At 35.6% G+C, this 141,466-nt stretch overlaps 11 protein-coding genes and 3 pseudogenes across 12 annotated transcripts; 5 read left to right on the top strand and 9 right to left on the bottom strand.

Annotated features, from left to right (window-relative positions):
* The first annotated feature begins 13,691 nt into the window (after positions 1–13,691).
* On the top strand, positions 13,692–14,499 carry LOC116121987 (protein RALF-like 34). The gene has a single exon (XM_031407892.1). It carries the CDS (start codon positions 13,865–13,867, stop codon positions 14,264–14,266), a length of 402 nt encoding a protein of 133 aa, XP_031263752.1. The 5' UTR covers positions 13,692–13,864; the 3' UTR covers positions 14,267–14,499.
* An 11,759-nt stretch (positions 14,500–26,258) lies between these two features.
* LOC116121969 (mitogen-activated protein kinase kinase kinase 17-like) lies at positions 26,259–27,654 on the top strand. The gene has a single exon (XM_031407868.1). The coding sequence runs from the start codon at positions 26,382–26,384 to the stop codon at positions 27,453–27,455; it is 1,074 nt and encodes a 357-aa protein (XP_031263728.1). The 5' UTR covers positions 26,259–26,381; the 3' UTR covers positions 27,456–27,654.
* Positions 27,655–32,549: 4,895 nt separating this feature from the next.
* On the top strand, positions 32,550–38,799 carry LOC116121975 (annotated as a pseudogene).
* Positions 38,800–40,178: 1,379 nt separating this feature from the next.
* On the bottom strand, positions 40,179–41,375 carry LOC116121970. The gene is made up of 3 exons (XM_031407869.1): positions 40,877–41,375; positions 40,586–40,771; positions 40,179–40,509 (listed from the first exon to the last, which is right to left on the bottom strand). Exons 1-3 carry the CDS (start codon positions 41,360–41,362, stop codon positions 40,219–40,221), a joined length of 963 nt encoding a protein of 320 aa, XP_031263729.1. The 5' UTR covers positions 41,363–41,375; the 3' UTR covers positions 40,179–40,218.
* A 3,531-nt stretch (positions 41,376–44,906) lies between these two features.
* On the bottom strand, positions 44,907–47,186 carry LOC116121967 (subtilisin-like protease SBT3). Its single transcript, XM_031407866.1, is given in 1 exon segment — positions 44,907–47,186. A coding segment is annotated over 1 exon segment (2,280 nt).
* Positions 47,187–47,994: 808 nt separating this feature from the next.
* LOC116121966 (subtilisin-like protease SBT1.9) lies at positions 47,995–50,368 on the bottom strand. Its single transcript, XM_031407864.1, has one exon. It carries the CDS (start codon positions 50,316–50,318, stop codon positions 48,027–48,029), a length of 2,292 nt encoding a protein of 763 aa, XP_031263724.1. The 5' UTR covers positions 50,319–50,368; the 3' UTR covers positions 47,995–48,026.
* Positions 50,369–55,526: 5,158 nt separating this feature from the next.
* On the bottom strand, positions 55,527–57,734 carry LOC116121973 (annotated as a pseudogene).
* Positions 57,735–58,549: 815 nt separating this feature from the next.
* On the bottom strand, positions 58,550–60,697 carry LOC116121972 (annotated as a pseudogene).
* Positions 60,698–62,602: 1,905 nt separating this feature from the next.
* Positions 62,603–65,831, top strand: LOC116121968 (PI-PLC X domain-containing protein At5g67130). Its single transcript, XM_031407867.1, has 9 exons — positions 62,603–62,804; positions 62,905–62,964; positions 63,076–63,198; positions 63,299–63,436; positions 64,008–64,106; positions 64,219–64,519; positions 64,888–65,111; positions 65,244–65,330; positions 65,629–65,831. The coding sequence occupies exons 1-9, from the start codon at positions 62,799–62,801 to the stop codon at positions 65,812–65,814; spliced, it is 1,224 nt and encodes a 407-aa protein (XP_031263727.1). The 5' UTR covers positions 62,603–62,798; the 3' UTR covers positions 65,815–65,831.
* Positions 65,832–67,534: 1,703 nt separating this feature from the next.
* LOC116121981 (probable serine/threonine-protein kinase At1g01540) lies at positions 67,535–70,403 on the bottom strand. Its single transcript, XM_031407884.1, has 7 exons — positions 69,660–70,403; positions 69,376–69,480; positions 69,063–69,185; positions 68,778–68,948; positions 68,574–68,703; positions 68,249–68,458; positions 67,535–67,948 (listed from the first exon to the last, which is right to left on the bottom strand). Exons 1-7 carry the CDS (start codon positions 70,256–70,258, stop codon positions 67,781–67,783), a joined length of 1,506 nt encoding a protein of 501 aa, XP_031263744.1. The 5' UTR covers positions 70,259–70,403; the 3' UTR covers positions 67,535–67,780.
* A 6,487-nt stretch (positions 70,404–76,890) lies between these two features.
* On the top strand, positions 76,891–90,450 carry LOC116121979 (DNA polymerase alpha catalytic subunit). Its single transcript, XM_031407882.1, has 30 exons — positions 76,891–77,997; positions 78,765–78,935; positions 79,064–79,147; positions 79,276–79,350; positions 79,566–79,630; positions 79,884–79,974; positions 80,072–80,260; positions 80,858–81,021; positions 81,129–81,243; positions 81,685–81,864; positions 81,951–82,064; positions 82,832–82,951; positions 83,039–83,362; positions 83,490–83,582; positions 84,071–84,189; positions 84,304–84,376; positions 84,498–84,554; positions 84,660–84,752; positions 85,162–85,284; positions 85,700–85,797; positions 85,905–85,950; positions 87,609–87,722; positions 87,838–87,921; positions 88,040–88,243; positions 88,342–88,418; positions 88,775–88,985; positions 89,411–89,464; positions 89,585–89,704; positions 89,810–89,884; positions 89,984–90,450. Exons 1-30 carry the CDS (start codon positions 76,891–76,893, stop codon positions 90,134–90,136), a joined length of 4,593 nt encoding a protein of 1,530 aa, XP_031263742.1. The 3' UTR covers positions 90,137–90,450.
* A 763-nt stretch (positions 90,451–91,213) lies between these two features.
* On the bottom strand, positions 91,214–99,406 carry LOC116121980 (nicotinate phosphoribosyltransferase 1-like). The gene is made up of 15 exons (XM_031407883.1): positions 99,031–99,406; positions 98,166–98,313; positions 97,438–97,557; positions 97,222–97,356; positions 97,073–97,134; positions 96,590–96,665; positions 95,731–95,832; positions 94,808–94,924; positions 93,972–94,030; positions 93,145–93,319; positions 92,413–92,547; positions 92,235–92,333; positions 91,945–92,053; positions 91,673–91,785; positions 91,214–91,578 (listed from the first exon to the last, which is right to left on the bottom strand). The coding sequence occupies exons 1-15, from the start codon at positions 99,183–99,185 to the stop codon at positions 91,501–91,503; spliced, it is 1,683 nt and encodes a 560-aa protein (XP_031263743.1). The 5' UTR covers positions 99,186–99,406; the 3' UTR covers positions 91,214–91,500.
* Positions 99,407–104,184: 4,778 nt separating this feature from the next.
* On the bottom strand, positions 104,185–107,652 carry LOC116121982. Of its 2 annotated transcripts, none has more exons than XM_031407885.1 (8): positions 107,147–107,652; positions 106,828–106,929; positions 106,642–106,707; positions 106,477–106,542; positions 104,908–105,225; positions 104,751–104,835; positions 104,436–104,604; positions 104,185–104,352 (listed from the first exon to the last, which is right to left on the bottom strand). In XM_031407885.1, the coding sequence occupies exons 1-8, from the start codon at positions 107,528–107,530 to the stop codon at positions 104,292–104,294; spliced, it is 1,251 nt and encodes a 416-aa protein (XP_031263745.1). In that variant the 5' UTR covers positions 107,531–107,652; the 3' UTR covers positions 104,185–104,291. The 2 variants fall into 2 exon arrangements, with proteins under 2 accessions (XP_031263745.1, XP_031263746.1); XM_031407886.1 differs by having other exon boundaries at positions 104,751–104,820.
* An 18,599-nt stretch (positions 107,653–126,251) lies between these two features.
* LOC116121971 (probable E3 ubiquitin-protein ligase HIP1) lies at positions 126,252–129,242 on the bottom strand. The gene is made up of 5 exons (XM_031407870.1): positions 127,704–129,242; positions 127,321–127,371; positions 127,005–127,073; positions 126,539–126,682; positions 126,252–126,398 (listed from the first exon to the last, which is right to left on the bottom strand). Exons 1-5 carry the CDS (start codon positions 129,240–129,242, stop codon positions 126,252–126,254), a joined length of 1,950 nt encoding a protein of 649 aa, XP_031263730.1.
* Positions 129,243–141,466: the final 12,224 nt, after the last annotated feature.

Raw genomic sequence — 141,466 nt, 5'->3', positions numbered from 1 at the left:
TCTCTCTTATTTAACGTTCAATTTTGTTGATGCGAGATTCTAACACCAACTAATCAACACATGCGTAACATTGATTGGTCAAGAGACACACGTGATTATGGGTTGAAAATACGAAATAAATGCAATGAGAGCTTTTTAAAGTGGTTCGGATGCTAAGGTAGCAAGTCCTACGTCCACTGATTTGTATTAGTATTGTGGGTCAGGTCGCAACAGCGGACTGACTTACAAATGATTGGAAAAGTAAATACAAGTTTTTTCAGAGAGAGAGAGAGTTCAAGTGCAAAATGGCCGAATCCTTTTAATGAAGGGGTCTTCCTCGTTTTATAACGGGATGAATGCATGTAATCATCATTAAATCCATGGGTTGGTGTGAATGTCAGGACATAATCCAGCTTTACGTCCCATTGTCCACTTCCCAAGCTGATTTCACGCGATTTGGAGTAAGGAAATAGACACGTGGGAGCTTCATGGCGCTTGGCAGGCCTGACGTGCGCTTACCGTTCTGACGAGAGCAGGTCACACTTCATCACGTGACTTTCCACGTCAGCCCTTGTTTTCCCAGGCATAACAGAAGTCCCCTAGTTTTTAAGGTTTGAGGATCGAACCTTGGAAACTAAGTCGTGCCGCAATTGGAGGTTCTGGTAATTTCGACGCAGCTAGGCCATCAGAAGGATTCCTCGACAACCGGGTGTGGTCGAGGAACACCTCTGCGCGGAAGTCGAACTGCCTTTTTATCCTATCGAACTCTTCTCGGGTGAGAACCGAGAAGACGTCAAGGGATGTGTCCGCGGGAACGTTTCGCAAAGACGAACTGGTTCCTTCCTCGGGTCTGGACGTTGACGATTCCATTCCAGAGTCTACAACACTGACAGATAGGGTCATTTTAGCCATCACATGTTGTCCCGCACGACGGCATGGGACAAATTCCTTAAACCCTAACAGTAACTCGAGCCGCCATCCACGGCTTGAATCCGGCAACAATGTCGCGTCTCTGATGAAACACCGGGAGACCCAACGCCATTGCCCACCAACCAAACACGAAAAAAAAAGGAGAGGAGGGAGAAAAATGACCTTACCTTCTGAGGCGCGTGACCAAGGCCGGATCTTGTTTCAGATGTCTGAGAGGCGCCAATCGGAAAAGAAGAACGTCCGGTTTGTAAAGGCTTGTCACTCGAGGCAAAAGGGATTTTGGTGGTATCATTTGAAAAATTTGGGCTTTTATATGGACTGCGAACCGACGGTTACCACCTCTCGGAATCGAAACGACAGCCTTCTCTCTCTCTCCGCATTAAATGCGCCCCACGTCGCATTCAATGCTGTGATGAGGGTCGTCGTTTCAAATGTGTCGTGCAATTAATGCTATCAAAACAACGCCGGGTCAGCACACAACGCTTTAATACGCTTGTCAGATGCCTTAACACGTGCAGAGTGCCTGACAGCGCGGAAACAGGTTCATTGAATCTCCAACCCTAAGGCACGGTGAGGAATGTCCGATGAATCCAGGTCGCTAGGATGATGATTGTCAGGTCGTTTAGGCAAAAAATTGTGCGAGGTCGTGTTCGCAAAAGGCCCTGTCCCAAGCTTCTTCCATTCAGGTCGAAATTACCAGAACCTCCAATCGCGGCACGACTTAGTTTCCAAGGTTCGATCCTCAAACCTTAAAAACTAGGGGACTTCTGTTATGCCTGGGAAAACAAGGGCTGACGTGGAAAGTCACGTGATGAAGTATGACCTGCTCCTGTCAGAACGGTAAGCGCACGTCAGGCCTGCCAAGCGCCATGGAGCTCCCACGTGTCTATTTCCCTGCTCCAAATCGCGTGAAATCAGCTTGGGAAATGGGCAATGGGACGTAAAGCTGGATTATGTCCTGACATTCACACCAACCCATGGATTTAATGATGATTACATGCATTCATCCCGTTATAAAAAGAGGAAGACCCCTTTATTAAATGGATTCGACCATTTTACACTTGAACTCTCTCTCTCTCTGAAAAAACTTGTATTTACTTTTCCAATCATTTGTAAGTCAGTCCGCTGTTGCGACCTGACCCACAATACTAATACAAATCAGTGGACGTAGGACTTGCTACCTTAGCATTCGAACCACTTTAAAAAGCTCTCATTGCATTTATTTCGTATTTTCAACCCATAATCACGCGTGTCTCTTGACCAATCAACGTTACGCACGTGTTGATTAGCTGGTGTTAGAATCTCGCATCAACAAATTTAAAAATCTAAATAGCATACGAGAAGGCAATGACATGCTTCCTCTTTTAAAAGAAAAAATGGCTAGAATGAGGGATACTTATAGAAGTAATGGGTTTCATAAAGAAAAAAAAAAATTTTAAACTTTTAAAAGTGGTATTTTAAGAAAAGGGGCTTATTCATATAAAAAAAATGGAGACCAAGAAACTACATTTAAGTGACTAAGTGGTTCGATAAGGATTCTTCAATCATATTACTCAAAGGTTCATGAGTTTGAGTCCTTACTCGGTTGCTACTAGGGGAGCCATTGGAGCTCTTATCCTGCTGATAGTTCTAAGGTCCCGAAAGATTAGTTGAGGTGTGCATAAAGTGGCCCAGATAACCTTAGTCATAAAAAAAAAAAAAAATGGAGACCAAGAGAATCACTCATTTATAAAATGAGTTGAATTCGAATTATTGTTACTTTAGAAGAAAAAAAAAATCAATGGACTTAAATAACACCAATCTTTGCATGCGGCTTACTGTTGTCCATTTATGACAAATTGTCAACTTAAAAGAAGTTTTAATGTCGTTGTAACAAGAGTAAACCCAAGGTTTGCCTTAATGACTTTTCCACTCAAAAATTTTAAAAATATCACTTTCTCACCCAAAGGTAATACTCTATTACTACCCAAAGCTGATTCTAGCCGATTCAGACAGCGAAAATTCTCTCCATCACCACTCTTTGAACCTCTAGTCTCCTCTCTACAAAACCCTTCTCATTCTGACACCTGATTTCTTGTCAATTGTCAGCCACTACAAAGTTAGGGTTTCATGTTCTTAGCTTATTTCTAACTGATTCTGGCAGCGAATATTCATTGGTCACCACCATTTGATCCATCAGTCTCCACTCTACAAAACCCCTCTCACCCTAGTTCTGATAACTCGGTGAACGCTGGTTAAGAAAGTGAACTGGATTTTGGATATTAATGAAATATAAGCTTTAGGTGGGAAAGTGGTATTTAGGAAATAGAGCTTTCACGTTTCTGTAAGTGTAGTGATCTTTCTTTCTCTAGTCACTTGTCTTTCTTCAACTGGAGATTTTTTTAACTTACTAGTTGGGGGATGACTGACAGATTAAAAACATTTTCTAAGGTGAATGTTAAATCAAATAGAAATATAACCGATTAAAAAGGGTAGTTTTGGATATGATTTGCAAGACTTAATTTTATTCATAGATCTTACCTAAATTGGGGTTCAAAAAGAGATTTTGTGGGGCTCAAGCCTTAAATAACACCACTCTTTTTTCTTTCTTTTTTTCCTTAATGGATCACACTATTTTGCATTGGGAAACGTTTTGGCCCCCATTAAGTTTAGAGTAATACTATTCATTTTAAATTTTTGTCCCAAATTTCACAAATAAGACGATGTATCATTATATAGTTTATATAATTGTCAACCACGTAGCCAAAAATAAAATATAGGGCATCAAAGTTGAAAGAACAATCAAGATTTTAAATTAAAATAAGTACAAGTTTTATATTTATAAAATTCTTATTAACTAATACATTTATAATTTTCCTTGATGGGATATTTTGAAAGCATGGTATAATTACTTCATTATAAATTCCAAGAACTCATATTCTCAAAAAAAAAAAAAAAAAAAAAAAAAAAAAACAAATTTTACCGCCCCCCCCCCCCCCTTTCCGGCATTTGTTAACAAAAATAAAATCACAAATTATAAATTCAAAATTACAAACTCCATTACTTTGTATAGGTAGATTCTCAAAAGTCAAACCAACCCGTCGGTTCCGGTTTCAATCGGTTATTTTGAACACCCCTAATGTGAATAATACAAAAACTCATCAAAGAAAAAAAATTGAGTTAACAATATAAAACATCCAAATTTTTAATTTTTTATTATATTATATTTTAACATTTCTAAAAATATGTGAATAAGATAACAATGGTATTATAAACTTTTTATTCAAGAGTCTCACTTAACCTATTAAACTATTTATATCTCATAGTATTGGAGATAAGTGTAATATATTTCAAACCTTGAGGATGACGGAATACAAATAACCCTTTTAAAATCATGTATATATCATTAATTAGATAGTATTCTTTAAAAGAAAATAAACATTAAATTAAATATGATGCTGTCAGAAAATCATGGAGTTTATGCATGTGGGAAATTATGATAGCCGACCTAAGCGGAACCAATCAACACAACGATCGGTCGAAATGATGGTCAAGACCCTCCTTTTATCCCACACACACGTACACCCACACAGCTTCTAACATCATCTAAAAGAGCTAGTGAATATTAAACAACAACATAAATGGAAAACATGAATATAAATGAAGAACATGCATAGAAATGAAGAACAAGAACATAATAAATGAAAACATAAATATTATACATGTTAAAGAACATAAATTAAAAGCATATATGAGATCTTTTGCTATCTATAACATGATCAGAGTATTACAAAACCCTTGAGGTTGAGGGAAAGTTAGAAATATGAAAGAAACATGGAAGAATTATAGTAAAGATGTGTAGAGAAAGTATGGAAGTGTACAGAAAATATAGGAGAGAAAAGTGAGAGAAATAAACCAAAGTTTTACAAAGTGCCTCCTCCTCCCCGAGAAGGTAAAAGGCTTTATGTATAGATACAAGGGATCCAACCACTCATAAATGAGTCATTAAATACAAGACTAACCTTTTGGACTTTGGTTTTTTTTTTTTTTTTTTTTTTAGCCTACAACTCTTGACTTTTTACAAAGGATACGGGAGATATTACATTGAGATGGCAAATTACCATTTAGTCCACCCCTATTTTACATAAAGGACATAACTATTTATTTCAGCACATGCGGGTCGTTAATCGTCTGACAAATTGGTAACGTGCCACGAGTCTTCATCTTGGAAGTCGAGACAACCCATTGATTGTATCCAGTCAGCAGGGATTTGTCGAGGAGATGTATCTGGATGAGTCTCTGAAGAAATGTCTGGAATCTGAGATGTTGGCTTTGCAGATGTACTTGGTGCATGCATGTATTGTTGTCGCCTAGATTTACGGAGATAGTAATTACGAGACTGCTGAAGCTCTTCTTCCTGCACAGTATCTGGCTATGAGTCCGAGTACCGCCATTCTGGATAGGCTGAATCGACATCGAATTGAGCATTGAGGGAACGTATGCATGTCTGTTTGGCTTGGAGTAATTTCTCAGTGTAATCTAGAGGAAAGAGTTCCCACGGAGCATCATCGTGAAAGGATGGCCATAGTGCATCTGGAATGATCTGAGGTTTTTCAAAAAGGATTTTTTGAATTGATCTAGTCTCAACAGGATGATCAAAAATATTATGGACGAGGTCATATGAATAAGACCGATGAAATGTGACTTGATGCTGTGAAAAATATAGGCCATCAGATCTGATGGAGTGATGTCTGTGAAAAAACATGATAGACCATGCCATTTTGGTAGACATAGGACCTTTGTCCCAGGCCTGTTGGTGAGCAAACACAGATTTCCATTTGTTTAAGATTTTGAACCATTGGAGAAAAGTCATCAAAGAGCGTAATTCAGGGGTTGAGGTTGACTGATATTGGGAAATTATTTTCAACATATGATGAATCGGGAATTGAATGGCAATGTGGTATTGGTGCAACATATACCAAAAGAACCATAATAATTCTTCTGGATATATGGTTTCGACCTAGAGGTAAACAAAAGATTTTTGAAAATGGGTGATCTAGATGGACCCCTAACATATCATTGTAATGGCCGCTTTCTACTCAAATACTCATAAAACATGTACATAATGAAATACATATAAAATAGCATAAAAAGGTTGGGCCCAAATTTTTCTTTTATTAAACATATACATTCTTTATACAAAAAGTTGTATCATGTACAAAAGCATCAAAAACAAGGTGGACAGTGTAGCCATTTCCTTTCGCTTGCCGATGCCATCCAACTGTGCCTCACCTAGATCCTGCAAAAATATGGAAAACAACGGGGTGAGCACAACTAATACTCAGTAAGTAAATCCTCTACTCATCTATCCCTGTAACTCTCCTCTCTAATTCTTTCCTTGCATTCTCGTTTACTCCCCTCTTATACTTCTCTCTATTTTCTCTTTCTCATGAATCTTTTCTACTAACTCTCTTTAGTAGTCACGACTCATCTTACCGGAGGCACGGCCGGGACTCGCTCCCGCTTTACGTGACTTCTCCTCATTCTGCCGATCGGACTTGGTTATGCATGGATTCGGAACCTGGCCATGTGTGTAAATAATCTCTCTCTGGGTACTCTGGGTATAGCCCTCATCCGCATGCACTCTCACGAGCTACACCACTCTTCTCTCTCATACTCATGCCGCTCTCTCAATGCGGCGTACATGCGGGAATACTCTACCCTACTCACGGGTTCCCCATCCAAACCTACTCTATTCTTTTCTCTCTTTCTCTTAATAAAGCTTACACTCAAAGTTCTCTACTCTTTTTCCTACTCTTTCTCTAATGCATAATTAGTGCATGTGGATGATTCATGCCATTAATGCACTCGAAATGAACAAATGCAATGTTGCTCCAAATTGTCATTCTGCATAGGTCATACTAAAAGAGGCATAACTTGCGTTATATACATCGGATTGCTATGTTTTTGGTCTCGTTTTAAAAACTTAGAGACAGAGCTATAACTTTATGTTTTGGTCTAAACCCAGTTCAATCCGTAAGATACCCAAAAATTACTCAGAAAGTCACGACTGTGACAGGGCAGTTTTCACTTAGGCATTTCATCAAATAACTCAGTGCATACCAAAGCTTACTTATCTATACTCTACTCTTCTCTTTAATCATCCAAAATGGGAGAAAAACTCCCTCATATAGTCAAATTTCTGTCAAGGAAAACACTCTAAAAATATTCATGCAAACTCTCCAACTTCAACCAATTTCAATCTCTCTTCAACATCAAACACTTCATAATTAAAGTGTATTCAACAACCACAAAGCAAATATGCATCTCAACTAAATTCTCAATAACATAACATACTTATACAATATAAATCTCTACTCAAAGGATTTCTCAAATCTCAACTTAGGTTGGATTTACTTACCTTGTGAAAAAGTGATCTCTAGCATTTTTCCTTTCCTTTGTTGTCTTGTCTTCTCTCTAACTTAACAACAACAACAAGACAATAATAATAATATAAGACTTCAATATAACCATAAGCAAAACTCACATCTAAAGCAAGAATCCTTACCTTAGGATGCTTGAGATGAAATTTCTACTAAAATACCTAAAAGCTCTCTTAAACTCTTAGAAATTTGGGAAAATTGAAAGGAAAAAATGAAAGGAAGTAGAGAATAAGAATGGCGGTGGAAATGGATGAAAATGAAGGGTTTTATTCACTTGACGCTTCTTAGCTATATTATAACCTTTCTTCCCATTTTGCCTGTTCTTTCTTGGAAATTCCATCTATATTCTTGATTCATTTCACTCACACCCCCACACTAACCTATTCTCGATGAAATTTCCTTACATTTACTCCCCACTTTCCTACTAATTAGGGGTAGAAAGGTCATTTTTACCCCTAGAAGAATTCTCTAGAAACTCATTAAATTTTCAACTGGCTCGTCGCTGCGGTGAAGAAACTTCCGTCCCCCCGACGAAAAGTTACAGAGTTGACACCGCTTACTCAAAGTCAACGTCACCGCGGCGAAGACTGCAATTCTAAGAATCCTCAAACATCAACCAATTTTCAACATACAAACTCAATTAAAACAAATCAATGAACATTTGAGCAATACAACAAATCTTAACTACGTACCTCAAGCGGGGCATTACAATCATACATGGATTGACCACATTTTTCAATGCATTGAGGTTGGTAAGAAAACATGAGGGTAGTAGCATTTTCATCAATGTACACGTCGAACAAGGTCATCGAATTCAGGAGGGACGTCTGGAGTATGGTTTGGTGAAGAAAGATGATGAACAGGAAAACTAGACGGTTAATAGTTGGAACATGAACATAGAAGAGGTTTGGATCTAGGGTTCATGAACCAAGTTGTTTCGGTTTGGGTCTGGATAAATAACTGCAATGTGTTGGTGTGACCTTGATATGCTGGACGGTGAAGGAATATTTACTGAACCATTCTGCCCAGCGAAGTAACTGTGATGCGAAACCTTTTCTTGTGGAAAAGAAGCATTTGTCAAAAGACTTCATACCGTTTCAACAAAGAACTGATGTCAACAAGGTGGAATTCAAACCTTTCAATGGCATTTTTTGCTGCTAATACTTCCTTGAAAGTGAATGATAATGTTGTGCTTGTGGTTGAATTGTCCACTCTGGTATCCGCACAGATGTCGTACCTTGTCCTCATTTGTTCAAAAAGCACTGCACCCCAATGAGTGTCACTAGCATCCATCTAAGAATGTGTTTCCTTGAAGAAGGAATCTTCAAAGGCTGTGTATGGAAGGATGCGCGCTTGAGACTCTTGATTGCATTGTCTACTTTTCAGACTACTGGAGGATTCTTCTTAAGCATCGAGAAAGTGGAATAGTGAAACGAGAAATGTTGGGAATGAAATGCGCACTGTAATTGGCCATTCCCAAGAATTGTTGATTTTCTTTCTTGGTTGTGAGAACATCGGGAATTTTTGCAATCATTAGCAATATAAGGTTGAAGATCATACTTGCCATCAACAACCATACCAAGAAAATCAATCTTTGTTTGTCTTAACGCATTTTCTTCTCAGAGAGCATGATACCATAAGTGTGGATGATATCAGCAAAGTCACGAAGAAGACGTATATGAGATTCCTCATCTTTTGAAAAGAGAAGGATATCATCGATATAAATGAGACATGTATGCAGAAGGGGAGCAAAAATCTTCGTCATAGCTTTCTGAAACAGGGAAGGAGCGACTTTAAGGCCAAAAGGCATGACTGTCCAATGGAAGTGTTGGTTAGGAATGCAGAAAGCAATCTTGTGACGATCATCAGGATGAATTCCAAGTTGCCAAAATCCAGCTTTGAGATCAAATTTGGAAAACATCTTTGCATTATGGAGATTTGCAAAGAGAACTTGTCTGGAAGGCAGGAGAATTTATCATCACGAAGAAAGAAATTTAATGGTGATAATTAATAACAAGTCTGAGTTTTCTCTGGCTGTTTGTACGTTTATTGACATAAAAAGCTTCACATGCCATTGAGAGTCTGTGAGTTTAATCAACTTTGAGATAAAAGCTTAGTACATTCTTGTTGAGCTAGAGAGATGTTCTGGTGACATGCCGGAATGACTAGCTTTAGTGGGATTGATATCTTCGCTCTGACGAATGGAAGACGGATAAAGAAATCTGAATTCTTCCATAATGGATAAGCACTTTAGTGAGAAAATCAGCATGAGAATCTGCGCAAGAGCGGGAAATAAGCTGGGTCTTGATCTGCTCAATAGGATTGCTTCAATCTGGAATAAATTAGGCTGAGTGGTCAGGATTGGAAAAACATCTTGTACCGAACACCATCAAGGAGGATTCAACCTAGAACATATCTTTACCAGGTAGATCGGAACCAAGAACTTTAGAAAAGTGAAACATCCTGGAAAATTTGGATTTTAATGGGTTTGCTAATCAGATGAGTAGTGAAAGTCTCACTATTAGCAGTGTAGAATATTTCCTGATGAGGTTTCCACTGAGAGGCTGGAAGGATTATGGTTGATAATAGTACGAGTAGCACCAGTATCAAAAAATGCTATGACTGAAACGAGATTTGAGTATTTTGTGGGGAAGCTGAACTTTGCTGTAGTATGTGACATGAGAAGGCTAATGATGGAAAGGATTGTGGTGCTTATTGAATATGGTAGAAATAGTGACAATCATCTGAATCAGAGAACTTAGTATCAGTGGCTGCAAACTGGAAAATAGTGTTGAAGTGAGTTCTTCATCCATGGAAAACCAACTTTCAACATCATCATCAGAAAAATCTATATTTGTGAGCTGAGAAAGTTGTTGCATCATTTTGACTGATTGCTCTCGCTTGTTTGGACAAGTTTTGGCAAAATGACCCAGCGATTGCACAAATAACACGATTAGACCGTTTGCCTTTGCGTTTCCTTTTCTGAAGAAACTTGCGGTGCTTGAAACGTCAAAATTATGTCTAGTCGCAGCATTAGGGTGAGGAAACCTGATACGTCTAGAATGAAACTTCTTCTTGGTAGGACAAGAACATGAGCGATCTGATTTGCATTTGATCTGCAAGTCTGGTCATTGACAAACCTTTGTCAGCTGTTTAGAACGCTTCAGATAATGGTCAAAAAATTGTTTTTGAGAACAGAGCTTTTCCAGAGCAAGAATAACAAACCTATAAATTTCACCAAGAGAAGTGGATCCAAGTTGTTTGTTCTGGGACTGCATAAGCTTGGTTGCTTCATGACTTAGGGATTCAGGAATTGATGCCAAAAAGGCTTGCTTCATGTTAGGATCATCCATACCCCTAAGTATGATATCGTTTTACCATCTCTTTGTAATGCCTATCAAGATCTTTCTTTTTTAGAAAATAGCATCGCATCTTAAAATATTCTTCTCTGACCTGGTTCTCATAAAGGTGAGGTAATCTACAGAATTCATCATACAGAAGATACAGAGCTTAGTTAATATTTGGCATTTGGATGAACAAATTTTGTCTATACTCCTGAAGACTTGTCCACCAATCACGGAGAATGCCATCAAATCTAGCCGTAAACTACGTAAGTACAGTGGAGACTTGGGCATTAGGTTTCAGCATCTTAGCTTGTAACCAGGCCTGAAATTCATACATCCGAGTTCTCCATTTGTGTGAAAGAAGATCATCAACGGTAAAAGTGTGGAGCTTTGCTGAAGCTGTATAAGAGTCACGTTCAACCGTAGTATGACGAGATTGTCGATACATAGGCGGAGAGTTTGGAATGGAATCATCACCTTCAGGCATCTCATCATCAACCTCAGAAACAACATGTGGTCTTGACGATTTGGTTTGATGGGTCATCAGTTGGGGATAAACATTAGGATGTTGATCAGAAGTATTACTGTCAGAGTCAAAGCCACTTTTAAATGATTCATCAGTCGAAGGTATATCGGCTTCTGATTCTGATTGGAAGGTAGATAGAGAATCTTGAGAAATACCCGAAGTGGCAAGACGTTGCCTTTCTGCCATGTCTCTCAAAAAAGAGCTCATAAAATTGGAAGAGACAGGATTTTCTGAAGAGTCAAGATTAGCAGAAGGTTGGCGGTCTTCCATCATCATTATGTGCATTGGAGCCTTATCCTTAGATAAAGGACGATGAGGCTTAGGAGATGGAGGGCCTGAGTGACTAAAAGAGAAAGAGTCAGGAATATCAGCGGATAAGGTCTGCGGTCTAGCAGAATACTTTTCTCGCTTCTTTTGTTCTTGTTCCAGCTTGAGCTTTTCATCACGTTCTTTACGGAGTTGGGCATATAACTGTTCAGTGTTGCCAAAAACTTGAACAGCACCAGAAGGTATAAGAGGTGAGACCAAAGGTTACCATTGCCGTCGCCTACCACCTGTGTTTACTGTTGATAATGTGGGGGGTAATCTTATTACCTTGTTAGAGGGTGTTATTAAAACATTACCAGGGTAGATTTTTCTACTCATTTTGCCCTTAATTAAAAAGCATTTTGGACACAATTGCCCTCAAATGTCTACCAAATAACAATTACCCAGCCCCTCTACATTTGAGAAATGAGCTAAAACACCCCAACCACAAAAAAGTTTAAAAGTTAGCAAAATATCCCTAACCACCCAAGACCACCGTCGGTCGTGACTCACTATCATTGACTGTGGGCCGTGACTCACCACCGTCGACCATTGGCGTCAGTCGCCGTAATGGTGCATGACTGATGAGATCTAACCAGTCATGCGTCGGTAAGGCCTTTTCCAGCCATAGATCTGAAATGACTAGATCTGGTGTTTCTATGGTCGTTATGGCCAAAGATGTGGTCGTGAAACAACCACAGATCTAGCCATGAAATTACCATAAATCTAGTCGTTTTTCAACCATGGATTTGTGATCCATGGCCATTTCCAGCCTTGCCAGCGCAAGTCGGCCATATACGGCCAATCGTGCGCCATTCCGTCAACTGCCAGCAGTGGCTTGGGGTGGGTGGGAGTGATTTTGCTACAAATTAAAGTTTTATATGGCTGAGGTGTTTTAGCAAAATTTCAATTGTAGGAAATTAAAAGCAATGATTCAAAAAATAATAATAAAAAAAATATTATTATATTAGTATTTAAAAAGGAGGGTAATTTGGTAATCTATATAACATACCCACCCATTTATCCTTCCAACAAAACATATTATACATCAATTTATTATAACCAACCAAACACATTTTCTAAACATTCTCAGTAATCTTTAAGATGATATTTATTTCCGTTAATATAATATACCCCTATAATAAAATATTATATGACCCAAACGCCTCCTATAAAGTAGCTTTCTAATTATGGCCGTCTAATTCATTAAAAATTACATATCGGCCCCAAGAAAAAAAAATTCTGGCTCAGCCCCTGGATTATATTAAATATATTTATTCACTATGGATTTTTTTTTCTTTTATTCATTGAAAGATTGCAAATGATTCATGACAAAAGTTTTATTTAATTATTCGTTACGAGAGGATAATAAAATGTTTGAATGCATTGATATTTATAGAAATAAAAAAGTGATTTGTAGGCAATATAAAAGTGAAAAAAGGGATTAGTTGTAGGATATTCAACAGATCCAAAGATTAGTTGAGGTGCACATAAATTGGTTCGGACACCCCGGTTACCCAAAAAAAAAAAAAGTGAAGAAGGGATTGATATAATAAACTTTGGGATAAGATTATAAACTAAAACATGATTTATTGATGAAAATAATTGATCTGATCATTTAAAGGGAAAGTGTATTTAATAATGGAGACTACCGATCAATTAGGTGGGGGTTGCAAATCGCTTCCCTTTCAAAAATTTAGATTAAGGGTCTACCTTGAAAACTTTTGAAGTCTTCACATTTTTATTTATTACGATGTTTTTTATTTAAAATTTTAAATAAAAAATATATATTATTTTTAATTAATTGAAAATTTGTCTCGCTCTTACTTGAATAATGTAGTCTAATTTAATCTCCACACAAACAAGTAATTTTAGCGTAAAACTAGCATGTGTTATTGAGCGGCCCAGTACCCGACCGGCCGCGTCTTTAATGCCATGCACAGTGTCTTATTTACTGACCACCGGCAATAATAACAGCATCAAATGTCGACCAAATCCCCTTTTTATTTCCTTAAATTACTCTCATCTAATCAATTCACACACAAATATCATACATCTATCCAATCAACAAATTATCCAATGATCGTACGAACCATGATTCCAGAACAAAATTATCCCCAATATCCTAACACACCCGATCAAAAAAAAAAGGAGGTGATCAATAATCGAGGCACACTTTAATGGTCATTGCTGAAGTCCAGCTGTAACCCAATCACTATCAACTTCACCTCCAGCTTCATCATGTGATTATCTGTCTCGTTGTACCAATGCGGCAATGCTTCTGAAACCAAACATAGCCCACTTAAAAACCTGCCCCCTTCTATTTTTAATTGGGTTTTTACTCTGCAAGAATTTCCATGGCTTCCTCACCATCACCGGTCAAGCTTCTTATTTTCGGTTTAATGATATACATTTCTTTGAGTCCAAAGGTTCAAGCTCAGGTTGATGAGGCAAACTTGAAGCTTATGACAGAGACGATTGAATGGCCGTTATCAATGCCTCATGTGTACGAAGAGAGTTTGGATGAGAATGAAGAGGAAGATAGTTTAGAGGATGATGAGGAAGGTGAGTTTGGTCGTAGATCACTGTTCTGGCATACAATGAAGTACTACATTTCGTATGGAGCTCTAGCTGCTAATCGAATTCCATGTCCGCCTCGCTCTGGAAGGTCTTACTACACTCACAACTGTTACAAGGCTCGAGGTCCGGCGCACCCTTACACTAGAGGTTGCTCTTCCATCACTCGTTGCAGGAGATGAGAATTAAGATCGAATGTATGTTCGATTGTGTGTGTGTGTTTTATATTTAGTTTGTACTCATAAGTACATGTTTGTTTTACTTTCAAATGTTGAAGATTTGATGAGTAATACTTGGACGAGTTCTGGGTATTAGTGCAGTTTGGAAAGTTTCATGCTGTATTAGGACGTGCTTAAACAACTTATTCTAAACTAAGACTGGTTTTTGCTGATTAATTAATGCGGTTCTTTACTTTATTTAATGTAATCCGTATGCTTTCTATTGGTCAGACAGAGCTTATTTTTGTAATGCATTTGATTTGATTGTTGCTTTTGATAATCTGATCTTTATAATATAAGCTGATTAACCCAATTCAGGTTTCTCCATCTTTCTCCGCGAGGGTGAACCAAATCTTTCATAATCTTACTTGCCAATAATGTGTATCAGTAACCAGTAGCCAGTAGCCTTGTGGACGACAAAGCTTTAGGTATTTGGGTGGATTGTGGTTATCTTATCTACCACATTTGTGGGTTACTGTAGTGTATTTAATTTGTGGGTTACATTGGGTTAGTAGTGGGTTTAATTTCTTGAGACACGCACAAACTAATTCCACAAAATTTGTGACTTACATTGGGCATAAGCCGGCCAGACACCCTGATCAGTTTTTGAGGGGAAACTTAATTATACGTAGATAGATAAATCAATTTGTACTATAGAATCATAATTCTAGTTCTAAATTCAATTAAATAATTAATGATTATTACAAGAAATCTGTAATTGTAGGGTTCCTCGTTAATATCCCAACTACCTTTCCGGAAATTATTTGTGCTAGAGATATCTTTTATTAGAGTATTAATTAGTGTAGGTGTCAAGTGTCCCCAGTGCCTTTATATATGTTGTAGGACTAAGCGACATGTTTTCACCCGAGGTTTGGTGAAATCTTAAAGCAGATACCCGCAGTTCCTTTTATTCCAAATTTTTACTTCTTTATTTTAACAATGGAAGGCTAAAATAGTCTTTACTCTATTTTGATATTAAAAAGACAAAATAACCCTAAAAAACCCTAAATCTCAAATTTCTCTCCACCACCACCTTCACCTTTTCATCTTCCGCTTTCTCTCATCTTTGTCGGCGTCATCGCCAACCATTTTCTGGCCCTTTCCGGTGATGAAGCCCAGATCTAGCGGTGACTATCCATCTCCCTCTTACATTTCTCCATTTTTTTCTTCTTCACTGTGCGATTTTGCCTTTCCCGTGAGTGCAGCGCCCAACCACCTGATTCCGACGTCGCCGGACACCCCCATCACTTCCCCTTAACCAACACACCAAAACCCCTCTCACCCTCATCCAAGAGAACCCCTTAATAGCCGACCACCACAAATCTACGGTTTGCATGATTTTTCCATTTTCCCGTCGATTTCGGCAACAGAAATCCCTCCCGTCACCGCCATTCACCTCACCGGCCTCCCCTCTCAAAAATCCCTTCCATCCCTAACAATCGTTTGGTCACCGGTCACCGTCCATAGCTTCCCCATCTCTTCGCGCGACAGCTGGGTTTGAGTTGATTTGGAGCCTTTGTTTTGAGTTTGATTTGTCACGTTTTTGTTGTGTTTTGGAGTGAATTTAATTTGTTGATTGGTTGTGGGTTTTTTTTTGGTTGTTTTCCCTGCTACTGCTGATTTTCCTTGCCATTGCCGTCGCCTACCACCTGTGTTTTGGAGTGAATTTGATTTGTTGATTGATTGTAGAGTGGGCCGACTGCGATGGTGGTTTGGAATGGGGGTGGTTTGGCCGATTGTGGTGGCGGTTTGGGATGGGTGGCTTAGAATGGACTATGGTTTGGAATGGTGTGAATGGCAGTTTCGTAATAGCTTGTCACAGAACCAAACCGCCACTAACAACGTTCATTTAAGGGTGGAGATTTGGAATAAATGAAACCGAGGGTATCTGCTTGAGATTTCATCAAACCTCGGGTGAGAATATGCCGTTTACGCTATGTTGTAGTGGCTAGATGGTTGGTAGGTAAAGGTTGTTGCAGGTGTTTGAATTTCGTAAAGAGTACATAACCCTAAAGTTTTTCATTGATTTTTTAAATTAATGGCATCTTCCCTAACTCTAGGATTTGTACGTGTAGGTAATTAAAGTAGCTTGATGAGAAGTCAGATATTGAGTGGGCCATGCCGTCGTGGGCGTTGGTTAGAAATCACTGCAAGTAAAAGAAAGAGCAAAAACGACATCGTCCCCCCTAAAGATTAGCGAATTACCGAGTGTCCACCCTCGTTTCATTTATTTCTATACAATAACACTATACTTATAAAGATTTCCATACAAAATAAGATAGTAAAAAATAAATAAATACTTATAAAGATTTTTATATAAAGTAAGATAGTAAAAAATGAATAGAAAAATAAAATAAAAAATTAAACTTATTAAATTTACTCTTTCATTCATTTTTTTACTATGTCACTTTGTATGGAGATGTTTGTAAAATTTCTTTGTAAATATAATGTTACTCATATTCCTCTTAAAGTAACAGAAAATTGTATTTTCTAACGTTAACGGTTAAAATGGTAACTCCAAAACCCCTATGATTTTCAACCCATTACACCGCCGGCTCCGCCGTCGGCCGTTCAACAGGCTCCTCACTGGTTTTGACCACCAAATTCGACAAGACTTAGCTCCCTATCACCATTTGCCGCCCTTGACCTCCCTCTGCCGCCGCAAGTCAGTCACTTATTGTCCCATTGACTTTTAGACAATTGTTTTGGTTATCTTCAGGTTTGTTCTGGGGTTTTTTCAAATGGGTGTTTGGTGTTTTTTTCGTTAGACAAGTGTTTTGTTTGATTTTAATTCATTAATAATGATTTGTAAGCTTGTAGTTTTTTAATGGTCTTCATGTTGTTTTGAAGAATCTGAAGTCCGGATTTGCTTTTGTGTTGAAGGATGTGAACGTGAGTTTAGTTTTTTGTTAGACTTTCTTCGAACAGTTGGCGTGCCAACTTTCGAAGTTGCAGATGGGGAGCACCGGCAACTGGTAATCAATCACACAGATACACACACAACAAAACTACTTCCACCTTCAATCCAATCCAAACAGCCATCAAAAACTCGAAAATCGCAAACCCCAAGTCTTCCAAATGGCGAAATCCTAAATGGTGGGGGCGACGACCAGCGGGCAATTGGTGTCAGGGAGGATAGGGCTTTTAGAGGTGGGAGGTCGGTGAGATGATTTGTGATCGTGGGAGGGATTTCCGACGCGGGAGCAGTCGGAAAAGGGCAAAAATCGTGCAACTAGGTGGTGGTGGCAGTGATGGTGGCTGGTATGAAGAAAAAGATGATGAAAGGATAATTTAGTAATAACACCATCAGCAACCGTGTCAATACTTAACTCTCACTAACGGCGTTATTTTAAGGGTGGGAATTTGGAATAAATGAAATCAGAGGTGTACACTGTCATTTCGCTAAATCTTTGGGTGGGAACAGCGTTTCCTCTAAAAGAAATGCAGGTGACATTTCACGCGTATCTTTAATTCATAAGTACTACTTCTAGTAGGAATGCTTAAGAAAGTTTGGGAGTATCTACCCAATCGATTAACGGCTTCAAGTACAAAAGGTGGCATCATCAGATTCATCAAAAATCTCTTTCTATACATCGCTCAAATTTCTGTTATTAAATAGCTAATGAAGACCTCACTTCTGGATTATTACCTTAATATTGTGTAGCCTTGAAAGCGTTCAATCCTTATTCATCTGTAAATGGTAATGGAGACACTGCGTTAGCCTGCCTACCAAAAGCTAAAACTGGTAACTGGCGTTTAAAGAGCAAGAATTCCTCGTTGGTCAGTGAAACAGAAGGGATCTCATCGCCTTATCTGGGTTAATTTTAGTTTCTCATTCTGTGCAGTTCGCAACAGCATGACCTGGGAACAAAGAAAGATGCAATACATTTATTTAGTTAATGAAGGAGAAGACATTTGGGTAATCATCGGCTAAGAATAGAATGGTGTAGACCCAAAAGGAGTCCGCTAGGGTTGAATTAAGAAGAAGCCCAACTGAAGAAATCCAGCCCAATTCAGAAAGAGTCTATATGGCTGACATGGTAAAGATAGCTAACAAAAAGCATGGATATGATATGATATGTAACTAACATTTCTAATATTTTGAATATAGAAGGGATAGCTGACATGTGATTTGTACATTTCTCCATTGGTATTAATAAAAAGGAATAGGAAGGCCTTTTGAAAGGTGAAAAAAGTACTTCATTGGTACAGAGAATACAGCCCCTAACGCTAAGGCCTTTCCCCACCATTTACAGTGCCCTTCATGAAACACGGTTTGCTCCCCAACAAGATTAATTCCATGTTCTTCATGGAAATTAATATCTGATTCTTGTTTGCGTCGCAACCGCTATCATCATTTCTCATTACACAAACAGATTCTATCTTTTACACTTTTACCATCACTCTTCCTCCAAACTTTCTCATAATTGTCCACTGCTTGGCTTCTCTAATATGATAGATTTATTATGTTTTTTCAAAAAAAAAAAAAATTCTTATTATATGATTTTACACTTATTTGAATAGGTAGTTTGGGTTTATTCAATCCCAAGAGGTTGAGCTAGTGATCACAAAGGTTTACTCTCTTCATTGATTTTTCTCGGTTTAAACCACTTTGGGGTCTACCAAATTTATGACTTACCTTACTAATTGGGTTTGTATGCTATTCAATGAGCTCCGATGATTAGTTAAGGTGCACGCAAACTAGCTCAGACGCTCCAATTACCCAAAAAAAAAAAAAAAAGTTCCGATTATTCTTTAGAACGACTAGATGTAGGGGTGGGTTGGGCTTAATTTGTGATAAATATTGATTTAGATGACAACTTGGGTGGGCTTCAGTCCAATAGGATGGGCTGACTCAATCCGTGCGCAAACTTGTGGCTTACCACCTTGGGGCCTACCAAATTTGTGATTTACCTGACTCATTGACTTTGTATGATGTTCAATGAGCTTCGATAATTAGTTAAGATGCGTGCAAACTTGCTCGGACACCCAATTACCAAAAAAAAAAAAGTTCCGGTTATTCTTTAGAACGACTAGATGTACGGGTTGGATTGGGCTTAATTTGTGATACAAATTGATTTAGGTGACAACTTGGGCGGGCTTCAGTCCAATAGGATGGGCTCACTCAATCCGGGCGTTTGGACACAGCTTGCGATTCTTAAAGTAGAATGAATTGCTTTAATCCGATAATAATTCATTGGTGAAGCAATTGCTTTAATTAGTAGTGGTTAAGTGTTGTTAATCGTCTGTAACGGATGGTCGATCTTTTTAGTACAAATTTTGTCCCGGTCGCAACTAACTGTGTTAGTTGGAAAGTGGAATGCCTAACATTGACAATTTCTCCTGTAACTAACGTCTAACAAACATATATATAACAAATTTGCATAAATAGTGCATGTTTAACTATAAGTCATACTTGCAATTGCCTTCGATTGTAACAAAAAACTGTTTGAATATAAATTGTGAAAGAGATGAAATCTGCATGAAACAAAATCAAATTTTCATTTAGACTTGTAGGATATTCAACGGACTCTGATAATTAATTAAGGTACGTGTTTGGACACCCCGATTACAAAAATCAAATAAAATAAAATTTTCTATGAAAATCGAAATTCATAATTTTTTAAAGAATTTTTGAATTGAAATAGTTTTCGCGTTAAATAAGAGATGAAAATTAGGAGGTAATAATAGAGAGTTCATTATAAATCATGGTTGATATTAGATTTGAAATAACATTTCGTAAAATAATCAAACAAATGGTGAGTTGACAAAAATTGATGTGAAATGTGAAAGTAGAATTACTAGTGTCACAAAATAATACATCAGCGCTTACGCCCATAAACGCCTAATCGTAAACTCGTGGACACTATCAAAATTGACGGTGAGTCAGAAAACATTGATATGCATCCAGAATGGGAAAAACAGTAAACAAAAAACCATTTGACCCAAATTTCATCCATACCCAATTTTGCTTCCTGGAAACTCTCTTGTATTTTTGGTCAACTCCCATTAACAGTATATTACTTGAGCGAGCGTTGAAAGTAGACAAAATTCGTATTGTCAACATTTCTGAACCTTCTAAACGTGCCCAAAAGTGAAATTACCTTGTTCTTTCGCTACTCTGAATGGTCTTTTGGAGTTTATCTTTGGGTTGAAGTTTAGCCATAAACAACTGCCCTACAACAATTTAGATAGTCATTTTGATTCTTTCTTCAATATATAAAAAAATCTCACCAAACAAGCACCGATGCCCCATGATTGGTGGATCAAATCTATTAGATGGACCCGAATCGGCCTCTGGCCCCATTTCTGCAATCTTATCAAATCTGAACCAAAACCCCCCACCTTATAAAATTGCAAGAGAAAACAACCAAGCAAGCCTTGGTATTTTGGTGCGTAGCAACATTAAATATTTAACGGAAGGATGGTTCACAAAGGGTCAAATCAAACAGGGCTGGCTAGTGGGTCAAGCACTTGAAGAATTAGAATTTGAAGCGCTCACATGAGCCATAGCCCCGTGTGTTGGGACCCATAAACAAATGGCTGCGTGCAAATATAGTTGCAAATTGACCGTTGATGCACCAGTGGCCGCATTTGGTGCATTGCATGGTATGTTTTGTTTTTGACTTTGGTGGCTGCTACTTGCTATTTGCTAATCAGTTGGATTTGAATTCCTATATTTAATAAACATGATATGGACCTGGACGGTCAAGTTCACATTTTACGTGAATTGACTAATAATATTCACAAGCCGAACCGAAACGTCGGCTTCTCCAAAGGGTGTTATTGATAAGAACCGACAAAATCCCAACTTTTCCCCTTTCTTTTCCTTGGGAATTTGAAGCTATGACGGCAAATCACCAGATTTTTTGGGTGCAACTTACACGTAAATGTCAATAAATCTTTATAAAAAATTCTAACCATAATAAGATGCTAATTAAGAGTTAGTAGATTAACAGGTGGTGACCTAATAGTAAAAGAGTAGAATTTTTTTTTATAAATTCTTAAGTTTGAGTTTTCTCATATATTAATAGAGATGGTTATTGGAGCTTTTACCTGACGATAATTTTATGATTCTAGAGGATTAGTTAAGATACACACAAATTGACCCAAACACCTTTGATGACAAAAAAAAAAAAAAAAAAAAGAGTTAGCTGATTAAATACTCTCCCTTTTGTTATTCACCTAATAGATTAATACAATTTTATAATTCAACATACATGTAAATAGTTTGCAATACATTCACCATTAAATTCACCACAATTAATTTAATGAAAACAATTACAGCCACATGTGAGTACAATCATGCTTAAAATCTGTATCTGAATGATGAAAAATCAAATCATTGTTAAGTGTATTGTCACTATTTATGAAAAGGAACTGGAAACGGGAAAAATCATTAAGATAATGAGCTAAATCTTTTTCTATGTCAATGCAAGCTGGTGCCATACAAATAAACGTGACCCATGTCTATGTCCATGGTTGATATAAATTCTTAGAGATCCTGCGATCCCAAATCAACCACCTAGCAACCTAACACTTTTACACTTAAAAAGTTGAAATTCCCATCATGTTTCAATAAGCTTTCTGGCACATAAATCTCATATATTACATGGTTTTCGTTTTCGTTTTCGTGATAACGACAACAAGGCAATTAATACATTGTCTTCACTTGAGCCCAAGTTTCAGCTATCGAGGTGGACTTTCAGGTACAGGATTTACAATTCATCAACCAATAAAACTGGTGAAGAAAGTAGTTAGGAGGGGGGGTAGTGCGAAAAAGGCAAGCACGTGAGATGAGGTCTGGAAATTTTAAGTAATAAAAATGCTGAAAGTGAATGTGAAATAATAAAGAAAAACATGTGTACGTGAGAAAAGAAAGAGGAGGGGGGCGGAGGGTTGGGTCCCAACTCCCAAGGCCGAAAATGCGGTGCCAACAATAACAACAGAAACAGAGTTAAAATATTGGAGTAGAGAACGTGGTCACATGGATGGCTAAGGTTGGCAGGGCTCTCTCTCTCTTTCTCTAATATTTTTGGAGCGAATTTTGTAGTGATTGATGTGGTACAAGTTGTGTGTTGGGGCAGTCTGAATTTAGAAAGTTGCATTGCATATGGTTGTGATTTAGAGGTAGAGTACATGATCTGCAACATACCCACTTTCTTTGACAGTTAATTGGGTTCATTGCTTCTGCATATGCTGCCGTCTTTGCTTTAACTGATTTACCGTATTTCATCCCTTTTATATATATTCTTATCTCTTCTCATTTCATCCCCTGCAAACCTTTAAGATAGGGTTAGCTATTACACTTTTAAATATAATTATAACAATTATATAAAAAAGAAAAACAACATCCCTTTTTTTTCAAGTAAAAGATGTGATGATAATACTCTGGTTTCCAACCTTTTTTTTTTTGTGACTGGGGGTCTTTTAAATATAATTATAAAAATAATATAAAAAGGAAAAACAACACCCCTTTTTTTCAAGTAAAAGATGTGATAATAATACTGTTTTTTTTTTTTTTCCTTATTTGTCATCAGGGATGGTCGGGCTAACTTGATGTACCTCAATTAATTCTTTAGAATTTTAAAGTCGACAGTCGGATAAATCCATTTAGTGGTTATTCTTATTAACAATCCAAGTGAATCGAACTCAAGACCTCTTAAATAATACATTCAAGAGTCTTAGTTAACCGTTGGGCCACCCAGTGGTGGTTCTGCTTTCCCATTTCGCCTTATTATGTGATAATCAAAGTTATCCAATAATATAAGTGCCAACTTTTAGTAGAGGAAATAGAAGATTTTGAAAGAGAGGCACAGCACTAAACAGAGATTACGCATAGCTGTTTCTTTTTAGTAAATCCGTTTTTCCAGAATACCCATAATATGTGAGCTGGTGAAGTGTTGATGCCGGCAATGTTCTGCAAAAACAAGATTCTCCTGAGATCCTTTAAAAAGAAGTCTCGATAAAACTAAAATAAATTAAATAGCGAATTAAGAAGAGTAAAAGTGAGTGAGTAGCTAATTATTTAAAGCATAGTTTTCAAAGAGATGGATTTGGGGGTTATATGTTAAGTGTACATGAGACACGCCTGCAGGGATTTGGTGTCTAAAAGACAGCTACATTGTATTCTGCAAAAGAATCATACTCTTTCTCAACTTAATTGCATTTCTTTTTAATTTACGTGACACATGAAAAGGAGGTTGAAATACAAAGGAATGTGCGAGAAGAGAAGGAAAGGTATTAAATATAATTTACATAGTTGATTGTGGTTCACACAAACACGTTTTGAACTGTCATCTACCGTAAGTATAAAGAAAAAGATTTGTATTCCTTCTCTTTAACTATACCACCTTTAAACCGTGACGGTTTATTCTAACAATATTTTGGTTTCTTGTGTGTTTTATAAAAATATAAATGCCTTCACATGTATACCACAATTCTTTATACAGATTAACAACATATTTATAACAACAAATCTGTTCGTAAATCTATATATATATATATAATCTCTTGTGACCCTGAAATTATGGTTGTGTAAGAATTCTAGTGGCTATCCCTATTAATACCTAAAAAAAGATTCAAACTCAGGACCTTTTAAGTATGAATGGATATAAAACCCGGCCACGCGAGGACCCGTCCCGACCCGGCTTGAACAAGACGGATTTTCCCCGAATCGTTCAGGCTTTGGGCCAAGATCGTGCCTAAGATTAGCCCTGGAATTTGGGGAATAGCCGGGATAGGTCTTGCCTCGGCCTTGCCCGGCTCGGCTCGGCCCGACCCGTATATATATATTAATTTTAATAATTAAAAATCAATCATATATATCTATATTAATTTTAATATTTAAAAATCAATCATATATGCCTATAATAATTTTAATATTTGAAAATCAATTATACATTATACAATGATAAATTATAATTATGTAAGTATTTTATAAAACTATATACAAATAGGTAATAAATAAAACTAGATTAAATATAATAAATCATTATATATATATACAAATAGGTAATAAATAAAACTAGATTAAATATAATAAATCATTATATATATAAAACAAAAGTGATACATTCGACATTATGTATTATACATTATATATGGTATACATTTGACATTATACATTGTATATTATATATGATATATACTATATAAGTATAATGCATATAACATATATACGTTGTACATTATAATTTATACATAATATGCTATTATCTATAATCTTACGTTAATACATAATATATATGTAATATATTATTTGTTGTTTTGATTGATTATAATGAATCAATAAATCATTATAATTTTTTTTGTCTCTCATTGAATCATTATTTCAATTCTATTACCTAATTGCCTTTGTTATATTGTGATAGCTATTCATTTAGAACTTCTTATAATATATATGATTGTTATTTATTTAAAATTTATTATAATATATATGTATAATGTATCATATGTAATACATTATATATTGAAGAGACATTATATGTGTTAATTCTTATTACTTAATACAATAATACATAATATTATACTGTTAATATATAATATATTTATATATATGTATAATGTATTATAATTTTAATTTTAATTTTTGGATTCATTATAATCATTAATCAGGGGCGGATCCAACACTTATTGAGGGTGGACATTTTAACAAAAAAAATATTAATATGTATAATTTTTGGATTTTGGCCTACCCTAACAGAATTGTTAATTGAAAAAAAAATATTAATGTATAATTAGTTTTTATTTTAGCCTACCGTAACAGAATTTTTTGGATTTGCTATTGATTATAATAAATGTTTAATATGTATATTATATATTTAATTTTTTTTTTTTTGTTGGTATATATAATTTGGAGAAAATAATAATAAAATTATCAAGGATACAAAAAAACAGAAAACCCCCAAATAGGGAATTCGGGGAACATGCTTTTTTCGGGGAATCCCCAAATGCCCCGAACGAGCTTTTTTTGGGGAATCCCCGAATCCCTCGAATGGGCTTCGAGCCAGGATCGAGGAATCCCATTAGGCTTTCGGGCTGAGGCCAGAGATAGGGGTCCACGGTCCCACTCTGACCCTTGCCCATTCCTACTCTTAAGTAATACACCCAAAAGTCATTGTCAAACTGTTTGGCTACCCAGAGGTTGTTAATCTGTAATATTTAACTCTAATAGTTTATAAATTACAATAATACTACACTCACAAATCATTCTCATTAATTTTCTCTCACAAACGTGATGTGTCAGCTTGCAATGGGTCCCTCTTGACCAAATATGAGCTGCCACATAAACATTTATGAGAGAAAGTTGTGAGAGACGTTTATCAACCTATTTTTATTCTATAAATTAATATGATATTACCAAATATTAATAAGGTTTATGCTTTGAGTTGGTGGGACTAGAGTCCGCCCAAACAATAGCATATAATTCAAAGGAATGACTTTTATTTGAATTTTAATGGAAAATTATTCTGTTTCTCAATTGAAATCCTTGGAAACAAATCAAAAATCAAATCCATTTTCCTCTAATTATCACATAAATCAATTAAATTCCTTTTTAATAATAATAATAATAAATGAAAGACAATCATTAACGAAGCCCAATCATGGAATAATCACAAAATAGGAGGACAGTGATTAATGACATAATTAGGTAGTAATCTAATCCGAATATTCCAACCTATCACTATCCAATCCCCGGGCAGCCGGGTTAAAATAAATAAGAAATCATCAATTAATGAACCACGTTTCCAAAGTGGGGATACTTCTTGTTCTGCTTCTGGTCCAAATTCAGAAAACGAGTCCTAAGCAAAGGCAAAATATCCTTGCCTATCACGTGCATTAATTATACTTGCACACAACCAAATAAACAAAAATAATAATAAAACACTTCCATTTAATATTACAACTAATCCAACTAGATTCTCCTGGAGTATAAATATCTTAGTACACCTCTTCTCTCTCCCTACAGTTGCCGTGTCTTGTGTTGTTTTTACTTCTTTTCTTTCTTTCTTTCCTACTCGAAGAGGGAAACCGAAATACAGACTATAAAAATAAAAATCCCCAAATTATTTTTCTAATGGAGTTGCCAGCCATGGATTGGGTTCGAGGAGACGTTCTTGGTCATGGCAGTTTCGGGAGTGTAAGTCTGGCCGTACCCAGAAATAATTTCTCTCAAATTCCTTCCTTAATGGCCGTAAAAACTAGTCAAGATTCTTGTTCTACCAGTTTGAAGAACGAGAAGGAAGTACTTAATGAATTGGGTAGTTGTCCACAGATTGTGAGGTGTTTTGGTGATGATTGTAGTGTTGAAAACGGTGAGAGATTTTATAATCTCTTCTTGGAGTATGCGTCTCGAGGGAGTTTGGCTGATCGGGTGAAGAAAAATAAGGGGAAATTGCAAGAATCAGATGTTCGGAGGTACACAAGATCATTGCTCAAAGGTCTTAGACATATTCACGCAAAAGGGTTCGTTCACTGTGATATAAAGCTCCAAAACGTCTTGGTTTTTGACAAGGATGAGGCAAAGATCGCTGATTTCGGTTTGGCGAAGAAATCAGGGACAGAAAACCAACCAGACAGGTTTGAGTGCAGAGGTACGCCTCTGTATATGTCACCGGAAGCAGTAAACGACAACGAGTATGAGTCACCGGGAGATATATGGGCTCTTGGCTGCGCTGTTGTGGAGATGATGACAGGCAAACCAGCTTGGAATCTCAAGGATGGAGCCAATGTGTTTGGTTTGTTAATCAGAATTGGAGTTGGAGATGAGTTGCCTATAATTCCAGGAGAATTGTCCGATGAAGGCAAAGATTTTCTGATCAAATGTTTTGTTAAGGATCCTAAACAGAGGTGGACTGCTGATATGCTTTTGAATCATCCATTTGTTTCTGCGGATGGTTCTTTTGATGATCATGATGATGAGATCCTTACATTGAAGGAGGAAGAAATTAAACAATCACCAAGAAGTCCTTTTAATTTTCCAGAATGGTTTTCAGTTCAATCATCAGTAACAACATCAGGGGAATCTTCAAGGTTGGTTTCACTTGTGTCATCTCGAAATTGCTTCTTGGATCGAATTAGGCAACTGGCCGGTGATGACAGACCCAATTGGTCAGATTCAGAGAGTTGGGTCACTGCGAGACAAAAGTGAAGGACACGATGCAGGCAACTTGGAGATTTCTTGTAATTGATGCAAATTTTGTTTTTCTATTTCGACTGTAAATTACTAGGAGAGACGCTGAGACTGACTTAGATAATAGATGGGTCCTGATTGGCCACTCAGGTGGCTGAGTGTACATAGAAGATTTTTTAAATGAATTAAATTCCTTTCCAAGAAGGAAATTATCTCAGATTTTTCTTTGATTTTTTCTTTCCTCATTGATTGTGTTAACGCAGAAAATTAACCAGAAGTTCTGTCACGCAGATAAAGTAATTCCAATTTCAACCGTAATTGAGAAGATCCAAAACTACAAGCTAAAAAACAAAAAATGAAAATCTGAGAGTTGATTTTGTTTTTGCTCAAGTTAATAATTGCATCTGTGAATCAAAGCTTCTAGCAATGTGTTGTGTATCAGATTCCTATATGGGTTATTTTCTTTGAATTTATTTTCTTGTTGGACTAATTTTTGACAAGAAAATATTTTACTTGTTTGATGAGAATATGCATCTGGGTTTACAATAGTGAAGTGCAATGGAGGGCCTCATTGTGGATGTGGAGATGAAATTATGAGCTAAACCAATAACATTCTGTTTTTACATGAACAGCATCTTTTGTCTCACCTTGTTACATGAAACAGAGACAGTCTGATCTTAAACATTTACCGTTGTTAAAGTTTTTGCCCAATTCAAATTCATGCCTGAATTTTGTAAGTTTTCCCCCCATGAAAAACCAATTTTAGCAGTACCAACAAAGGCAGATATAATTACATAAAACACAGGTTGTCAACCGGTACAACTTACAGGTAAGTTTTGTTTTTCTAAATATTATTTATCTACAGAGTAATGAGTAAGTGGTTGAATTTTTTATTACTTCCATTAATTGTTTGCAGCATGTTATATTTATTTATTTTGTTTGCAGTTTGTTATATTATTTATGTTGTTTTCATCATGTAATATTTTATGCTATCAAATCATACTGGATACATTGAATTAAATTGTTTGCAGCATGAGAGGTTCATGCTATCAAGTAAACTTTTAACCACACCTAACTTCATTTCAGAGATGTAGTAGCAAAAGATACTGTATATGTATTCCTTGTCAGAAATTGGTGAGCCAATATCACATTGGTTAATCTATTGATTATCAATTAAAAATAATCAAACCCACCAAATATTTTGGAAGGATTAAATGGTTTCCAATGCCATGCACAATTTTTGGCCATAAAAATGTGAAACATGAGATTCTTATTGCTTATGTAGTATGCCATAGATGTTACATTTATATGATTACTTGATTTAGACAGACATCCATCCCTCAAGATTAGTGATGAACTAATTGTATTAAATAATCTTGGAATTGTATGACTAACACTCTTAACAGATTGGAACTGGGTCTTGACAACTCTAATTATCATCCAGGCATTGCAAAAATACAGTTTCTAGGATCTGACAGAATCAGAAACAGCACAGGTTACAAGTTCCGCGAATGAATTCTAGAGAAGAGTAAGATTTTGTATTAAAGATTTGATGTAACTAATGAATGAAGAAATCATGTGGTGCCTGAAAAAGGTTGCAGCAAATCTCAGTGAAAACTGCAAAAAGAAGATCTATGCCGTTTCCAATATTTATACCTTTTGGACCACAGTAACAGACTAGTGTTGAAGAAGAGTGATGATGAAAATCCTAAAGCAATTGGGTTTAGAAAAGGTCTGCATATGTTGTTCAAATCATGGTCTTTTCCCCATGAAAGCAAATATTTTTCCAAGTACCAACAGTAGTAGATTTGAAACGCAGGCAAATTAGGCGATCTACCTGCATAAGTCATAACCCAGCGGATAATAATGAGACAGCTTCTGAATTTGTCTTAATTAATAAAAGTAAAGCAAAAGATAGGTCATATCTTTCATTTGGAAAACAAGTAAGAAATTGGTTGGCAAAAATCACATTGTTTAACCTTTTAATTATCATTAATCAGCAGCCCAATGCCAATTGCCATGCACGTTTGTTGGCCACAAATCAGGTGAAACATGAGATTCTTATGATTATTATTATTATTGTGTACCATGTTATGGTACATCCGAGAGTTTTTATTTGTTAAAAAGACGTGCTACTAGAGTGATTACGAAGATTATCATTAAGATTTAATCAATTATACCATGAAATTGTAGGATATTAGATTCTTTATTATACTAGAAATTCTTCACTGGAATATATTATAATGGACCTGTCTATATTCATTTTTAAGTAATGTAGTTTACCAAAGTTTTTTACAAGTTTAATTGGGTCGGACTGCCTTGAACCTTGTCCTTAAATAAGATGTGCAGTTATAAAATATTATGATTGATGAAGGACTTTAATTAGGGTTTATTGGAACTTATATTTGCTTCCTTTATTATTTGTACTGAATTGAGAATAAATTCAGATGTAATTCCGTAAGTTTAAGAGGATTTAAAAAACTCTCTTATTGTTATGGATAAAGTTGAAGATTTATTAACTTAATATCATAAAGTTATTGTGGTTGATAAAACGATAAACACATCACAACTCACAGGCCAACACTACTTGTAGACTTTGGAGGAAATTGAGTGAGATTTGACATCTTAGATTTTGATACATATATATAGTATCACTCTTTAAAATATAGATAATATTTCATATATAAATTTTTTATACAAAATTTATCTGTTTCAAGATGATTGGATAACTTTAAATTTAAAAATAAATTAAATAATCATTGGGATACTAATATTTACTAGCCCAAAGCACATATAAGACATTCTTTTCATCCAATCTAGGAACAATTTTAAAATCTAGAATACATATTTAAGTTTGGAACATAATCTAATTATCGATTTTATTATAAAATAATTATCATTTTTTATAATTTTAAATTATAAACTTTTTGTTATTATTAAAAAAAGAAAAAGAAAAAGAAAAAGAAATTATACCCTTACCGGAAATCAAATCCATTTACATCCAAGCAAAATCACCTTGATTGACAAGCAATATAAAGAAGATTGAGTTCAATCAGACATGGGCCATATATCAATTTAAATTGGAGCAATGTCTTCGGTGGGCCTCTTCCTTTTCAAGCCCAACGTTGGGCCCAAAACTCGGCTTTTTGTCGCAGTAAAACAGTGCGGAACGGAAAGTAACTCTTTTATTTTAATTTAATTTGGTTAAATTTAATCTCAACATGAATTCATTAACATTCCTTTAACATTTTGCAGTCTGGTTGACAATCATAAGTAATTTCATTTATCCATTCTACCTCACCTTAAAGCTAATTTGAAAGAGAGGTTAATGGGTACATAAAATCCATTGTTTTAAAACTCGGCCCGGCCCGACCGATTGAACCGGGACCCGATTGGTGAGCCACAAAACCGTTTATATCAGTCTACCTACTTACACCCGCGGTTGGACCGCTGTAGCACCCGCCGGTCCAGTCGTTATTTTAAAAAAAACCGGGTCAACTAATTTATGAAATTAAAATTTTAAATTTTAAATTAAACTCTAAATTCTAAAGCAGTAAAAGCCCTCTATCCCAAAGCAAATATCAACAATTACAACCCCCCCCCCCCCCATCCCCCCCCCCGCCCCCCCCCCCCCCAAATTTTCCAACGACATTTGCCACACTTTGGTTTAAACTGAAAATCTGAAATCTTCATTCTTCCACCGGAGTCTCCCCTTCACCGTCAAATCTCGTCGCTTTAGCTTGCTTACTTCATCATCAGCTGGGGTACCACGTATCTCCTCCCATTTTGTGATCTTCTCTGTCCTCTCACACTCTTCGTCACTACCGATCTACGTTGTTCATCCATTGTCATCAATCTTCTCAAAGCTACACAATTGATCTCATCTTCTTCTTGCCCAGGAACTGTCGCCTCTTCCCCTTACATTGCTTGAATCTCAGCTCTTCATAGTTGCACTGTTCACAGCCGAGCTGCACTTCTCCAATGGTCAACTCAACTGTCAACGGCAGCTCATCTTCACCAGCACCAGGTAACTGTCATAGTGTCACCTTACTGATGCACATTCAACTATTCCCAGAAAATGTCTATAGTGAGAAATCAACCAATCTAAATTTTGTGGCATTGTGATTTTGTAGACAATCAATGATGTTATGCTGGGAGTGACTCAGGCAGGGTTGTCTCGGTATCTTAACCGAAAATATGGTGAGCTATATATAATTAATTAATATATAAAATTATGTTATTGAAGTTTGATGATGAATGATATGAGTTTGTATAATTTAAATTATTGCTTCCTCCTGTGTGACTTAGATTCTTGCTTCCTTCCATAGTCGGATCCCATTCATACATTTTTGAAATATTATTATAACTCATAAACTAGCTTCGACATATACACAATGAAACATTGCCGGGGAGAGTAGAGGTGGGTATTTGGGACTGGGTCCAAAAGCCCAACCCCAAAACCCGGTCCTAGGAGGTCGGGTCCCAAAACGGTAATTTGAAAGAGAGGTTAATGGGTACATAAAATCATAAGTAATAACATTTTGCTGTCTGGTTGACAATCATAAGTAATTTCATTTATCCATTCTACCTCACCTTAAAGCTAATTTGAAAGAGAGGCTAATGGGTACATAAAATCTACTTAATTAGGAATATATTTCAGCTAATCAAGCTGCATCAACAGATATCGATGTTTTTATGGAAACCTCATACTTCCATCTTTTATGCTTGATAGAGAGATCTTGCTTTTTCCATAACCCAATTTTTGTCTCTCATGTGTATTTCACAAAAAAGGTAAAGCCAAAAAGAAAAGGATATTTTATGAGGATAGAAATTAGTGCTAAGCAGTCAAACCTTATCTCCAATAGCAGTAGTGATAACTTATTCACTCAAATTACCAAGAAAGAAAGATGGAGCTTATACTTTGGTTAGTCCCGGCAGCAACAATCACGGAAATAAAACTCATATCTCTTCGCTGCATTTATCACCGTTGATACATATAGGATAGATAACTATTTTAGTTGTTTTATAACCATATTCAATCAATACATCTATGAAGCTCCACTTTGATTTGAAGTTGCATATGCAGGAAAACCATTTTAATTGAGAGAAAACATGGCAGGTGGAGGCCCTTGGATTATCTCAACGAGTACAGTTTGTGCGGCAAGTCATGAAGAATCAAACCTTAAGATTGATTTAACTGCGTGGGATCTTCGTCTCCTCCTATTGGATCATATTCAAAAGGGAATTCTCTTCTACTAAACTACAACTTTACCAGAGAACAAACCCCAAAAGACCTTCATCCACCACCTTAAGACTACCCTTTCACTTGATTTAGACTTTTTTCCTCCACTCGCTGGCCACCTTGCCACCATTGTTCATGACAAATTCCACAACCTCCGTTTTCATAAACTGCAACAATGCAGGAGCCGAGTTTGTTCATGCAATTATAGATGGAGTTCCTGTGGCCGAAGTCAGTGAACCTGTCTATGTTCTGGATTAGATTGTTTACTCTTTCTTCCCACCTAACGGGATTAGCAACTATGAGGGTACCTCTAAGCCATTACTACAGTGCATATAACTGAGCTTGTTGATGGCATATTTATTGGTTGCACTATAAACCATTGCGAGGCTGATGGCACATCCTTTTGGCATTTCTTCAATTCTTGGTCTAAAATGTCTCGAGGTTTTTGTTGTGTATCTAAGCCACCAGTTCTTCAATGTTGGTATCTTCGTGATATAGACTGCCCTATTCACATGCCTCTCTCGATCAGCAAACAGTTTTCCAATACATTCAAGCCACCACCTTTGCAACAAAGATTTTTTCACTTTACAAGACGAAGTATCTTCGAAACTCAAGCGAAAGCCACTGCTGAACTTGGTTTTGTACTTATCTGGCATGGCAGATTAACAATATGGTTGCTATGTAGATAGAAGAAAACATAAAGAACTTCTTAAACACTTGGAGGGAAAATCCTCAGTTACTGTTATGCCTAAAAAGTCACGCTGATGTCAACTCAACAAGTGCCTAAAAGATAAATTGTATTTCCTGTCAAGCCCATACCGTCTCAAAGATATCTTATACCAACTCTATCTCAATTTAAGAGAAGAACGGATGGGAGCTTTCCATATGTCAAGGCAACTTGGAAAACACTCATTATATTGACCTCAAAGGTGTATAAATTAGCACTTCTCTTTACGAAAAGGGAGGTTGGACATATAAGCACTAGGCATAGATTTGAGCTTTATTCTCTCTCTATAAAGCAAAGTTTTTCTTCATCTTTATATGTCTTACAGGCAAGATCATAGAAATTGTCAGAGAACAATAAAATTACAGTGGATGTAGGATTTGTTTTAAGCAGCCGAACCACTATAAAAATCTCTCTTGTCAGCCTATTATTTATGTTTTCTGCAACATATATAATCTCAGCACCATATTCAAATCTCATGGATCCATCACGTGTAATTTCTAAGACTCTCTTAGCACTTCGCATGTGCGAGTTGTTGGTGTCCAAAATCAAGCATCAACAGATACCATGAATGAGTAAGTCTTGTAAGCAATTCGTTTATATTTGTGGTTTTATTTGTGCAAGAACAAAATCTGAGCAACTATAATGCAAAAAAGCTTAATAGAGACTGCAAGCTACACAATCTTTATTGAATCAGCAGCGAATATATACAAGATTTTGTAATAGAAATACTTAACAAACTTGCTAAAAACATTGAACATGACTCCATTAACAACTTATTCACTACTGAAATAACGTACTCCTAAAAATAAGCACATGACTAGCTCTACTTCAAAGACTAAATCTGGAAACACACATGTTTAACAACTTTCAGCACCAAATCAGCAACCATTCGTTATGCAACAATCCTTGACCAAATCAGCAGCCACCTTATCATGGCAAATCAGTAGTTGAGACATATTCTCAACACTCTTCCTTGGATCAGATGCTACATAGTCCTAGTTTTTCTCTTAGAAACTCAAACCTGTTTTTGGATTAGGCCTTGGTAAATATATTAGCAACTTTATCTTCGGTTCTGCAATAAGCCAAACATACTTCTCCTTCCTTTTGTATTTCCCTTAGGAAATATAATTTGATTTTAAAATGCTTTGTCTTGCCATGAAAGACAGGATTATTTGAAATGGAAATTGCTGCCTTGTTGTCAACCAGAATCTTTGTGCCTTCATTCTGCTCCATTTGTAGATCAATTAGCAGCTTCCTAAACTAAAGAGCTTGATTGATAGCTGGTATAATAGCCACAAACTTAGCTTTTGTAGTACTTTGAGCAACTAACTCCTGTTTCTTAGAGCACCATGAGAACACCCCTGAACCAAAACAGAAACAAAATCCAATTGTGCTTCTTATATCATCAACCGAACTTGCCCAGTCACTATCTAAAAAGCCATGAAATTCCAAGATTGAACACTATGAGAACTTAACACCATAGTTGAAAGTGCCTTTCACATATCTAACAACTCTCTTTGCTGCTTGAAGATGCACTTCACTAGCACAGTGTATAAATCTTGAGAGCATACTCACAGCATATAAGATACCAGGCCGGGTTGCTATGAGATACATCAGACAGCCTATTAAGCTTCGATATAACCCTTCATCAACTTTGTCAAGCCCATCATCCTTGCTAAACTTCTTCTTCTGAACCATAGGAGTTGTTGTAGCCTTATATCGCTCCATATGAAACTTCTTTAGAATCTCCTTTGCATATTTAGTCTGACAAATGAAAATGTCTTGTTGTCTTTGCCTCACCTCTATTCCAAGAAAATAAGACATCAAGCCTAGATCAGTCATTTCAAATACCTTGAACATTTTTGCCTTGAAGTATTTAATAAGCTCTTCATTTCCTCATGTAATAAGCAAATCATCAACATAAACAGATACAATAATTAAGTCAGAATCCGCCTTTCTCACATACAAAATGGCTTCACTAAGGCTCTTATCAAAGCTAGGCTTAACAAGTGATCATTAATTCAGCTATACCAGGCTTTTGGTGCCTGCTTAAAACCATACAAATCCTTCCTTAGTGGATCCACCTTGTCCTCATGACCTTTTACCACAAATCCTTCTGGTTGCTCAACATAAATCTCCTCCTGCAAGAAACCATTTTAGGCTGACTTTACATCCAGTTGATACACTTTCCAATCCTTTTGTGCAGCTAATGCCAATAACATTCTGATGGTATCTATCCTTGCAACAGGTGCAAAGGTTTCTGAGAAGTCCACACCGAACACTTGAGCATAACCTTTAACAACAAGTCTTGCCTTATACTTGGTGACTGAACCATCTGAATTGTGTTTGGTTCTAAACACCCATTTAACTCCAATAATTTTCTTGCCTTGGGGTTTATCAACAAGCTCCCAAGTATGGTTTTTCTCAATCATTCTCATTACTTCCTTCATGGCTTCCACCCATCTGTGGTGTTTCTCAACATCTTTATATTCCACAAGCTCCATCATAGCAACATTACGTTTTTTATAGACGTCTAAGAGATATCTAGTTCCTCTTACAAGTGCATCATCTATGTTGTTGTCATGAGTACGTAGAATTTCTGAACTTTGCTTCTCCTTGGTTTGATCCCAATTCCATTGCTCCTCTTCCATGAACACAACATCTCTGTTAGTCAGAATTTTTCCAGTTTGTGGTTGGAAAATTCTGTAAGCTTTAGAAGAGCTATTATAACCAATAAACGCTCTAGGCTTTGCCCTTTTATCAAGCTTATCTCTTTTCACTTGAGGAACATGTGAAAAGCACAAACAATCAAATATTTTTAAATCCATACCAAACTTGAAAAGGAGTTTTATTTTCTAAAGCCCTTGTTGGTAGCCTGTTTAACAAGAAAACAGCAGTACTAGCAGCTTTTGTCCAAAATTTTTTAGGCATTCCCTTCTCATGCAACTTGCACCTTGTCATTTCCATAATCGATCTATTTTTTCTTTCACTTACTCCATTTTGTTATGGAGTATAGGGGGTTGTTAGTTGATGTTCAATGCTTGCTTCTTCACAAAATTGATTGAATTGAGTTGAGGCGTACTCCTTCCCATTGTCTGACCTTAATATTTGCATCTTGCAACCACTTTAGTTCTCCACAAAAGCCTTGTATCTCCAAAACACTCCAACCACTTCAGACTCGAACCTTAAAAAATAAATCCAACACATTCTTGTTAGATCATCTATAAAAACAATATAATACGTACTTCCTTTAAGTGATGGAGTCTTTAGTGGTCTTCCAAGGTCAGTATGCACAAGTTGCAACTTCTGTAAGGCTTTCCAAGATTTCTGAAGGAATGGCAACCTATTTTGCTTGCCATATTGACAAGCTTTGCAACTTGGTAAGTGATCTTCCATTAGAGGTAGGCCCTATACCAATTCATGCTTCTGCATAAACAAGAGTGCTTGATGGTGAAAATGGCCCAATCTCTTATGCCATGTCACGACATTGTTTAATGAAATTTGATATGCAGCCTGTTCCTCTTCCATGAGATCTAGTGAAAAGCACTTGCCTCTCATCTTTATAGTAAACACTTCCTGATCATCAACATCTTTAATGATACACCTCTTGTTCTCAAATCAAATTTTGGTCAATCCTACGTACATATAAAACATCATTGATAAGTTTAGTACCTGTAACACTTTCAATAGCTATGGTCCCTCGGCCTTTAACTTTAACATATTGTCCATTGCTGACTTTCACTTTGGAGAAGACAGACTTTTCCAACTCCCTAAAGAGCTTTGGATCATTCGTCATAAGCCAGGCCTCACTCAAGCTACTACTTGCATAACAGGATGCAATAAACTGTTGCTCTTCTTCTTCTTGAACCATAACCTTAGCCTCATCTACTTGCTGGTTACTTCTACTCTTGCAAATTCTTTCCACATGGCCCATCTGATTGCATCTATTGCACTTAACATCAGGCCTGCTCCAGCATCTCTTCTGAGAGTGATTAGTCCTTCCACAATGAGGACATGGAGGAAACCTTCCAACATTACTGTTGTTGTTTTGAGCACCTACATTCCTATTACTGTTGCTGACTCTAGAACCTTTATGTTTCCTTCATTTTGTCTTCTTGCCTTCACCATTTTCATGGATCTGCAACTTTGCTTGTAAAGACCTTCAATAGACCCTTCTTCTCTAATTTGTCTCCTTGCTCTTGTGCCTGTAGAACATTTAAAAGCTCTGCCAATGAGATCTCTACAAGGTCTCCAGACTCCTCCAAAGCAGATATCTTGGCTTCAAACTTCTCAGGTAAGGTCACCAGAATTTTCTCCACAATCCTTTTGTCACAAAACTGCTTTCCAAGAAGCCTCACTTGGTTAATAATGCTTAAAAGCCTGTCTACATACTCCTTGACAGACTCTTTCATCTTTTGGATCTCGAATTCCCTTTTGAGACTTAACACCTGTATGCTTCTTGTTCTCACATTGCCTTGAAACTCCTCCCTGAGATACTGCCATATTTCAAAAGCTGACTCCAAGTTCATGATCTTGGTAAATAATGCTTCAGACATTGTTGAACAGGGACATGATATGGCCTTGAACTTCTTAGTTCTCCTCTCCTTGTGAGCCTTAATTTGCTGCACAGTGGGATTGTCAGGTAATGGGTAGATTTCATAGTCTTCTTTGACTGCCTCCCAGAGGTCCACAGCTTGCAAATAAGCAGACATTCTGACTGCCCGTGTATGATAGTATGCAATTTCACCAGTGAAAACTACTGGAGAAAATGGAGATAATGTATTGGAAGCCATTAAAACAAGGTTTCTGTTTTGTCGTTTGGTGGTTTGGTGTTTGCAAAATAACACTACTAACAGATGTGACACAGATCCCTTAAGAAAAAAAGAGCTCTGATACCAATCTGTAGTTTTATTTGTGCAAGAACAAAATCTGAGCAACTATAATGCAAAAAAGGCTTAATAAAGACCACAAACTACACAATCTTTGTTGAATCAATAGCAAATATATACAAGATTTTGTAACAGAAATGCTTAACAAACTTGCAAAAAACACTAAACATGACTCCACTAACAACTTATTCACTACTGAAATAACGTACTCCTAAAAACAAGCACATGACCAACTCTACTTCAAAGAATAAATTTGGAAACACACACGTTTAACAACTTTCAGCACAAAATCAGCAACCATCGATTATGCAGCAATCCTTGACCAAATCAGCAGCCACCTCATCATGCCAAATCAGCAGCTGACACATATTCTCAACAATAATAAGCAGCCCTTCAAGATTCAAAATTTATGGTAATGACTTTGGGTGGGGAAAGCCTATTGCGGTAAGAATTGTTATGATTTCTTCAACTGCCTCGCCGGCATGGCTTTCCCTTAACAAATAAAGCTTTGTTTTGCCAAATAGTTTAAGATCAAAATTTTCGTTGTCTTCATTTTCCGCTTTTTAAGTTCCAACTGATGTCACTTACTGCTGTTTCATTCATCGGTCTCCATGGTTCCATCATCTTCCATTCACTACATCCTTATATACTATCAATTTTACTGTTAACCACAAAATTAATTTTAACTTATAGTTATTGTTGGGAATTCTACATTGTGTCAGAGCATATACTAAATAAATGAAGACTCTGAACTGTAACACCCTCCCTAAGTCCCAACATTACCAATGCTACGCTATTGAGAGCTATAAATGGGTTTTGGTCATCTAATTTTTCGACAAGTTAAACAGTATTAAGAAGTTTTAACTCCTCCATCTCCACCATTTCCCCGATCACCATCTCAATTCCTTAACTTTTCACTGGCATTGAAGATGTCTTCGGTTTACATTGGAAAAACAATTCAAAAACATTTGCCACCGTCAGTTTTAATTAGATTTAGTGGATCCCAGGCTTTCATTTTAGTTCCAATCCTTATATTTATGTTTGGACTTTTGTTTAGTTCTCAATTATATATTTAATTTTAAATAAATTTAACACAAGTAAATTTGTTAATGGTATGACATCTACCATAGATGTAATCTAGATTTTCTCATATAACAGCTGATGAGGATGGATGTTGACTTTTATTCTCACCTCTCAGAGTTAAAACCATATTCAGCCTTAGCCCTCAGATTCTAAAAGGTTACAATTTATATTAAACAATTAACACTTACCTTCCTAGTCCCTAGTATCAATAAAATCCGTTAACTGACAATCAAAGTAATTTCATTTATCCATTCTAACTCACCTTAAAGTCTAGAGCCACCCACTAATCTTTTGTCCAAAGCTATTTTGAAAGAATCTACTTATTAATTAGGAATGTACCAAGTTAATGAATAATTTTCTTTTTATTTAGTTATAACAATTAACATAATTAATGACTTTTAAAATGATAATTTTTTCTTCATTAAAATTAATAAAGATGCATTCTTAAACTTCCATAAATCTTATACATTCCATTCACTTTTATTATAATCTTAGCAGAGACATCTTTTAAAATACAAAAAAAAAAAACACCATACACATACATAATTAATTATAAGTCTATAAAAAGACAAGTATCAACTTTTGATATGTAAAATATATATAAACAAATATTATTGAGCTGTATACTAATACTACTTCCAGTGTCACAACACGCACATCAAAACCAAATATTAAAGAATTACAATATTGATTTATTAAAACCACCGACGGCTGGCTCCAACATTTTAAACTCACGAAGATCTTAACAAAATCCAGATCCCACTCCGCATAGTTGGGTCAACACCTGCCATCTACCACACAATTTTGCAATTGCCAACTAGCTACTATGCTCACTGTCTCTCATGTTGAGTGGTAAGTACACTTGTTCTTTAACGATATATTTACATTCATTTTCTTGGGGTCCATAACCACCCCGCATTCCACTCTATTATAGAACTTGGGTTTCACTAGTCTCCCCAAAACATAAGCTCTTGAACGAACCATCAAGTTCAGTGTCAATGGCACTGCTTCAATCGGTGCACCATTTACACTGCCCAAGCTAGCTCCTCCTCCATACAATGGAATGTTATTTCCCTTCATCATCACTGTAATTGATCTCTGACTCTTTCTTGATTGATAAAACTTACATGTCTGCAATATCCCAATTACCTAAATTAACTCACATAAAACTAATTAAGTAACTATACAAATGAGGTTAGTTGCGTACTGTTCCAGTGGCCACAGTGAGTTGAGAGAATGATAGATCTAGGGGTGTTGATGTTACATGTACACCAAAAAATGTAGCAGTGTTCCGAAATGTGAGCTTCACTGTGCAATTCATTGACACCATTTCAGTTGCTACTCCGGAGAAATCTGCTCCAGCTTGAACCACGAACTGGTCAAATTCAATGCTCTGCAATCAAAATAACCAATAACCATTTCACCAAATTAATTAACAAAGTAGTAATAGTAATTAATAAAGGACTTATATATTAATGTATAAATAATGAAATCTGACCTTCATTGTGACGGTAGGTTTTTGAGGTCTACTAGCACCCCACAAGATCAAAGAAAACAAAGAAAAAAGCACAAAGAATCCCACAACAAAAGTAAGAAAATAGAAGCGACGAGAAACACCACTGTGCATGTTTTCTCCATCAAGAAGTCCCTCTTCTTCAATGGCGTCAAACTCCTTCCATGGCTTGCGGGACTTCCGTTCATTATTCTTGCGATGATGGTGGGGTTTTAGTGAGGCAGACAGGCGAGTGGAGGACGACTCACGAGAAGAATGAGGACCTAACGAAGAGTTGGAATGAGAGTGAGGTGGTGAGCCCATGGGGCTGAGCACAGGCGTCGAGTGGAAGGAGTTTGTCGTCTTTTCACCATCGTGAGAATCTCTTGACGGGCTCTGCACGTAGTAAACTGCACGGCGTGGAGATCGTGTGGGCGAGGACTGAGTCAGGCTACTTACCTCCGAGTCAGTTTTTGAGAGCTGAGCAGACATTGTTGTTTGATGTAGTTTTGTTTAATTCAACAGAGAGATGGAGAATTAGTAGTGAGTGAGGGTGAGAATTTATATTTAATATATTGTCAGTGGTTGTTGTATGTGTAAGTAAGATCTATAACAATTTAAGGTACGTCCTGTTGGCGCACGTTATATTGAGCTTTGTTAAATGTCATCGAAGTCTTGAAGGTGATAGTAATAAATGGGAGATGGTGGATTTGTACGTAGACAGAGACTGGCAATTGTCTGGTTGTGGTTTTTGTATTATTTATTCTACCAAGTGCCAATTTTCATTAATGCCTTCACTAAGCACAATGTGAGTAATTACTAATTAATTGTTTAGGTGTATAGGGGTAATGAGTCTCTGTAAGGCTTATTATATACAACAAAAACTTCCTGGTGAGATCAATATTTGCCTCCTTCTTTAACTTAATTTCTGATGAAGAGCATTATACGGGCTATTATATGAATGAGTCAATTATGTTGTCTTATCAAATCTCAACCACTAGGTTCAATTAATAGCAAATAAATCAAGACGCCGTCGGTTGGACACCTAATTAGAAGATTATGGGAAGGGCCTTCAAGTCAAGACAACAAGACAAGTCTTGCTTCCACATCTACAGGCATGGCCCAACTGGCCAGCTTCTCTTACGAGTTGAGCGCCTTAAAGAGCGCACACTTTGGTATCAATTTTACTGTCTTTATGGCTCCATCGGGTTTCAAAAAGTTAAACAGTAAAATTATAAAAACTCATAATATTATTTAATATTATTCAACTTTTTTTAAAATCGCTTAAATTTATTAATTTAATTAAATACCCTTAAATATTTTTTTTTCAAAATTATAAAAACATTCCAGAAATCCACATTTACCAGATTCTGACCACCACTGTCGAAAGATGATTAAAATCTAGTATAATGGCACACTACCGACTGAATCTCACTGGTAGTACTCTGATCTAGCCTTTTTCGATCAGATCTAAGGCCAAAGATCTAGCCGTAGCCAGTCGTCAACGACGGCCAACATATGGTTGTCATTGACCATCAACGACGACCGTATCTTTGGCCGTCATTGACGAGCAAATACTGTGAGATTTGGCCATCAATGGCCAGATCCACCGTCGATCTGACCAGAAAAGGCCATGTCGGTGCATGACCGGCAAGATCCAACCGGTCATGCGCTGATACGGCGACTCCGGCCATCTTCCGGCGGTGGTGGCTGGCTGTCTGTATTTAATGGGTGGATTGGGGGTGTTTTTGTTAACTTTTAATGTTTTATAGTAGGGTTGTTTAGTAAATAAATAAACATAAGGGGTATTTTATTAATTTCTAAATCCTACAACGTAATACCTGCCCAATTCAACTTTTTTTAACTTTTTTCAAAAAGCTTTTCTAAAAAGTGTAAAAAAGTGAACCAAACGGAGCCATAAGGCTTCGTTTGTTTCGCTTTTGGGAATACTGGCTCCGTTTGGTTCAAAATTTGGGGGTTTTGAGAAAAGTTTTTTGAAAAAAGTTAAAAAAAAGTTGAATTGGGCGGGTATTACGATGTAGGATTTATAAATTAATAAAATACCCTATATATTTATTTTTTTACAAAATACTCCCTATAATAAAACATTAAAAGTTAACAAAAATACCCCTAACCCACCCTCAAACACCTCCAGTCGACCACCACCACCGGAGGTGGCCGGAGTCACCTTATGGGCGCATGACCAACTGGATCTTGCCGGTCATGCGCCGATATGACCTTTTCAGGCCAAATCCACGGTGGATCTGGTCGGCAAAGGCCAGATGACTGCCAGATCTGGCCGTATTTGCTCTCAACGACGGCCAACAAACGGTCGTCGTTGACCATCAACGACGACCGTTTGTTGGCCGTCGTGACCGACTGTTACGGCCTTAGATCTGGCCGTCAACGACCAGATCTTTGGCCTTAGATCTGGCCTTTTCCGGCCAGATCCACTGTGGATCTGGCCAGAAAAGGCTAGATCGGCGCACTACCGGCCAGATTCAGCCGGTAGTGCGCCATCCTACCAGATTCCGGCGGTGGTGGCCGGAATCTGGTAAATGTGGATTGTTGGGGTGTTTTTGTAATTTTAAAAAAAATATTTAGGGGTATTTAATTAAATTAACAAATTTAGAGGGTTTAAAAAAATTTGAATAATATTAAAAATAATATTCCCAAAAATGAGAGTTATTGGGTATTTTACTGTTTAACTTTTTTGAGAATACTAAGAGTAGTATTCCCAATCTTGAACCAAACGAAGCCACTATTATTAGTATTCCCAAAAAAGTTAAACAGTAAAATATCATTATTCTCAAAATATTATTCTATATTTTTTAATTTCTTTTAAACCTCCTAAATTTGTTAATTTAACTAAACACCCCCAAATTTTTTTTTTTAGAAATTGCAAAAACACTCCGGCCACCTTCCGGCTGTGGTGGCCGACTGTCCGTATTTAATGGGTGGGTTAGGGGTGTTTTTATTAACTTTTAATATTTTATTATAGGGATGCTTAGTAAATAAACAAATATAAGGGATATTTTTGTTAATTTCCAAATGCTACATCGTAATACCCGCCCAATTTAACTTTTTTCAAAAGATTATTCTAAAAACTATCAGAATAATGAATCAAACAGAGCCTATATTACCGATTGAAATTTGATACCCAACTTAAAATTATAAGTTTGTATTATGGATTATGCGTATATTCTTACAATTTTTTATTTTGTAACCGAGATATCTGGACTAGTTTATGCATACCTCAACTAATCCTTAGGATTTATTGAATACCGTATAAGTTTAAAGGATCAGGTAATGATAAGTAACCCTAAAATTTGAATCCGAGAATTTAAGGAAGAGAACTAACTTTCTTGACCGTCCGGCCACTTACTGGTATTGGCATATTGTAATTTGTAGCAAAATCTGATCTCCTGGGAAAATGCTAGCACTTAGTAAGTAGTACATGATTGAGATTTGAGAGAGAAGCCCATACTCCCCTGATTGGATCTTTTACTAGATCCTGTCACATGTCAATACATCATATAATTATAAAAGAAAAAGGAAATTAATTTTATGATCTCATTACATGTCTACATCCCTACTAGGTCAAAGATCCACCATAATTTTTGCATGGCTGGATGACTTTAATTTTACGAGAGTGGACCATGGCGCATGGGCTGTGCGGGTCTTAGGCCATAATAAGAGCTTACAATTTTACCAGCTCAGTTGTGGTCCTCTCGTCTAGTCACTTTCACATCTCACCAAATTTTAACGATGAGAGCTACAATATCTGGAGCTTGTAAAACCAAGTCCTTTTATTTTTTATCGAATATCTTATCATGCAGGTGGGTTTCGGATTTTGCTGTCAACCAAATATCAATGTTAGAATATATGCTGAAACTCATGAGGAATCTAACATATGTTCTGTTTTTAGTTTCAAGGTCAGGCAAATTCTGAAGCAACTTAACATAATGGAGAGGAGCACCATTTTATTAATATACTTTTATTCGTGCTTTTCTTTATTTTTCACAAAACTTGTGTCTTATGGTTTAACTCTGGTTACTACAACTGGACTTCTCACCACATGCCTGCCTTCAGCATCTACCCAACTAAGAGAACCATGAACTATTAATTCTTTCATTAATTTTGGCCCCTCTATACTGAGTTTGTAGCTTCTCTTCTCATACTTGTGTTTAAAAATCAACCTGTTTGGCACAACATTCACCTTGAAACCTGTCATTGGTGCCACCTTAGCTGTATAATGTGCCTTTCCATCTCCCACATTAGTCACTGTTCTCTGAAAATTATGCACAAGTTTTTTCCCCGAAGATGCATCGGTTGCATTGAAGAAGGCAATAAAAGAAGGGTAATTCAAATCCAAGCTTGATGGATTTGAACATTTATAAGAAGATGATTTTGTAATCATCTGAATTTGCTCTGCAGTGTAGTTCATCCCACATAGGAGCTTTACATAATCTTCTGCAGTTGCATCATAAATGAGTCCAGGGTCTAATGCTTTGTTGGGATTTATATGACCAGCACCCATGGCCAAAGGACTTACTGGTTTGTCATGATATCCAAGATCTTTAATAGCGCTAAGTGTGTTGTCAAATGGATCAGCTGTGGTGATCATTGCAGATCGAATGGCTGCAGGACTCCATTTGGGGTGTGCACCCTTTAAAATGGCTGCAACTCCAGCTGCGTGAGGACAAGCCATGGATGTTCCGGTTATGATATTGAATTCACCGAAAAAATCATTTGCTCCAAAATCAGTTACAGGACTTGTTTGAGTCCATGATGCTAAAACCAAAGAGCCAGGAGCCATAATGTCAGGCTTTAAGATGCTAGGACAACTTGAAGATGGTCCTCTAGAACTGTAAGCAGCGACCTTGGGTGCTGGTTTTCCACCCACTTGAGTCAATATAAATTGCATACTAGCTGTTGGGTTAGAGGTTTTTTTTATGTAACCAAGGACTGCTTGACCCTCTTGGAGGAGAAGAAATAATGCTGGAAAGGAGGTTTCAACGAAAAATTCCAAGTAGGAACTGTTAGATATGAAGACTCCTCCTGCCACTCTTGACGCAGCAGCATTCTTAACTTGAATGCCTACAAATTCTTTCTTATCTTCACAAACAATGACTTTGTCCCCAACTTGTTTTAGCTTGTCTAAATTATCGCATGCATCCATGAAAACAAGTGGTAGGCGGCTTTGAGATGAATTTACAATGTAAAGAGAAGATCCCAATAGTGAAACTCCATTTCCAAGAGTAATAATCCCATTAAAATTACGATCTATTGTACCAGCAGCAACATTTAATATCCATGGAATGCCATTGTGCACAGTACCAAACCAAGGCCCTTCATTTCCAGCTGATGATCCCACAAATATACCTTTCTCCGTGGCAGCAAATGAGGCCATGGCAACAGGATCCTCATACAATGGAACTCCATCTAAGCCAAATGATAACGAAATGACATCAACACCATCAACGATTGCTTGGTCAATTGCTGCAATAACATCTGATGCATAGGCACCAGCATCCCATAACACCTTGTACATTGCTAAATGAGACCGCGGCGCCATTCCCCGTGCAGTTCCCTTGGCATAACCAAAGAAAGATGCACCCTTAACATAATTTCCCGCTGCAGTTGACGACGTATGAGTTCCATGTCCATCAGTATCCCGAGTTGAATTCATTAAGACAGTGACATTGGGTTTATTACTAAGCAAACCCTTGTTGAAAAATCGAGCTCCGATAAGCTTCTTGTTGCACATTGAATAATTAAAGCCGGTACCCTCCACACATCTTCCTTTCCATCTAGCTGGAACTTCGCCCATTCCAACATCACTAAAACTTTCGCTCTCTGGCCATATTCCAGAGTCTACCAAACCAATAATTACATCTTTCCCAAAATTAGAACTTGGCCATGCCCCAGTGGTCAAGCTTAGGCCAAGAAATCGCGATGTGTGGGTTGTGTGTGCTATGACAGGCACATCTCATATGGAAGATAGATAGCCAGGGGAATTTTGAAGGATTGTGAACTCTAATGGAGAGAGACTTGCACAAAAACCATGGATTACATTAGTGTAAGTATATATATGCTTTGAAGGAATGCTCATTGTGGTGGAAGTGGTAGTATTTAATTTAATGCCGTGTGATATTGAAGAAAGTGTGGCAGAGTACCATCCAAATTGGTGCATGAAAACCTTTGGCATAGCTGACAAGTTCATATGAACAATGTATGTGTCTGGTTGTGGCAGTGAGGTGAGGGCTGAGAAGGTAATAAAGAAGCACATAAGTTCTAGTAGCAGCTTAGCCATGAATGGTAAATGTAAGTGATTGCTTATTGCTTTGCACATGAAAAGCTCTGTTTCTAACCAATACTGTTGCCTGTAGGTCTTCCATTTCTTATTGCATTCTTAACAAACAAAACCTGCTTATGTGGTTGATCTCTAATTTTATATTCCACCACCGCCAGTGTTTCAGGCTTTCAGCCCCAAAAACAACCACGTAGTACATACTTCAAATGTTGCATCTTTTGCTTTTAATAGGTGTCGAAAGCACTAGTTGCTTACTCATGAGCTATCGGTGAAATCATAATTTCTGCCCATGACATGTGGTTGGCATGCCATTTCTTGACTTTGATTCATCTGACATAACAAACTGTTAATCAGCAGTTTCTCTCTATTCTCGTCCACATAAACCACGAGCTCAACCATTCCAAGTATGTTCACAGGTTGATTCGTGGTACTGACTACTGCAGAAAATTGATATTTTAACGGACCTGATTTGAATTCATGCTCTAACTGTATAAATTAAAGGAAACCCTCATGGCCTGTTATTATCCCAGTTCAGGTAATTGCAGAATCTATCTTGCGAGATTATAGAAACCGAATAAGACATCAAATGGTAATGTAGTAATGCAATGATGTCCTTTCCACCTAAGCAACGGCATTTGGCAGGAGGACTTTTTCCTGGAAAGTGCTTGGCAGTTTTGCTTTATTGATATGATGATGTGAAGATAAAATAAACAATGGAACAAAAGATCAGGGAAAGAATGGGATAAAAAGAAATAAAATCAAGAAAGAAGAGGTGGCAGAAGAACTAAATTAAATATCATATCACCTTATAATACAATCATGACAGCCCAAATAATACATTCAAGGCGATTCTGGGACAAGGCTTGTGGCCACAATTGGGCTTCTTACCACATACTTACCATTGTCATCTACCCAATTTAAAGAACCATAAACCACGACTTTTTTCAACAATTTTGGACCCTCCAAACTAAGCTTATATTTTTTCTTCTCAAACTTTTGCTTGAATACCAATCTCTGAGGCTCCACAAAGACCTTTAAGTCATCCAATCCTGTCAGATTTGCAGTGTAACTTGCTCCTACCTCTTCAACATTAGTTACTGTCCTCCAAAATTCTTGTACAATTTTATCTTCTGGATTTGAATCATAATTGTTAAAGAAAGCAATAAAAGACGGGTAGTTCAGATCCAAAGACCGGTTAATGCAATTGTGAGAGGACTTTGTGATGATTTGAATTTGTGTTGTTGTGTAGTTCATGGCACAAAGAAGCTTTATGTAATCCTCTGCCGTTGCATCGTAGACAAGGCCAGGATTAAGAGCCTTGTTGGGAGAAATATGACCAGCTCCTATGTCCAGTGGACTTGCTGGCAAATTATCATTTGCAACATCTTCAATAGGACATAAAGTGTTGTCTAATGAATTGGCTGTGGTCACAAGGGCTGACCGAATGGCTGCAGGACTCCAATCAGGGTGCGCTGCCTTTATAAGCGCAGCTACGCCTGCCACGTGTGGCGTCGCCATGGAGGTGCCTGATAAGAGATTGAAATTGCTAAACAAGAGATGTGATCCAACCTTAGCAACTGAACTGATTGGAGACCATGATCCTAAGATTAATGAGCCAGGGGCCAAAAGGTCTGGCTTTAGGATACTTGGGCAGCTCAGAAATGGACCTCTGGAGCTATAGCTATCTACCCTTGGTGCTGGCTTTGTACCAATAACCGTGTTCTGAAATTGAAAGCTTCCTGTTGGGTTAATGTTCTTATTTATGTAGTCTATAATTGATTGGCCATCATGTAGACCAACAAATGCTGCTGGAAATGAACTTCGGGTGTAGAGCTCTGAATAAGAAGAGTTGGAGATGAAAACAGCTCCGGAAACTCCTGCAGAGATTGCATTTACAACTTGACCGCTTATACTCAAATTATCCTTGCACACAATAATGGCGTTTTTTACTTTCTTCAATTCTGTCACACTATCACATTCGTCCATGTAAATAAGGGGCATTCTACTTGAAGAATAATTCCCAGGATACAAGGAATTGAAGTTAATTTTAACACCACTCCCCAGAGTTAAAATTCCTTCAAATTCACGATCTAAAGTACCTGCACCAACGGTCACTAGCCATGGTGCCCCGTTGATTAAACTCCAGTACAAAGGACCATCATTTCCAGCAGATGCTACCACAAATATACCTTTCTCCATGGCAGCAAAAGTAGCTACCGCAATTGGATCATTTTCCAAAAGTGTATCATCTAAGCCTATGCCCAAAGACAGAGACAAAACATTAACCCCATCTTGCAATGCTTGGTCTATTGCTGCTACAACATCAGATGAATAGACCCCATATCTCCAAACAACTTTGTACATAGCCAAACGAGCTCGAGGAGCCATGCCTCTAGCGGTGCCAGTGGCATAACCAAAATAAGATGCACCTTTTACATAGCTACCAGCAGCTATGGATGAAGTATGTGTACCATGTCCACTGACATCCCGGGGAGAGTTCATTGGAATTTTCAACTTCGGATTGTTAGCAATCAGACCCTTGTTGTAAAACCGAGCCCCAATGAGTTTCTTGTTACACAAGGAAGAGTTGAACTGGGTACCAGCCATGCATTTTCCTTTCCATCTGGATGGAACTTTTGTCATTCCTTGATCATTAAAACTCTGACTCTCTGGCCAAATTCCAGTATCAACTAAACCAATTATGACATCTTCACCATAATTTGAGCCCGACCAGGCACCAGAGAATGAACTCAAGCCAAGAAATTGAGAAGTGTGCGTTGTGTGAACTGTAAGAGGATGGTCCCTAGTGGAAGAAATGTAGCCTGGAAACTTTTTAAGAGCTTCAAGCTCAGAAGCAGTAAGAACTGCGCTAAATCCATGGATAGAATTGGTATAAGCATAGATAAATTTAGAATAAAGGATAGTGGTGGTGGTTGCAGTTGCAGCTGCATTAGAAGTGTCTGATATTGAAGAAAGCATGGACAAATACCAGCTATGGTGGTCAGAGTAAGCTTTAGGCATAGCTGATATGTCCATGTGAATGATGTAAGTATCAGATCGTGCCGCAGAGGAGCTAACATAGAATATTAGAAACAGAACTACTGGTAAAACTTTGAGCATCAGAATTGCCATGGTAACCAAAAACAAAGCCCTTTAGACTCTTAATCAGCTACATATAACAATAGTTTTCCCCTTGAGATTTAATTTTAAGAAAGAGATTGTTCCTTCACTATAGTGAGCAATTATTTATGAATTATTAACCAAAAACTTTCGTTGCTAAAAGAAAGGGTGGTTAGTGGTTAGTGGAAAACACATCATCATTGTCCATTTTGCTGCTAGAGTCTGGACACAAGGACAGATCCCCACAAGCCTTATCGATTATTAAGAGAAATAAGCACTTTAAAATTTAAAATAGAAGCTCTGTTGATATGTTTTTTATGGTGAATAGTATAGGTGATGATGAATTATGTAATTCAAAAAAATTGGAAAGGAAAGATGGGAAAAAATGCAAAAGGCACTGGTTCCCTTGATTGAAGGCAGTAAAGAAAACAAAAACGTGCATGTTGAGTCCGGTTATTTGGTGAAAAGTTGTGGGTTCTGTCAAGTAACCCCAGCATTGCTTTCCATTTCCAATTGATGGAACTTGCAATAAAACAAAAGCTTGTCGATTTTGCACTGGGATTTCCACATACTGGAGTTGTGGCAGGCCCACCTGGACTTGGAAATAATTGGGCCTGTCACAGCTCGAGCGCCGTTGCATGTTTTTCCGGGTTGGATTAAAATGAAAGTAGATATAGATAGCCCAAGAAAACAAGATATTAGGTACTTCCTACAAGACTCAGTCAAAAAAAGCTGCAAATCCAAATGTCCTCGGTAAGACTTATCTTGGAAAGATGCAGTTCTTTTGAAAGACCCTTTGCGTTTTTATAAAGGCAGAACGACTTACACCTATCACAGGTTTGTCGTAATAATAAATTAATACCCAAAAGGTTTAAAAACGATAAATTGGATATTAGGTACTTCCTAAAAGACTCAGTCAAAAAAAGCTACAAATCCAAATGTCCTAAGTAAGACTTATGCGGAAAGATGCACTTCTTTTGAAAGTCCCTTTGCGTTTTTATAAAGGCTGAATGACTTACACTTACCCAAGGTTTGCCGTAATGATAAATTAGTACCCAATGGGTTTGAAAATGACAAACTGGTACTTTCCATCATGTGTTGTTACTGATATACGTTCTCACGACACGCGATGTACATGGCAACGGCAATCATGTACACGTTTGGCGTGAGTTGCATCGGCGCGATCTCGAAATAAGCCAGGACCGACCTGACAAAAGGGTGGAAAGTGATCAACCCCCCACCCTTGAATATTTCCTTGGAGATCGCGGCCAATCCACTTGACGAATACCGAGATGAGTGTGTCTTATCGGGGAAAACCTCCACGTGGATACCGTATTGTTTTATCACCCTTTCGAGCTCATCCCCGGTAAGTACCGAGTGGGACTCGTAGGAGCATCCTGCGAAGACGAACTGGCACCTTCCTCGGATCTGGTCATTAAGGGGTTCATTCTACTGCAGTCTGCAAAAGCGACAAGCAAGGGGTCATTTAGCTCTCGTATGATATTCCGTACGATGACATGGAGGAAAGCAAACACTTCCCTTCCTAAATCCCAGAAAAAACCCTAACATAATGCTTTGAGCCGCCATTCATGGCTCGAACCCAACATGAACGTTTCGTCTCCGATCAACTACCAGAAGACTAACGTCATTTATCAACTACTGGGAGTAAGAAATAAAAACAGAATGAACGATTCTCACCTCTCGGAATATGAAAATGACTTCTTCTGTTTCAAATATCAAGAACGCACTGGTTTGGAAGGCAAAGAATCCAAGTTTGCGAAAGTCTCTTGCTCTCTCTGAAAAAGACGGGTGTGGTGACATTGCCTGAGATGAACTTGAGTTTTTATAGCGAAAGAAATGACGCTTGGTTTTCCCAAAATCAAAACGACGTTTGGGCGGAAAGATATGTCTCACCGTCGATCACGACCACATGTCGCGGATCAGTGAGAAAGGGTGACCGTCACGATTCGAGAAAACCAAACCATCATCCTTTTCCGTTTAAAAACTCAAGCGACGGCACTCTCTCCCTCCGCATTAAATGCGCCCCAATCTGCATTTAATGTTCTGATAAGGAGTGTCGTTTCAGCATGTCACGCATTTAATGCGCCTGGATGACACTTATTATGCACAGGACACGTCTGTCAGAGCAGAAGTTGTTTCATTAAATGCATCCATATTGAAAGTACGACAGGTAACGTCTGAAGAGGTCAGGTCGCTCATCCTTAAAAAGCGATGACCATGCGAGGTCGCACTCACAAAAGCGCAACCTCGACCTCTTTTCAAACAGGTCAGAATCACCAGAATTTCCTCGAAGGCATCTAGTCACAGCATGAATTATAGTTTCCAAGGATCGATCCTCAAACCTTAAAAACTAAGGGACTTCTGTTATGCCTGAAGAAAGCAAGGCTGACGTAAGGCCCAGTCAGCATGCAAAAGTCAGAACTTGGGTACACCCGTAGCCGAGTCACGTGATGAAAGGAGCAGCGCGCTTCTGTCAGTGCAGTGGATGCGCGTCAGGCCAGCCAGGAGCTGGAAAGCTTCCACATGTCCAATTCTTGCACCAAATCGCGTAAATCGCTCTAGAAGGTGAGCAAAGAGAAATAAAGGAAGATTTGTACGGATAATCCCACCAACTCACAAATTTAGTAATCATAACCTTAATCCATCCCACTATAAATTGAGGGTTCCTCTCTCAATTTGGGGATTAGCTAATCTCTTCTAAAACAGCATATACGCTCTCTCTCTCTCTCTCTCTCTCTTGTAATCATTTGTAGAAATCAGCTCGCGGAACGCGACCTGACCGCTATCATTAATACAACATCAGTGGACGTAGGACTTGCTTCCTTAAGCATCCGAACCACTTTAAACACTGTCTAGTCATTCCTTTTACTCTCATTCTTTCATCCACGTGTGTCTTCTGGGTCAACTCAACATTTCACACATGCATTTGGTTGGTGTCAAAATCATGCATCAACAGTTGTGTATTGTTCCAGTCGCCACAGTTTGTTGAGAGAATGATAGATCTAGAGGTGTTGATGTTACATGTACACCAAAAAATGTAGCAGCTGTGTTCCAAAATGTGAGCTTCACTCTGCAATTCATTGACACCATTTCAGTTGCTACTCCGGAGAAATCTGCTCCAGCTTGAACCACGAACTGGTCAAATTCAATGCTCTGCAATCAAAATAACCAATAACCATTTCACCAAATTAATTAACAAAGTAGTAATAGTAATTAATAAAGGACTTATATATTAATGTATAAATAATGAAATCTGACCTTCATTGTGACGGTAGGTTTTTGAGGTCGACTAAGCACCCCACAAGATCAAAGAAAACAAAGAAAAAGCACAAAGAATCCCACAACAAAAGTAAGAAAATAGAAGCGACGAGAAACACCACTGTGCATGTTTTCTCCATCAAGAAGTCCCTCTTCTTCAATGGCGTCAAACTCCTTCCATGGCTTGCGGGACTTCCGTCATTATTCTTGCGATGATGGTGGGGGTTTAGTGAGGCAGACAGGCGATGGGAGGACGACTCACGAGAAGAATGGGACCTAACGAAGAGTTGGAATGAGAGTGATGGTGAGCCCATGGGGCTGAGCACAGGCGTCAGTGGAAGGAGTTTGTCGTCTTTCCACCATCGTGAGAATCTCTTGACGCTCTGCACGTAGTAAACTGCTCGGCGTGGAGATCGTGTGGGCGAGGACTGAGTCAGGCTACTTACCTCCGAGTCAGTTTTTGAGAGCTGAGCAGACATTGTTGTTTGATGTAGTTTTGTTTAATTCAACAGAGAGATGGAGAATTAGTAGTGAGTGAGGTGAGAATTTATATTTAATATATTGTCAGTGGTTGTGGTTGTGTAAGTAAGATCTATACAATTTAAGGTACGTCCTGTTGGCGCACGTTATTTGAGCTTTGTTAATGTCATCGAAGTCTTGAAGGTGATAGTAATAAATGGGAGATGTGGATTTGTACGTAGACAGAGACTGGCAATTGTCTGGTTGTGGTTTTTGTATTTTTTATTCTACCAAGTGCCAATTTTCATTAATGCCTTCACTAAGCACAATGTGTAATTACTAATTAATTGTTTAGGTGTATAGGGTAATGAGTCTCTGTAGGCTTATTATATACAACAAAAACTGCGAGGTGAGATCAATATTTGCCTCCTTCTTTAACTTAATTTCTGATAAAGAGCATTATACGGGCTATTATATGAATGAATCAATAGTTGTCTCATCAAATCTCAACTACTAGGTTCAATTAATAGCAAATAAATCAAGACGCCGTCGGTTGGACAACTAATTAGAAGATTATGGGAAAGGCCTTCAAGTCAAGACAACAAGACAATCTTTCTTCCATATCTCACGGCAGGGCCCAACTGGCCAACTCCTCTTACGAGTTGAGCGCCTTAAAGAGCGCACAATGTGGTATCAATTTTACTGTCTTTTATTACCGATCGAAATTTGATACCCAACTTAACATTATAAGTTTGTATTATGGATTATGCGTATATTATTATAATTTTTTATTTTATAACCAAAATATCCCAGTTTATACTTACCAACACTTGGTAATGGCATTTGTAATTTATAGCAAAATCTGATCTCCTGGGAAACGCTAGAACTTAGTAAGTAGTAACATGATTGAGATTTGAGAGAGAAGCCCATACTCCCCTGATTGGATCTTTTGCAAGATCCTTCACATGTCAATGCATCATATATTTATAAAGAAAAAGGAAATTAATTTTAGATCCACTACATGTCTACATCCCTACTAGGTCAAAGATCCACCATAATGTTTGCATGGCTGGATGACTTTAATTGTACGAGAGTGGACCTGGCGTATGGGCTTTGCGGGTCTTAGGCCATAATAAGGCTTACCATTTTACCATCAGTTGTGATCCTCGTTTAGTCATTTTCATATCTCACCAAATTTTAATGATGAGAGCTACAATATCTGGAACTTGTAAACCACATCCTTTTTTTTTTTTTTTTTTTTTAATCGAATATCTTATCATGCAGGTGGGTTTGGATTTGCTGTCAAACAAATATCAATGTTAGAATATGTGCTGAAACTCATGAGGAATCTAACATATGTTCTGTTTTTAGTTTCAAGGTCAGAACAATTCTGAAGCAATTTAACATAATGGGAGGAGCACCTTAGTAATACACTTTTATTCGTGCTTTTCTTTATTTTTCACAAAACTTGTGTCTTATGGTTTAACTCTGGTTACTACAACTGGACTTCTCACCACATCCTGCCTTCAGCATCTCCCAACTAAGAGAACCATGAACTACTAATTCTTTCATTACTTTTGGCCCCTCTATACTGAGTTTGTAGCTTCTCTTCTCATACTTGTGTTCAAAACAACCTGTTTGGCACAACATTCACCTTGAAACCTGTCATTGGTGCCACCTTAGCTGTATAATGTGCCTTTCCGTCTCCCACATTAGTCACTGTTCTCTGAAAATTATGCACAAGTTTTTCCCCGAAGATGCATCGGTTCATTGAAGAACAATAAAAGAAGGGTAATTCAAATCCAAGCTTGATGGATTTGAACATTTATAAGAAGATGATTTTGTAATCATCTGAATTTGCTCTGCAGTGTAGTTCATCCCACATAGGAGCTTTACATAATCTTCTGCAGTTGCATCATAAATGAGTCCAGGGTCTAATGCTTTGTTGGATTTATATGACCAGCACCCATGGCCAAGGACTTGCTGGTTTGTCATGATTTCCAAGTTCTTTAATAGCGCTAAGTGTGTTGTCAAATGGATCAGCTGTGGTGATCATTGCAGATCGAATGGCTGCAGGACTCCATTTGGGGTGTGCACCCTTTAAAATGGCTGCAACTCCAGCTGCGTGAGGACAAGCCATGGATGTTCCGTTTATATGTTGAATTCACCGAAAAGATCATTTGCTCCAAAATCAGTTACAGGACTTGTTTAGTCCATATGCTAAACCAAAGAGCCAGGAGCCAATATGTCAGGCTTTAAGATGCTAGGACAACTTGAAGATGGTCCTCTAGAACTGTAAGCAGCGACCGTGGTGGCTGGTTTCCACCCACTTGAGTCAATCTAAATTGCATACTTGCTGTTGGGTTAGAGGTTTTTTTTATGTAACCAAGGACTGCTTGACCCTCTTGGGTGAAGAAATAATGCTGGAAAGGAGGTTTCAACGAAAAATTCCAAGTAGGAACTGTTGGATATGAAGACTCCTCCTGCCACTCTTGACGCAGCAGCATTCTTAACTTGATGCCTACAATTCTTTCTTATCTTCACAAACAATGACTTTGTCCCTACTTGTTTGCTTGTCTAAATTATCGCATGCATCCATGAAAACAAGTGGTAGGCGGCTTTGAGATGAATTTCAATGTAAAGAGAAGATCCCAATGTGAAACTCCATTTCCAAGAGTAATAATCCCATTAAAATTACGACTATTGTACCAGCAGCAACATTTAATATCCATGGAATGCCATTGTGCACAGTACCAACCAAGGCCCTTCATTTCCAGCTGATGATCCCACAAATATACCTTTCTCCGTGGCAGCAAATGAGGCCATGGCAACAGGATCCTCATACAATGGAACTCCATCTAGCCAATGATAACGAAATGACATCAACACCATCAACGATTGCTTGGTCATTGCTGCAATAACATCTGATGCATAGGCACCAGCATCCCATAACACCTTGTACATTGCTAAATGAGACCGCGGGCCATTCCCCGTGCGTTCCCTTGGCATAACCAAAGAAAGATGCCCCTTAACATAATTCCTGCTGCAGTTGACGAAGTATGAGTTCCATGTCCATCAGTATCCGAGTGAATTCATTAAGACAGTGACATTGGGTTTATTACTAAGCAAACCCTTGTTGAAAAATCGAGCTCCGATAAGCTTCTGTTGCACATTGAATATTAAAGCCGGTACCCTCCACGCATCCATCTAGCTGGAACTTCGCCATTCCAACATCACTAAAACTTTCGCTCTCTGCCATATTCCAGAGTCTACCAACCAATAATTACATCTTCCCAAAATTAGAACTTGGCCATGCCCCAGTGGTCAAGCTTAGGCCAGAAATCGCGATGTGTGGGTTGTGTGTGCTATGACAGGCACATCTCATGGAAGATAGATAGCCAGGGGAATTTTGAAGGATTGTAACTCTAATGAGAAGACTTGCACAAAACCATGGATTACATTAGTGTAAGTATATATATGCTTTGAAGGAATGCTCATTGTGTGGCGTGGTAGTATTTATTTAATGCCGTGTGATATTGAAGAAAGTGTGGCGAGTACCATCCAAATTGGTGCATGAAAACCTTTGGCATAGCTGACAAGTTCATATGAACAATGTATGTGTCTGGTTGTGGCGTGAGGTGAGGCTGAGAAGGTGAAGAAGCACATAAGTTCTAGAGTCAGCTTAGCCATGAAGGTAAATGTAAGTGATTGCTTATTGCTTCACATGAAAAGCTCTGTTTCTAACCAATACTGTTGCCTGGGGTCTTCCATTTCTTATTGCATTCTTAACAAACAAAACCTGCTTATGTGTTTATCTCTAATTTTATATTCCACCACCGCAGTGTTTCAGGCTTTCAGCCCCAAAAACAACCACGTAGTAACTACTTCAATGTTGCATCTTTTGCTTTTAATAGGTGTCGAAAGCACTGTTGCTTACTCATGAGCTATCGGTGAAATCATAATTTCTGCCCAACATGTGGTTGCATGCCATTCTTGACTTTGATTCATCTGACATAACAAACTGTTAATCAGCAGTTTCTCTCTATTCTCGTCCACAATAACCACGAGCTCAACCATTCCAAGTAGGTTCACAGGTTTTCGTGGTACTGACTACTCGCAAAATTGATATTTTAACGGACCTGATTTGAATTCATGCTCTAACTGTATAAATTAAGGAAACCCTCATGGCCTGTTATTATCCCAGTTCAGGTAATTGCAGAATCTATCTTGCGAGATTATAGAAACCGATAAGACATCAAATGTAATTTAGTAATGCATGATGTCCTTTCCACCTAAGCAAGGCATTTGGCAGGAGGACTTTTTCCTGGAAAGTGCTTGGCAGTTTTGCTTTATTGATATGATGATGTGAAGATAAATAAACAATGGACAAAAGATCAGGGAAAGAATGGGATAAAAAGAAATAAAACCAAGAAAGAAAGGTGGCAGAAAAACTAAATTAAATATCTATCACCTTATAATACAATCATGACTGCCCAATAATACATTCAAGGCGATTCTGGGACAAGGCTTGTGGCCACAATTGGGCTTCTCACCACATACTTACCATTGTCATCTACCCATTTAAAGAACCATAAACCACGACCTTTTTCAACAATTTTGGACCCTCCAAACTAAGCTTATTTTTCTTCTCAAACTTTTGCTTGAATACCAATCTCTGAGGCTCCACAAAGACCTTTAAGTCATCCATCCTGTCAGATTTGCAGTGTACTTGCTCCTACCTCTTCAACATTAGTTACTGTCCTCCAAATTCTTGTACAATTTTATCTTCTGGATTTGAATCATAATTGTTAAAGAAACAATAAAAGAGCGGTAGTTCAGATCCAAAGACCGGTTAATGCAATTGTGAGAGGACTTTGTGATGATTTGAATTTGTGTTTGTGTAGTTCATGGCACAAGAAGCTATGTAATCCTCTGCCGTTGCATCGTAGACAGACCGATTAAGAGCCTTGTTGGAGTAATATGACCAGCTCCTATGTCCAGTGGCTTGCTGGCAAATTATCATTTGCAACATCTTCAATAGGACTAAAGTGTTGTCTAATGAATTGGCTGTGGTCACAAGGGCTGACCGAATGGCTGCAGGACTCCAATCAGGGTGCGCTGCCTTTATAAGCAGCTACGCCTGCCACGTGTGGCGTCGCCATGGAGGTGCCTGATAAAGAGATTGAAATTGCTAAACAAGAGATGTGATCCAACCTTAGCAACTGAACTGATTGGAGACCATGATCCTAAGATTAATGAGCCAGGGGCCAAAAGGTCTGGCTTTAGGATACTTGGGCACTCAGAAATGGACCTCTGGAGCTATAGCTATCTACCCTTGGTGCTGGCTTTGTACCAATAACCGTGTTCTGAAATTGAAAGCTTCTGTTGGGTTAATGTTCTTCTTTATGTAGTCTATAATTGATTGGCCATCATGTACCCACAATGCTGCTGAAATGAACTTCGGGTGTAGAGCTCTGAATAAGAAGAGTTGGAGATGAAAACAGCTCCGGAAACTCCTGCAGAGATTCATTTACAACTTGACCGCTATACTCAAATTATCCTTGCACACATAATGGCGTTTTTTACTTTCTTCAATTCTGTCACACTCACATTCGTCCATGTAAACAAGGGGCATTCTACTTGAAGAATAATTCCCAGGATACAAGAATTGAAGTTAATTTTAACACCACTCCCCAGAGTTAAAATTCCTTCAAATTCACGATCTAAGCCTGCACCAACGGTCACTAGCCATGGTGCCCCTTGATTAAACTCCAGTACAAAGGACCATCATTTCCAGACGATGCTACCACAAATATACCTTTCTCCATGGCAGCAAAAGTAGCTACCGCAATTGGATCATTTTCCAAAAGTGTATCATCTAGCCTATGCCCAAAGACAGAGACAAAACATTAACCCCCTTGCAATGCTTGGTCTATTGCTGCTACAACATCAGATGAATAGACCCCATATTTCCAAACACTTTGTACATAGCCAAACGAGCTCGAGGAGCCATGCCTCTAGCGTGCCAGTGGCATAACCAAAATAGATGCACCTTTTACATAGCTACCAGCAGCTATGGAGGAAGTATGTTCCATGTCCACTGACATCCCGGGGAGAGTTCATTGGAATTTTCAACTTCGATGTTAGCAATCAGACCCTTGTTGTAAAACCGAGCCCCAATGAGTTTCTTGTTACACAAGGAAGAGTTGAACTGGGTACCAGCCATGCATTTTTCCTTTCCATCTGGATGGAACTTTTGTCATTCCTTGATCATTAAAACCTGACTCTCTGGCCAAATTCCAGTATCAACTAAACCAATTATGACATCTTCACCATAATTTGAGCCGCCCAGGCACCAGAGAATGAACTCAAGCCAAGAAATTGAGAAGTGTGCGTTGTGTGAACTGTAAGAGGAGTTCCCTAGTGGAAGAAATGTAGCCTGGAAACTTTTTAAGAGCTTCAGCTCAAGCAGTAAGAACTGCGCTAAATCCATGGATAGAATTGTATAAGCATAGATAAATTTAGAATTAAGGATAGTGGTGGTGGTTGCAGTTGCAGCTGAATTAGAAGTCTCTGATATGAGAAAGCATGGACAAATACCAGCTATGGTGGTCAGAGTAAGCTTTAGGCATAGCTGATATGTCCATGTGAATGATGTAATATCAGATCGTGCACAGAGGAGCTAACATAGAAGATTAGAAACAGAACTACTGGTAAAACTTTGACCATCAGAATTGCCATGGTACCAAAACAAAGCCCTTTAGACTCTTAATCAGCTACATATACAATAGTTTTCCCCTTGAGATTTAATTTTAAGAAGAGAGGTTCCTTCACTATAGTGAGCATCATTTATGAATTATTAACCAAAAACTTTCGTTGCTAAAAGCAAGGGTGGTTAGTGTTAGTGGAAACACATCATCATTGTCCATTTTGCTGCTAGAGTCTGGACAAAGGACAGATCCCACAAGCACCTTATCGATTATTAAGAGAAATAAGCACTTTAAAATTTAAAATAGAAGCTCTGTTGATATGTTTTTTATGGTGAGTATATGTGATATGAATTATGTATTTCAAAAAATTGGAAAGGAAGATGGGGAAAAATGCAAAAGGCACTGGTTCCCTTGATTGAAGCAGTAAAGAAAACAAAAACGTGCTGTTGAGTCCGGTTATTGGTGAAAAGTTGTGGTTTCTGCAAGTAACACCAGCATGCTTTCCATTTCCAATTAATGGAACTTGCAAGAAAACAAAAGCTTGTCGATTTTGCACTGGGATTTCCACTACTGGAGTTGTGGCAGGCCCAGTATACGGCTGGACTTGGAAATAATGGGCCGTCCACCCGAGCGCCGTTCCGTTGGATTAAAATGAAAGTAGATATAGATAGCCCAACAAACAAGATATTAGGTATTTCCTACAAGATCTCGTCAAAAAGCTGCACCAAATGTCCTAAGTAGACTTTCTGAAAGTGCAGTTCTTTTGAAAGTCCCTTTGCGTTTTTATAAGTGTAATGAAAGTTTAAAGCCCAAGGGAATCTCTTTTTAAGCAAATATAGTATACTTGTCTATCTTGCAATTGCCAAAAAATTCTAGAATGCTAATAAAAAACCTACTTTCACAATATAAAATGGATCATTATAAAATATTCTTGCTTTTACCACGACTGTGTCAACTAAAGTGGGTATATCATATATGTCACATTGAATATTAAATTACTAACGTTAACCTTTGAATATGCCAATGTTAATCTCAACGTAGAATAGTATTATTATTCTTAATTAACTTTCAAATGTTATCTTTCAATTTCTTTAATCAATTTTAGTATTCATCTTCGTTATTTATTTTTATAATATAATGCAAATTCTTCGCAGAAATGCCTGTCTCTATATCCATTAATAAAACCATATGTATCATCCCATCGTTTGTCCATCAAAATCGCATCATATAATTGTTACTATTGACACAGAAATCGTTTAAAACATGCATGATTGCTTTTGTTGAATTGGTGGACAAATTTTTTCTTTTTTATAATTGGTAATTCGAATCAACTTATGTGTATTTCAATTAATTTTGTGGTCTACTAAACATCCTATAATTCTAATGTTTTAGGAAAGTCACAAATATGATAGATGATCTCAAGATGGTTTGAATCTAAGAAATCAATGAGAAGAGGAAACATTTTTTATCACTAAGCCAATCTCTTAGAGTTTTGGTGGACAAATTTTCATACATAGAAAATGAAATTTCTTTTTATTTCTTCAAATTTCTGCATAATCGCTAGTTAATATGATATTTAATATAATTAAATAACACTCGTGGCCTGCAATTTAATTTGATCATGTAAAACAGGATACAATATAATTTTTTTAATCTTGTAGAATCCTAATTTTATTATATATTATAGCAAAATGTGAGAAACGTTTAAGTCAAATTGATCTCAAAACATCTGAACCGCACATTTCCTTAATATCAGAAATAAAAAATTGAACACGGCCTTGCTGTATTGATACTATTTATAGAATATCTAAATCCAGAAAAACCTTCAACAAATTATTATCTAATTAAGGACCCAAACATCGCCATCGACAACTAGTACACCTAACGAAACCGCGACGCGTTCCCTCTCTTAACAAAATTTCATTGATAACGTTGCCTTTTGAGTTAGTCTCTCATATTCACATTTTCACGCAAACTGAACTGAGTTCAAAAACCAGTTTAAACTGCCCCCCAATAGCTGTCCCTTCTCTCTCCAGATCCTGAAATGAAGGCATGCAAAACATCTTTCTTAACATTCGCAAACTTGCTTGTTTCCTTTTTTTATTGTTTTTATCTGGGAAAATACTTAATCCTAACATGAAACATTGCAGGGAACATTCTTGTTCATCCTCGTTCTCTTCATCTCAGTTGCATGTTCTTCCGGTATCAAGGTAATCATTCCAATTGCTTCTTCTCTGTAAAATGTTTTCCCTTTTTTTTTTTTTTGGTAAATGTCGATTGCTTGAATGATTGTTAATAACGTTTGTGCGAATGTTGAATAGATCGGAGAGACTTGTTCTTCTCAGAATACTTGTGACTCAGGATTATCATGTCAAACATGCCCTGCTAATGGAAACACGAGAAGCAGATGTACCCAGATCCGACCATTAAATCCCACATCGAAGGTCCGTTTCATTTTCTATGTTTAAGTTGTTTTGAGTATTAAATTATTGGATTGATTTTGTTGGTGCATGTGGGTTTGGTTTTGGTTTTGGTTTCGGTTAGGTGAAGGGTTTGGCATTTAACAAATACTCATGGTTGACAACGCATAACTCTTACGCTATTATGGGTACAAAATCGCCGATTGGATCATTTATTATATCTCCTATGAACCAAGAAGATTCTGTCACCAATCAACTTAAGGTAAGACACATGTTTCTCAGCTTTTAAGTTTTGTTGTCAAATATATGCGTAAGCCTCCTTAGTTGTCCTTTGGAAAATAAGCAGTCTGTTGTCTCTTTAGATTAATAAATAAGATTAGAAAGCTGACCAACCGGAATCATTTCACATTTGGATGCAATCTTCTCTATGAACAATTTAATTTTTTTTTTTTTTAGAAGATTTGAAACTTCATTTTAAGTTCATAACATTCAATAACTTTGACTTAATCGGTGGTCGTATTCCACCACATTCTATTTCATGAGAACGTTCTTTTGAGGACTATAAAAATCTACTCTTTTACCATTCCTCTTGTTTAGAATTAGATGGAAAAGTATGCTAATTTTATGAGGAAATTCTCTGTTTTTAGGTAAAACTTTTCTTACATTTTCTTGGCTTTGTTTTCTCTAAATTATATTGCTTCGAATTGAAGCAAAATTGCGTGATAGTGCTAATGCTGCTATGAGGGTGAGACTTAATTGAGTTTTGTTTTTCAAAATTAGATTAAGGTGCAACTTCGTAGTAACTTTCAGCTTAGATTTGTGTTATCTTGTAGAATGGAGTTAGAGGGCTTATGCTGGACATGTATGACTTCAACAATGACGTTTGGTTATGTCACTCAACTGGTGGCAAGTGTATCAACTATACAGCATTTGTAAGTGCATCCCCATAATCTAGTGATGCTTGATTGTTCCTGAAATTTCATATAATTAGAGGTGACTTCCTCTTTTTGATATAAATGGTGTAACAATTCTAATTTCTCTTAGGCACCAGCAACTGATGTACTTAAAGAGATCCAAGTATTTCTAGAAGCAAACCCGTCTGAGATCATTACTATTTTTATCGAGGACTATGTGACATCCTCACAAGGCTTGACAAAGGTTTTCAATGCAGCTGGTCTAAGCAAATACTTGTTTCCTTTGTCAGCAATGCCCAAGAGTGGTGAAGACTGGCCAACAGTGGACGATATGGTTAAGCAGAATCAGCGATTGGTGGTCTTCAGCTCTAAATCAACTAAAGAATCTGAGGGAATAGCTTACCAGTGGAAATATGTGGTAGAAAATCAGTGTGAGTTCTGTTTTAAGAACCTATCAAATTGTGTCTTCATATACATACTGATTTTGGATTCCAAGTTCTAATTCTTTGAAATTTTTGATAAATTTTGAAATGACTAACAGTACTGAAGCAGAACCAAATGTAGAAAAATCTCTTACTAGATTGTATGGCAATTATCTTTTTGTGTTTTCTTTCAGCACTTCCACAAGATTATCGTAACATCTGTGTAGTGGATTTATTAGTTTGAACTAAGTGGCATCTCTGTCTTTGTTATTTTGGCAAACTAAAATTCACGCAGATCAGCACGTTGTACTCTATCTAATTTTGCATTATTTTCCTTGGACATGAAAAGTAGTTTTGACAGTGAGTTGGCATTGCAGATGGAAATGAGGGCATGGTTGCTGGTTCATGTCCAAATAGGGCGGAATCTTCTCCTATGGACACAAAAAATATGTCACTGGTTCTTATGAACTACTTTCCTACCAATCCCAATCTTTCAAGAGCTTGTGTGGACAATTCAGATGCACTAGCCAAGATGATGAACACTTGCTATGAAGCTAGTGCCAAGCGGTGGCCAAACTTCATTTCTGTTGATTATTACCAGGTAGTTAGGCTGTTCTATATTTTATAGAACTGGCTAATAGAGCTGTATTTTCTCCAACCTAGAAATAGAAATGTTAAAAAAAAAAAAAATGGATTGAAGATCTCTGATAAATTTTTTGACTTTTCATTGCAGAGGAGTGATGGTGGAGGAGCCCCAGAAGCCACCGATGAAGCAAATGGTCATCTTACTTGTGGATGTGATAATGTAGCATATTGCAAGGTTTGTTATCAAAATTATTTTGTAGTGTTATCATCCACATTCAACTTATGAATGGACCATTATATCATTTGCTGTGAATTCAAATAGAGCACCTAGTCTGTCATTTTATAGTCAGTTTAAATATTTGCTTGATATCTCCTGCAATCGTAAAATGTTAAGGTATTACATTGCTTTAGATGATTTTTCTTTTTGGTAGGTAAATACAGCAAACATTTTAAATTATTATCAAATATCGGTGAAAAGAATTAAAAATCCTCTTATAGTTAGACTTGACCTGAGATTTGTTGTATATGCGCAGGAAAATGCCACATTTGGTACATGCGACGTCCCAAAACTTGCTCCTCCTCCACCTGCAGCTGCAGCTTCTCAAACTCCTACACAAAGTAGTAATAACAGTGCTTATATGGAGAGTAGACCTGCTTTACAATGGTTGTTCGGGACAGTTATGGCCGCAACTCTATTATTATTGTTGAATCATCAATAAAGGCTTGTGTTATTTCATCTTTATTTTTTTAACTGCGAGGGCATATTAATTATTAACGGATATTTGTATTCTCATTTAGTATGTTATGATTTATAAGTTTTTCATGCGACCTTGCATCCGTGCTAAAGCTTTCCGCACTTAGACTAGCCTATGTATAAAACCATCTTAGAAAACTACCATCTTTATTGTAATTGCTTCTTCAGACTCCAGCCTTCAGCCTGAGGTCCTTAATTTTAATTAATCTAAAGATGAGGTTTGAGAATGATGAACGCTAACTCTAATAAAGTTGCAAATTTTACTAAGGATTACACTACGGCTTATTCTGGTTTATTTTATTCCATATTATGCCAAAAAAAATTCTTCCGCTGTGATTCTGGCCAGTCATGTAGAGACTGAATGTAGTTACCATTTACCAATGTAATTAAAATGTGAAAATGCCTCCTTCTTGAACGCAATTTTTTGCCCATCCATTCAAAGATACTTTCTGGGAGAAACCTCCCAGAAATTTTCTGCATTTCGTAATCTTGTGGCTCCTATAAATGCTTGTCCTTAGGATTACTAAAATTCTACAAAAGTTATTGATCCACCCACATTTACTAGCAGGAGTTTCTTGACCGGATAATGATATGAGTAATGCTAACCTTACTCACACTCTCTACTCACTTCACCTTTGTGTGTTTAACAAAGTTGAGTAAAAGAAGTGAGTAGGGGTTACTCTAATGATATATTGTCCAGCTGGAGGAGGAGAGGTTCAAATCCTGTTTTACCACTTGCACTGGCACACAAAAAACGAAAAGAAAAGAAAAGAAAAATAAAAACCTGGAAGCTTTAAAGATAAACATGGGACCGTTTAAATGGAAGGCTAAGGACGTCAGTTTCAATGAAAATTGAAGATCATGTGCATTTGCCCAACTGGGAGGAAATCCCAGCTGGTAAACATGGGGGCTGTCTGGATAACCCCCTTGTATTTTCATATTAATCCACAGGTGTTAAATCTCTAGGCCTGGAATTTCCAAGAGTACAGTTACCAATTCATTTTTGAAGTTTGAAGCATCCCATGTTCTTGGGCATTAAACCTTGGGCCACTTTCTGCTGAGCTGCTTCTAACTTTCTCAAACAATCATAATTTGGCTATGGGGCAGTTGAACAATGGTTCAGGCGGGTCATCACTCTTAACACAGTTTCAGTTTCACTTTTTCAAAGGTGAAGGAAATAAATGTCGAATTGAATGTTTTAATTATAACAGTACATCGAAGAACAACACGCCCAATGATCCAAAGGCACGCATCAAAAGGAAAAAGGGAAAGCTTTAATTATTTACGTCAACATAAGAAACGCAAGTAAAAGGAAACCTTGCCTTGACTTTTAACTCTGAAAGGACTTAAAAACACTTAAAAATCATCGATAGCGGGGACCATGTTTTTTGCAACACAAGAAGGGAACATCCCTATCTGCCTTGGGTTATAAAAGACTGGTCTAACAAGCCATGTTACTATAGGGACCCCAATTAATTGATAAACTTCTCCCACTCTGACCAACTAATGTAGTCTGATTAATTCGAGGAACTTCAAGTGTGAAATTTTGCTTCATCATACATGTTGAATGCTTTGAAATTGAAATACTTCCATATATATCTCTTTATATTTGTAATATTCTGTAATCAAAGGAACATTAAAGTTGCAGTATAAGCAAATCTAACAATCATCCAAAATTTAACTTATATGGAAAAAAAATTATTTAACAATGTAAATAAATATCTGATTACGGAGGCCTCCAGCACAAAGTTTATCTGAAAAAAGGATTGATTACAGTCTTTGAATTGAATCTTATAGCGGAGCTAAATCAAATGTGATTGCAGAAGCAAAAATAATATAGAGCACCATAAGTGAAAGTCACAAAAGTAGATAAAGCTTATAAGTGGACAGTACATAATATTGAATCCACTCCTGACGTTGTCGGTAACTTTTCAAAGATTTTCTTCTTGGATTTCTTCATGTTGGCATCTTTCCTCATTGGCATGCACCCCACTTTCGTACCTTTTGTCGCCACCTGGTTCCGTCCCCTGCTTCTTAATTAACCCATTTTTTGGACTGTCACGAAGTGGTCCTCCTGTGTCCCTTGCACCTCTACGATCCTGGAACCAATTGCTTAGGCTAAAGCATCAAAGGGTAAATTTTGAAATTTTATATTTTATATCTAACAATAAGGGACAAATTGATTCTCTTCATCATTTTTCTGGAGAGTTGAAGGTGAAGGGGGAAGGCCGGAAATTTCATGAGTTTGAATGCATAAATGAACTACAGCTGGATTACAAATAGTTAATAAGCCCATATGTTTTAACAAAAAAGAAATCCTGTTGGTTCTGAACATCATAAACTATTTTATACTGTACTAGTGAAACTAAATAAGCTTGTAAGCAGAACTAGATACATACATCTTTCAAGAGGGTCTCTTGAGCTTCAAGCATATGTACCACATGGCCCATTTTGGGTCGCTTCGTTGCATTTGGGTCTACACAACGTAAAGCTACAAGCAGAGCCCGTTTTAAAGACCTGGAATTAGGCTTCTCTGGTAGCTTGGGATCCAGCACTCCCTCCGGATTCCTGTTAGAAACCATCTTCTTAAGCCACTCAACTAAGTTAACCTGCAAAATTCTTGAATATAAATTTAACTCAACGGAGCAAATATAGAGGGAAGAAACCTTTAAGGACAGTCCAGATGAATCACTCAGAAAATGATGTTAAGAATTTAGAGCAAACCTCTTCTGGAGGCCGGCTATAATCAACTGGGTTCCTCCCAGAAATTACTTCCATAATAAGAATCCCGAAACTATACACATCACTTCGTTCATTCAACATACCTGTACTTGCATATTCAGGAGCCACATAACTGCAAAAGCCCAAAAATGTTAAAATCTCTTTTGTAGACACAACCAAAGGCAGAGACAGGAAAATTCTACAGACCCAAATGTTCCCATTACACGGGTTGTGATGTAACTGCTCTCTGAACCTAGGAGCTTGGCAAGGCCGAAGTCTGAAACCTTGGAATTCCATTGCTTGTCAAGTAAAATATTGCTTGATTTTATATCACGGTGAACAACTTTGGGCTCAAGTCCCTCATGTAGATAACTTAACCTGAATAAATAGTCGAGTTAAGACCATGGACTATGACATAGATGAGAGGCAGGAGTTGGAAAATCAAATTGGATTAATAAAAAGCTGAAATGAAACTGTAAATTTACACTATACCCTTTTGCTGTACCCAGGATAATATTCATCCGAATCTCCCAAGTAAGAGGACTGCAAGACCCTACATCCCCGTGAAGCCATTGTTCCAAGTTTCCATTATTCACATACTCATATACAAGCATCCTTATCACAAAAAAAAAAAAAACACAAAAAGTAATCATCAGTGATATTCATACATATGTGCACCACTTTAATAAAATTAATATACCCCATATTATTTGAACACTTGTAAACTGTAGTGTGCACTGTGCACAACTATAAGACTTAAACTTCAAATATAAACAGCAAGGCAAATTAGGTAAAAGCAGAGTACCTATGAGCTCCCTCAGCACAATAGCCGAGCAATCTCACTAAATTCTTATGCCGAACTCTTCCAATTGCTTCCACTTCAACTTTAAACTCCCTCTCAGCTTGTCCCCTATTCGTTGTCAGACACAGCAACTAATCATTTGCTCTAACATTAATATTAATGGATTTGATAAGTTTTGTATTAGTTACTCTTCAAATTTAAGCAACCATACCACACCAAATTCCAAAGACAGTAACGCAAACTCAAAAGTAACAAGAAATAAATGACTGAAAGTTGCAATTGCAAACCTGTTATTGAGCAAATTTTTAACAGCTACCTGATTGTTATCCTCCAAAAGACCATAATAAACAATCCCATACCCACCTTCACCAATAACATTTTCATGAGCAAAATAATTTGTTGAAACCTCAAGCTCTCTCAAAGTATACCAATGACCCCAACCCAAGTGCGACACCTCAGGCACCACCGCAGCCACTTGGTCAGCACCACCACCACCACCTGAACGTGCCTCGCCACTCCCATTCCCAGGATAACATATTCTATGATCTTTACCGATCTCAACGTGAATCTTATGATATCCAGTAGGGCTCTCTTCTTCTCGAGGGAGAAGCAAGGCCTGCCCTTCTATGCCGGTGATGGGATCGGGCTCTGGATGAGGATGAGATTGAACTCTGACTTCTTGGATGTCTTTAGAGATGATAGGTATTGTATTATTAGTAGGGTCCTTTGAAAAAGATTTATTATGTTTGATTTTGGAACGTTTCGAAGTGAGCCAAAGAGAGATGAGGAAGAGAAGCAGCACAAATGCTGCTCCTACACATACACCGACAACTATCCATAAACGAAGACCAAAGATTGAACTTGGCCTTGATAGTTGGTCACTCATCAAACCCAAACCTTTCTTTCTTTCTTCTTTGTGATGAAACTTAACCAAAAAGTTGATGATTTATGTTAATTTGGGAAAGAATTAATGTGGAGACATTATCATGTTATAGAGAGAGTAAAGGGAGCGACTAAGAGCTGGCATGATGAAATGAGATGAGACTTTTATGTCGGGTATATTAAAGTTAGAAAACTACGCGGGTAACCGTGGCAGTACCAGAAGCAGTTCACTACACTTCACTTCATCCTGTATTTTGGAGAGTATTAAAGTAATTAAAGGTAAAGAATTTATACAGTAAAATCTCCCAATATTCATAATGACGAAGAAACTAATTAATTTTATTATCATAAATAAGTTATTATTTAATAGTGATGTAGTTACAAATTTTTTTATTTTATAATTTATGTTTTAATAATACAATATTAAGATTTAAATTCATGTTTTAATAGTATTATGATTTCAAATTCAGCGCTTCAATTGTCTACTTTTAAAACGAATAGAAGATCATGTCTTAGAACTAACAAATATAAGTGTTCTTGATAGAATTGTAAATACAGTTATGTATGGTCAATTGATGTGAAGCCACAAACAATTATCAATTATTTTAAACATTGCAAGATTAGGACTCCCGATGTCGATGAATTACAAGTTACAAATTAAGTTGAGGAGGAGAATCAAAAAGTCCTAGTAGAATTGAGTGATTATATTCGACAACTTCACTACACTAATCGAATGGATATTAGTATATTTCTCAATCATCCAAATGAACAACAAGTCATATATGTTTTATTTGGAGAAGAAATCATTGTTACAATTAGACAATAATTGAAAGGAAATAATTATGAATATGATAGCACGGAGATACAAAAAACAATTTATGCCAAGAAGCTCTAAACATACTTGAGACGCTAGAAATATTATGGCTTCAACAAGAAGATGTCTATGCTAGCGAGTAATATACTCGTAAGTTAAAAAATGTGGTATCAACTTTAAAGCATAAATCATTGTCCCAAACAATTTTAGATAAATATTTTGTCTCATCTTAAAACTTTAATGTAACATAACATATATTTTTTTACAATATACAGATAGTTATTACTATGTGGAGGCAACTTTCCTTAAGATGAGAATTAGAAAAATTATAACTTATTACAACGAGGAGTTTATTCTTATTTATAACTATCCAAAAATGGGAATACAATTTTTTATAATTACATAGAGTTTATTCCTATATGGAGTATCACTATAGAGAGGTTATACTGTAATTGGATACAGTGGAACCTGACTCCTTTTCATAAACAACTTTGACTTTTGACCAATTGTAGATGCAGAATGATAAAATCAGATAATGTTAATTAAAAATATTATAATACATTAATACAGAAATCTACACCAACTAGAGTGATCCGATCGACCTTGGCGGGATCAAAACTGGTGTGTGTGTGTGTGTGTATAATTACAGATAATCAACAATGAGAAAGTGATGAATGTCAAAAGTAAATGACAATAAGATTTTTAAAGTGGTTTGACGAGATAGAACTTAAGCCTACGTCTACTGTTATTTTATTGTTTTTGAAAGCTTACAAATAATAGTATGATTCATTTGAAATTTTGCTTGGAACAACTGCCCCGCTCCTGAAAACAAGTTGTGACGAGTTTATACAGCATTCATTTACATGATAGAGTTGAGATAAGATTCAAATAAGTAAAATTAAGAAGTTGCATGATCTTCGGCTACTTTAGTTGGAGTCTAAGTCCATCTGAATATCTTTCTTCAAAATTGAATCAATCTAAATAATTTATTTCTTAATAGAGAATTATCTTCTATGGATTGATCGTATAACATATTAATTACCTAAATAATAAGAAAATAGATGTTTGGTATCGTGTTTTTGTGGATAAAAATGCTTTCATATCTTTAAAAACAGTTTCTTATGATAATAAAGTACTAAAAATGTTTTTCATACAAGCAGTTAAGTACTTGTTTAACTTACGACATAAGCAGGAATCATTCAATTAAATCCCTTTTAATTTGAGTAATTCACTCCATCCTATATAGTATATAGTATGATGAAGAGGATTAATGTCTATAACAACTATTGTACTACATAATTCAAATTTCAAATATGCCAAAAACAAGACTACGGCATCTTATTAATTACTAACAAGCAGTAGTAGGGTGTCGGACGATTTAAACTTTGGTTTATTTACTACTTATAAATACACCAACCTTGAAGAGATGGTATAACTCAGAAAAGACTTATGGCTACGTGGGTGTCAAAAATATGAATCTTGTGTTTGAGCAATAAATTTGATTCCACAAAGCAATGGTTGAACATTGAAAGAATTCGATGAAATTATTTGCTTGGTAGTTGTTGTCAAGCAAGTATTAAAAATAGCAGTGGGGTCTGGGGTGGTTAGATTTTGGATTTGTTTAGTTGTTCCACATCCCATCATTAATGTGCCAATATCTATCATACTATATCATATAAGTTGTTAAATTTTGGAGTTATTGCATTGCATTATTCTTATTCACGGAATGACTTGAGTACTAATAATCATAATAATGTTTGTTACTTATTAAACTGCATTGACAATGTTCATACATTATTTTATGTTTTATTCAATTCTAAATGTATTTATAAATTAATTGATGTTGTGCACTCACTGCAATAAACATGGTCATACCAAAAATTAATGTTTTGAATTGATTGGATATCTTGTGATAAAAAAAAAAAAAACAATTCAAATAAAAGTTTTATTGATGCTGTTATGAAAAATGATTCTTATTGATAGTTTCAGGGTCTCGAGGAATTGGTTGAGATGCGTATAAGGTTCATATATATATAAAAAAGTATTGAAATTATATTTTTTTTGAAATCAAACCTTATCTTATCTTGTATTTACTTGATGTATATTCTATTTGTTTGACAATTCTTGAATTAGCAAGTAATTGATTATAAGATTCCCATCATTAAAGAAAAAGAAGTAATAAAGAGAAGATTATTGTCGGCTCAGTCCTCACTTTTGTGTTAGTTACGCATTAAATTGGAACCATACTGTCTTCGCACCATGCCTCTTTTATCACCGTCAAATTAAAATTTAATTGTTTATTTATTTATCGAATTAACATAACTTTTTATTGTTTCCTTCATAATATAACTTTAAATAAATAAAAATTATATTTTTTTGGAAAAATATTACTAAACACTTTGTAAATAAATGAAAATGGAAGACATTAACCCCAAGAGATTGACCTAATGATCAAGAAGGTTTGTTTATTTTCTTAAATTTTTTGATTCGAATCTCGAGGTTATCTACCACCATAACATTGTAATTTATTTGATTATTTGAGTTTGTAGAGTATTCATTGGATCCCAAGGATTAGTTAAGGTGTGAATTTCGAGGATTACTTGAGATACACATAAATCAGTTAAAAAAAATAACACTATGGTAACACAAATTTAATTATAGTTTAAAAATTATTTAAATTAACATTAAAAATAAATTCTAATNGGTCGATTCCGGCGGTGAAAATCCAATTGGACACCACCAATGAAACCACCGTATCCAGATCTATAAAATCCCCATGTCCCCAGCAGTCGTCTCGTCGTCATTCGCCGGCCGAGAGTTCGTGTTCTTCGGCCGTTTTTCGATGAAGCGGTGGACGGCAAACGGTGAGCTGCCGTGGCTGGAAACGTTAGGGGTTTTGTAGGGGAGGATTGAAGGAGTCAAATGGTGGTGACAAGGGTGATTTTGGGTGGAAAAATCGTCGGAAAAAGAGCAAAAAAGTTTACCGGCGATGGTCTGCTAACGTGCGCCGGAGGACTGTTACAGGTGGTGGTCTGCTAACGTGCGCCGCCCATGTAAAATGACCAATTTACTCCTTTACCGTTATATCAAACGTTTTTTCGTCACTTTAAGGGTGGGAATCTGGAATAAATGGAACCTGTGGTACTCACTTGAGATTTCGTCAAACCCTGGGTGGCAATATGTCGTTTACTCTTTATTTATTTATGAATTAACATAACTTTTTATTGTTTCCTTCATAACATAACTTTAAATAAATAAAAATTATATATTTTTTTGGAAAAATATTACTAAACACTTTGTAAATAAATGAAAACGGATGACATTAGCCCCAAGGGATTGGCCTAATAATCAAGTAAGTTTGGTTATTTTTTTGAGTTTTTTGGTTCAAACCTTAGGGTTATTCATCACAATAACATTGTAACTTATTTGATTATTTGGGTTTGTAGAGTATTCATTAGATCCTAAGGATTAGTTGAGATATGAATTTCGAGGATTACTTTAGATACGCACAAATTGGTTAAAAAAAATAACACTATGGTAACACAAATTTAATTATAGTTTAAAAGTTATTTAAATTAACATTTAAAATAAACTCTAATTTCTTGTCCAACTTTATTGGTCCAATTGTCATTTAGGGAAACCTTATTGCAAACTGTAATAACCCCTCATGAAACATTAAATACATCAAATAAAATGTACAAAAAAAGTATATTTTAATAAATATTTATTTCGCATATAAAATTAGTGTTCTAAATTAAAATCACCATTAATATATTCAAACAACTAAAATTTTGTTTGGGGAAGGACATAACTTTTATGTGGATATTTGTCGTACCCGACCCGCTCAAATAAGTTAAAAAAGACAAAACATGATGGACGTCAGAAATAAATCTTAAGGGAATGCCAATGCTTTCATTTTCTTGCCATCCCAAATGCCCATGTGCTCCTGCATTAATTGTAGGTTAATACGATAAAAAAATTATTATTTTCTTTTGATTAGTATAGAGTAAGCGACTTTCTTCACCCAAATAATTGCTTAATAACATTTTTTCACCCATAAATTTTTAGAATACTATTTTATTATCAAAATAATGATGAAAGTATACTCACTTACCGATTCCGGTAGCGTTACTATCCCACACTACTACCATTCTTCTCTAATCATCACTCATCAAAACCTCTTAAACCTTACTTCTATCGACCTCGTTAATCGCTGATAATTGAGTAATTAAGGTTTGTGTAACTGCCCATCCTAACTCTCAAGTCAAATTCCGATCAATCGTGACCACTAAAATCCAACCTACCATCACCAAAAGATTCATCGATCCTCCCTCTTCAAAATCCCTAACAATCTAAACCAACTTTGCTTTCCGTTTGTTGCCGAATATTCTCATTAGTAAACGGAATACAAATTTAGATAATAAAATAATATTTTAAAAATATGTGGATGAGAATGTGTCATTAATACATTATTTGGGTGGGAAAAAGTCGTTAATTTGTTAATATACTATTGACACTTAATCAATCATAACCGCTGAGATCTCAACTTTGTATGTGCAAAGTTATTATATTTTTTAAAGACAAATGATAATATATGGGTGTGGTATTTTATGAATTCCGTGAAAGTTTTATGTTTTATTTGATAAATCGAAAATGATTGGAAGATGTTAACAACTAAAAGGCGTTTGGCATGGTTGTTTGCAAAGGATATTTTAAAAACATAAAAATGAAAAATACGACCTCTTCAAATTACTATTATTTATCTGTCTCAAAGAAATTGTTTTAAATATATCATTATTTTATTCTCATTTGCAATTTTGTTATAAAATATTGATTTTAAATTAAGTTTTTTATATTTTTGGCTGGATGTTTTCTCTCTCTTTACTCTTAAATTCTTTATTTTGTGAAAATAAAAACATAAAACTTATATACAAACACTTATCACAAATTTTAAGAGGGAAAAATAATGAAAAACAGGAACGATGTTATTATTATATAGAATAATACTACACATACATCATTTTCATACAACATTTCTCGTACAATATTATGTGACAAGATGTGATTGGGTGAAAGTTTAATTTTAACTATAAATTAACCAATCATATCTTGTCATATAATATTGCATGAGAAATATTGTATGAAAATGATATAGGTATAGTATTACTCTATTATATATTAATAAGGCCTATGTTTCTTAATTTTGTCGAAAACAAAATTTATGTACTAATAACAACACACATTTTACAAAGGAAAAATTTAGAAAACCTTAGACAAATATCCAACATCCTTAAAAATTTTGGACTCATTTGATATAAATTTAAATATATTATTTTTTAAAATAATAAATATAGCAAATCTTCTAAAAATATGTTGTTAAAATAAGTTTAGTTAATTATGAAAACGGTTTTTAAATACAATCTTAAAAGTTAGTGTAAATTTAAAAGACAATTAATAATTGTCTTCACAAATTAAGATTTGAAGACTATTTTTAAATATGGTACTAAACAAATTGTTAAATATTTATTAATATTAATATTCAAAATTGTTTATATTTTTGTTTAAAAAAATTATTTTTGAATTACAACTCTAACAATCAAGAATTCACGATGAATGACCCATTACACGTGTTGAATCTAACGCGAAAGGAAAATTTCATATGCTTTTCACCGGTTTATACTTTTTTCATTAGCGCCAAAATGGACAAAAATTCCCGCCATTTATAAAATCTAGGCCGTTTGCCCTCTTTCGCTTATCAAAACCCTATAGAGAGAAAATCAGTGAAAAGGAGAGGAAACAATCTTATCTAGTAAGAGATCCAGATGGCGGACGAGCAACCGACAGCAGCTGGCCGGCGCCGGGGCAGAGGAGCCGAAGCGACGGCCCGAGCTGAGGCCTTGGAACGGCTCAAGGCGCTCCGGCGTGGCGGACGCAGATCTGGAGAATCAGGAGGATACGACATCAAACTAGAGACCCCGATATACGACACCGTGGAAGACGACGAGTATGATGCGCTGGTGGCGCGTCGCAAGGAGGAGGCGCGAGGTTTTATTGTAGACGATGACGGCCTCGGCTACGGCGACGAAGGCCAAGAAGAAGACTGGTCCACCGCCGGAATCCCTTCTTCGTCGGATGACGAATCATTGGACGGCCACAAATCGTTTAAGAGGAAGAGAGTTGAAAAAAAAGAAAAGAAAGAAAATAATCAACATGTAAAGAAGTCGAACCCTTCGCTGACGGCCGCAGCGGCAATGATGGGGAAACAGAGATTATCAGCGATGTTAACGTCAACGGCGATGTTTAGAAAATCCAAGGATGATAAAGTAAAGGAAAGTGAGAGTGTTGTTGATGAAGTTTTAGCGGAATTCGCGCCAGATGACGCGGATCGAGAGAGGCGTAGAAGGTCGCACCCAGTTTCAGTTTTAAGTAATAATAAGAGTTTTCTTTCGGTTAATTCTGTTCAAAGTGAGCATCAATTGGTCACTAAGTCGTTAAATTCAGTACCGAAGGAAAATTGTGATTTGGTGATGAATTCGGTAGTAAATCAAAATGCTTATGCAGTAGTTTGTGATGTGAATGAGGAAAAGTGTTTAATCGATGACTTGAAAGATTCGAGACCAGTGTCTGGTGTGAGTACGGAACTGATTAAGAAGGATGTGATTGAATTGAAAGAGGAAGTGAAGGAGGAGACTCGTAAACTGAATGCAAAGATTAGTAACGAGGAGAAGGATCCAGCATTGAGTGCCAGTGCTGGGTGGAAGGCCGTTATTAGTGGTAATGGGGCAGCTGATGATATGAAAAATGGCTCAAACAGTGAAGAGCTGTCAGAATTTGAGGTGGATGCAGATGGATCGTTGCCGTTTTACATTGTTGATGCCCATGAGCAGTTTTCTGGTGCCAATATGGGAACTGTCTATCTCTTTGGGAAGGTAATATGATAATTTTGCTAGGTTTTGTTGTCAATTGCATTATTTGTAGAACATCTCTGATTTATTTTTAAATGTTATGCTTACTCTACTTTGCATATTTTTGGTAGTAATTAGACGAATTGGTGGCATGAGGGAAGACGGTGTTGTAATGTATTTTCATTTGCTTATTCACGTCACAGGTTATTGTCAGCAAATTTCTGACTGTCCTTGACCATATCAGTTACCTGTGCATAGATAAATAAGACTAACAAATTTGAGAACTCAAGTCAGTTAGGTTTAATTGAAGGCTTTAGGTTGATTACATGAATTATTTATTTCCGTCCCTCTCTGTATAGGGCTTCATACATCTTCCTTTGGATCTCAAGTTGCCATTTCCTTCTGTTATGACCCAAAACGATGTGATTATATTAATCTTTTTCTGTTGGCATGATCATTACTCTTTGTAGTGCTCTAAACAATTGTCAATGCTCCAGCCAGCCCATACTTTAGCAAAGTACGGTAGGTCTTCAGTTTATCGGTTGCCCTTCAAAAGTTTGTACTATTTGAAGATGAATGTAACAATAATGGCTGCTTTAGGAGTGTGTCCATGACATTGATTCTAATATTCTATTTCTTTTTTGATTAGATAAATTTTATTCTAATTGCAGAGTGTATACTTCTTTGTGTCTTGGCATGCTATATAACTGGTTAACTGTTTTAGTTGTTATTGGTGTAAATTCATAAACAAACAATGACCCCTGTGATTGTCATATATCTTTTTTCTTAAGGTCAAAGCAGGAAACACATATCATAGTTGCTGTGTGGTTGTTAAGAACATGCAGAGGTGTGTGTATGCAATCCCAAATGGTTCTCTATTTCAAACTGATGAGATAATGAAGCTTGAGAAAGATGCTGAAGAGTCTCGCATTGCTCCAGCAGTTTTCTGGACAAAGCTTCAGGTAAGTTTGTTTCTGTATGTATGCAAGGATGTGCACAAATACATTTTTCCTCTTTATCTTCTATTTTCCCTTTTCTAGTTTTGACTGTTATTAGTTTTTTTTTCTTCATTTTGTTCTTTCTCTGTTAGGATGTGGCTTCAGGATTAAAAAGTGAAATAGCAAAACGGTTGCTAAGTCTCAATGTTTCAAGTTTTAGCATGTCAGTGGTTAAGGTTTGTAGACTTAACCTTTATGGTATCCTTGGAAATGCATTGATTAACTTTTAATATTTTTTTTGATTCATTCTCATTTCTCTTATGTTCTTTTAATATCTTTGGTTTATCGTTCCTTGTGTATACAGAGGAGATATGCATTTGAGCGATCTGACATACCTATTGGTGAGAATTATGTGCTCAAGCTCAATTACCCATTTAAGGTATATCACTGAACCTGTGAATCAAATCAATGAGGTAGTTAAATGTAATTCTTATATGTTAAATCTTTCTGTTATCAATTTTTGGAAGTTACTTTTGAGTTATCAATTCTTAAGGTCTCTGTGAATCCAGGACTCACATATTGCTGCTATCATTGGTATCCTGACATATTTGAGTTATCAATTCTTAATAACTACCATGCACTTTGTCGTTGCAGAACCCGCCACTTCCTGCAGATCTAAAAGGAGAAACTTTCTGTGCTCTGCTTGGTACTCATACAAGGTAAAAATACTTAGCAACTGACTTGATTACTTGATATGAACTATATTGATCACCTATTGTAAAATCAATATTCTTGCATACAGCATATTACTATATTTTTTCAGGTTTCTTTTAGATCAGAAGTATTAGAACATCGTAGAGACTTACTCACATATGTAAAATACACTGCATCGATAAAAAGTTATAAGACAGTTTAATGCTCGGTGCATTTGTGCTTGGAAGAAAGGGTACTTACCTGTGTAATCATATGCAGTGCCTTGGAACATTTTCTTGTTAAAAGGAAGGTAAAGGGACCTTCTTGGCTATCAGTTTCAAAATTTTCTACCTGTCCTGCTCCTCAAAGGGTGAGATTTCTGATGCTGTGGATCTTTTGTCTCTTAAAGTCATGTTTATAAAATCTTTTATGCATAGTTTGAAATTTATTGGCATTCTCTTGCACAGGTGAGCTGGTGCAAATTTGAGATTACTATTGACTCTTCCAAAGATATACGAGTTTCATCTTCCTCAAAGAATGTGCTAGAGACTCCTCCAGTGATTGTGACAGCAATAAATTTGAAAACTATTGTCAATGAAAAACAGGATGTAAATGAAATTGTCTCTGCATCTGTCATCTCCTGTCTCAAGGCTAAGGTTTGTTTAAGAAACACATACTTATTTTGTCTTTCTAAATGCGTGACTTGGCTGATGTTATTATTGATGTTGGTTGATATTTAACTGAGTCTGAGTTGCCTTGAAAATCAGTCAATACGATTTTGGTGCTAGTGATGTTAAATCTAGGGAATATGGTATTCCATTTGATATGAATAAATGTATATTATACAAGTCATAGTGTTGTGCAAGGTATGGTTGTTACATTTTAAAGCTACACTTGAGTTGTGTGATTTTCAGATGTTAACCTCAATCGTGTTTGAATATAAATTTCTTTTACTCTGTTGATAATTAATTATGGATGGAATCATGGAAAGATACCGGTACAGTATATAATGGTTTTTAATGACAGTTTTGGCAAACAAATCCACTTCTAGAGTTACCAAAGTCTTGGTTAAACTTTTTAACTTGATTTCCCAACACTTACATGTTTTTAAACTGGAGTTGAGCTTCTTATATTTTAGTATATACTCCAATTGGCGTTGTTCTAGCTGAAGGAAGTTACATATTGATTTCAATAGATCTCATACAAATTGTTCTTTGTACTAAATAAGCTACTTGTGTTGTTTCACTTTTCAGATTGACACTCCCATGTTGGCCTCAGAATGGAAGAAACCCAGTCTTCTAAGCCATTTTACTGTTGTACGCAAGCTTGATGGAGGTATATTTCCTATGGGGTTCAACAAAGAGGCAACAGATAGAAACTCAAAGGCTGGTTCAAATGTTTTATGCTCCGAAAGCAGGTAAATTCTAATTATGTTTTTTGTGTTCCATCAAAGTTTTCGTCTGCACTGCATGAATTTGCAATTTAAGTTCCTATGATTGAAATATTTTGAATGTAATTTTGTAGTGAGAGAGCTTTGTTAAATCGTCTCATGATTGAATTATACAAGTTGGATAGTGATGTTCTTGTTGGGCACAATATATCTGGGTTTGACCTGGATGTTCTCCTCCACAGAGTGCAGGTGAGAATATCTTTTCAGTGCTTTCTATCTGAAAAAAAGTTTCAAACTACATTATTTTGTGCTTGTGGTAACAAGAATATTGTTAAAACTGTTGGCAATTTTTTCTATGCTGACTCACTGCAGTTTATCACTTGTGTACATGAGGCTGGTGGATTCAGTCATTTCTTGACTTTTGGGCTAGTTTCCAAAAGGCACAAATGCATACATTTTTTTTTTTTTTTGGCTCTTTTTAGATCATATTTTCAAAAAATTAAAATGTTGGCCCTTAAAATATGGAAGTGGAAACAGGAATGGAAACTTGTGATTCTTTAATTTAACGTCTCCCTCAACTCAACTTGTATTCCCTAAATTGCTAGATTCTGCTGCCCTGCCCATCAATCAGATGTACATTCACTGAATTCCTTGTCATCTCTATAATGCCCTTGTATCCTTATTATGCAGGCTTGCAGAGTGCCTAGCAGCATGTGGTCCAAGATTGGCCGTCTTAAGCGATCAGAAATGCCTAAGCTTATGAAAGGAAGATCCACTTTTGGGTCTGGAGCTAGTCCTGGTGTCATGTCTTGCATTGCTGGTCGGCTCTTATGTGACACATATTTGTGTTCCCGTGACTTATTAAAAGAAGTATAACATTTAGCTGGTATATTACATGTGAAAGCACATAATGGAGCTAAAATTCAATGCTCATGTTTTCTAATCTTCTTCTCCAGGTCAGTTATTCTCTGACACAACTTGCAAAGACTCAGTTGAACAAAGACCGCAAAGAGATCGCCCCACATGAAACCCCCAGAATGTTCCAAACATTGGAATCCCTTTTGGAGCTTGTAAGTTTTTGATGCTTATGTTGTCTAGTTTTGGTCATTATGTTTGATATCATGATAAAGGCCCCTGTTATTGGTTTGGATATCAAAGAAATATATAAATAACAGGGGTAAAACGCAACACAGAAATGATTTTTGTTTCATCCTGCAATGTTTGTCCATTATCAAAAACCAAAGCATTCTTTTTCCTTCTATTGATGTTACTAATGTCAGTTAACATTATCAATAACCAAGCATTAAGCATTTTAAGTACCAAAAGGAGGGCAATTTTGGAAAATGGATATTTAAAAAGCAAGTTATTGCTTCATGTTCAATTTCATAGAATGCAAGTCTTGATAGAATGCGCTCATTGAATAGTTTGTTTCTCCAGGTAATAAGTGGAAAGGAACATCCATTGGACATGATGGTCCGTTGTGTTTTGCAATGACTGAATTATTTATGTTTATTGAAGTCATTGAATAACTTATTTTTCCGGGTTTTAAAGCTTTATTGGTTCCTGCATTTAAATTTGTGGTTGTGATCTTTTGAAAATGATGTTATCTTGCTCCACTGTACTTGAATATGATCATTTGAATTATTATCTATTCTATGTGATATAAAACATAAAAAAAGGTTTAGTACTTGTCTTTTGAGCTTTAGTAAATGATGTAGGTTTTTTTTGACATAGATAATGGTTCAACAGGTAAATTTTGCTATTTATGACAGGAAAATTTACTGCTTAGTGTGCTGGGATAATGTTTTATGTCTAATGGTATCTGTAATGCTTCCAGATTGAATGCGGTGAAACAGATGCATGGTTATCTATGGAGCTCATGTTTCATTTGAGTGTTCTTCCCCTCACACGTCAACTAACTAATATAAGTGGCAATCTTTGGGGAAAAACTCTTCAAGTGAGTTCTTGCTGTACTTTTCATTTTGTTTGTTATCTTGTATAAACTGTCAATCAACATGACTTATAACATAGGTTTTTCTTTCAGGGTGCTAGAGCTCAGAGAGTAGAGTATCTTCTATTGCATTCATTCCATGCAAAGAAGTTTATTGTCCCGGACAAGATTTCTTCTCATATGAAGGAAAATAAGATAGCAAAGCGTAGATTAAGTCATGGTGTGGGGGACAGAAAAGCTGAAGAGGAAAATATTGATGATGCAAATTTTGATGATGCTGCTCCACATAATGAACATGGAAAAGGCAAAAAGGGTCCTGCTTATGCTGGTGGATTGGTTTTGGAGCCAAAAAAGGGTTTATACGACAAATATATCTTGCTTTTGGACTTCAATAGTCTTTATCCTTCTATTATTCAGGTGAGATGGCCTCTCTTTCTTTCTCTATGTACACACACAGTTGCACATCAACATGTCTATTTGCCATTGTCAATTGCTGCTGGATTGAGTTGTGAATATGAGCAGCATTACCTAATGAATTTTACAGGAATATAATATTTGCTTTACAACAGTGGAAAGATCTCCAGAAGGATTTGGTCCTCATTTACCATCTAGTAAAACAACTGGAGTCCTACCAGAGGTATTTTTATGTTTATTTATTTTTGATTAATATTGCTAGATTTTTCAATAGTATTGGGGCTTCAGAAACCTTTTAAAATAATAAATTGATTTTCTTTTTTGGTTATGCTTTTGACTTTAAGACACAATTTTGGAACCAACAAGAAAGCTTATTGAGAAGAATGTTTATAATTTATATCATTACTCATTTTGCAACTTTGCATGCTATTTCAAGTTTTAAACTCAGCTTGGTTGAGTTACCTGACAAAATGACTATCTGCTTTGCTTTCTTTCAATAAAATTGGGAAGCAGAAATTGTTTAATCTTTTTGTTGTTATTCTTTCTTTTCTTCGTGCTTCCTGAATTTGGTTCTGCTTTCATAATTAAAACCAAGGCTGATAGATAGGCATTTGTAATTTTAGTACCTGGGTTGGTTACAGGTTTTCTCTTTTTGACTCCCACTTGGATAGCTAGTTCATCCCTTTCCTTTTTTCCCTTTCTCTTTTGTAGTTGCTTAAAAATTTGGTTCAGAGGAGAAAAATGGTTAAGTCATGGATGAAGAATGCATCTGGTCTTAAGGTCCAGCAGCTTGATATTCAGCAGCAAGCATTAAAGCTCACTGCAAATAGGTCTGTGTTTATAGTTGTTTTCTGTAATTTGTTAGTTTTACTTTAAGACCAGATGGTATTGCCATACAACGTATTTTGTACTCACTATACATTGCTGATATGTTCACTATGCAGTATGTATGGATGTCTTGGGTTTTCCAACTCAAGATTTTATGCAAAGCCTCTTGCAGAGCTTATAACACAACAAGTAAGAGAAATATATCTTACTCCACTGTAATTTGAAGGAGTTGCCTTGCTTTTAAGTGCAAAGAAAATGGCTTATAATACAGAATGTTTCTTATCATTGAGCAAGTCACATGATTGTGCAGGGAAGGGAGATTCTTCGGAGCACTGTTGATCTTGTTCAGAATAATTTGAACTTAGAGGTCATTTCTTGTACAATCTGATTTATAAGTCATAGGTCTGCATTATTTGGCTGACTTGTAAACATATATAGCTATTGAAGGATGCATTTATCTTGTATCTGGCAGGTAATCTATGGTGATACAGATTCAATTATGATTTATAGTGGACTAGATGATATTGCAAAAGCAAAATCTATTGCAGGGAAAGCCATTCAAGAGGTAAAGTTATGGCCATGTAACTTCTATTCATTTAAAGCATTGCCCATACATCTTGTAGGCAAAAATGAATTTTGTATTATCTGACAGATTCTTAAAGAGATTATTATTATTATTATTTTTTTAAATTCTGCTATTTCCTATCCTGTATTTCAATCATGATTGTGGGATGTCTGGTCCAAAATTTAGTATTATTTTCGTCATCTGTCCTCAGTTAAATATTGACCTAAATAGAAGAAAAATAAGGCATGCACGTCCTTTACATTTGAGAACAGTATAATTCATTGCCCTGGCAAATTTTCAAATACTGAACTTGCAGGCATTTGCTTGTTTAAACTAAATCTTAACTTTCTTTATATATTTCCCTTTTGGTGCTTTATATGACATGTAACCTTTTTTTCTACCTGTTTAGGTCAACAAGAAGTATAAGTGTCTAGAAATTGATCTTGATGGCTTGTACAAGAGAATGCTACTGCTTAAGAAGAAGAAATATGCGGCTGTCAAAGTGCAGTTCAAGGATGGGACAACATATGAGGTACACCTAAAATATCTTTTCTATGATTTGTAGGACTCTTTTATTACTGGAAATCAGTTTGTTGGACACCAGAGGACATGACACTTCTGTTTACCTATGTCTGAGATATGCAGATAATGAGAATGCTCCTTTATTTGCTGAAATTTATGTTAACATTTTGATGATGGTTACAAACTTTGTCGTGCAACTTTGAACTTGCAAATTTGATAATTATTTGTGTCTATGATTATTCTATATTGCAAACAAATAGATAAAATATAAAAATATATCTTTCTAATATCATAAATGCACGGACACGTGTATTTTAGTTGCATCCTCATGTCTAGATTTTAAGAGTTCTAATATCCATGCCCATAGATCGTTGTGTTTTTCACTTTTTACTTAACCAAAGTCATTGTGATAACTTGTAAGGCAGGTTATTGAACGTAAAGGTCTTGATATGGTTCGCCGCGACTGGAGTTTACTATCAAAAGATGTGGGAGATTTCTGCCTAAGTCAAATATTGTCAGAGAGGTGTGCTATTTTCTTTAACCTTTCTTCCATCCCCTCGCTAAGCTGCTAATCTAAGCAATTGAATTGCTAATCCTTTTTTTTTTTTTTTTTAACTGTTATGCTCACAGGTCATGTGAGGATGTTGTTGAGTCAATACATAATTCTCTCATGAAGGTGATGTCATAGTTTCTCATATTTTTGCCTTTTTTTGTTGGAAGAGGGGGGAGGGGGGATAATAATTTTGTCATGAACTCAATTTCTTTGATAAAAGATAATTCATCAATTTTGTTACTNAGGATGCATTTATCTTGTATCTGGCAGGTAATCTATGGTGATACAGATTCAATTATGATTTATAGTGGACTAGATGATATTGCAAAAGCAAAATCTATTGCAGGGAAAGCCATTCAAGAGGTAAAGTTATGGCCATGTAACTTCTATTCATTTAAAGCATTGCCCATACATCTTGTAGGCAAAAATGAATTTTGTATTATCTGACAGATTCTTAAAGAGATTATTATTATTATTATTTTTTTAAATTCTGCTATTTCCTATCCTGTATTTCAATCATGATTGTGGGATGTCTGGTCCAAAATTTAGTATTATTTTCGTCATCTGTCCTCGTTTAAATATTGACCTAAATAGAAGAAAAATAAGGCATGCACGTCCTTTACATTTGAGAACAGTATAATTCATTGCCCTGGCAAATTTTCAAATACTGAACTTGCAGGCATTTGCTTGTTTAAACTAAATCTTAACTTTCTTTATATATTTCCCTTTTGGTGCTTTATATGACGTGTAACCTTTTTATCTACCTGTTTAGGTCAACAAGAAGTATAAGTGTCTAGAAATTGATCTTGATGGCTTGTACAAGAGAATGCTGCTGCTTAAGAAGAAGAAATATGCGGCTGTCAAAGTGCAGTTCAAGGATGGGACAACATATGAGGTACACCTAAAATATCTTTTCTATGATTTGTAGGACTCTTTTATTACTGGAAATCAGTTTGTTGGACACCAGAGGACATGACACTTCTGTTTACCTATGTCTGAGATATGCAGATAATGAGAATGCTCCTTTATTTGCTGAAATTTATGTTAACATTTTGATGATGGTTACAAACTTTGTCATGCAACTTTGAACTTGCAAATTTGATAATTATTTGTGTCTATGATTATTCTATATTGCAAACAAATAGATAAAATATAAAAATATATCTTTCTAATATCATAAATGCACGGACACGTGTATTTTAGTTGCATCCTCATGTCTAGATTTTAAGAGTTCTAATATCCATGCCCATAGATCGTTGTGTTTTTCACTTTTTACTTAACCAAAGTCATTGTGATAACTTGTAAGGCAGGTTATTGAACGTAAAGGTCTTGATATGGTTCGCCGCGACTGGAGTTTACTATCAAAAGATGTGGGAGATTTCTGCCTAAGTCAAATATTGTCAGAGAGGTGTGCTATTTTCTTTAACCTTTCTTCCATCCCCTCGCTAAGCTGCTAATCTAAGCAGTTGAATTGCTAATCTTTTTTTTTTTTTTTTTAACTGTTATGCTCACAGGTCATGTGAGGATGTTGTTGAGTCAATACATAATTCTCTCATGAAGGTGATGTCATAGTTTCTCATATTTTTGCCTTTTTTTGTTGGAAGAGGGGGGAGGGGGGATAATAATTTTGTCATGAACTCAATTTCTTTGATAAAAGATAATTCATCAATTTTGTTACTTATAGTTGTGTTCACTTGTGTTGAATAATGTGTTCATGCCTTAAACCTATGCATTGTCATAGAGGAGTTTAACAGATTGTCACCGATATGCATATCTAACAGGTACAAGAGGATATGAGAAGTGGAGAAGTAGCGCTTGAGAAATATGTCATCACAAAGACGCTGACTAAACCACCTGAAGCCTACCCAGATGCCAAAAATCAGCCACACGTTCAAGTGAGCTTCATGAACTATTAATGATATCATTACTTAGATTTCTACCTTGCCTATATAAGTTGTTTCACTATTTATTGAACCCAATACGTGGAATTTACTTTTGATCATTTTCTAGGTGGCACTGAGATTGAAGCAAAGTGGTTACTCAACTGGTTGCTCTGCTGGTGATACAGTACCCTATATAATATGTTGTGAACAGGTTTGAGACTATTTTTATGTTCTTTTATCAAATTCAGCAGTCTCTGGAGCTTGGGTGTGGAGTGCTTTTACATATAAGATGTAACATTCATGTTATATTTCTTTCCTTTCCTGGATAGGGGATAAGTTCAGGAAGTTCAGTTGGAATTGCTCAGCGTGCTAGACATCCTGATGAACTGAAAAGAGATGATGGCAAATGGATGATTGACATTGAATACTACTTGTCTCAGCAGATTCATCCTGTAGTATCACGTCTATGTGCTTCAATTGAAGGTACAAGCCCAGAGCGCTTAGCTGATTGTTTGGGGCTTGACTCATCCAAGGTAAAAGCATCCCTCAGGCCAGACTCACTTTGAGTTTACGAAACTTTTCCTATTTCATTGATTGCTTACTTTTTATATTAAATTATGGTTTCTTTTAGTTCCAAAGTAAATCAAGTGAAGCAATTCGCAATGATTCTTCTAGCTCATTCTTGTTTGCTGTGGATGATGAGGAGAGGTAATTATTGTTTCTCGTGTTAATCTGCTGTGACTATGCATTACTTTTTACAAATCTCTTTCATGTCAATGTTTTTAGCCATTTATTTTTGTCAAATTTGTTATTTGGAAATAATACACAAACTTTAAATATGCTGTCAACAGCTCTGTAATTATTTATGAAATTCTTGTAATATTCTTTGATGTATCCAAGAACCTGTGCTCTTTCATCAAGCCTTTTTTTTCCCCTGCAATGCAGTTGTTTCCCGTTAATGTATAAATTTTATCACATGATCAAAATTGGTGTACTGGATTACTCCCAGTTTTCTCATTAATCCAAAAATTAATCATTTATGGATTGTTATAATTGAATTGCAGATACCGGGGTTGTGAGCCATTGATCTTGTCCTGTCCCAGTTGCTCTAGTAATTTTCACTGCCGAGCTGTCTTCAGTTCTGTTTATACGTCAATCAGTGAGAAGCCAACAAAAGCAGAAACACAGTGCAACTTTTGGCGTATATTGCGCTGCCCTAAATGTCCAGAGGATGGTGATGTGGGTAGGATATCTCCTGGAATGATAGCTAACCAGGTATTAATTTGAGACTTATACCTCTAGTTGACTAAAATTGGGCACCCTGAAAAATTGTAGAATTTTAGAGCTTAGGGATTGTGGTAAGCTTTATAGCTTCTTCGCCTTCTGTGCCTTTGAACAAAACACTGAAATGGTTAAATGCCAAACAAACCACATAGAATAAAAAGTTTTCATCTAGGGTGAGAAAGTCCTTAATATTCATGATTGATCCACATATTCTAGGGTCAGAAAGTCCTTAATATTTTCATCGATTGATGCACATCTTGTCATCTACAACATTGTCACTGAGGACTATAGTATTAGCATTTTGTGCATCATGGCGTACCTGCTATATAAAAGTGATTGGGGATCCGAGCTTTAATCACAGGATTTTAGACAATAACATATCTTATAATGTGTGTATTTGGCAATGTCTCTGTCAGGTCAAAAGGCAGGCGGAGGGATTTGTCTCAATGTATTATAAGGGCTTAATGACGGTAATCTACCTCTCGCAAAACTTTATTGTTCGGTGATTCCGTGTTTAAGAGACCATTTGGCATAATGCAGTTTAGTGTTAAGTGATAATTGAATCAATGTCATGGATATACTTTGTTCAGTGTGATGATGAAACTTGCAAGTACACCACACGTAGTCTGAACTTGCGGCTGGTTGGTGATTCCGAACGAGGAACGGTTTGTCCAAACTATCCACGTTGTAATGGCCATCTCTTAAGAAAGGTTTTCATCGTAACTTCATGCAGACTACTATAATGTTTTTCTTGAATCTATAGGTTTATTTATATACTAAGACTTCTTTTGGGTGTAAAAATGTGCGTTCACTAGTACACCGAAGCAGATCTGTACAAGCAGCTTTCTTATTTCTGCCATCTGTTGGATACTGTACGCTGTATAGAAAAGGTTACTTCATTTAACCATTTTGATGTCGCAATGATTAATTGGGCATAATCTTCTATTTTACAAAAATGCGTACTAATGGTTTTATCTGTATTATGGCAGGTACAGATAGAGGCTAGCGCTAAAATACCACTAGAGAAAGAGCTGATCAAGATTCGGCCAATGGTCGCTTTGGCTGCATCAACCATTCAAAGTATTCGAGATAGGTGTGCCTATGGATGGGTACAGCTCAATGACCTTATCGTCTTTGTGTAAATTTAAGCCTAACATACAATATAGGTTGTCCATATTATAATTCATTATGTAGATTTGTATTTCATTCAAAATAGAGAACAAAAATAAATACATCGGACTAGTTTTAACCCTTCCAGTTATAGGATAACATAATGTTACCTTACTGGGATCACATTGTCCCTTTGGCGGCCCTCGATCATCGCCCATGACCCTAGGGCTGCCATAGATTCATTGTCCCGGAGATTAAACTTTTTTAAGTATGATTTCTGAATAATCTTTTTCAGTATAGTAATGCGGGTGAACTTTGTCCCCCGGATACCACACACAAATGGTGTACCAAGGTCAGTTATGGCCTTATAGCCAATGAGGCCAATACACATTATAATTTCTTTATAGTCATAATGTTGGGATTAATTAAATTTATTACTACAAAGAGGTTATAATTTAATAGAGGTGTAATTATAAAAATTATTGTTTTGATTTTATAATTCATGTTTTAATAATATTAGGATAATACGAAAATAGATATCAAAGAATTAATATAAAATTAAATGATCAGATTCAATAATTTTTGTTATTTTAATCAAATAGATATTAATGTTTTTTTCAATTATTATGTTTTAATTAAAGAGAAATCATTACTTGAATTAGATAAGAGAAATAAGATATTCTTGAGATGATATTATGAAAATACCAAAAATTTTATACTAAGAAGTTCTAAATATGTTTGAGAGTTAAAAATATTTTAGTTTCAATAAGATGTTAATATTGACGGCTTATTATGTATTCACAAGATAAAAGATATAGTAATAATTTTAAAACATAAATTATTGTCTTAAACAACTTTAGATAAATATTTTATTTCATCTTAAATTTTTAATGTATCATAGTATATATTTTTTACAATATATATATATAATTATTATTATGTAGAAACAAATTTCTTAAGATGAGATCTAAGAAAATTATAACTTATTATAATATAAAATTTATTTTTATTTATACTTGGTTTAAGTTGAAATCAGTATTTTATATATCTACATAAAGAGTATTCTTACATAAAACATCATTATGGAGAAGGTTCTATTATATATATAAACGTTTATATTGGAAAGCTGCTATTCTTTCAATTCCCTTCCCATCAGTGATGAAAATCCAAAACAATTTAGCAGACGAAATAGAAGAGATTTTGAACAATAGAATTCAACGCAATCAATTGTTTTATTGAGTTTGATTATTGAAACTCTAAAATTACATTATAATATAAATTATTAAATTGAGCATGTGTATCCAATGACTATCTGAAGAAGCTCCTCTAATTCTCTTGGAATCATGACTTGCAATTTGTACACCACTCAATGCAAAAAGCTTATCTTGATAAATCCTCATTGTAACTCCCCAACAGGTGCTTCATTGAGCCAGAGGAAATGAATGAAGTCGTACAATTTTGCACTTACACTCACCTGCTTGCCATTTATTTCAATTATTTTTAATGTTCCAAAGTATTATTTCAACAAATGTCAATTTACTGAGTATACAAGGGACATTTACAGTTACCTTGTAAGGTGTTGGGTTTAGTCTCCTCATGTGATCAGGCCGCATTAGCTCAAGCTGTTTGATGCAACGTTCTCTAATGTCCTTCAATGGAGGTAAATCTTCTCTTTGTTTACCTTAAAAGACACAAAAATGGTGCCTCAGATGGTTAGACAGATAGTTGCAAACAACATCGAGTCATTATAATATCCACAAGTTCAATGGGCTATTAAAAAAAAAAAAAAAAAAAATGTCAATCAATAAGAGAATGCACCAAAGATTCTTAATTTTCAAACCTGAGTTCCCAGGCCAGTAGCACTTCATAAGTTCTTCAACTTGCTGTGGCACCACATATGCTCTCTTAGATTCACTAAAAGGGTGACGACACAAAATTCGTTCTCCCACCTGCAAGTTTAAAAATCCAATTAAATTTGGGCCTTTCTACTTGCATCATTATCCTCATATATAGTCTGATAAATATTTTTAGTACAGTTGTGTAATTAAGCAAACTGACACATGAGAATAGCAAATAGCTCGTAATTACCACTAAGTGGAAGCACAAGTAAAAATCACAAGGACGGAATACCTTAGGCGGAGGTTCATTTTCTCCTGTCATTATGTCCACCAGAGGGTAGCCTTCTCTGCCATATAACCTATAACTCCGTTTCTTACAGGGTATAGAAACCTAGTATCCAGAGAAACGAATAAAAATTAAAAAAGTGAATAGCAATGACATTATGAGAATCTAGGCAGCATGTTCATACCTTTGAAACATCTTCCGAAAGTTTGATGCGAGGCTGATTATTTATCTCAACGAGCTTGAAAACACAACCTAGAGCAGCCTGAGCATAGCAAGTGACCAGATAGGTTCCTATTCCAAATGCATCCACCTCATGACCCTTTCACAAAGATAAAAAAAAAAAAAAAAGGAAAGGTGGCCTGTTAAACTTAAGACATCAATGTCCAATAAATGTTTAATGCACAAATTTACCGATATCATCCTACATAAATATTATATTAAATAACGTGTTATCAAAGCTTAAACTTATACAGATTTATGGATATAATTAACTCTTTTAATTCAAATTATGTTTACTATGACACAATGTTTATAGAGATGGATGGATCCAACATTTCAGCAGGAACTAATTATAGTTGACAACAATTATTGCCCAGTAACCAGGGGCAGCTCAGTGATTCAGACCGGTGGATGAATAAAACAAAATGATATTGTCAGACGCGGTCAATAATTACCTGAAAAAAGGTTAAGGCATACACAATTACTCAGCATACGCGCTAAGATGATGATACTCATCAGAAAAACCCCTACTGGTATCACACACTCATATAATCCTACGAAGAGTCATCACTACAAAAAGGTATTTTAGAAAATACTCTAAATATTTGCAATTTTTATAATCTTTTTAACACATGCATAAAGTTTAGAAGCAATAAGAAGATAATTTCATCCAAAGCACTGTTAATTTAGAGATTACCTGTTTGTTTAATGCATCCAAAGTTTCTTCATTGAGATCATTACTTGCAGTAATGCTCATCTTTTCAAAACCAGTCACTCCAAATTCTTTCTCAATGGCGCGAAAGAACTTTCGTGCCTCCGAAGACAAATACGCTAAATCACCAGAGTCCAATCTAATGCCTCCAGCTTTATACCTGCATAGCATCTCATCTAAAGTCAGCAAAGAAAATGGTGCAACTAAATAATTACTCAGATTTTAAGCAAATAAAAGGAAGATCCTCAGATCACTAATTGATATGCTGATGGTAAAGAGAAGGAAACGCAAGGACCATAAAAGTATTAGATATTGAACACACAGATAGGATTTTAACTTGACTGACAAGAAAAAGTGATGGCACACATTATCACCTAACATAAGAGATAATGAGAAGGTTGAATGCTTAAAACAATATTTTGAATTCCTCATCTACACATTAAGGATAAGCACGCATTCGGTGAAGCTAAAGATTTTGAGACTTATACAGGAAATTTAATGTGTAGTTTAATCGAAAAAATCATTTCCAGTTTTCCAATTAAGAAAAGAACATGATCAATCATTGTCATAATCACCAACTTCTGATTTCTAACTGACAAACTGAAATAATGTCAATGATAGTAAGCGTCTAAGAACATGTAGAGAAAAAAAAAAAAACAATACCACACAAGCAAATCAGAGTTGGAGAGCCATGTTAAAAAAAGAAAAGGAAAAAAGAAAAGAACTGTTTATTGACTTATGTCCATGTGATGTAAAGAGAAACTGTTCTATCAAGTAAAGATGACAATACATGTGTAAGGTTTCAGATATACCCCAAATCATTGAGTGCTAGAGCAACTGCACAAAAGTTGGGAACTCCACTCCTCATGACCTGGTAAAATGGATTTGGGGATATTGAACCTCAATATTAACAAGTAGACATAATTAAATGCCAAATGAAGATATGCATGGCTTATACAAGAGCAAAAACTGTAAAATGGAAAAAATTCACTTGCCTTGAATTATTATCCAGCATATAATCCATGTTTATGTTTAGGGTGGTCTTAACATGTGACATCACAGCACATGTTAAAATTACAAAATTTTAATCTTATCAACATATTGAACTTTTGTTTTTGATTTTTTTAAAGAGTGTATTGATGCAATCAAAATTTTGGTCTTTATGATCTAAGGCATGAGTTGAGAGGACTTTCACGTTTATTATAATCCACTAACGGAAGCCATTGCTGGATTCAAAAAGTTAGAGCCAAAATATAGGAAGAGAACACAAGCTGTTGAATAGCAAGAATGAAACATCTGACCTTTATAAGTAGTTTCAGCCAATAAAAAATACATTTAAGAGATTACCACATTTAATAACTCCTATTTTTGTCTTTTAGATTTTTTCAGCACTTGCAGAAAATGAAACATAAATAAGATTTTTTATTCATGAAATGACTTGAGTAACATATATACTAAGAATGTCAACTGTGAAGATAAAAGAGATAGAGGGAACAGTTCAGTTATTAGGTAAAAATGTTGTAAGTCAAGCTTCATGCGCTATTTAAGATCTAAAGAGAAATATGACATTAAATAATTGATGCTAAGCCATGCAGGTAAAGAAATGCAGTTGAACCAGTAAACTGAAAGTATATTAAAGCGTACTTACATCATATGTGTCTACAAGAGCTAGAAAGCTCTTGGGGAACGCTAAGGCATATGAGGTAAAAGCAGCGAGCTCACTTTGATTTGTCTCACCAAATATGCCACTAAATGAGCTTGACCACTGTGAAGAATGCACAAATTAGAAGATTGAATACTGTCGCAGATTAAAAGCAGGAAAACGAATTGAAGAAAGCAAATATAATATAAAATATTACTTTACAGATGAAGCTATAATTTTTTACAAAATAGTTATAATTGTACAAAACACCCCCCCCCCCCCCCCCCCCCCCCCCCCCCCCCCCCCCCCCCCCCCCCCCAAAAAAAAAAAAAAATCATTTTGACGCATGCATAAAATTTATTAACCTCCCAAAATTGCAACAAAAATAAAGGTGACCACTACAAAGCATGGCATTAAAAAAAGAACAATACTCATCCCAAAAGACATCCAAAAATCTTCATCCAAGTGATGTGTAATCCTATGTGGTGTTAACATGTAATGAAATGATGATTTGGCTTATGAAAGTCAACATCACATAGGAGACACGTCACTGGGGGATGAGATTGGGGATCTCTTGGGCTGGGTAGCATTACTCTAAATAAAAGATGGTATGGTTGAAATTGTTCCACTGAGCCCAAATTTCCCTCATCAGTTCTAGTAAGTCATAATAGTTCTGGAAAATAGAATGGAACTTTTGACAAATTTTGAAAATTCCATGTAGCTCAAATTTGTCCAGGTTTTAATAATTTTTTACTAAATCCTATCACAAAGGTGAACAAACAAACTCTTGAACTCAGATAGAAATGAAGATTAGCATAACATAGTGTTCTAATGTACACAGACTATTTGACATTAAAAACGCAAAAAATATGTCACAATATAAATGAAACAGACAAAGAAAAACAAAATGCCTGATCAAGGGAAAAAACCTGAATTTTGTTTAACCATGTCTGAACCAGACCGACAAAATCCTCACAAGTATGCAAGCCATCGGAGCTTTTAAGCGATTTCTCTATGATCTCATCAGGGCTCTGCAAAGTTGACAGATAAATGAGAACACTGATAATAAACATACACAAAAACCTACAAGTCTAGAAATAAGAAATTATCATTTTAAATGCAATAAAAGTATTATGATGACTCGTATGATTAAGAAATATAGGCAAAACTGACAGAAATACAAGGAGATCCAGATGTCAGGGCCAAGTCCCAGCAACTGGCTACAGAGTAATATTGACAGGCTAAGTACCAATAGATGTAAGGGTGACCAGGCACAACAACAACGACAAACAGAAGAGATTTGTCAACTTCAAACACCTTCCAGTATAATCCCAGACAAGTAGAGGACAAGGCTAAAAGGCAAGTGCAGCAATTGATAAATCAACAATCAGGCACTCAGCATTATGTGAAACCAAACAAGATAAATTTTCTCAGCTCAAACATCTGATACAGCAATTCAGGATTTGTCTTGAAACACAATCTACAAAAGAAGCTTTCAATATCGAACATGTAGATTTTCTATTCACAAACTCAATACTCCTAAAGATATGAATATTGCAAGGGTTCTCACTTCTGACGTTAAGGATTGTACAGAAACATGTCAGAAAAATAGGTTGTGAGATTTAAATGGGGAAAAAAGAGACTTCAAACCAATAAAACTCCATCAATATAAAGTTAATATCAATTGTGATGGTATTAATAAAACTAAATGGTTTTTGTACATTATAAGCAATTTGTTCTAAACAACTAACAATAGATGTATTTGAACGTCGCATCTGATTAACTAACCATAAATGAGCTAACAAAGGCATGTGAATGTGTTCCACGAAGTGGTATCCCAAATAACCTTCCAGCTGCAACATTGCTGAAAACATACAACGCAAATCCAAAAGAGAAATTAAACCAAATATTTACTCAGATTAACAACCAAAGCAAAAAGAACAAATTTGGAGACTTCAAGCTTCAACATATATTTGACTGTTCCTTGGGCCTGTACCTTCACTCTGTAAATTCAATATGTTCCTAAAAGGTAGATCAAATATATTTTCTTTGATTTTTTAAGAGATTCAAACAAACAACTGAACCAAGCTGTTTAACCTGTTCCGCATTTGAGAAGTGCATAGAATTTGGATTTATTCGCTCAAGACTTTTAGTAAGGACAACTAATACAAGAAAAGGAGTTGCTTGCATATGCTTAGAACATAGAACATAGAACTTACAACTTAGAAACAATTGACTGTACTGTACAAAAACATTTTCAGCAGAAACTACCTTGTTGCATCAAATCCTCCCATGTAACAGTACTTTGATGCTCCTATCCCTCCATCAGGTCCCTACATGTAAAATGAAGAAGACTACTCTTACAAAGAGACATAAATCTGCAGTTCACATAAAAGATAAAAAAGATAAGTGAGAGCAACCTGAGCCCGTCTAAGCCCAAACTCGAGTAACATTTTGGATTTTCCAGCAACAAATCGATGCCTTGCAGCATTTGTAGAAACTAATGATGCATAATTTATAAGATTCACAAATGGAGTTTCCAGCAATTGAACCACCTAAACACAAAAGATATGCATTAAAATGAATTGAATTGTAAAATTAGTGTCAAACACATGATGTGTGGAAGCAATACTCACAGCAACTGGCCCTTCAACTCTTAGCAAGGGTACCTTTGGGAAAACAACTGACCCCTCTGAAATAGCATACACTTCAACATCAGAGCAGTCGATTCCTCTAAGATAATTGAAGAAGCCATCCTATGATTTGTATTAACAATAAATTCATCAGTTAATAATAAATTTGTAGGTAAAATTCACAATTCACAATATTTTATTGAAAAACGCATAATATATGATAAATGTATTCTGCACTATTTCTAAAAAAAAAATCCAAACTTTATGGTGGAAACCCATTCATTTAAGTGTAGGAATTCAACTGATAATATGTCATGATAAATAAAACAAATTAAGTCAAACGAGTGGAATGATGACAGATATCATCAGTTAATCAACCAAGATTTTCCCCATTCTTTAGGGTAAATGGGAGCAATTAAGACAAGGAAAGTTACAATCGTGTAGCTCATGCATCCATCACTAACGTTCCACCCAATCCAACATGAACTAAGTTCAAACTACATCTAAAGCAATGCTGCTTACATATTTAGTGAGTACTTATTATGCTTCCTTAAAACTATGGGAGAAGTCAAAGTGGTCTACAGCATTTCAACAGGTTTAATATAAACTGCAATAGCCGATTAGCAAAACAAAAATACAAGCTTGGGTGCAACTCCTTTTTGGAGTTACACCAGTGTTTCAATGTCATTATCAATTATCAATTAATAACTAACAAAATTATTATCCCATACCTCACATGAACCAGGCAAGCTATCACGGACAAACGAGATCTCATCCTCTGTAAACTTGAAATTAGCAATTAGCCTAATGCATTCTTCTAAACCAGCAAAGATTGTATATTCACCACCAAATGGATTCTTTCGAAAATATAAATCAAACCTGTAGCACACCAGGACACAAATAATAAACAAAAAAGCTCCAAGTACTCCAACTTCTAAAAAGTTGGCTTTGTAGTATGGAAATAACACAGTACGGAGCTTAAAAACAAAGTCCTTAGAATGTTGCCAGTGATCAGCATTCTTGATGCTTTCCAGTAAGTAGTAAACAAAATTAAATTATTCAAATTTTTGCTATGCAAAAACCAAGTATAGAAGGACAACTGAAATCCCTTGATATTGCTGATTTATTAATTTTCAATTTTGTTCCTGACAAACAGCAATCCTAGTTCCTTACAGTAATTTCAAAGCCAAGATTGTGTCTCTTGTAATTCATTTCAAAACCAATAATTATGTTATAATTGAATATAGGTTAGTGTGATGATTTAATTGAAACATGAAGTGCTCACCCAAACATTTCAAAGCATAACAATTTACCACTCAATCACAACTCCGAAACACTTTCGAAGCATCACAAAATCAATTTGTTCACCTAAGTTTAACATAACAATTTACATGATAAACCTCGATGTAGCCGAGACTAAACAAAAAATAAAAAAAATAAAAAAATCCATTAATCGTAAACTCGCATCAAATTTCTACAACGAAGAAAAGTAGCATATTCAACTACTAATTAACTAGAAACAAAATCAATAAATGACGAAAAACAATTACTTAAGGCAGTGTTCGGTAAACTTAGAAGATTGAATTGACAACTTACACGGCACGTTCCTCATGCTTGCCGGCTTTCCAGTAAGCATAAGCCATGGTGAACTGATAAAGATCGTTTAAAAGAGGGGTGACCATGGGGTTAGTCGGGCCGTCGATGACGCGACCCGTGCGCCCTCCAGTCGGACCATTAGCTTTCCCCTCCATTTTTTTTTTCTGTTATTTGCTCTGCTTCGTTTTGTGTGCTGTATATGAGTGCGTGTGTTTATATAGACGCTGGATTTGAAGAGAAGACAGCCTTGTTATATACGGCTTTTTGAAGACGGAAAGGAATTTTTTGGTGATAAAGACTAAAGACCGTTAAAGTCGAAGTGTTTTTCATAAATTTTTTTATTTTTTATAAAATAACTTTTGGAAAATCGATGGGAGAGGAGAAGAAGAACAGAGAGAAGGGTACGTGCGTGAATATGACGAACCTAATGTGATTTCAGTCTTACACGTGGCTGGATATTATACGTTTTCTTTTAGGACCAAAAATATTCAATGTATTTATGGAAATATATTATTAACGAACAATTAGGAATGGTATTGCCTTGTGTTTAAGAAACACCTGTCACAACTATAAATTCTGATTTTTTATTTTATTTTTTTAAATAATCTTGTTTATTATCATTTTCAAAATAGTTGGATGTTTTAAAAATTAAAAAGACCAATGTGTCTAAAAATAATACAATCCATCTCATAAAAATAAAAAGAGAAAATAGAAAAGTTTTAAATTTAAAAATATTTCTATTAATTTTGTTCTGTGATCCCATTTACTACTTTGCATATCCATGTCATTTTTTTTTTTAAAGATTTTTATTAATTTTGTGATATTAAATTCTAAAACTGTGCTTAAAAATAGACCAACAACCATATACGTTAGGATTTACAGGTTGTCGATTCAATATTAGCCATATATATGTTTGGATTATTTCAAACCATTTGATAAAAGCCTAAGTGGTCAAAGTAATTCGCAGGTAAATTGGAAGGAAATGAAGTAGTAGTTGTCTTGTGGGATGTGAACAAAAAAATCCGAGTCACCGCTTGTGGCGAATACAAAAAGCAACCTTTGTTATTCCTCAACAACTATTTGGAAATTACTACTATCTCTTTCAGTAACAAAACTTGGAATATGCCCAGTAGCNTATTATCATTTTCAAAATAGTTGGATGTTTTAAAAATTAAAAAGACCAATGTGTCTAAAAATAATACAATCCATCTCATAAAAATAAAAAGAGAAAATAGAAAAGTTTTAAATTTAAAAATATTTCTATTAATTTTGTTCTGTGATCCCATTTACTACTTTCCATATCCATGTCATTTGTAATTTTTTTTTTTTTAAGATTTTTATTAATTTTGTGATATTAAATTCTAAAACTGTGCTTAAAAATAGACCAACAACCATATACGTTAGGATTTACAGGTTGTCGATTCAATATTAGCCATATATACGTTTGGATTATTTCAAACCATTTGATAAAAGCCTAAGAGGTCAAAGTAATTCGCAGGTAAATTGGAAGGAAATGAAGTAGTAGTTGTCTTGTGGGATGTGAACAAAAAATCTGAGTCACCGCTTGTGGCGCATACAAAAAGCAACCTTTGTTATTCCTCAACAACGATTTGGAAATTACTAATATCTCTTTCAGTAACAAAACTTGGAATATGCCCAGTTGACCGTAATACTATATTCACAAACCTTTTTTACTAACTTTATCTTATAAACGAGACGTATCAGTTTGTAATTGATTAACTTATAATAGATTTCGCTTGTCTAACAATAGGTCTCCCCTGACCAAATATGAACTGACCAATTACGAATGGTCACGTCAACGTTTATGAGAGAAAGTTGTAAGAAGTGTTTGTCAACTTATTTTTATTCTTAAACATATTCCTCAACAACTTCAACATTAGGACATGACATGCCATGACACGAACTCAGAATTCTATGGTTTATTCTGTTGTGTATATATATATATATATATATACACACTTCATATTTACCAATATATTCTTTGGTATTTTTATGGAATTCCAAGGCATATGCTGGTATGTCAAGGTAGCCTATGTGGATTGATGACCAATTAACAGTTCAATATTAAGTACATCAACTTTGTAAACTGCGCTGTTTGCAGAATAAGTAAGTTTTGTTATAGTTTATAATTGCACAAGTAAGATGTGACGCAAGCTAATGCTCTGCAACTGCAAAGAGTCATTTATTATAGTTGAGTTCATTGGCAATGGCAGGCCCAACAGTGCAAAGGTTAACAATACGTAGAAGCCTGTGAAATTTAATACTGATGGGAAGGAGGAGCATATGCATGCTTACCAAAATAGTGTATACGTGGAGGGCAATCCTAAAACAGGAAAACAGGCGCAATTTGCTTTCAAATGGAAATTTGGCAAGTCAAAGAAATAAAGTGATCATCTACATTGCGTATATCACATTCAACACGTACTTAATGGGTGGAAGACTGGGCAACCCAAATATTCTTTACAATCACCGGGTGAAGGGAAAAGAGAGACCTTGAAAATTTACCAAATTTCCTACACTTGACCAGGTTGAATTGTATTCAAACAACAGAAAGTCTCTGAAAAAACTGGTCGCACAAGTTAAAAAGACCAGAAAAAAGACTTCAGCCTTCTGATAATCACCATTATAATGGAATAATTTTAAAATAAATGCATAGATGATAGTATTATGTTAGATAAGTGTATATGTTATTAATGATATGGTACATTTGTTCTACGAAAACTTTTTCTAAATTTGACAGACATGACATGATGTATCTCCTACTGTGACTAATAAGTTTATTTGTCTTCTATTGAATGTTTCCAACCTTTATACCTGTTATATACAGAATTGAGCTTATTCACATGGATTCACGCAGGACCACCCAAAAACCTAACTCTAACATGAATAATTAATTTTGTTTTGGTTCATCCTATATTACACTTGGCCTTCTATGATCTCTTGTTCATTTGGCTTCTCATGGATATTGTGGTTTGAACAGTTGCCAAACATTTCACGCAACTGCATAGCAATGCATAAAACTGAGCCACCTTATCGTGAACTTGTTTCTCAATAAACTAATTTTGCCGAGAAGTAACAACGTCAACTGTGTGAACCCAAAGACTGAAACTTTGTTTTCTTAATGAAGAATTCTTGAATACTGATCTCTAACTTGCATATCTTTTTCAATTTATGAGTTGGATAGTGATTCTTCATTACAAATCACTAGCTAATTTGCGCATCTCCTCAGTTTGTCAAATGGGATGTTGATTCTATGGTGTTGACGTTCCCGAAAATGGGATATTGATTCTTTGGTGTTGACGTTTCCCGCAGATGGAGCTGTTTAGGGAAGTGGCATGGACCATTATCAGTACATGCATTGGGATATTTGGGATCTTCAGAAGCTGAATGTATTAGGTGAAGTAATTAACAAATTATCCTTTTAAAACCTAAAACTGGTTTAACCATTCAACATGAGATATATGTTATTATGTTTGTTGAGAAAATTTTGCAAATGGTAACATAGAATTAAGTTATAACCCGATGTTATCCTAATATCCTTGTGGTCTGTGTAAAGACCTGAGCTTGGAAAAGATGGAAAGGCATCATAAAGCTCCAAGGTGTATATGACAGGCATTTGCATCGGAACATGACAAGTTATGACATAAAACCATTTTGCTTTCATATTTTTCCCTCGTCCAAGAATTGGACCTTGGAAATTGCGTGCATTTGTTTTTCATAGTAGTTATTCAGAAGAAGACTAATTTAATTAATTAATCAAAGCATAGTGCTATATTCCTGTTGTGAAGGTAGGGTTTTAAGGCATGTGCAATGGAAAGTCAAAGCAAAAGGTGGTCTTACTAATGAAAAAATGACGGTACATTTAGTAGTTATACGGACTTGGTAACTTGTCGCTGTTACCCATGTTTTATTTTCTTGTTTTTGTCTTTGTCTTTGGTGCCAGGTCGCCCATGGCGCCTTTGTTGCCATTTAGAAGTAAAGTGTTCAATGCTCTGGCAGATTGACAGATTGCACATTCCCAAGAACCTGCAGGGAAACAAAGGTGCTCTCTGAAGCTGGGTGTGTCCTGTGCAAACGGGAATAAGAAAGAATAATCCAGTGAACAATGATTACCAATAAAGCTTACTTGGTGAGCTATTTGTGTCCATAAACTAGTTGCAATCCCTTTTGAGCATTCTTTTGCATAAAAAAAAAAAAAAATGCAAATAAGTTTGAGGATTTTGCCTGGGACAACATATTATCTGTTTTTAGACTTTCATAAGAGACAATGAGATGTATATTAACGAGGCCTGAACAGAGTCACGAGTCTTACAATTACTCAAAGCAAACGACATAATTGTATAATTTAATTGAAATAATAAGACGAAGGGAAGGACAATTAATGTTTGTGAAACAGACGGACAGCCAGCAACTGGCATTCAAATAACACTATTGACAGTCAGAAATGATGATGATGCATAAGAGTTAAGACTTCTCTATCTACGAGTGTTCAGAAGGGCATTGGAATGGGGTTCTGGTCAATTCAAACTGCTAACTTTTCTTACAATCCCTTAATAGGTGGAGGTGAAGACAGAATTTCAAACTGTGACCAGAGCAACACTTCCTGATGGTTCAATTTCAAACCAACAATAACTTGCCCAAGCCTCGGGTTAAGTATTTATCTTAAGACGTCAAACTTTTTAAGTCCAAAGGCGTTCAACAATTACCTGGAAGATAATTGAAGGCAATGAAAAGCACCACCAAGAGTAAATCCAATGGAAATTGATGACAATCAACTGACACTTATAATGGTTGGTTACCAAAATCAAAGGGTTCCAAAATAGTTCATTACTGGTAACAGGAGAGAGCACTCTTCATTGCCGAAACCACTTGCTTACCCTTTTTTCAGAACATACTTACCCTTTTAATCAAAAGGCCAAAGGACTTGCCATTAGGTATGAAGCTTTCATATATAAATATATAAGATTATGCATGAGATGGCAAGAACATTACCGCAAGTAGTAATATCATAGGATGAGAATCATTTGACAAGTTCAAGTCTTCGAAAGGCAATAACAAAATAAGCGATTACAGAGTTGATTTTGACCATTTTTGCTCACTACCAGCTAGTTAGAGGCATGTCCAAAATACCACCTACACATTCGAGGCTTCGAAAGTGATTTAAAGAAATACTAAAGCTGGCAGTTAATGTAGCTGCACTAAGTCCAAGAGGTTAAGTAAGTACATCGGTCCAGTAAACTTCAGAAATCCTTCCTTTCAAGCTTGATATCATCACCATGGACGTTTCTTCCGGTTTGCATGCTGTTCACAAGCATATGCCAAGAAAAACTAAGCCATGCATATCATACATTCAAGAATTACATCTTATTCAAAAGTTTCTTTACCCAGTCAAGTGAGGGGAAAGTATAAGATTGCACTCCATATTCTTCAAGTGCACACCTTCAGTCTGGTCTCTACCTATCATGCATGCTTCTAATGAGCCGCTGTTCTTCGCAGCAGAAGCTTGTGTATTAAATGGAAGCAAAGCTGTAGATGTGCTTCCAATTTCAAATTCTTTCAACACATAAAACCATGTCAGATAGAGGTTAAGATCCCATTTAAATATATAAATGATATGAAATGTATCAAGGAGCTGCTTCACAGCTACAATCCTCTTGCCAAATTATCTAGTAAATGAATTGTAGACTAAGTGGACACACCTGAGGGATTTGTCTCTGAATGGTTCACATTTAGTTGTTGATGTTGCAACATGTCTTGCCCACTTGTTACCTTCACATTGCAAACCTATATTAGATTTGTGCATGTTACTCTGTAACTCCAGCCATAATTACTCCTAGAAGTGTCATTCAGGCTTACCCCAGATGAGGTGCTGAGATGGAAGGGACCAAAGTGAGTATGGACGATTGATGAATCCAACCCAAATGAGGTTTCTGAATTGATCATACTTGACATATTGGGTACATGTAGCCGATTCAAGGCACTGCAATGGCTCGGCAGACTGATGATGTTCTGTGACGGAGTTTTTTGGTTCAGAGTAAGTGTTCCTGTTGTGTTCATTTGCGGAGATCCATTTTCCCTATTAAAATCCATTCTCACTTCAGAGAGTTGAAAATGCTGCACCAATGCAGGGAAGGCCATGGGATTTAAGGTAAATCCATTTTTCAGTGTTAATACCTGAAATGTAAACCACAAAGTAACAGGTCAGAACCAAACTCGGTTATCATCACTGCTACTTATTCATCCACTCTGTTTGTTTAGGCAATTTCAACAGGATGAGGGAGAAAGAGATTATGGAACTTATGTTCAGATCAAGAAAAACATCAGTAAAAACTATTGCATTGTGGTCTTGTCCTCTAATTACGCCTAATTTCATTTCTTACTCGAATTTCCTGGAACTCTTGAGATTTTGTGAACTTCACATATCTGGTATAAAACTTAAAATTCAAGGACATCTTCCAATTGGCTCATAATGAAGGGATTGGAATTCAAATCCTGGATTTTTGAGTTGAGAGAGAGCAATATGTTCGAAATAAAAAACATTTCTTCGGAAACGTAAACAACATAGTCATAGTTTTAAGCAGTAAAAGTGATAATGACAGTTCTTTTCCTCCAAGCAAGAGAAAAACTATCAATATCTATCCAGATTAAACTCAGGCATGGTTTCTTAGTAATCTTCTTTTATCATATCAATGAAGAGATTCAAAAGAGATTGATTTGTACTGACTTCTGGAATTATAAAAAAAACTTTTGCCAGGGCCAGCTTATTTTGAGACAACTACAAGACACCTTGCAATGTTAGAACTGTACCAAAATAATCTTTCCTCTTCCTCGTATTATCTTGCCTTAATTATTATGTGTTAAGCATTTTGTGTGTAGCAATCTCTAAGTCAAATGATACATGTTATTGCAACTAGATTTCAGGACTAAATGTCTAAAGTAAGGTTCCAGTTAAATCTTACATAGAAGTTCTTTCATCTTCAGTCTTAACAGTCCATAAATGGGTTATAGTCATCAATCAATTTATCTCAGCTTAAAATTATGAATCTCTAGGGGCCATTGCCAGTCCAACAGCAAGTGCAGTGGTTTCACTTACAAGTGTGAGGGATTAATGCTAAGAATAAATCCAGAAGGGTAGGACTGGATGTAGATCAGCCCTTCGAGAACTTGCTTTGGCACAAACGGCACAGGTCAGGCCCTTAACAACGAAAACCTCTCAAAATACGCTGCAACAACTTTATTAATGGTATCCCCAGGGTCCTCATTTCTTAATCCTCAGCACCAATCAAGTCAACTAGTTAACCACAAGTCATTTAACAGCTAGTATGGAGATACACTCAAATTTTTAAGACTAAGGTGTCAATACCAAGTGAAGGAGCAAAAACAACATAAATACAGAATAAGACAAAATTAAGATGAAGCACAAACCTGCACCTGGACCTGAAGCTGCTTGAGGTATTCGATTGCTTCGTCAAGCATTGATGCCTTGTCTGTCTGTTATTAACATAAAAATACAACGATGAGCTAGTATTCATGAAATAAAAGCAATCAACCCCGAAAAAAGCCAAACTTGTAAATTTGAAATTTACTTACCTTGTTAGAGTTTGGAATTAAGTTCTGCAATGCTTTCATTTTCTCGTTAATCCTGCTTCTCCTTCTCTGTTCAACAAAAACTCAACCCGAAGCCATTAAATAACGCTTAAAATAAAAAATTCACAAAGAAAAATACCTACTACACACTTAGAACAAAGCATAGATACACAAGTGACAAGCCACCACCTTTTCCGATAAATTGTGCACCTCTGCAGCTCTTGTTCTCTTTGAACCACGAACAGTAGGTGGCTTTGGTGAAGCATGATGAGTCAAAGCTTCAATAACCTCCTGCGATTAAGCAATTGAGAATCAGTTGAAGTTTCAGACAATTCAACTAAAAAATTAAAGTTTCTTTGTCCTCAACCCACATTTTATCAGCAACAGAACAGTGACTAAATCTAAAAACCACCCAAAGAATTCTACTTCTCTCAACTATTCCATAACTTATTCTAGACTTAACCAGCAAACAAACATAGCAGAAAAAAAATATAAAAAAATGAAATACCTCACTTTCACAGTCAGGCTCATTAACCGTTTCGTTCTCAGTAACTCCAGCACTTAAAGACAGCACGTTATCTCCACAGACTTTCACATTCCCCAATAAAAGCTCACCAGTGGACAACATATTCACCGGATCACCGGTGAAGAACCCTTGTGAAGTGATCAAAGGCTGAGGAATGTTATCCAGTGTGTACAGCCCAGTGTCAGCCATAACACAAGAAGTAGTGTTTTTGGATGGTGAACGGTACATAAACTGATGAAGAAACATAGAGAATTCATCTTGAGCCTGGTTATTAGAAAGAAAAGATGAACCTCCGGAACATAAATTAACGTTGTCGAAAATTTTGGCATTGTCATGGAAAACATAATCATACAGATCATCTTCCATTTTGGTTTCTCTTTCTTTTTTTTTTTTCTGGGTTTTGTTTTCAGTTACAAGTTTGTTTCTTGGTTTTCTCTGGTTGCTTTTGCTTGCTTTTGTCTTCTTATTATCAAAGAATCCTTTGCATTTAGCAGCAGCAACAGAGTTGAGAGTTTTGAGACATGGTGGGCGGGGTTGTTTAAGTTAAACCAACCGGGTAAACAGTGATGGTTACGTCACGCGGCAGTTTGAGCGAGTGGGAAGCTTCTGACAGTGATAATTATGAATTTAGCAGGTTCTGTTTAATAGGTGGCATGTAATGAGTGGTCTGTTATGTGTTTAAAATGACGGGTGGAGTTGGGTAATAAATTGATTCTGTCAGGTGAAGTCCACTCACACTCACTTCCCTGTTGCACGTGAGTCGCACTAAAACAGTAATGCTAACTAACATTATATTATATTAAATTTTACCTAGTAACTCTACCACTGCCGCCCGCCTCTTTTATTCCACCAGAATTTGTAGCACATTATAAAAATTTTGATTACAAATTTTATACACAGAGTATACCATATAAACTAATTATGGGACGCTTGGTAATATGAAAACATAGACAATCGATTGAATTTATTTAAAAAGAAGAGATTGAGATAGGGAATAGTTGTTCAGGATTTTATCTTGGCATTTCAGAATAGTACATCCATCTTCTCCTATGTGGAGTACGTTGCGTGTAAGTGAATGATATGATGTGACTACTCTTTAAGTTTTTATAGTTGTCATCATCGACTATGAGTTTATATTTGGCGGTTAATGTCCGTACAATGTAAATGGTTCCAGGTTTGAACGCCCTAGGTATCCTACAAGGTTTATTTACCTTGGATTATGTTCCCTCACCCTCACTATATATCCAACCTATAAACCACCTTTTCCTTCTTCTTCCTCCCTCATCTTATTATTATTTTGTAACGGGGTCACGGGGGTAGTTGGTTGCCTCGGTTTGCACAAACCAAAATTTGAGATCTATTTAACAAGTCAAGAGTTTAATGTTTTAGGTAATTAATAACTTTAAAATAATTTCAATTCAAAAAATTAATAAGGAGAACACCATCGACCAACTCCTTAGATTATTATAAACTTTTTTATTGTTACCTTTTAGTAACACATCTATCCTTAAATCATTAGGATTTAATTATAGTAATACTATATATTTTATTGATTATATATATTACTTAAAAAGGAGAGAAACAAACGCAACTCTAGTTATTTATTTGCAGATTGAAATTGAATGACAAATTAACTCCTCAAAACAAGATTACTGGTAGAGAGCTATACAATACATACATCTTATTTAGCGGTACTGGTCCCGTCCACTTCTCTGTGCACTCCACCACAGCATCGATTTAAACGTGTCCGGCAATTTTAACTGGCCGTGTCAGATCAAGGAGTTGACCGAGCCAGCAAGCCACCACAGCACGACATAAACATGCTTGTTCATCCTTTCAAGCCGCGTTCAATAAGGTGACTTCGTCCTATTCTTTAAAAAAAAAAAAAAAAAAAAAAAAAAGAAAGCCGTGTTTGGCTATGTCAACTGACATTTATAGTTTCTTAGAGTTTTTTTTTTTTTTTAACTAATAAACTGTATAATTCAATTTGACAAATATATAATGAAAGAAAGGTCAGTAGTCGATGAAATCTGAGCAAACATTCCTAATGGGTCCTATGTTTTAAGTCTCATCGGTAATCGGCAGCAGCTGTGGCTGTGATGATTGCTGATAAAAGATACATAGTACAAAACATTCCAATAATCTAAGTTCACAGACTTCGATCCCTTCGCCTCCCATTCAAACAACGAAACTTCATGGACAGTTTATTGTTCTGTCATTAACTCATTATCGTGTAGTTTGGATCAATGGGCAAAGTTGTAAAAGATGAACATGATCAAACACAGACCAGAGTCGAGCCAACTAACTTCCTTAAGACCCTCGTCAGTGTTAAACTGTATTCTTATATGAAAATGAAAGCTGAATTTAATTCCTTTGTATTGGCACAGAGCTATATGGTAAAAAAAAAGGTCGCTTTTACTTTGAGAATTTGATTTTTCACCCCCCATACCCATACCCATACGCATTCGTACTGTTTTTTTTTTTTTTTTTCGATGATTTACGTCTTTCTAAACGAACACGACTCAAAGAATCTGACACAAATAAAAGTCAAAAAAGAAAAAAAAGGGTAAAATGACTACTCGTGGTCAAAATTAATAATTTTTACCTTTGAAATGACGTTGGAGCATCATCAATTTCACCAAACCTAACGAGAAGTTAAGACTTAAGGCCACCCGATTGACTTTGGGTTTTATAAACCTTGCATGAGTTAGCATCAGGGTTTTGGTTGTTAAAAGATAGATATAAACAAACGTGTACGTGAAGTTCTTAGCTCTCCGTTGTATATTTAACGAACAAAAGATCTCCAACTATATTAGAATAGATGAGCTTTGACAATCTTAAAAAAATATACTTAAGACTGGTAAGATTACCATTTTCATAACATATGATTTCCTTTTTCCAAACTAAAATTTTCTCAAAAAGCGAACTCATTTAAGTTAATTTTCCATTGACTGTCTCGCGTTGGAAAAACGCAATTTTCCTGTGTTATCGAAAAAGCATTAGTACTGACCTCCTCTTGTTATTTATATAGATTATAAGGAAGAATTGCAATATAGGCTTTTATATAATCCTCTATTGAACACTTTATAACTACAAATGATTAGGTAAATCATTATATAATTATGGTAAATGACTCCAAGATTTGAACCCAAGAACTCAAAGAATGAAACAGATCTTTTTAACTGTCAGACCAATCTCTTAGGGTTAACCTCAATAATTTTCTCACACCCAAAAGGAGATAATTACACCGAGAGAATTTCTGTCTCAAATTTTCCAGCACAAAGCTTTCTAATTCTCTCTAATTTTGGATACTCTTCTCTTTCTCTTTAAAATGCTTAAAACCATAACAAAGACCCTATATATAACCCTCAAGAGGGAACCATAGTGCAATTTGTACAACTTATATCCAGCTTTATCACTGTCCTGTCCAAGGCAAACGTCAGCTTAAGCAGACACAAAACAAATAATGTTTGGAAATATTTATCAATATCTTTACCCAGCTTTTCCCCATCAGTCTTCATACGTGGTTCACTCCCATTGGCATAATAGATCTCGTATCCTCCCAACCTTTACCAACATACGGGACCACCTTAGTTTCTTTGTCTTCATTATTATCCTTCTTTAAAACAAGTAGAAACATTTCTGTGGTGAATTTGTTAAAATATATATATTTAAAAAAAAAAATTATTGTATTGGAAATTGTATATATCCCTAGTTAAGAAACAGAAATACGTATACTGTGAGTATTGCGGTCGTGTCAGTCGATAATTTTTGACAAGACAGGGCGAAGAAAGTTGTAATGCTCTCTATCAATGTGGGTCCGGGTGGCTTTGACTTGACGTGTCAAGGAGATAGGATGACTGCTGTCTTGAGATGTGCGAGGTGGTACATCACTGTAATCATGATCGACGGTCAAGGACTAAGGAGTTGTCAATTGGGGTGTGTGATTTCGATGACGTGATTGGATTCTTCAAATTTTACGAAATCATAAGTTCCCAAGGTCTTTGGATGCACGTGTCATGGTGATATTTTTTGGATGAATTACGAGAACAATCTGACGGTGAATGAGTGAAGAGGATTAAGTCTGGACTACACAGTTGTAGTTCCTATCTGTAGCCGGGGTAAAATGGCGTGTCCCACGCCATTATCAGTGCGTGGAACCTGCTTTGTTGCTGAGATAAGATATATGATAAGATAAAGATGCCTTGGACGGATATTAATTGGTTGAGAGTGGGCCACTAACCATTTCAGTCAAGTTTTTTTTAACTGTATACTGTTAATATTTTAGTGGACATAATATATAGAAGAGTTAATTACAAGATTTTAATATTTTANTCGTGTCAGTCGATAATTTTTGACAAGACAGGGCGAAGAAAGTTGTAATGCTCTCTATCAATGTGGGTCCGGGTGGCTTTGACTTGACGTGTCAAGGAGATAGGATGACTGCTGTCTTGAGATGTGCGAGGTGTTACATCACTGTAATCATAATCGACGGTCAAGGACTAAGGAGTTGTCAATTGGGGTGTGTGATTTCGATGACGTGATTGGATTCTACAAATTTTACGAAATCATATGTTCCCAAGGTCTTTGGATGCACGTGTCATGGTGATATTTTTTTGGATGAATTTCGAGAACAATCTGACGGTGAATGAGTGAAGAGGATTAAGTCTGGACTACACAGTTGTAGTTCCTATGTGTAGCCGGGGTAAAATGGCGTGTCCCACGGCATTATCAGCGCGTGGAACCTGCTTTGTTGCTGAGATAAGATATATTAATTGCGGAAACCAGCCAATGATAAGATAAAGATGCCTTGGACGGATATTAATTGGTTGAGAGTGGGCCACTAACCATTTCAGTCAAGTTTTTTTTAACTGTATACTGTTAATATTTTAGTGGACATAATATATAGAAGAGTTAATTACAAGATTTTAATATTTTATTGTCTATAAAACAGACCGTTAGCTTAACACCAATACTCTAATTCCTTTAACTTCCGTTAAGTTTCGTTAGTGTTATTTGGGAGAACGACATTTTTTCACCCAAGGTTTGACGAAATGACACTTTTTTACCATTCGTTAGATTCTGTTAGTGTTTTATATTAATATTTGATTGAAAAGACGAAAATAACCTTAAATAATTTATGTCTTAATTAGTTTATTATAAATTAAAATTTAGTTAAGTAAAAGTCTTTATTAGTCTCAATGTAAAGATACATTTTTTTCTTTATTTATTTAATTAATTAGAAATATTGATTTTCTATGTTAATTAGTAAAAATGAAAAACATTATAAATTTAGTATATTATTAAATAATAGTGATGAGATATTGATGACATTATAAATAAAAAAATAAATATTAAGGTCATTCAACTTTAAATAATTCTATAACATTACTCCTAATTTTTTAGGTGGGGTTAACTATTTTTTCTTTTTTTCTTTTTTGACTTTTTAATATTTGATTTTTTGGCTAATTAAAAAATAATAAAAAGTTTGTAAAGTAAAATATTTGAGGGTATTTTCTTATTTTCAGTAAAATATTAACGGAAAACATAATAGAACCTAACGAATGGTGGGAAAGTTTCATTTTAAAACTTGATGGGTGGAAAAGTGTCATTTCGCCAAACCTTGGGTGGGAAAATGTCGTTCTCCTATGCTATTTCTATGACACTCCCTTCAACAAAAAATATTGACAACTTGCCACCTATATGTAGTCATTTACATCTCTTACCGTCAAGTTTTGGTGTTAAATTAATTAAGAGAAGGGCACAAAGTAGAAAATTAAAATATTTTTGTAAAGTAAAAATATAAAAACTGAAAATTAAACTAAAATATACTTTTAAAATATATATTTTGTTAAAATGAAAATTTAATAATAATTTTTTTCTTTTTAAAGAAAATAGATGATTTTGGAGATCTCATCGTCTTACACCTTTTTCTTTTTTTAAGTAAATTCTTTTAAAAATAATATTAAATCTTAAGTATATTTTTTAAATAAGTTTTTCTAAATATTTTTTTATTTACTATTTTGATATATTTAATATATAATTAAGTATTTTAACATAAGGGTCTATTTTACCCTTCCCTCAATTAACTATAACACCAAAAATGGATGGCAAAGGGTATAAGTGACTAAATATGGGGGTGACTGTCAATTTTAATGTTAGAGGGGGTGTAATAAAATAACCCCATCATAGCCTTAATGGAAGTTAAAGAAGTGGGGTCTTTGTGTTCGTCTAATAAATTTTCTTATCCACTTGTAGAAGGTCAAAACCTAAGGGGAGGTCTATTTGATTAACTCTATATAAATGTTAAATGTATTTCATTTAAAAAGGAGTATAATTTTATCCACTCGAAGAGTTTAATTTTAAGTTGAGTTTGAGTAATTAAAAATAAACTTGGGGAAGAAACAAACAATATATATGCTTGTGCGGAGATCACGTGAAATGTTTGTTTGTAGAAAAAGGTTTAGGAACTTATCCTGGAAATAAATATGTGACATGCCTCTTTATCTTTTCCTGTCTGTGATCTGTCTCTTCTAAACAGTGGATTTTAGTGTAGATAAAGACGCTTCATTGTCTTCATCGTAATACCATGTCATTATATGAGTTTATTTTTTCACTGTTTTCTAGCTTATAGCCTCTCTAGACTACGTTTCTGCAGTTTCTTTATAAATCACTTACTACTTACTCCTCACTGTTTACATTGTCATTTTTATTTACTTCAATACTAGTAAATATATCACCGGTTACTATCACATTGTTTTTTCTTTTTTCCTGGTGATAGGGAATATTCGACCAGCTTATACGTACATCAACTAATCACATGAAGCCTTGAAGTCCATGAAGTTGACGGTCAGATAAACTTCTATGACCACCCTTATTAAGACATGTAAGGACTCGAACTTAGGAGTTAATGAAATCTCTTTTTGCTTTTGACTATTAAGTCACCCAATGGTACTTACCGTGTGTTCCTTTTTATTCGTATATGTCCATCAATTCACAAGTTCTATTTATTCGTAATTCTTTCAAGTTTCAACACTATTGAAATTATAGTTTATAATAGCAGAATCCTAACCTTTTTTTTTTTTTTTTTTTTTTTTTTTTGTGATTTATGATAGTACTTGGAAAATTCTTGCTTGAGTTTATTGCTTTTTGTTTTCTTTTGCATACAAATGGATTGACCATAGCATTAGTAGGTTTTTTTATCATAATTATCTGTGCTGATCAATCTCAACCAACACAAAATAAGGTATTGAATTAATTATGAAGTCCATGACAAGCCAATTAGAAAAGAAATATCGAGTTGAAAGTTCTCACTAACTGTAATAAGTCTATGTATAAAGAAAAAGGTGGTTGAATCTGGATTGTCTGGTAAGTCAAAAGAAAACTTCTTGGGCCATTGTAATGGGTCAACTGCAAAACCCAAACTCCCAAATCCGACTTTCTACGCTTTTATGGGCCAGTATGAATGAATTAAGGCAAGGGAATCAAGTGAGGGGTAATTTTAAACCCCCCCTCATGTATCAGTAATGACACAAAAACCCCTATTGAATGTTAAAAGAACCACAATTCACACAATTGTAGAAGTTAAATACTATTTTTACCCTTAACCTAAAATATATACTTATAACAAAGAAATGAATAATTACTTTGAACCCCCAAGTTTGCCGAAACCTTGAAAAAAAATCCCTTTGGAGTGTGTTGATGATATGGGGTTTTGCGTCATTACTAGTACCTGAGAGAGGTTTTTAAAGTTTGATCAAACCTTTGAGGGTTTAAAGTATAATCCCCAATCAAGTAACTATGCATTTGCAAGCTATACAATAAGAAAAAAAGGTAATATTATACTAATAATCTCACAAACGTTCTCTCACAATCTCGACATGACAACAAACTTTCTCTCACAATCTCGACATGATAGCTCGTAATTAGTTAGTTCACAAATGGGTCTCATCTGCCAAATTGTAAGCTGACCAATTACAAGTTGTCACGTATTGTGAGAGAAAATTTATAAGATTTGATTGTAAGCGAATCTTTATCCCTACGAAACAAAATGCAAACTTTTAAAACATGATAGAGCAGTAAAAAAGCTATGCATAAATTGAATTTAATCGCCAAAACGCCCTTTGAAGAAAAGTTTAAAGAGATAAACACCATAAAATCTGTGATACGCATGCGTAGAGCCAAAATCTGAAATTGTCATACCCGGCAGAATCCTGCATCGCTCAGGCAGAGCCAAAAATCTGTATCTCTAAGGAACGGGTATTTTGCAGGGTGGTTTGTAAGCCATTACTATACTTATTGTTAACCCAATACATTTTATTTCTTCAAAACATAGGCCTTTATAAAATTATTAAAACATTATGAAATAATTTAGGGTTTAGGGTATTTTGGGCTAAAACGTAAGTAAAGACAAGTAATGAAATAAACATGAGGGAGCCAAAAGAAACTTTACACAATTATTAAAAAAGCCTACAATTCACGTGACATGCACTTCTACAAAACTCGATGCATCATAGTTTTGAATACACCCTCAATACTCTTAAGCTTAACACTGAAACCCTGACAAAATTGTAACATGTAATTATTAATTAAGGTTTGCACTCCTTGTGAGTCTCATAGACATGAAAAGCACATACTTGCATTTAATGCTTCAGACTCAACGCAACATACAAAAAGAGTATCAATTTTCTGTAGCCGTAATATTTGACTACTTGAACTTGTAGAAAATTACAGATTATTCAGTTTTCTATTGAACCCCATACACCAATTTAATTAAATCCAAAACCCAAACCCTATATCCATCAATTAACACTACATATAACATGTCAAACTCAAATTTGATCACATATGCAGATAATATAATCAAAGTATATATATCAAAAAGTAATGAATTACGTTATGCATTTGAAAATGTGTATCTCATGGAAATAAAAAGGGGCCACCGAATATTTAAAAAGCAGTACTCAATAACTTTAACTTACTGCAGATGTAAAATTTCCTTCTCCCACTACACATTTTCTTCGTTTAACTATTTATCAACAATGTCAATTCATCTTCCACCCAAATAAAACAACACTTCCAAGCATTTTGACAATTACAAAACTTTGCCAAAATCAATATTTCAACAAGTCAAAGGCAAGATCTACCAATAACCATATTTAAAACAAGCATAATTTCAAAAGCAATTGATATAGGGAACCATGATTTTGACATGCAAGACTTGAAACTCAATTTTCTTTTACAAAAGATTTTTATGTTTTATCCACTCACCAAATCAAGCTATAATTTCAATGGGGCATTCTAGACAAATATATGTTAATCCAGTAATATTTTCAAGTCATTTCAGAATCAATAACTATTTAAAACACAATTTTCTTTCAACTCATTTAAATCTGTCAACTGTTTCCAGAATTGAGGTTACTGACTTTTAAAATTCATAACAATTCAGCCCTTAATCTAAACCTCATGAAACTCTCCAGAATTAAACTAGACACTTATAGGATTCACCAGAATTTAAAATCACTCAATTTGGATAAGTATAAGTGCATTATTTCAGTTCTTAAAAATGCATGCTCTACAGAAAACATGAAATTCCAGAATTTCATAGCAGAATTCAAAATTTATAAAAAAAATCCAATACTTCGAATTTTGGGGTGAAATCAATTTTCAACCAATCTCTAATAAGTCTAAAACAAAATATCTGAAATTTAGCTTCATTTGCAAACCCGAAACATATATAAAATTTTCAGAAGTTTAGGCTGTCAGAATTTCACAGCATAACTTTTTATAACCAAAAACATACTTTAATAACTCTTGGTTCTTTAGGATCAACATATATGCTCTACCCATATAAAACTATTGCATTAAATCTCCAATTTCAGTTAACCACAATAGTCAGCCACCATATCCAACATACAACTTCCCATAATTTCTTTTCTATTCGCAAACATTATGTATATGCATAAAATGCACACATGCATGCCAAGTTCAGCATTTCTAATTCTGCCCATTTTATAACCTTTCTCCATCTACTCTTCAAATCAACAATATCCACAACTCATCTCTATGTACAAACAATATTCCAAATAATCAATTTAAACATAACTTTTAAATGCTTGAACAATAAACATCAAGTAACATGCAACTTGAAAAATGAAAACTTTAGAAAAGGATTTAATGCATTTTCCACTCACCATTTTTAGGCTAAGCCGAAAGTGCAAAGACAACCTCAAGATTCCCCTTCCTCCACACCTAACGCCCAAAAGACAAGAAATTAATCTAAGCCAAGGTCTACATTTAAGAAAGGGAGAAGAGATCAATCGATCCGATTACCAATAACACTACGGACACCGAAAAAGTTACACTGAATTTTTGTACAGGCCTACGTGTAATGCGCGTCTCAATTTTTTTTACAATTTTTTTCTAGTGAACGGCCGTCTATCACATTTGGATGGCCGTTCACTCACATGGACGGGCGTTCCCATTCAAAGGACGTCCGTCCCTGATTAAAATACAATTAAAAAATTTGTAAAACCTTAGGGACAGCCGTCCATCCATTATGGACGGGCGCCCACAAATAATGGACGCCCGTCCTTCACCCAAATATGAAAAAAAAAAAAAAATTCTTTGGGGACGCTCGTCCACCAATTGTGGATGGCCATCCCTTACTTTTGGAAGGGCGTCTGTAAGAAATGGACGCCCGTCCATTATTTTACTTTTACAAATAAAAAAGAAACTCTTTGGACGGCCTTTCACTATGGATGGGAGTCCATAATTAATGGAGGCCCGTCCATGTATTTGGCTTTTACAAATCTAAATAAAAATGATAGACGGCCGTTCGTAAGTAATGGACGCCTGTCCAAAAGTAATTCGTAAAAAAAAAAAAATTTAACACTGGACGGCCGTCCCTAAATTGTGGACGACCGTCCCTTCATTGTGGACGGGCGTCCATACTTAATGGACGCCCGTCCATTCATTATAGCCGGCCGTCCCTTATGTAAAGGACGACCGTCCAACCATTATGGACGGCCGTCCATACTTAATGGACGGGTGTCCATTACTTATGGACGCCCATCCACAATGTTATTAAAATTTTAAAAAAAAATTATCGCGTTTTTTGAATAAATATTTTTTGTTTACATTAGCTTCTCCAATACGCTTCTCCAACAACAAGCGCTAAAATTCTTCGAGCGAAAGAAAACCAGCACCAAAATTCGTCATCCCCTTCTGCTTCATCGTTGTCGTCTGTTCTTCGCCTCAGTGTTGAGTCTGCATTCCTCAACCATTTCTTCCTGCAACAAACGTTTTCCTCATTTTCTAGCTACCGTGTGAAGAACGAAAGCTATAATCTTTTCATCAAACCATAGCCATTTTTTACAGTGGAAAGGGAGATTAGAAAGATTTGTGCAGGTTAATAAACGATTTTTATATAATTTATGCATTTATTTAGTTTTTTACAGTGGAAATTTATATATAACTTATCCATTTATTTAGTTTTGTATTATATTTTGGATTGAATATATGTTACAATAGAAAAAAACTGATAGAGAAAATTTGTTGATGATTGTTATGAATCAGATTTCGTGAACACTAGTATTGGATTTGCATTAAATTACAGAATACGAAAGAGTCCAGTTTGGCTCAGAATATGGAAGAGTCCAGTTTGCCTTGGAATATGGAAGAGTCCAGTTTGCCTCATTTCAATGATGTTGAGGTAAATTGTACTCGAAACGTACTTTTTCGTTAAAATGATTTTAAATTTATTGTATCGTATTGTTTATTTTGATGTGTTGTATTAATACATTCTAATTTTATGTATTATAAAACCATTAAATCAGGAAAATGAACGTGATGAATTAGAAGATATGGGATGTGCAGAGGAAGAAGTAGAGCCTCATATTGGAATGGTGTTTGATTCAGTTGATAGTCTGGTGAAGTATTACAAACGGTATGGTAACAAAATAGGATTTGAAGCAATGATACGTACGTCAAACAAAGGCGAAGATGGAGAGATGAGATATGTGACAGTGGCATGTTCTTGTTCTGGAAAGGAGAGATGTAAGTCCAGAAATACCTTGAAAAAACAACCTGTTGCCAAAACAGATTGTAAGAGTCGGATTAGTGCAGCTTTGAATGGTGAATGCAAATGGGAAATTAAATCAGTTGTACTTGAACATAACCATGATCTTACAAGTCCGACAAAAAGAAGATATTTCAAGGTTAACCGAACGATACAACCTTATGTGAAAAGGCGACTTGAAGTTAATGATGTGGCTGGGATTAGACCGTGTAAGAATTTTCAGTCATGTTCAGTTGAGGCAGGAGGTGTAGAGAATTTGACGTTTCTAGAAAAAGATTGTAGGAACTACATTGAAAAAGTGAGAAAGTTACGACTTGGAGTTGGAGATGCTTCCGCAGTACTTGAGTATTTTAGGAAAATGCAAAAGGAGAATTCAAATTTCTGGTACATGATTGATGTAGATGAAGAGAGTCGATTACAGAATATGTTATGGGTTGATGCTAGATGTAGGGCTGCATATAAAGAATTCGGTGATGTTATCACCTTCGACACAACGTATCTGACGAACAAGTATGACATGCCATTTGCTACTTTTGTGGGGGTTGATCATCATGGACATTCAACGTTGTTAGGTTGTGGGTTAATTTCTCATGAGGACACTGAGACATTTGTATGGCTATTTCGTTCTTGGCTTGAATGCATGGATGTCGCTCCTAATGGAATAATCACTGATCAAGATAAGGCCATGCAAAATGCAATTGAGATTGTTTTCCCTGGTACAAGACATAGGTGGTGTTTGTGGCATATAATGAAGAAACTGCCTGAAAAGTTAAGGGGGTATAAGGAATATGAAACTATCAAGTTTAAGTTGCAAAATGTTGTGTATGATTCCTTTACGCGTGAAGAGTTCGAAGAGCGGTGGAACCAATTTGTTGATGTGCACAACCTTCACGATAATGCATGGTTATGTGGATTGTACAAAGAAAGAGTACGATGGGTGCCTGCATTTCTTAAAGATACTTTCTGGGCAGGTATGTCTACTACCCAACGTAGTGAAAGTATGCATGCATTTTTTGATGGGTATGTCAATTCCAAAACCACTTTGAAACAATTTGTGGAACAATATGATAATGCATTGCGAGCTAAAGTGGAAAAAGAAAGGGAGGCTGATTTTAGATCTTTTAAATCTTGGATACCATGCATAACTAATTACCCCATTGAGAAACAATTTCAAAGTGCATACACAACTGCAAAGTTTAAAGAGCTTCAAGATGAGATTGCCGGAAAGATTTATTGTGAGTTATCTTTTCTGAAAAAATGTGATTCATGCGAGGAGTTTCAAGTTTGGGAAGATGTTTGGTTTGGAGATAATAGTCGTCGTGTTCCTCATGTAGTATACTTTGAAGAAAGTTCGTGTGATATTCGTTGTACTTGTCATTTGTTTGAGTTCAGGGGGATTTTATGCAGACATGCCATTATGGTGTTGATTCATAAAAGAGTTTCACACGTTCTGGAAAAGTACATTTTACTGCGTTGGAGGAAGAATGTGAACAGATGTCATACGAAAATTAAGGTCAATTATAATAGATGGAGCACCAATATTGAAGGACAACGTTTTGAAAAGTTGTCTAATTTAATGCTGACAGTAGCGGATCTGGCATCAAACAGTGAGGAAGATTATAATATGATGACGGAGTTAATGATTGACATGAGGAAACAATTGGAGCAAAAGAAAAGTGAGGGAGGGCTTGGTACAATAGTGAACATCTCTTCTAGAACCGGTTTGACTAGTCAAGATGGGGACAGTCCTCCTAAAGAGGGGAATACCCTAATCATTAGTCCACAGGCAACTCGTAGCAAAGGTCGTCCTCCATATAGAAAAAAGCAGTCGAAGATTGAAGAAATTGTACGTACGGTTAAAAAGAAAAAATTACAAAAACAAAGAATTGGTATGGCTTATACATTATTTCAGTATTTTTTTGAAACATTATTTACTTATTTGAAGTTTAGAATAATATAGTTTAGAATAATATCGACTTGATTATTAATGTGTTATGATACTTTTTAGGAAAAGGATCATCGGTACAGCGACAAGAGGAATAGTTTCTCCCATGTACTTCTATGGCCGATGCAGAAACTCAAGTGTTGTCAAATGATGTTGTTACTACACAGGTATGTGTTATATATCTTGTATAATTGTAATTGCCTTAAGTTTTCTATAGCGTGTGCTAAATTGTGGTTGTTAAACAATGACAGATGTACACTGGTCCGGTTCCAAATCTCGCAGGACAAAGTAGTTTCTATACTAGACAGGAGTTTGTAAATGATGAACATGTTTCATTGGGAGATGTTTGATATTTTTGCCAGGTTGAAGCATATAGAATTGTATTTAGTAGAAATTTTTCATGCTTTGGTTAATTTCTACCGAATGCAGTTGAGTTGTATGCTTATACAGTTGTTTTATTTTTTGTATTTTCGTCATTGATTGTGTAGGATAGTGAATTCATGATAATGACGTTAATGTAACTTATTATAATGTTTTTAGTATATATTATCATCACATTGCAGACTCTGGTTGTACATGGCATTTTGGATATGCATTTCTTTTGAGATTTGAATTTTTATGTCTTTGGGCATGTCTAGTATTACATATACATATACATTGAAAAGAGTTATTGACATATGTATAAACAAAAGACAAATCTATTTATGAACAAAAGACAGATTTATTTATAAACAAACTACAATCTTTATTAACAACATCCGCTCAAATCAATCTATTTATAAACAAAAGGGAAAAATTCTTCATCATGGTGCAGGGGGTGGAGGTTGACTGGAGGATGAGGAGGCTGTTGAGAAGTTCTTCATCATGCTGAAAATCTTTGTCATGCGGTCTCCAATTATGTCAACTATTTCTTCAATTCTTGATGCAAACGTGTTGAAATCACTTTGCAATTGATCATATTGTTCTTGCATTTGCCTCTCAATACGTGAAAAACGCTCCTCTTGAAACTTTTCCATCCGCTCAAATTTGCTTTCTATTTCCTGTAAAGTATGAGAAGCCATATCTTCTACATTCTCAGATGGTCTAGGTTCAATACCCGTTCTTCTTCTTTTGCGCATATAGACTTGTCCTTCAGTAACCCCTTCTGGAACACTGACATCTTCTTGAACCGTTGCATCTCCCTCCATTTCATCCCTAATCAGATACCATTGTCTGCCACATTCTTTTTAATCAAACCCATTCTATTCAATGTCACATCCCCCAACACATTAGTTGTAGAAAACGTAATCTTATTTGTTACATCATCAAGGGTGATCTCAATATTCAACTTCTCACATATTAACGTAACCAGCATCCCCCAATATATTTCTCATTTTTCTGCGGTGATCTCTCTCAACTTCTTAATCAATAACTTTGCTGAATTAACTTGCCTTCCTGCTACTGTTGCTTCCATGAATAATAAATCCTTAACCGTCACATTTCCATTTGTCTCTTTCCTACCATTAAATGTGAAAGTCAAGTATCTGTGAAATACTCTCATAGCAGGATTCTGTAACTTTGTAGATTTACACCTATGTGGATGGTAAGTCCCTATTCTGGAAACATCAATCCAAGCTTGTTTGGAATCCTAGTTTATAGGTACGTTTTCCAAACCTTCACAATCAAATCCTATCCAGGTTGATAAATCTTGGGGTGTCACTACAAAGTTCTGATTCTTTAATTTAAAGAACATTGTATATGCCTGAAACTCATCACTGTCTGTCTTTGCAACTTCCAAACTACCGAAAAACTCATATATCAAATGCCTATATCCATCATATCTCATATTGACCAAACGGTCCCATTTCAAATGATTAATCAAACCATTGATTTCATCAGTTAAACTTAAACTTGTTAGAAGTCCTAAATCCAAACTTGTTCCAAGGCAAATATCTTTTTTCGACACGTCTTCGTATTGTTTTTTGTGTTGCCAGTCTCGAAATTGAAGTGCAGATGAGGATGTGCCTTCCTGAGGAATGGTTGTATTTTTTGCCCTCACCATTTTCTGCTTTCTTCTAAAACCTGTATACATAAAAAAATCGTTATCATAATCTGCCAAAGAACAGAGCCAATTACTCTGAACATATACATTTTGAGCTCATCATCAATTTCTACATGGCATTGTAAAATCTGGTAATGTTAACAAATGTCCAAAATTAAACTAGAAACTAATGAGTTAATCATCAAGCAAAAAACAGAATACCCAACTAATTTCTCAAACAATAAGAGAATGGTTCATTCTTCTGGCACTTGTTTTGCATTTAGACTACATTTGTTGTCATATTTGTAACAAAAAGGCACAGCTTAATTAGAAAATGTAATTTCTCTTTCAATGCTCAACAAAAATTCCAGAATTTCACAACCAACACAAATAACAATTTCATATAAACAGAATAACCAACATAGAACAATCAAACAAATACTCTTCAAATATGTATATCAATATTGGTAGTAATTCAGCCAATACACCAGTTTAACACAACCTGCAGAAGTTTAAAGCTAACAATTATCATTAAGCAAAACCGTCCACATCTCGTGTACACAGATGAAAGGCCCTTTGTATGTGCCTATGTTCTTTTATTCCTTACTGGTAAATGAAATGAATGCTGTATTGTTTGTCTTTCTTTTATTCATATTTCGTCAGACTCTAGCTTAAGATTATAGACAAAACAACAATTTCATTAATAAAATCTTAATCTCTAGTTAATTAATACAATAACTTGTTAGAAGTCTGTCCATATTATTTGTAAAACCAGAGTGCAAGCCTATAAAGTGAACAATCTGCTCATACAGAAGGTGTCATTATGGTCTAACAAGGTAAACTTCAACTTCTCACAAGAATAGTAATGTAAAAAGTAACTGTCTTGACTTTTGATAGATACTGTGAAAGAAAAGTTCCTGTTAGTTGTGGACTAGAGATGCGTGAATTTGGATTCAATTTACACAAGATTGTAAAAAAGCAGAAATAAATCAGGAGAGTTTTACAACTGAAAGACATCATAAGTAAACAAACAAGGTGTAAAGCTTTCATCATTCTGAGTATCCCTCAAGTGTTTTAGCTGAGCAGAGAACCTAATTGCCTTTTCTATTTGATAAATGATAATGCACTGATGTTGGGAGGGGGGTGAATGGGCTGCACAGTAAGTTCATTGCTACAATCAACTCTTCCAAAGTTTCACTGGGCAAGATCATTAAGTTTCATGCATTGGGGAAAAGGATACTGGCTGGACTTTGGAGTTAAAGGGGCATATGTGTGTGTGTGTGGGGGTGTGTAGGAGAAAAAAGAAAAGGGAATCTCATCATGAACAGATCAATGAAGAACTAAACACAAATTCCAGAATTCCACAACCAATTTTCCTAAAATATGCCTAAAATCAATTTTCCTTTCACGGTAGTTCACACAAACCAGCATATAAAATAAACTACATTTATCTTTATCAATGGCAGAACACTTCTATTCATCAATCACACAAACCAGTACCACCAAATTGACTGGATTTTATTTCATCAACTCTGCTCCATTCAACACATTCATCCAACCAAAAAAAAAAAAAAAAAATTTNTCCGGTGAGAGAGGAAGACGTCGTCGTTGATTTTCGGCAAGTTCAAATGCGAAACCGTGAGAGTTTTTGTGAGAAAAACTGAAAGAGAAGAAGGTGAGAAGGGGCTGCGAGCCTGCGACGCTGCGTGACAGAAGAAGAGAAGAAAGGGTGCGACGATGCGTGAGTCGTGAGTCGTGACAGAGAAGAAGAGACGAATGGGTGGCTGGGTGTGCGAGAGATCAGAGAAGACGATGGATTAGGGATTAAAAGTGTGGGCCGGTTTTTTCGCCGGTCCGGTTGGACCGGCGGTTCACTTAAAAGATCCGGTTTTCAACCGGTTTGAAGCGGTTTAAAACATATTAACGGTTTTGAGGGTAACCCGGACCGGACACGTGGCCGGTTCCCGGTCCAACCGGTTGGACCGGTCGGTCCGGTCCGGCTTTTAAAACAGTGCCCAGAGGTTTTGTACAATTCTTTAAAAACCCCTCATGTATCAGAAATGACACAAAAACCCCTATCAAATGTTAAAAGAACCGACAATTCACACAATTGTAGAAGTTAAATACTATTTTTACCTTTAACCTAAAATATATACTTATAAAAAAGAAATGAATAATTACTTTAAACCCCCAAGTTTGCCCAAACCTTGAAAAAAAATCCCTTTGGAGTTTGGAGTGTGTTGAGTGTTGACCATATGGGGTTTTGTGTCATTACTAGTACCTGAGAGAGGTTTTTGGAGTTTGACCAAACCTTTGAGGGTTTAAACTGTAATCCCCAATCAAGTAACCATGAATTTGCAAGCTATACAATAAGAAAAAAAGGTAATATTACAATAATAATCTCACAAACTTTTTCTCATAATTTCGATATAATAGCTCATAATTAGTCAGTTCACAAATGAGTCTCGTCTGTTAAATTGTAAGCTGATCAATTACAAGTTATCACATGTTGTGAGAGAAAATTTATAAGATTTGATTGCAAGCGGATATTTGTCCCTACGAAACAAATTCCAAACTAATTGAATTTAATCGCCAAGTCACCCTTTCAAGAAAAGCTTAAAGAGATAAGCACCATAGGAATAGATCCTATTATAAGATATCTGACAAATTAACAGCCTTTAAGATGAAGGGTTTTGTTCCAGAGTTTGACCATAATGACATAAAAAACAACTTATTGTCTAAATAAAGTCTGAAGGTTTAATGATTCCCCATGGCTGAGGCTTCCATGAACCATAATGATATAAACCTGCTATTTATCTATATCCATGAACTTAAGCAGCTCATGGAACTACAACAGAAAAGTTAGAAATAATCATGACACCCAACCTGAAAAATCATCAAAGTTTTCTGGAGAAAAAGTACTGCGAGTTTAAGAAAAGAAAAAGACGAATTAAAGACGGTAATTAAAACTAGTTCGCATCAGCAGGAGAATTATTATAAAGCTTGAGACGATTAGATCTCCAGTCCTACAGGGTCTTCGGAATTAGTGCTCTCTCTTTTTACCACTCAAGCCTGGCAATTTGCAGATGGGGCAAACATTCTTCCTTATAAGCCACTGTTTTATGCAGTTGGCGTGATATTCATGTCCACAATCCAGCTTCCCAAGATCTTCTCCATCAGCATATTCCTCCTGGAAAGGTTCACAAGCACACACAATAATAAAGAGGATGATTCTTATGTAAACTTTAAAGGATGATTAATAAAATATAAATCTTAGTCACTTTCTCCTAGCTATCAGTTAAGTTTTGGAATGAATAATTTGAATCTTACCTGACAGACACAGCACGGTTCATTATAAACGGGAGACTCAACTGGGACGGACTGATGTTTTCGCTGCCTTAGAAGTGCCAGAATAGCTTCCTCGTTTAGTCCAGTGTTAACATTTCCAATTCGCTCTTCCAGGGCCAGTAGTTCCTAATAATAAAACATCAAAGTCATTATTATTATTATTTACCATGCACCCTATCCTATATCCCACCCCTCCAAATAAATTGAATCTCGGTCCAAGATTAAAATTAGAAGATTTGATCTCTAGACCTCTCTTGCATTCACTGCAAGAGATTTATCACCATAACATCAATATCATTCTTAAAAGGAAGTTGTCTTTGCATGAAGTTGTTGATGGTTTTGCTAAGACTATTATATATTTGGTTGGCCTTTTAAAAGCATTTTTCTGGCTACTATAAGAGATAAATTATGCAATGCATGTCTTGATTTTATTTAGTGACAGTGTTACCTCATAAGACATGTTATCTGTATCAAGACGAAGATCTTCTAGTACATCATCCTCATCCTCATCCTCGTCCTCATCATCATCATCTTCTTCATTTCCACCCTCACGAATCCACATTGGACGTCGGTCAATTCCCATCATATCCTGACATGCATATCCACCACACTGATCATAAATGTAAACCTTCATATATTTGAATACACGGAGTGACCATTTCTCTTGCAATGGAATTCGAGTATGAAATGTATACCAATGCTTTACCTTACCAAAGTATTAAAAAAAGAAAAAAAGAAAGAGCAAATCTAAATAATAATCATACCTCAAACCGTAGGGCGCCAGTCCTACGGACAAGTGCCAGGGCATTCTCAACCTGTAATTAAAAATAGAGAAATTCTGGGCTTCTGATCAAGTGATGACACACTACTACAGACAGTAAATCAATTGAGAATAGTCTATGAAAATGCTAAAACGGATTCTCTGATTCGTCTTCGGCTCACCCAATCCCACATCATAGTAGACATTCCTATCCTTTGATAATGTAATTTGAATTTGATAAAGATAATTTCCAGTTTTTAAGATTTTGATTATAAACAGTTTTGATGTTTACCATTTAACTTGACTGATAAGGTATCTTCTAAGCGTATAAGAGATATAACAAGCATCATAGACAAAATATATTCATATAAAGAAGGTTTAGCCTACCCCAGATATGAGCATGCTTCTCCTCAGAGCAGCAGGAGATAAAGTCCGAAGTGTCGGGGAAATATCCTGATCAGCAATCCCTGGTCTCTCTACCCTTGTCATGAATCTTGGTCTAAAAGGTCCGTGAGAAGGCCTTAAAATACCACCTCTAACCGAGTTCTCCAATTCTCTCGCAGCGTAACCATCCTGCCCCCACCCCCTGGACTCCGACCCGCTTCCAGTTTCTGCATATCTGTTAGAGTAAAGGTCACCCATGCTGGGATTATTGAACCAGGTTGGAGCAAGTGGTGACCTGCCATTTGAATTTGAAGCATTTCCAGGAAAGTTAGGATTCATATTTGCTGCCATAAGGGACAAATTTCCTCCGTTAACAGCTTGAGCAGAAGAATCAGATGATCCACTTGCTCTTGCGACCTGGGAACCATATCGAGATTGAAAAGAATCCGGAGCTTGCAACATAGGGTGCATTGGTGGAAGTTCAAGTGCTGGTATCCTCCTTCCAAACTGAAGCTCATCATATGGGTCGTGAAACCTATCTGTTGGATAACCATATCCCATAAAAGAATTCATCACCGACATGTAATCAGGTTCCAGAAATTGACGATTTTCATTTCTTCTAAGACGAATATTTCTCTGGAGATCATCTGTTTGTCCTCCCCATATTGAAGCATAATTCGTCCCTGTGGCTGCTCCGAAACCAGCTCCATTTCCTGCCACATTGGAAGTTTGATGCATGGCAGGGCCACCTTCAAGTCCATTTGCTGCTACACTTGAACTTTGACGACTGAAAGTATCCGCACCTACACTGTCCCAAAGAGTATTCATAGTTGGAGTTTGGTTACCAACTCTAACGCCAGCGTTCAAATGTCCCAAATGACCGGCATTTGGGAGTTTAGTCAAGGCACTCAATACGTTTGAGCTGCTACCGGAAATTTCTTGGGACGTAAGAGCTTGTTGAGCAGAGCTTGAACTAGCACCTTTTAGAAAAAGTGGTCCGGAAGAACTTTCAGGCACTCTTCTTTTGCAGGATATACGTCTGCCATTAGATGTATTACCCTGTCGGCCATCATTTTCTTCTACAACATATCCTGAGATTCCAGAAGAGATCACGACTGGATTAGTAGGATCGGAGCCGGGCGGATTCTGCTTAGTTTCCCCACCTGATTTTGATGGATTTAGGTTTACATCTGCTCCCATTTCCTGACTGGAATCATTCGAGTTACCTTGATATGTTGCATTTAAGTCTATGTTACTCGGAAGGGCACTAGCAATGGTCCCTTGCGCAAGTGGTTGCCCATTTGTAACTTCACCATTTTCATTAGGAGTTCCTCGAAACCGTTGATGAGTTCCAGAAGGAGCATGCTCATCCGAACTTGGTAATGGCACATGAGTAATCTGACTTTGGGTGTTCACGCTAGAGCTTGATTGACCCCCACAGTTCATAACACTTTTTCCCTTAAGGGAAGAAGCATTTTCAGAATCTAAGTTTTGCTGATCCAACCCAGGATTGGTGGCATTGCTGCTCCCTTGCCCTTCCATTGTAGCTGATATTTGTTTCCTTTCAAATGTTGATAATTCGAAAACTGGACAGAAGTTGGGCTCGCCCAAGACCTGAAATCACTGCACATTTATTAGATATAGATAACGATTTGCCTGATTTAGAAGGTCTGAAGCTATAAAAGCATTGTAAAAAGTATTGAGATTCTGTATATATATATCATCAGCGAAACTTCACAAGAAGGAAGCATTCATGGAAATGAACATACAGAAAGAGGGATAGTATTTTCTTCATCTTCACTTCGGTGAGAAGATATAAATATGCCCCGTTTGCTTCAATTTCTGTTATACGAGTATACAAACTTGCAAGAATTACAATTTGCTTACCCATTCTAAACTAAAATGCAGCCCTTATTACTGGTGCAAACATGCACCACTGCACCAGAAATTGATGGAGGACCAAAATCATATAGTAAAAGCAGAACAATTGTACAAAGAATCAAAAGATGGCTCCAATAACTTCTAATAACTACATGTAGGTCTTCTCATAAGCGAGAAGATTTGCAAAATGCACGTATATAAGATATCTGGATCAAAAGAAAAACTTGGTTTCCAACAAATGTTTTTCTTTCATTTCCTGTAGTTGAAGTAGAAATATATAACAGAAACATTTATATATATAGAACGAAACTTCAAACCAATCCAAAGTGGAAAGCCAAAATGTAATACAGAAACATATATGCACACGAAAAGAAATCCTGATGTGGGTAGTTCTAACATTAAAGAAGTTCATGCTCCTATTATTCACATTAATTCCCTTAAAATAATACTATCGAGCAACAGGATTTATTTTGTATGACAGCCTAATCTGCTAGAATATGTAAGCCATCTTGGTCAATAGTTGCTCATAAGATACCCTAACCTATGAGAAAATGAAGGAAAAATGAATGTGTAAGACCAGCAAGGTTTAGATAATCCCTCAATTATTTGCGAATATGGGAATAATGGAAGTATGATAAATCATTTACGCTTACTCTTAAACATATGTAATAATAGATTAAAAAAAAAAAAAAAAAGGAACAAAAAAAAGGAAAATCTAAAGAATTAAATATTAAAACTTTAATGGAGCACATGCATCGAACAAAGCAAAATATGTTTATGTATTTTTTAGTAAAAAGAAAATATCTAGATCTATACCTTATATGAGTAAAATGAAGGAAAAAAAAACGTAAGCGAAAATATGCAACCCTCCACCACTAGGCACAAAGATCTAGCTCTAAAGCATGGGATTGTCCGACCGAAAAGGCTTTATATCATATATCAATAATCATAAATAGTAATAATAACAAAAGAAGAAAATAAATCAAAAGCAAATATCTCTATGAATATTAGTTTTCATTATAAAATTCTGGTCCCACATCATCGAAAATTATGGATTTTTTTTTAATCTTCTTTTTAAGACTGTGAAAACATTAATCTAAAAGAAAATTAAAAACCAAAAAAAAATTACATCCCTCTTGCTATTAGTCACATAGATCTAGCTTAAATCCATTGCAATTAGGATTTCGTGACCAAATGAAGGGCCTCATAGAGGTATAAACAAACGAAAAGATCAAAGCTTTGTAAGCAATCAAGAAGATCTTAAAAATATCAATCACGGAGTTTGCCCTCAAAAGGTTTTTTCGGATTGTATATGTAGACAGTAAAAACAACAACATAAAAGAAGAAAAGTAGAAATATTGCAAAGATCAATGTCCTTTAGTCTCACCGATCATAACAACATAAAAATTTTCTAAAATCTTCATATACAAGGGCGTAAATCACATATATGTATATGGATATGATATCCGAAGTGCAAACATATATGTGTTAAAAGAACACCATAGTCAACATGAGACACACAGACAAGGAACCAACAAAAGTATAAGGACATGGAGTGGATTATATATAATCATCCACCATTTTCAATCACACATAAAAGCTACAAAGGAAAAGGATTATACCCAAAGTGAAGCGAAGAGAAACAGATGAAACAAGAAGAAACACAGCACTAGCACTCAAAGAAACGCTCTTTCACTGACTATTAGTTATGTGTTTGTATGCAAAATGAGAATAGAGAAGGAGAATTTTATAGAGAGGATGGTGGGGTAGTCTCTGAAGACATTAAATTGCAAAATCATCTGTAAATAGCGGAATTCAATAATAGATTAGAATCATAATTGCAGTTTTTAAGAAGAGACTAAGTATGGAAATGGAAGTGAAGTGTCATGGGTGGCTGCTGACCAATTGGATACACTTTCTTTGAAAAACCCTTTCACCTTGGCAAGACTCGTGTCATTTCGCCTTGCATGACTCTCTCTCTCTCTAAATCTGACATTTTATGGAAATAACTTTCCTCCCACCCCTCTCTTTCTCTCATAAACTCTACTTTATTTTGTTTGTTTTTCGCTCCTCTCCTTCTCTCTATCTGGGTTGTTTCATAACTTTCCTTAATTAACAACTTCCACACTTAATATTTAAATGATTTTATTATTTATTATTTCTTATTTATTTTTTTGCACATATTCTTTTGAATGTGTGAGGATTATACTTATAAAGTGTAATAAAATGTTGAAAATTATTTATATGATAAATCTCACTTATTTGGGATTACTATTATTGAATTTGTTGAAAATACGATGCTTTTTTTTATTATTTTAGATGGCCATTTTATTAGTATCACGTTTCCCGCCAAAATAACCGCTATTTCATTATTTGATCAATGTTATTATAGTAGGTAGTTGACCGTTATTTTGTTATATGAATAAGTTATAGTAAGATTTTGTTTCCCACTAAAATGACCGTTATTTCATTATTTGATTCTGTTATTATAGTTGGTAGTTTACCGTTTGTTCGTTATATGGATAAGTTATATAATAGTTCATATATAGTTAGCTATTATTTCATTAAATGAATCATATATGATCGATAATAAATAATTAATCGTTATTTCGTTATATGAATCAGTTATGATTGTTGACCGTTAGGTCGTTATTCAAATCAATAATAGTAATTGATAGTTGACCGTAGTTATATAAATAAATTCTAATAGCTTATGGTCGATGATCCACAACAATTTTATTATTATATTAGATGTTTAACTTTTTTAAATAGTTATAGTATTTATTTGTTAATTTTGTAATATCATACATTTAATTAATTATAAAATAATTTATCTAATTAACAAACAACTCTTGAACTTGAGGTGCATATTCATAACATTAATCTATTAAATGTTACTAGATTTTTATGTCAAACACTAAAATCTACATCAGATTTTGTCTTAATTAAAGTATAAAAAGTAAGTCGAAAACTCTTTTGAATGGCCATCTTGTATGTCAACAAGTAATTTGTATTACAAAAAAAAAAAACATTGATAGAATTATCTAAAAATATTCTCTTTTGTGAGATATAATATGTATGAATTTATTTTTAATTAGAAAATTTTTAGAAATTTTAAATTCAAGATAAAATAAAACAATAATTAGAGTTTTTTTTTTTTTCTTGGAAATATTATTATAAGTTTTCATGAAAAGAAAGAAACAACTAAATTTGGAATTGTTACCATATTTCTAAAAGTCTTAAATGCATAAAAACCATACCAGATATCAAATTTAAAGAAGCATTAAAAGATATACTATAACCACCATAAGCATTAACATCATTCAACTGAAAATTAATACACACAAGAATATTAGATATATAAAAGTGCTTTCTTTAATTGGGTTAAAACCACGAACCACATATGGTTTGTTATTAAATATGTGCCAATGAAGCATTCTTTCTTCATTGTTGATCGCCAAACCAAATGTGACACTGCTAGTTCCAAATTTTGGGGTACAATTTATTAATGACTGTATTTGGAAGTGTTTTAAATCATTTTTATTTCCAAAAAAAAAAAAAAAACCTTGACGCCACTGCCAAATTAAATATAGTTTTAATTAGAGTTAATGATTTTTTTTCCACCCAAATAATGACTTAATAATACTTTTCCATCCACAGACTTTTAAAATACTACTTTATTACCCAAATTTATATTCCAACGACGAATAGAGAGCAAACTCGATCCATGCTTCTGGGGCTTTTGCATATGGTAGACTGATGAGTCTTTTGGTGGTAGAAAGTTAGATTTTGGTGATTGAGATTGATTGGAATTTGACTTATGAGGGGTGGTTGTGTAAATCTTAATCACTCAATTGCCAGCGATTAGCGGGGTTGGCGGAAGTAGGGTTTGAGGGGTTTTGGTGAGTGATGATCGAGGAAGAAAATTGTGGTGGTATGGGATCGCAACGATACCGGAATCGGAAACGAAATATAAAATTGAGTAGTAAAGTGGTATTTTAAAAGTCTACGGGTGGGAAAGTGTCATTAAACCATTATTTGGGTGGGAAAAAAGTTGTTTACTCTTTTAATTATTTAAAAATATAATTGAAAATGTATGCCCAAATATTGCTAACATTTCTCAAATAAGATAAGCTCCATTATGTGAATGATTAAGATTGTGTATTTCTTTTACGGTGTGTTTGGTTGGGGGTAATCCCTATTACTGAGTTAATGTTATCTTATATTACTTGATTACTACGTTTGGTTGTCAAGTAATATAAGATTCCGATAATCTTCCAAAACCAATAGTAATTACCATTGGTAATATAAGAGGTAATTATTGATTATCTCTATTTTCTTAAGTATTTTAAAATTACTTAGTAATCTTATTTTTGTTATAATTTTATCCTTAATTATTAAATTTTTTGGACAGCAATGCCTTTATTTTGAAAACAATTTAGAAATATATTCATGGACTATTTTATCCTTATATGCAAATTTTTTAGGACATAAATACCCTTGGACTTTAAAAAAATTACCCAAGGGTGGTGGTCGAATCTGGCCACCACTACTGTCGATCGGTGTCAGAATGGTGCACGATTGACTGATCGTGCACTGATAAGGTTGTTTTCGGCCAGATCTGGCGGTTTCATGACCAAAGATCTAACATTTTTCGACCATGGATCACAGATCCGTGACCAAAAACAGCTTTATCGGCACACGGCTGGCCAGTCGTGTGCAATTTCAGTGACTGTTAGTGGGGATGGCTGGCTGCCGATAGTGGCTTGAGGTGGGTGGGGGTGATTTTGTTACAAATTAAAGTTTTATATGACTGGGGTGTTTTAGCAAAATTTCAAATGTAGGGGGTTAAAAGAAATGATAATAAAAATAATATTATAGTAATATTTAAAAAGAATGGCAACTTAGTAATCTATATAACATACCTATCAAACACATTTCCTTAAACATTCTCAGTAATCTTCAAGGTAATCTATCTTTTCGTTAATATAACATTTCATGAACCAAATACACCTTAGAGTAAACGACCTTTTCCCACCCAAGTTTGCCTTAATGACACTTTCCCACCCTAAAAGTTTCAAAATACCACTTTCCGACCAAATGATAATATTTTGTTACTATTCAAAGTCGAAAATTCTAATAGCAAAAATTCTCTTCGTCACCACCATTTGAACCTCTAGTCTTCTCTCTAAAAAACCCCCCTCACTCCGGCACCTGATTTCTTGTTGATTGCCGGCCATTATAAAGTTAGGGTTTTCTGTTCTAGTTGATTGTCGGCTGATTTCGATGGAGAATATTCAATTAGTCACCACCATTCGATCCATCGACCTCCACTCAACAAAAACCCTTTTACTATGGCTCCTAATAACTTGCCGAACATTGGCTGAGAAAGTGAAGTGTATTTTGGGTATTAAGGACATTGGGTGAGAAACTGATATTTTGAAACTTTTTAAATGGGAAAGTGTCATTAAGGCAAACCTTGGGTGGAAAAAAGTTGTTTACTCTTTCTTTTATCATAATTCCTTATACCCAAATCTGATACATACCACAACCCATAAATTTTAATGGTTTTGTCCTATTTATTAAGAGTAAATGACTTTTTCCCACCCAAGGTTTGCCTTAATGGCATTTTCCCACCTAAAAAGTTTCAAAATATCATTTTCTTACCCAACGTCTATATTTCGTTACTACCCAAAGCCGATTCCGGCCATGAAAATTCTTTTCGTCACTACCATTTGAACCTTCGGTCTCTTCTATACAAAAACTCTCTCACTATGACACCTAATTTCTTACCGATTTTCAGCCACCGTAAAGCTAGAGTTTTATGTTCTTAGATGATTTTCGGCTAATTTTGACAGAGAATATTCAATCGGTCAACCATTATTCGACCCACCGACCTTCACTCTACAAAAACTCTATTATCTTGGCTCTTGGTAACTCGTCAAATGTCGGTTAAGAAAGTGAAGTGTATTTTGAGTTTAATGGAATATAAATATTAGGTAGGAAAGTGGTATTTTGAAACTTTTTAGGTGGAAAAAATTATTAAGGCAAACCTTGGGTCGGAAAAAGTCGTTTACTCTATTTATTAATCCAGAAACATTAAAGGATATTTTCAATTAACAAATATAAAAGTCGAAAACAAAATATACACCATAGTCAACATGAGCATTAAATATTTTCTACAGTAATCAGTGTGGCTAGAATATAGGACAAATCCATTTTTTGGGTTAAAAACGTGATCCCGTGAAGTTTATTAAGACATTGTCAATAAAATTCATTCGTTTGGGTTGTCTATGCTGATTGCACAGGCCATCATGTGATGGGCTCATGGGTTTGGATAAATAAAAATTAAAAATAAGTCAATTACATAAATTAAATAGATAATACATGTGAATAATAATATTTTTATCAGTTTTCACATCAATTTATATACATGGTTTACAACTTTACATCAAATACTACTCGTATTCAAATTAATTTAAATGTTGTAAAGAGTTTAATACTCTTAATTAATAAGCACATAATCCAGCCTAAATGAGTATTTTTGAGCTGTTTGAAATTATTAATAATTATAGCAATTAATTTCAACATTAATTAGTTGTTTCTATATTGTTAACCTGAATAAAAACGAAAAATTGATTAGAAGAGTTGAAAATTTGGTTTGGAAAGCACGGGTATTTTGGAGTGCCATTGAAGTTTGGATTTTGGAGTCAATCAAACTATTATAGGTTAGAGAGTTTTTTTTTGGTAAACTATATGATTACTTGTCGTGTGCCCGTGGGTTTTACACACATCTCAGGTATGTTATGTGATGCGCGATGTCACAAACATGTATATGTAGTAAGTGCACTAATCGCAAAAAGTAATAAAGTGATGAATAAAATATCGTTCCCATGAGAATTGAGTACTAAGTACCGATTTTCCTAATTTTATAACTAATTAAAGAACACAAAAATGTTGGATTTGCAAGAGCTATGAGAAACTAAATTAGAACAAAACAAAATAGACAACTAAAATTAACACAATCAAAGCAATTCAACAACGAAATTCAATTGAAGAGGAGAGGTTAGGGTTTCTATTTTACCAAGTTACTCCAATTCAACCTAATAATCCTATTATTCACATGCAAGGATTACAAATCGGACTCTCTTGGTTGTGAAATATACCTTGTCAGGTTATAATTCACTACTTATCCCTATTAAAATTCCACACCCAACAAATTGAAATTCAATAGTTCAAAGTCCTTTAAGCATGTGGAATCCTATAAAAATTTTATAGATTGTGTTTGTCAATCTCTAGTTTTCGCTCAATCTATGATGTTTATCTCTATAAGTGTTTATCTTTATTCTTAATGCATTTGATTGTTGGGTTTTTGAATCAAATAAATGTTGAGCATGATGAGACTAAAAAACGAGTTAGTTCATGTTCAAAATGGAAATAAACATCAAATACATAACAAAATCAGAGTTCAACATTATAAAAGAAGAAAGGGAAAAGAAAAATTCTCTAATATAGAGCCCCAAACTCTTCCAATCTTCTTCTCCTCTCCTTATTTCCTAAAATGTCGACCTCCTCTCAAAATGAGCTAACTTTTTCTTAAATAGTAGCCAAAAACCCTAGGACTCAATACTATAAAAGAAAAATGCAGTGTTTAAAAAAAAAAACTTAAAATTGCAATTTTTGCCGCTGTGAAGAAAAAACTCACTGCGGCATCGACTTGAGTTTAATTGACCCGTGATTCCATCAGGCTAGCTTGCCACGATGAAGAGAAAACCTTGTCGCGGTTAACTTCTAATCTTCTTTGCTAAATTTATGGAACTGCCCTTCGCTTGCTTCTTCACTTGAATCTTCGATCTTCTTGATCTCCAATAGGAACAAACTCCAAGGGTGCTTCTAATCAGTATCCGAATTTCCTTGATCATCTGAATTTCACTTGATTTCAAGTCCAGAAACTCATTTTTGCTTTGTTTTGCTCCAACTGCATGTTTTGGCCTGAAACATAAAATATGCAGAATTAAGTAACAATTCAGGCACAAAACTCATAAGAAGTATCCGAAAATCCTACAAAAATCGTATAGAAAATAGTATAATCCTATGATTATTATTATGCAAATTTTTGGATAATTCAGTAAAATGATAGCGGAGAAGACAATTACAAAAGAGTTATTTAGGTAAAAAATGCTTCTAACAAATTTAGTTTAAAGTTGGGACTTGAAAGAGGTCATTATTTTAGATTAATCCCTATAATTTGCTCAATTTAATTAATATCTCTATATTTTAGATTAATAAAACATAACCCCAAAATTTAATTTCCAACCAAAGATCAAACAACCTCCAAAAACACAAAAGAAATGCCCAAAATCACGAAGAGAGAACTCGGCTGGTGAACAATGAGTGCTCTGGCTACCGGTACAGAGGGGTTTTAATATTTGGAAATCGGTGGCTCCAATGGTGGTGGTCGATTGGGTTTTTGATGCCCAAATCGACCAAAATCTGATGAAGAACAACGAAACCCTAGAATGGTCAGAGCTAGCAATTGATGGAAGCAAAATGATGGGGAGCAAAGGGGGTTTGAAGAGGAATAAGTGGAGTTGATGATGGTGGTGACAATAGGTCCAACGAGATCAGATTTCGGCCAGATCAGGCTGAAATCAATAAAGATCACGAATGGAGCTAGTTGACGGAAAACGGGAAAATTCGTCCAAATACAAGGAAAAACTAGTCAAAAAATGGCTAAAAAACGATCAAGGGGGTTGATTCCTATCGATTCCAATGGGGAATCCAGCAAGAAACAACTCAAAATGGCATTTCAGTAAATGAAACCCTAAACCCTCTAATCTTGTAAAGGGCATTTTAGTAAAATAATATCAAAGTATTTTGTAATTACTTCCAACCCAAGACATTTGTTATTTATACAGCTCGCACGAACCAAACACAATAATAAATTATACTCATTAATCTTCAAGGTTATCTGTCTCACTAGTAATCCTATCTTTTTGGTAATAAAATATTGTCGGAACCAAACACAGCCTTTAAAAAGGATAATAATAACAAGAATGGTTGCAATTGCCCATCAGGAATACCCTAAGTTGGTCGACACCAAGAAGCTGGCCACAAGAGTCTCTTACAGAATGATAATCTTTACCAAGTAATACAATTTCTTTATGATCAATCTGGTTTTATTTATGTTGATGCTTGATTTTGACACCAACGACTTGCACGTGCAATGTGCTAAGTAGCTCTGAGAAATTTCACGTTAATAAATATGATAATCTAATGTAGAGATTGAATAATACATAAAAGATGATTTTTAAAGGGGTTTGGATGTCTAACATAAGTCCTATGTCCACTATTCTTTTATATATATGAGAGATTACAAGAGGTCACAGATAGTGAATAGCGAGCAGAGGTATAACGACTGATTATTCGGATAGAATATCAAGTCGATCTCGTTCTCGCATGTTATCTTTGCTATGAAGATATAGGTTACAATCAAAGCGTGGGTTTTCTGTCTCAGAATCCCAGAAATGAGGGTATGAGTCCTCTATTTATAGTAAAGAAATTCAAGGTAATGATTACAAATCTGCAAGTAGGTAGGTGTTGTGCAATCCTTTCCTTGTCTCTCATTCAGGATATTTCCTCAAGTCACCTGGGGCTTGGACAAGTGTGCGGCTCCCATTCACTAATAGACAAAACCTAAATCTGCCAAGTTAGTGACAACTGTATTCTCTCTGCCTTGGGGTGATGTGGCAATCCCTGGATGGCGCAAAGCCTTCTTGAACTCTAATTGGAGCTAGCTGATGTAGGCTTACATTAGCCCTGATTTTTTAGGCATAACAATTTATAATTCTTAATTGGAATCTTTAGTTGATTGCATCACATTTTGTAAAACTTGATTTTATGCGGTACATATTTGAAACTAATGTGTATCCAAGAAAGCTTGAATCCATGAAAGAGCTCTGCAAGTTGACAGTAAAGCATCCATGGGAAGATTACATATTATATTCCCATTACTTATAAAATTTACAAGTTTAATGTTGCAATTAATTCATTTTCCTTCACCCATCAGTTTGGGGTTGATGCTAGAGGTGGAACAAATGGGCTGGGTTAGGTGGGTCAACCCTAACCCGACCCGCAATGAAGAAGGTTGAACTCGGCAGCAACCCCCGGGCGGGCCGGGTTGCAAAATGGCAACCTGCCGACCCGCGGGTTACTGTTTTGTCCTTTCTAAAAAAAGGACCACCCACCCGCGGGTTGGCTGTTGTCAACCCAGCGGGTTGGTTGTTACACACGCCAAAAAAAATAAAAAATAAATGAATTTTTTTTTCAAATTACCCCTTTACCCTTGAAATATAGCCGTTGGAATGGTCTTTTTCGTCATTTTTTTTCTTCTATAAATTGGCCCTAAACTCTCACATTTTTCTCACAACTCAAATTCTCTCATTCTCTCATATTCTCTAATCTCTAATCTCTCAATTATTCATTTATTCTCTTAATCTCTTTGTTATCAATTTGCTCGTATTTTAATTTTTATTAGTTTTTGCAACTTTTAATTCATATTTCCAATTTTCCATATTCCAATTCTCTTTCTTTATTTTTTATTTCTTTTACATCAATTTTTTTTTTCAACTACAATGGATAGATATTTCTCTCCCATCAATTACAATGATGAAGAAAACTACTATCCTAGTCATAGTCCCGCTAATTTTACTAACATAAATGCAGGAGGAGATTCAAATAGTCCAGCTTTCCCATTCTCAGAATTCGATACACCTCAAAATATGCCCCCGATTCCAACAGCTCCCGGTGGTTCTAGAAGTCGTCCTCGTCCAATTTCATCTCAAGCTGAGGCGGGTTCATCAACTGTCGTCAAAACTGAAGATAGACACACATCAGACGTTTGGGCGCATTTCGACAAGTTTTACGAGACAGAAAATGGCGTTCAAGTCAAGAAAGCGAGATGCAAATACTGTGGAAATATTTATAAAGCTGATTTAGGTAATGGTACTAGTACTTTAAAAAGGCAAGCTAATAAACATATTAATCAACATGGAAATAGAGAAAACAATCAAACTCAAATAACTAATATGGGTACTACTTGGCGTTAAAATGATTTTTTTTCCACCCAAATAATGACTTAATAATATTTCCATCCACAGACTTTTAAAATACTACTTTATTACCCAAATTATATTCCAACGACGAATAGAGAGCAAACTCGATCCATGCTTCTGGGGCTTGCATATGGTAGACTGATGAGTCTTTTGGTGGTAGAAAGTTAGATTTTGGTGATTGAGATTGATTGGAATTTGACTTATGAGGGTGGTTGTGTAAATCTTAATCACAATTGCCAGCGATTAGCGGGTTGGCGGAAGTAGGGTTTGAGGGTTTTGGTGAGTGATGATCGCGGAAGAAAATTGTGGTGGTATGGATCGCACGATACGGAATCGGAAACGCAATATAAAATTGAGTAGTAAAGTGGTATTTTAAAGTCTACGGGTGGAAATGTCATTAAACCATTATTTGGGGGGGAAAAAGTTGTTTACCTCTTTTAATTATTTAAAAATATAATTGAAAATGTATGCCCAATATTGCTAACATTTCTCAAAAGATAAGCTCCATTATGTGAATGATAAGATGTGTATTTCTTTTACGGTGTGTTTGGTTGGGGGTAATCCCTATTAACTGAGTTAAGTTATCTATATTACTTGATTACTACGTTTGGTTGTCAAGTATATAAGATTCCGATAATCTTCCAAAACCAATAGTAATTACCATTGGTAATATAGAGGTAATTATTGATATCTCTATTTCTTAAGTATTTAAAATTACTAGTAATCTTATTTTTGTTATAATTTTATCCTTATTATTAAATTTTTTGGACA

This window comes from Pistacia vera, unplaced genomic scaffold (assembly GCF_008641045.1).
Source record: "Pistacia vera cultivar Batoury unplaced genomic scaffold, PisVer_v2 Contig1295, whole genome shotgun sequence".
Lineage (NCBI taxonomy): Eukaryota > Viridiplantae > Streptophyta > Magnoliopsida > Sapindales > Anacardiaceae > Pistacia > Pistacia vera.
Note: the sequence above shows the minus strand (reverse complement) of the source record. Positions and strands in the feature narration are given on the sequence as shown.

Bases quoted from the DNA above. Each gene is read 5' to 3' on its own strand.
- LOC116121970 (XM_031407869.1), bottom strand. From the start codon at position 41,362: ATGTCTGCTCAGCTCTCAAAAACTGACTCGGAGGTAAGTAGCCTGACT. The intron at 40,772-40,876 runs GTCAGATTTCAT...TTTTGATTGCAG, and splicing joins AACCTACCGTCACAATGAAG to AGCATTGAATTTGACCAGTT. The intron at 40,510-40,585 runs GTACGCAACTAA...GGGATATTGCAG, and splicing joins TCACTGTGGCCACTGGAACA to ACATGTAAGTTTTATCAATC.
- LOC116121981 (XM_031407884.1), bottom strand. From the start codon at position 70,258: ATGAGTGACCAACTATCAAGGCCAAGTTCAATCTTTGGTCTTCGTTTA. The intron at 68,949-69,062 runs GTATAGTGTAAA...CTATTTATTCAG, and splicing joins ATCCTGGGTACAGCAAAAGG to GTTAAGTTATCTACATGAGG. The intron at 68,704-68,777 runs GTCTGTAGAATT...GGGCTTTTGCAG, and splicing joins CGTGTAATGGGAACATTTGG to TTATGTGGCTCCTGAATATG.
- LOC116121968 (XM_031407867.1), top strand. The intron at 63,199-63,298 runs GTCCGTTTCATT...GGTTTCGGTTAG, and splicing joins CATTAAATCCCACATCGAAG to GTGAAGGGTTTGGCATTTAA. The intron at 65,112-65,243 runs GTAGTTAGGCTG...TTTTCATTGCAG, and splicing joins TTTCTGTTGATTATTACCAG to AGGAGTGATGGTGGAGGAGC.
- LOC116121987 (XM_031407892.1), top strand. From the start codon at position 13,865: ATGGCTTCCTCACCATCACCGGTCAAGCTTCTTATTTTCGGTTTAATG.
- LOC116121966 (XM_031407864.1), bottom strand. From the start codon at position 50,318: ATGGCAATTCTGATGCTCAAAGTTTTACCAGTAGTTCTGTTTCTAATA.
- LOC116121969 (XM_031407868.1), top strand. From the start codon at position 26,382: ATGGAGTTGCCAGCCATGGATTGGGTTCGAGGAGACGTTCTTGGTCAT.
- LOC116121980 (XM_031407883.1), bottom strand. From the start codon at position 99,185: ATGGAGGGGAAAGCTAATGGTCCGACTGGAGGGCGCACGGGTCGCGTC. The intron at 98,314-99,030 runs GTAAGTTGTCAA...GGTGTGCTACAG, and splicing joins AAGCATGAGGAACGTGCCGT to GTTTGATTTATATTTTCGAA. The intron at 91,579-91,672 runs GTAACTGTAAAT...AATGGCAAGCAG, and splicing joins TAAACCCAACACCTTACAAG to GTGAGTGTAAGTGCAAAATT.
- LOC116121982 (XM_031407885.1), bottom strand. From the start codon at position 107,530: ATGGAAGATGATCTGTATGATTATGTTTTCCATGACAATGCCAAAATT. The intron at 104,836-104,907 runs GTAAGCCTGAAT...AATCTAATATAG, and splicing joins ATCTCAGCACCTCATCTGGG to GTTTGCAATGTGAAGGTAAC. The intron at 104,605-104,750 runs GTGTGTCCACTT...ATGTGTTGAAAG, and splicing joins TTCAGAGACAAATCCCTCAG to AATTTGAAATTGGAAGCACA.
- LOC116121971 (XM_031407870.1), bottom strand. From the start codon at position 129,242: ATGGAAGGGCAAGGGAGCAGCAATGCCACCAATCCTGGGTTGGATCAG. The intron at 127,074-127,320 runs GTATGATTATTA...GATGATGATGAG, and splicing joins CTGGCGCCCTACGGTTTGAG to GACGAGGATGAGGATGAGGA. The intron at 126,399-126,538 runs GTAAGATTCAAA...GAACCTTTCCAG, and splicing joins AACCGTGCTGTGTCTGTCAG to GAGGAATATGCTGATGGAGA.
- LOC116121979 (XM_031407882.1), top strand. From the start codon at position 76,891: ATGGCGGACGAGCAACCGACAGCAGCTGGCCGGCGCCGGGGCAGAGGA. The intron at 79,631-79,883 runs GTAAAAATACTT...AATCATATGCAG, and splicing joins CTGCTTGGTACTCATACAAG to TGCCTTGGAACATTTTCTTG. The intron at 85,951-87,608 runs GTGATGTCATAG...CATATCTAACAG, and splicing joins TACATAATTCTCTCATGAAG to GTACAAGAGGATATGAGAAG.